The sequence below is a fragment of the Ursus americanus genome, chromosome 23 (genome assembly GCF_024610735.1).
Source record: "Ursus americanus isolate L20-20 chromosome 23, mUrsAme1.1.p, whole genome shotgun sequence".
Lineage (NCBI taxonomy): Eukaryota > Metazoa > Chordata > Mammalia > Carnivora > Ursidae > Ursus > Ursus americanus.
In genome coordinates, this window is record NC_142149.1 from 30,869,192 (window position 1) to 30,980,075 (window position 110,884).

Consider the following 110,884-nt stretch of genomic DNA (forward strand, 5'->3'; position numbering starts at 1 on the left):
GGGGGAGGGTGGGGGATACAGGCATGCCCGTATATTGCTGGCGGGAGTGTAACAGCAGTTTCTATGGAGGGCAACATCAAAATAAAAGACACGCTACTCCAGCAGGACCCCTGTGAGGGATGCACCCACAGCAGCACCGGCCTGTCTGCAGCCCAAGAAAACACGGAGCCACTTCTGTCACTCGGGCACTGATTAAATCACTAGGCATCCACACAAAGGATCTGAGACATAGTAAGCAGAAAAATGAGGTACAGGACAGCAAGCAGTCTCCCCAAGCATATGCCCAAAATATTCCTGGAAAGGAAATAGTGATAGCAGTGGCCTTAGGGGAGAGAAATAGGTGGCTGAAGATAGGTTCGGGAAAGGAGACCAGCCTTTTACCTTTAAATCCTGAACCACGTACCTGTATAGTTTTTTAATTACGCATCAGGCGCACCTCAGAGGTAGTCGGTCATGCATCTGACTCTTGCTTTCGGCTCGGGTTGTGATCTCAGGATCGTGAGGTCAAGCCCCGCGTCTGGCTCCGCGGTTAGCGCAGAGCCTGTTGCAAGTTCGCTCCCCTTTCCCTCTGCCCCTCCTGCTCATGCTCTAAAATAAATCAGTGAGGGGCGCCTGGGTAGTTCAGTCGTTAAGCATCTGCCTTTGGCTCAGGGCGTGATCCCGGCATTCTGGGATCGAGCCCCACATCAGGCTCCTCTGCTGGAAGCCTCCTTCTTCCTCTCCCACTCCCCCTGCTTGTGTTCCCTCTCTCGCTGGATGTCTCTGTCTGTCAAATAAATAAAATCTTTAAAAAATAATAAAATAAAATAAATCAATGAGTCTTTAAAAAAAAAAAAAAGTACGGGCGCCTGGGTGGCTCAGTTGGTTGAGCATCTGCCTTCAGCTCAGGTCATGATCCCGGAGTCCTGGGATCGAGTCCCCCGTTGGGCTCCCTGCTCAGCAGGGAGTCTGCTTCTCCCTCTCCCTCTGCTGCTCCCCATTTGCGCTCTGTGTCAAATTAATAAATAAAATCTTTTAAAAATAAATAAAATAAATTTTTTAAAATGCATCAAACAACTAAAAATGTCTTCATCATTATGGCAAAAAAACTGCCTTTTAAACCCCAGAAACATAAGGTTTAGAAAAGTTAACGTGTATCCCCCCCCCCCAGTTGCTCCTCTGAGAACAGAACCATCTCTTCCACCTGCTTAAGTCCTCCTCCCAAGGCTCGGCACTCACTGGCCATCCGCGGTTGTTGACTGGATGAAATTTACTTTCCCATCTAAAAGTAAAGCATTCCATAAACAAGAGGAATTGCAAAACGGTGACGGGGTGGCAGGGAGATGTGGTGTGGCTGAGAATTACTTTTGCCTCATGTACTATTCACTTTCCATCCACGGAGCACCGTGTGCAAGGCTGAGGCGTGGGCTCTGCCCTTGGTCTACCAGGAGACAGAAGAGGCCGCACGCAAAGAACAACAGGAAAGCGACGTGAGTTTTAATATCAGGAATTTCTGAAGCAGCTTATTACTAGGAGCTGAAAACCTTGGCCTGATCACAAATACAAAGGCTACAAGCTCAGAAGAAGATGTCATGTATTCCAGAGAAGATATGAAAATGAAGAAAGCGGGGCAGCTGGCGAGGTCTCCTGAGCGCACCTCCACACCAGCAGGGCTGGCGGATGCCGGTGCAGAACGGTATCGAAATGAGCTGGCCCTTGCTTGGCAATCCAGTTATCTACAGATGTTCTCTGAATTCAGTCTTCAGCTGGTTATAATCACTTATTCATTCAAATCTTTACTGAGCAGACTAGGTTCGGGCCTGTGCTGTCTCCAGCACTCTCGACCTAATCTATGAGATGAAAGCTATAGTTTTGACCTTTGTCTATCATCAATGATAGGTTCTCACTCTTACCGCAAAGCATAAGTCAGCCTGGCCTCTCAAGTTCAAGATCAATAGCTCTACAGCAAAATGTAAAGATTTTCTGCAGACACAGACAGTTGGCCCAGGGGACACACCATATGCACAAGTAAAAGCCTGACGGAGCCAGAAAAGAGAAAAGATACGCGAGAATCAAATATAGCCAACCCACATGTTAACACAGAAATCCAAGCAGACCTACTCAGCACGGGTCCCATTCAAACCATACTTATAAAGGTTTCTTCATGCTATTTACAATTTTAAAGTAAATTTACTTTACAAGCAGCCAGGGAATTCTTTATTTAATACCGTCCTCACATAAAAGTTCATTCAAACCATGAAACTGAGCTTTATGACAACCTAGAAATAGGAACTAAAAGAAGGCAAACATAATGCCTTAGAGATCGGGAAACATTTACACAGTTCAACTGTTAAAAACAGTTCAACATTCATCTAGTGAATACAGTCTGGCTGTCAGTATACACGGTACACAAGTTCTTCAGGGAGGGGAGAGGTCTCTCGGTGGTTCTTCACATGTCTCCAAACGCCGGTCCTGTGGAACTTCCGGCAGAGGCTGGTTTTCTTCCAATACCGCTTGGGGTTTGACACCCGTGGGTTCAGATTCCCAGGAAACAGGACTACCTTCCTTTTGCTTCAAAGACCAGACATAAATACATCACACAGATGTTGTCATTTTCACTCCACTGACTGGCTGAAGCTCTATGACAAAGCTGCTATCACGGGGTCAAAATGTAACATTAATATCCCAGATCAAATTCTATTATAACAAGCAATACACATGATAAAAATCTCTAGAGAATAATAATTTCAAAAGCCCTAATGACAACTCATTTGCTCCAAGTAGCAGTCACTATCACAAAATTTTAGTGTGTGTACACACTTTTTTTTTTTTCTTTAATTTCAGTATATTTCATCTACCAGTATTTGACCTGGTGTTCAAGGACATAAGCCAAGGGTGGATAAGGAAAACCAAGCCTTCCTTTAACTTCTAACAAACAGACAACTAACCCTAATAACAATTTTAATTACAAAATACTCACAGTCCTTGCTTCTCCTACTCTTCTCAGAATGACACCTGCTGCCAATAAAGCCTTCCCTGTTTCCGCAAATAACTTCTCTTCATCTGTTTCTCCAAGTTTCTGTAGCTCAATGTACTTCTCCACAAACCTGGAATTCCAAGCAGTCGCACCTAAGGTCTGTATATTTAGAGTCATGAAGACATGCTGTTACGCAGAACCAAGCATTCCCTTCACATGTCTTCCTATAGGAATGGCTTTTTCCTCCAGTGGAATTCAACAAAACTCCTCAAACCGACAACTAAATTCCTTAAAAAACAAAAAAACTAACCCAGGACTCGTAAAATAGCTTACTGTTGACAGGTAGACTTGAAGTTTGGATTGAACAGATCAAAAGCTTTCTGACCAGATCCATAGGCTGAATAAAATTTCCTAGAAAATATAAACAACACAATATAAATCTGTTTACAGATCATGGCCAAGAACAGAGTAAAGAAAAACCACTAGGCCAAACATAAGCTACTTTTTTTGTTTTTTTTTAATAAGTAGTGCATGCACATGGGAAACATGCCAAACATTACAAAAAGGTATCCAATGAAAAGTTAACATTCCTGCTCATCTCTGCCCCCAACTCCCCAGTTCCCTCCCAGGAAGCAACACTAACCAGTTTCTTGGGTATCCATTCAAAAATATTCTAACATACAAGTATATATGTATCTATCACTCCTTATCCCCAGCCTCACAGTTTAACTCCAAGGACAGAAAACACTATTGTACATCCTGCGTCTTCTACTTAATAGCTCATAGAGATCATTTCAAGTCAGTGAACCTAGATTGTTTCCAATCCTTTGCTCCTTTAGACAGAGCTGCAACGATTAACTTAATCAGTATTTCTTAGTACACTGTGCAAATGAGTCTGGAATAAATTCATAAAAATCGTATTACTAGCTCAAGGTGTGTGCATTTGTAATATGGCCTTCCAAACTGTCAAATGCTTCCCAAAGTAGCTGTGCCAATTTACGCTCACACCAGTAATGTATGAGAGTGTCTATTTGCCCATACCTGGGCCAAATTCTATTTCCCAACTTTTTGTTGTCAATTTGACAGGTGAAAAATTATAACTTGTTATACTTTTGCCTTTTCTTATGAAGTTGACTAGACATCTTTTCATGTTTAAAAGCAAACTGAGGGGCGCCTGGGTAGCGCAGTCGTTAAAGCGTCTGCCTTCGGCTCAGGGCATGATCCCGGCGTTCCGGGATCGAGTCCCACATCGGGCTCCTCTGCTGGGAGCCTGCTTCTTCCTCTCTCACTCGCCTGCTGTGTTCCCTCTCTATCTGGCTGTCTCTCTGTCACATAAATAAATAAAATCTTTAAAAAAAAAAAAAATAAATAAATAAATAAAAATAAAAGCAAACTGAATTTCCTTTTCTGTGGCCTGTCCATGTTCTTTGCCTTCCATTTGGTAGGTTTTTTCTACTGATTTATAAGTAAACTTTATAGCAGTATAAATAGGAAATTAGCCCTCTATCATACTGGTTGCAAAAATTTTTCCCCCAATATGTTGGCTGACTTTTGATTCTGCTTGTGGTACTTTTTTGGGGGCAGAAAATTTTAATATTTTCCTTTATGGCTTCTGGGTCTCATGTTATACTTAAAAAGGTCTTTATCACTCAGATTATTTTTAAAATTCTCCCATGTTTTCTTCTAGTACTTATATGCTTTCATTTTTTACATTTAGGTTTTCATATGTCTGGAATTCATTTTGTTGCTATAAGTTCTTTAAAATATTAAAAACACTAAAAAGAAGCCAAAAAAAAAAAAAAGGTTAAAACAATTAAATGCAAGGTATTATTATTTTGACATTAACAGTAATAAAAGGGAGCAGTAAAATATTACACATTCTCCAATGACCTATCACCTAGCTCCTGCTATCCACACAGCAGAAGCACAAATGATTTTTTTTTTTTTTTTTTTTTTGGAGAAAGTTAGCACGAGCAGGAGGAGCAGGAGAGAGAGGAGAGAGAATCCCAAGCAGACTCCCCGTGGTAGAGCCTGATGCAGGGTTCAGTCCCAGGACCCTGAGATCATAACCTGAGTCAAAATCTTGACTGATTAAGACACCCAGACGCACCCACAAATGATTTTAATGTATAAATCCCAACCAAGTGCATGCCATGAGCCTACCCAGAAAAGCACTCACAAAGTATTTAATGCCCCCAAAGATCTCGGGTGCTACCCTGAAAATTTCCAAGTAGAGCAAGAATATACTTGTTCTCCTATCTCACAGAGTCTTGGGGCCCGGGGGGGGGGGGATTCCTCAAATCAAAGGGACCTAGACCTCAAATGAGAATATAATGACTTCATAAATTATTTTTTTACATCCGAAAATAGAGAAAAGAGTAAGGGGACAGGGGCACCTGGGTGGCGCAGTCGGCTGAGCATCTAACTCGTGATTTTGGCTCAGTTCACAGCCTCAGGGTTGTAAAATCGAGCCTTGCCTGGGGCTCCATGCTCCCTCTGCCCTCCCCCTGTGCTCTCGTGTGTGCGTGCGTGCTCTTTTTCTCTCACTCAAATTTAAAAAAAAGAAAAAGAAGGAATATGTATTACCCTGAATAAGGTACAACCTCTGATCTTAATATATAAGAAAAAAGAATCATACAAAATTTAAGTACTAAAAACTGACATCAGTATTAGAGGGAAAGAGCTCTGCCACTGAACTCCCGGTGAGCTGACCTCCTTGAGCCTCACAGTCTTCCGGAATAAAATGAAGACAACATACCCATCTTGTAGGGTAGAGTAAGGCCTGAGTTAGGGAATGTTTTTTAAGAGCTCAGCATACTGCTAACAGATGCACAGAAACCGGTAGGTATAATTGCAATTATCAGTCCATTGCTGGGCTCCAGATTCTACTTCCCAGAACTTGTTACTGATTCCCTAAGTTGGTAGATACACAAGACCTTCTCCACAGGGCAAGCCCTGGCTCGACTCCTATTACAGTTTACCAGACTGCTAGGTAAATCTTTTCTTCTGAAGTTTTGCTGCCTCCTGTCCACCATGTGGGCTTTGTACTCACGCTCTAATCCGATCCTCGGGGTACAAGATGTCCTGGATGGCAGCTTTGGCTTTGCCATATCGCAAGCGGGGCCTTCGGAAGACCGGCTCTCTCAGCGGGGGAAAGGCATTATATATGTCAAACCAGAGGGGCTTCTCATTCAACACCCCAGCCCGCATCAGGTCCCGAGTCCTTAAGGAAGGAAAAGTAACGAAGGTCAATCAGTTACAACAGCCTGTCTAAGCCCCTGAATCAGTCTAGTCACGGCCTGGCGCATCAGTGGGATCACGGAGTCCACAAGACAGAACCGGAAGAAGACCAGAGCAGGGGTGTTCCCCACCTACAGTTAACATATTTCCATATTCCAAACCAACCTAACAAAGCTCAGGGGTTAAGTCCTATTTTTTCATGTGCGTCCCACCCCCCTCGCCCCATCCCGGTCGCATCGAAGAAAATACAAAGACGGCCCAGCCGGGCCCATCATCATCTTCCCTCCTTCCTCTTCCTAGAGAACTCCACTCCGGCAGGGGAGAGGAGCAATCCTGAACGGGAAAGATACGTTCAAGGAATGGTGTCGTCAAGCACACCTATTCAGAGACAGGAGAGCACGAAAGGGCCTCACCCGGCTCTGACTCCCGCACTCCGGAGAATGCCTCGCCCTGCTCTGACCCGCCCAGACAGAGCGTGAGCTCTCGAGAGCCCCCATCCGGAGGACGTACCCTCAGCCCACCCCGGCTCCGAGCACGCACCGCGAAAAAACGCTCCCCACAGTCTCCAGCCGGCTCCTCGCCATGGCTAGCGCCTCGGACGCTCACGGCCAGGGGCTACCGGAAGCGGAAGCGCCAGCGGCAGGCGAAATGGGCGTAGGCTGCTGGCCGAGCCAAGGATCGCGGCGCTCTCTGCGCAGCAGCAGCCTGAGAGCCGAGCCAGGCAGAAGCAAAGGATGGGCCGAACTGGCGCGACCCTCGGCCCCCGGCCGGTTCAGACGGGAGCACTCGATAGCCGAACAGAAAGGGAGGGAGCGGGCCAGAGCCGGGCAGAAGCAATAAATGACCGATCTAGAGGAGGGATTCACGCTGGCGCTTGCGTTACCCTTTCTGGCCTTGCGGAGCCAACCCCAGTGAAGAAGGTGGGGCAGCGCGGAGCGAAGATGATGGGGTGGAAGGAGGGAGGCGCAGCCTACGTCCGGGGAGCTATCCAGGCCGGGACACACGTAAAGGCAGAAATGACAGGTCACAGCGGGGCAAGGCCCGGACTGCGCCTTATCTTACTTGGAGCCACAGACCCCGCAGAAGGAAACCGAGGCCGAGGACGGGCAGGCACAAGCCCAAGGTCACACTAGAGCCCGAGCCTCCGTCCTCCGTGCCCTGCGGTGCAGCGCGCCCCGGGAGTCCGTTGGCCCGGGAGCGCCTCCTGCATCCGCTGAACTTGGGATGCTGCCGGCAACTAGTGCTTTCTCCGCGGAGCCGTCGCGGGCTCGCTCGTCCTTGGAGCTGGAAAAGCGAAAGTGAACAGAACAAATTCCGAGACCGAGACTCAAAAATCTGCGGAAAGTAACCTCTCAGAGTGACCTTTTGGTCCAAGAATCATACTTCGGGTAGAGTACCCCAGAGAAATCAAAGCGCAATTTCAGGAGGATATTCGTGCAGGGATCGTCATTGCAGCGTTGCAGTGGGGGAAAAAGTCCAATGGAAAGTGATGGTTCATATAATCCTATGCAATCCTATGCAGCTATTACAATGAACAAGTCTGTCCCTATGTATTTACCTACATGCATGCCCATGACTTCTGGTTAAATGAAAAAGGTAGTTGCAGAGAAACATTTTAGTGGGATCCTAACCTGTTTAAAGAAAAAAGAAAACACCTTTATTTGTGATTGAAGATAGAAACTATGTGGAAGGCACACAAGATTGTAAACATTGGTTATCTCCAGGGAGACTGCAAGAGAAGAGAGAATTTTTTTTTCTTTGTATATCCCTCAGAATTTGACCTGTAAAGAGTTTTTATTCATATTTGAACTTTTTAATCCGATGAAATGTTTTGAATCCCATACACACAAAACAGCTCCTGGGAGCCCTTTACCATCTTTGTCAGCCAGAAAGAGCAGCAAGTCATCCCAGAGCCCTCCCACTCTATGGGAGGCTGGTAAGGAGGCGGGAAGTAATGTTTGAGGAGCAGTTACTGCTTGTGTGTGTTATCTTGGAATCCACACACCTACCCAGAGGGTAGCTATTATTAGCCTTTATTATAGATGAGAAAGTGAGGGGGGGTGAAGTAACTTGTCAGATAAGTGAGTGACAGAGCCAGGCTTCCAGCACGGCCTGGGCCCTTTCCAGAACCCACAACCCACCTTACGGGTGCCTCAAGCTGAAGAGGGCTAGACCTACGGAGGTGGGACAAAGCTGGCCCAGAGCTAGGGGCCAGGTGATTAGAGGAGGCCCAGGGCTAAACTAAGAGGTGGGTTTCACCATTGCCACAGGGCCCTGCGACACAGGGACAAGAGAACACAGTTCTGGCTGCTGGGCCAAGTGTAGAGATTCCAATCTCCCAGGCCTAGGAAGGTCTGGAAGACTCTGCGCTAGGGAGAGCAAACATGCTCCCAGCTAAATATAGTCTTCCCAGCCTCATAACAAGTTTCTAATTCTGTCCAAGTCAGAGCTAGCTGCCAGCCCGACCACAGACACACTTCCCTTCTCCCACTCGGGCCTGCCCCCCCAGGCCACTGCAGTTACCACTGGTGAAGAAGTAAAGGGTTTATTCCACAATCAGGAGAGCCAAGAACCCAAACCCTCAATAGGGGAGGAATTGCAAGGTGGGAATTTGTCCTTTAGATCTTCTTAGGAAAGTTCCTTCCTCTTCTGAGCCTTTTAAGTTTCCCCTCCAGCATCCTATTTAATACCTCTGTGACTGAGACAGGGGAATGCTGGTGGGGAGATAGGAGGACCATGGGGATGTGGCAGCAAGATGAATCAGGAACCTCTGAGCCTGCAGCAGGAAGTGTGCGCCCCAGGGAGCATTCATTCATGAAAGGGAAGAAGCTGTCCGGCAGCTGGGGGCAGGGAACTGGACCTTAGAGGCTTCTGTCTTTTCACCAGGACCTCTCAAGGCTGCAAGGGGCTGACGCACTCATGCCAAGCACTACACCAGGAATCTGGATTGTCTTGTTCAATCGTCCAGCTACCTGATGCCACAGGTAATGTCCTGGCAATCTTACGCAGAAGGAAAGAGAACTTCTAAGCTCTCGAAAAGGCCATATTCCTTCCACTACACTGCTCGACCCCTGGAGATGTGCCCAGTGAATAGTGTCGACTATCTGTGTGACTTGCTGCAAGAGGAAAAGCCTCCATTCGTGTAAAGCCCGAATCATAGCAGCCGGCTCTTAGTGCTTCTGATACGTGACAAGTCTCATGGCAGTCACAGCATCGCTGCTGCTCTTGGGACCTGTAACCCACCGACTGCCACCTGGGACCGCAGCATTCTGGCATTTCATCAATTGCCTTCTTGTTTTATTTTCTTGTTAAATGATCCATTCCTCTTGCAAGCATTTAAGCACTGATCTGACCCTCTGCTGAGTCCTGGAGAAGCTTGACTGTCCAGTGGGGGAGACAGAGAAGCAAATTCGTAATGGATAAGTTATGTGCTGAATAGCGTGTGGATTACAGGATTACGGCTAGGGCAGCCATAACGAAGTAGCACAGACCAGATGGCCTCAACACCGGAAATGTATTTTCTCACAGTTCTGGGGACCGGAAGTCCGAGATCAGCTTGGCAGGGCTGATTGCTCCTGAGGCCTCTCTCCTTGGCCTGCAGGCAGCTACCCTGCGTCCGCACGTGGTCTTCCCTCTGTGTCTGTGTCCTCTTCTTACGACACCGGTCATACTGGATCTGGGCCCAACCTAATGGCCTCATTTTAACTTCAATATCTCTTTAAAGACGATCTCCTAACGCAGTCACATCCTGAGGTACTGGGGGTCGGGGGTTCAACATAGGAATTTTGGAGGGACACTGTCCAGCCCCATAATGTTGATAAGTATTTATGCCGAAGAGCTTCCGTCCGCCCAGCCAGATCCACACCGACTCTGTGCTCTTCTTCACCCTACTCTGTTCCCTAGAATGCTGACTTCTGTGGACCTCACTCCCCAGCCCTGTGCTTCCAGCCAGCGTCCAGTTAGTACCACCAGTGGGAGGCACAGGCAGGGGAATGGAAGGAAGGGAAAGAGTGAAGTCAGTCTTGGCTTATTCGCTTAGCATAAAACACAGTTCCATCTGTGTTGTTGTAAATGGCAAGATTTCATTCTTTTTGATGACTGAGTAATATTCCGTGTACGTGTGTGTGTGTGTGTGTGTGTGTGTGTGTGTGTGTGTGTGTGTTTACACCACATCTTTTTTTTTTTAAGATTTTATTTATTTATTTGAAAGAAAGAGAGAGCACAAGCATGGGGAGGGGCAGAGGGAGAGGGAGAAGCAGACTCCCTGCTGAGAAGGGAGCCCGACACAAGGCTCCATCCCAGGACCCCGAGATCATGACCTGAGCCGAAGGCAGATGCTTAACTGACTGAGCCACGCAAGTGCCCCCCACATCTTCTTTATCTATTCATCAGTCGATGGACATTTGGGTTCTTTCCATAATTTGGCTATTGTCCATAGTGCTGCTAGAAACATGGGCGTGCACGTGCCCTTTTGAATCAGCATGTTTGTATCCTTTGGATAAATAGCCAGTAGTGCAGTTGCTGGGTCGGAGGGTAGCTCTATTTTTAACTTCTTGAGAAGCCTCCATGCTGTTTCCCAGAGTGGCTGCCCCAGCCTGCATTCCCACCGACAGAGCAGGAGGGTTCTCAAAGGGCGGCCTCTTCACACAGAGCTCTCTCCCCCGGTTCAGGTCCCTGTTCCCTCCCTCGCCCCTGCAGGCCTAGATTCAGCAAACTGCGCCCCTCTGTCACTAGCGAAGGCTCTAGGCCATCCTTTGTGGCTTCCCTACACTCTGCCCACATCTTTATGAAGAGTGCCCTTATTTATGTAGTGCCTGGAAGTGTGTCAGACAAAAAGAGAAAAAGCACCCCCACTAGCAGAACGGCCTTGGTAAGTAAAAATCCCAGCACATTGACAAAGTCATTAATACTGCTACTCACCTTTGGCAGAGAGCCAGGGTCAGGGAGAAATTAGCTGCTTGCCTTAAAAAGGGGGGGAAACCATAGTATTGAATAGTATATATTCAATACGAAGTACTGGGACCAGAAGGATAAAAAACAAGGAGGGAAGTGTTCAAGGAGGAGGCAGGAGTGCCATCTCCCTCCGCCAGGCTCTCTCCTGGGCCAGCACGCTCCTCAGAGGCCCACACCTCCCCTTCCTTTCAAGAGTCAGCCAGGAGGGCACTCGAGCCCCCGGCACACACTCTGCCAGACTCTGCACCACCCCCCCAAGCTTCTCCCTCTCAAAAAGTGGTGTTGTGACTCTGTTTACTTGTCTGAGTCTCTGCCTGGCCTCTCTGAGAGCAGGAACTGGGTCTCTTATCTCTACCTCCCCAAACCCAGCTTGCTGCTTGGCCCGGAGCTGACTCTCAGAGTTTGCTAATGAACAACATGGATGAATAAAGCCAAGTTAGGACAAATGAGGACGGAGCCATTCCAGCCCTCCTTCCTGGAGGCCTTCGTCAGATAAACTCTGGGTGTACGCGCAAAAGCTGTGGTTGAACGGAGATAGTCCTTCACCCCACCACGAACCTGGTCATTTCCAGTTCTGGCTATCCTCTGTGCTTCACTGACAGATACGTTTTACAAACCTCTGGGGCCTCAGCTTTGTTATCTGCAAAATGGGCATAATCGCAGCACCCATCATATCACCTTGTTGTGAGGAGTCAATGCCTTCAGAGTATTAAAACCGTGCCTAGGGTATAGGGTCGATAAATAAGAGTGATGATGATAATGTTTTCTGACCATTCCACATTTAAGAGCAATGAATCACGATTTATTAAATCACACGTAACAGTGTGCAAAGCGTGTTCACACGGCTGCACGTCCATTTTTTCAGCAGTCTTGCCCTCAACACGAATCCAGTTCAAGCAGAGGAAAGAGAAGCACTTTATGCCTCTCCCCACTCTGTATCACCGTGGCTCCTTTCACGGCCAAGGGAACAGGAGCCTGCTGGGCCCAAAGCAACCATCTGGCCTTTTATTACTGGAATTAAAGGCTAATCGCAATCACTCTGGAGCTTTTCCAGCTGAGGATGCGACCCTTGAAGGCAGATGTTTCAGGCTGGTGTGGGCCCCTCTTTTCTTGTGGAAGACAGAGCAATTCCATCCTTAATGTGCACCTGAACCTCCCAAGATCTTGGAAAATGCAGATCCTGCCTCGGAAGGTCTGGGGTGAGGACCCAGACTCTGAATTTCGATCTCCCAAGTTGATGGCAGTGCTGCAAATCTGCAGGCAGGCCAGCCGACTAGAACCGACCAGAACTGACTGGCCCACGTCTGCCCAGGACTCTCCCAGCTTCAGCATCGAGACCCTCAGATCTGAGGAACGCTTAGGCGGGGAAAACCAGGACAGTCGTCGGTCCCTGTGTCCACAGCACACTTTGAGTAGCAAGGACGTAGCCAGCTGAGTTTGTGCTGAGCTCTGCAGCCCCTCACTCGGGAGTCCCTGGAATAATCCTCTTGACCTGATAAAGAACTGACTCTTTAATCTCTAGAAATGACAGGGTAGCTGCTGGTTTTGTGGGGCCTAAAGCTTATGTAATCTTAGTGGCTCTTTTAAGGGAAAAAGAAGTACAAAAATATCTTTGTTGTGCAAAATTTGCAAAACGTATCACCATGCAAATAGAGTAAATTCCCTTCTGTCTGTTTGGTCTCTGGCCAAGCAGGTGCTCACTTCCTTCTGAGGGAATGGTGTTGGCCGCTCCCTGGCCAATTCTGAGAGAGACCAGCAGGTGGCAGTAGATTTACACAGCCCTCCTCAACCCCCGCCAGGCCCCCGCCCATCTCCAGAAATTTCTAAATCTTCCTCCAGCTGGCCTAGCCAGCTAATCCAACAAATTAATCTGTGCTGTGATAATGGGCAAAGGAGTTCACGTGCTTCTCTCTAAATAGCATATTTTCCATTTAATGGAAATGCTAAGAGGTTGTTTTTAAAACCAAATAAAGAGCGCTAATAGGTGAGTTCCAGGCACACTGTTGGAATCACACATCACTGTGGAGATGTTTTTAATCAGGGAGACCTCTCTGTGCTCACCAGATTGCATCTATGGAGGGCTTCTAGGAGGTCTTATCACCTGTTCCTCCACCCCAATATATAGCTTAGTGTTTAGGTACCAACTTGGGGGTTCGGCTGCCTGGGTAGTCAGTACTATCACTTACTGAGGGTCATGTTGAGTAAGGACCTTAACATCTCTGTGCCTCAGTTTTCTGATCTGTGAAATGGGAGTGATAATACCGATTTCATACACTAGTTGTGGGGATTAGTTAAAATAATGTATATAAAGCACCCCAGAAACGTTGCATACAGTAAGCACTCAATAAGCAGCTATCATCTTCATCATCCCATGCCTTGCCTGCCTTCTGCCTTCTTCAAACCACATTCTCCGTCTTTCCTCCAACCTCAGCCCCCTACCAGCTGCCTCAAGAGAACAGAGCAGGGTTGAGCCCCCAGCATGGTAATACCCAGGCCAGTTCTGGGCACAGCCTTCTCCAGCCCCATGATCTCTTTGCCCGTTGGGGGTGAGCCCTGGAGACACAAAAGCACACAAAGCGGGAGGGGCACTGGCTGGACCAGGACTCCAGATCGCCCCGCTCAGCACTTCTGCAGGAGGTAAATTTCCAAGCACCACTTCATGGATACCAGGAGCCCACCATCTGCAGGTGAGCCTGGCATGCGAGGGCAGACAGATAAGGGGGTCGTCTGGCCCAGCCTGACTCCCTCGTTGATCCTAGCAGGACGCTGTGCCACATGGAGGGACTCATCATGGAGCCAAGGCTTCATCCACTGCATCCTCACCTTCCTGCTGGATCTGGGAAGCTCTCTCTGCCTTCTCCCCCCATGTCCCCTTGCTGGTTAGTCACCTTCAGTCAGCTACACTAAGAGGCAAAAGGGTGAATGGTTCTCAAACTTTGCTGCATATTAGAACCACCTGAGCTTTTGCAATCCGATTCCCGATGTCCAATCTGAATCCCAAACCAATGAAATCAGAATCTTTTGACAATGAGACCCAAATTTCCGAAATAATTGCAATACGGAGTGCCTGGCTGGGGTGAGTCAGAAGAGCATGCAACTCTTGATCTCGGGATCGGGTTCGAGCCCTGTGTTGGGTGTGGAGATTACTAGATAAGAAAAGAGAAAAGTAATTCCGACGTACAGCAAGTTTGAGAACCAGTGCTCTAGAGTGGTGTTTCTCCAGCCTCAGTGTGCATTCAAGTCACCTGCAGAGTTTATTAAAATGGACAATCTAGTCCAGGAGGTCTAGGGTAGACCCTGAAATTCTGTGTTTCCATCAAGCTCCAGATGATACAAATGTTACATAGCACAGATTTTGAGTAGTAAGGTTGTAGCACTGCGCTTCTCAAACTTGGCATGCGGCAGAATCATCTGGAGGGCTTGTTAAAACATACTCGCAGTTTCAAATTCAGCAGATCTGGAGGAGGGCCCCTGGGGACGCCGGTGCTGTGGACGCAGGAGTCCACCGTGAGCAGCAGGGGTGGAGAGCAGAGAACAGCGCTTTTGCAGTCGGGCAGCCCGGGGCCCTGTTTCTGGCTTCACACCTTGCTAGCTCTGTAATCTTGCCAGTTCCTTAATCTTTCTCAGTTGTCATTTCATCATCCCTAAAGTGGCCATTCTTGGGTAAGATTAATTGAGCTAGTATGAAACACCTACCAGACTTCCCAGCGTGCCGGTCCTCAAACTTGATTGCAAATTTAAATTACCTGAGGAGCGTTAAAATAAATCACTCCATGGTTGTTGATTTAATTGGTTTGGAGTACTGAGCATCAGGATTTTTTTTTTTTTTTTTTTTTTTAAGCACTCAGGTAATTCTGTGCGGCCAGTACTAGGTAGTGGCCTGGCTCTGTGTCTCCCAAACACAAGATCAGCTTGCTGGGCTAAACTCCCGGAGTCTCTGATGCGGTATGTCTGGGCCAGGGCTGAGAATTGACCTTCCTAACAAGCCCCCAGGTGTTGGTACTCTGCTCTGGGGCCTACACACCTATCAGTAACAAATGCATAGGGCCAGGGTGCCCGGCTGGCTCAGTCGGTAGAGCATGTGATTCTGGATCTCTGGGTTGTAAGATCAAGCCCCACGTTGGGTATAGAGTTACTTAAAAATAAAATCTTAAAAAAAAAAAAATGCACGGAGTAGGGTTAGGTTAAAGAAGTAGTTTGGTTTGCCCACCTGCAAACAGTATGTGTGGAGAACATCACCAGCTGCCCCCCTCGGTCTGACTGCTGCTGAGGGAGAACCTCTTTCTAAAAGGAGGGCAGGGGGCGCCTGGGTGGCTCAGTCGTTAAGCGTCTGCCTTAGGCTCAGGGCGTGATCCTGGCGTTCTGGGATCGAGCCCCACATCAGGCTCCTCCGCTGGGAGCCTGCTTCTTCCTCTCCCACTCCCCCTGCTGTGTTCCCTCTCTCGCTGGTTGTGTCTCTCTCTGTCAAATAAATAAATAAAATCTTAAAAAAAAAAAATAAAATAAAATAAAAGGAGGGCAGGAGGGACCCACATTGTTCCTCTGGACACCGTGCTCAACTGTGGCATTGGCGGAAGAACGGTGGCCTTGGCCTGCGTGACTGGGAGCCCAGAAACCAGATGTGTGGGTGGAAGCCACAAGGAAACCTTTGGGCTCAACACAAGGAAGAACTTTTTACCCTTGAGAACTGCCGTCTGGAAAGGGCACTGGCTCTCTTTTGGGGGTGAGTTCCCTGGCATGGGGGGTAGGCCGGCAGAGCTGCGGCCTGGGGGAAAGCTGGAGGGACTTGCAGGGAGGGAAGATCTCTGCCGGCCTTTGAAGTCTGACATTGCACATCCCTGAGGCTTCCCCTCAGCGTTATTCCAGAAGTTTCTGTTTATTTGGGGAAGTGACAGGCTGGAGCTTTCCCGACAGACTGCCTTTCCCTCCTGGTGTTTTCCTTCGCCTGTCAGCTAGCGGTTTACTTTCCCAGGACAAATAGGAGCACGCCTGCGCTTAGCAAAGCCAGCAGGTCGGGGAGGTTGCTGTGCGGGTAGCAGGTGGCACCCAGAGTGCGCTGCGGTGAGGGCTGAGCCCTTGGGGCCTTGCACACGCTACGGGTTAACCAGTTAACGCGGGTGGGGGGATGGCGAGGCAGGTGGCCCTCAGGAGTGACGGGGGCTCTGGGGGCCAAACCCTGCCCAGGGCAAGAAGAGAGAAGAGAAGGGTCCAGCCCACACCGCCGGTCAAATCAGAGCACCAAGAGAACACCAAGTCTTTATTACAGGAATTCCTATGAAACAGCTCCAAGAAAAAAACCCACACATAGGAGAAAAAACAGCTAACAAAGCAACACACACAGACTGGGGTCTGGGGCTGCCCGCCATGCGCCGGGAGAGGTCCGGGCCACAGCCCAGAGGCCTCTCCTCGGCCTCCGGGGCCAGACGGTCTGGAGCTCGGGCTGGCGGCCCGGGGGCTCCTGGGGGGGGGGGGGCGGACACCACGGGCCAGGTCGCAGGGAGCAGCGGGGGGCGGGCGGCCCCGCGCCAGCGCTCCAGGCCCCGCGCGGCCGCCAAACTTGGTCGGGCTCCGCCTCGGCGGCGCGTCCCGACTCCCCAGCCTCCGAGTGGGCCCGCGCCTACGCGGAACGGGGTGCGATCGCGCCCGCCACGCCCTCATTATCTCGGGGTGACGTGCGGCCACCAGGCCCGGCGAAGGCCGGGCTCCCACTCCCCACCTCCCCACCCCGCGCGGTTGGGCTGGCGGGTTCCCCACTGCGGGGGAGGGGACGACCCCTCGTGCCTGCCCAAGCCCCCGGCTCTCCGGAGAGGTCAGCGCGTTCCCGTCTTGGAGGCGGGCCGGAGAGACTGGGCCAGCCGCCCTCCCCCTGGCAGTGGTTGGTGCCGGCTAAGGCTTGTAGAACCGGAGTGTGCTCCTCACATCCTTCGCCCTCTTGCTCTTGGCAAGACGCACCCAGCAAGCCCTTCCGCCCCAGGCGCCCCGCCCGGGCTGGCAGCCTCAAGCCCTTGCTCCGCAGTCCTGCACTTTCTCAAGGGTCACCTCAGAACCTGCTGCTGCCCACCCTTAGTGACAGCAGGACTTCCACTCGGAGCCCCCCACCCCACCCCCGTGAGCCCCCACTGTTGTGTGACTGCAGGGTCCCATCCAGAACTGGCTTTTGTCGTCTGCCACAGTCAAGAATACCCCTGTTGAGCCAGGGTCCTCCAGCTCCAGGGTGGCCACCCTCCCCATCCCTGCTGGGGGCCCGTGCCAACCCCTAACAGAGGCAGCTGGAGGGACCCTGGCAGGGTGGTCAGGAGACAGCTCTCTGCAATGGCCCGTTGCTCCTCAGAGGGGGCCCGAGTGACTGCCCAGCGCTCTCCCACCCAGGGCTCTGTCCAGGGGTTGTAGCAAGGCTCCATGGCCCTGGGGAAAGGCTGAGATGCAGGAAGCCACGGGGATAAAGGGCCCCAGGTGCCCAGAAGGGAGCTGGGGATGGGGATGGGGGTCAGGCAGTGTCTGTGGCCCAGAAGACGAGATGGGGAAAGGAGGGGGCAGGGGCTCACCTTCCAGGGCTTCACCATCCAGTCCTTTTGGGTACTCCGACCTTTGCCTTTCTTCTGGGATTTTTTTAAGAAGGCAACAGGGGATTGGGGTGGGGTGGGGTGGGGGACGGTGGTGGTGGTTCCTGCATTTCCACTCATTGCCCATAGACCGGCCTGGCTACAAAAGGGGCTAGGATTGGCTGCTGCCCCTAGGGCCCCAGGTCCTTCCTCCAGTCACAGCACGAAACTCCAAAGTTCTAAGTCGCATGGAAAGTGGCAGTGACAGTGGCAGTGGCGGGGCCGGACCGTGGCTGAAGAATCACCAGGCCTCAGTCCTCGGCGCCATCTGTCCGGCGGCAGCGGGGCCCTTCAGCTGGGGGCCGGTTTGGCTCTCCAGCCGCCTCCACCAGGTCAGACCATCTCCAGCAAGGAGGAAGCGCCCACATCTGGTAGGGAAAAAGAGCTGAAAGAAGTCTTTTTCAATGGGGCCCAGTGGTCTTGTCAGGGGTCCCTGCAGAGATGGCTTTAGGCAGAAGGTCCCAAAGACAGGAGCCCTCTCCTTCTTCCAGGGACTCTATGACAGCCCTGGAACTCTGCCTGAGGTCATGTCCCGCCCTCTAACTCCAAGCTCCTGGAACAGCAAGAGCACAGCGTCTGGCAGCTAGAGACAGGAGTGGGGGCTGCAATTCCAGGTGGAAGCCAGTGTACAGGAAGGGCTCAGAGGTGGGGAAGTGGCCAGCCCGTTCTAAGATGCAGCAGGAGCCGGCTCCTGTTCACAGGAGCTGCAGAAAATACACTGGGGTCAGAATTTGGTGGGCCCCACACACTAGGCCAAGTTCACAAGCCTTCACTGGAGTGACTGCAGGGTCCCATCCGGAACTGGCTTTTGTTTTCTACCACAGTCAAGAATATCCCTGCCTAGCCAGGGTCCTCCAGCTCCGGGGCGGCCACCCTCCAACAGCAAGGGAGAAAGGGCAGAAGAGCGGTGTCCTGGTGACGGGTGAACAGTCGGGGCAGTGAAGACATGAGCAGCTGTGAGCCCGGCGAGGCAAGTCGGCCAGAGGAGGAGAGGAGAAATGAAATGGGGGAAGTCCAGAGAAGATGCCGTCTGGATTCCAGTGACTTCAGACCCAGGCCTGGACAGACCTGATCATGGGCACAGCTGGGATGCAGAGTGGATGTGAAGCAACTGCTTGGGAGGGAGGGTCTGAGTTAGGGGCCCACTGCACAGAGGTCTTGCTGTTGCTGTGAAAGAGGGTGGCGAACTGCCAGAGAGTGGGAGCGAGAGAGTCAAGGGCAGAGCTGCCGGGAGAGCTGGGACTGAGGGACTGGGAGGAGCACTGGGAGGAGTATGGAGAATAAACGGCAGATAGGAAGAAGGCCCAGGACTCCTGGGCCACAGGAAGAGGGGTGGGCAGGGAGCGGTTTCAAGAAAGACCGTGGGCATGGCATGCAGAAGGGAGCACCAGAGAATGCAGAACGGAAGGACCTGGACCTGGGGTGACCTTCTTGAGTCAATCTGGGGGTGGTGGGAGGGCTGCCAGCCTGCAACGGGTGAAAGAGGATGCCGCTTTTTCGCAAGTTGGGCAATTAAGGAAAATAGTGAAACCTCTTGGTTTTTAAGATGGGGAGGAGGAGATGGAGGGTGTAGACTTGAGAAAGGAGCTGGAAAGGGAAAAGCTGGATGACTTGGGAGAGAAATAATGACGGCAAGGTCCTAATGTGGGGGGAGGCTTCGGGGCAGACACATTTTCCTAGGGGGGAGGTGGAAAGGGGACTGAATGGCAGCAACGGAGTGGGAGTGGGGCACTTCACGCCAGCTCGCTATATTGGGGCATCCCGGGCCAGCGGGAATCGAGGGTGCCCCTCCGCGCCTGAGGATGGCCCGAGCTTACGCATCGTGGGGGATGTGGGAGGCAGTCGGCTAGAAGTGGTGTGAAGGCCCGCCGCCCAGGCTGGTTGACCCACCTCCATGACAACCATCCTGAGGGCAGCAAGCCATTTCTTCATAGTGTGAGACAGGGCCACACCCGCCACACCACCCGCTCCGCTGGGGAAAGCCCTGTAGATGCTGGCCACTGGGACCAGGACGGCGGCTGGGGGAAAGGTGGGCGGGCCACCTCCTGATGGGGAAGGGGGCCGGGACAGGGACCAGGTTCTACTGAGCCCCGGAGGGGATGCGGACATTCCCTGGTTCGCCCTCAGGGATGCACAGGAGAAAAGGAGGAGAAGCAGCCTGAGGGCTCAGGGCTCCAGCCAGCAACAGAGCTGCCTGGAGGGAAACTGTCTCTTCACGTGGTTGCCGCAGATCCTACACCACCCAACCCAAGCAGGCAATGGACAGCTCTGCGTGGGCACGGCTGTGCAGAGGCCACTTCGAGTTTTCCGAAGTTGTCCCCTTACTGTGCCGCTTGTGTCCTGAACTGTCTTTCAAATGGGCTGTCAACTATCAAGGTCAAAGCTGACCTTTTCCCCCTTGTTCCCAAGACCTGGCACAGGCAGGTGTGATTACTTTGCTAAATGAATAACCAAAAAAAAAAGGAAACACAAAAGACTGGTTTCCGTGCAGAAGACCATGTCCCCGCCACAAAGGCAAGGGAAGAAAACCACGATCTGTGCCATCCGCTTGCCTGAGCCCAATGCCTCTGGATCCCTGGGAAGACCCCTGGGGTACGGGGCATGGCAGGCCCAGCCTCGGGCAGTCCCTGAGCAGCTGTGGCCCCAGGCCTTACCTCTTACTGTCCTTCCCTTAGGGCTTCCTCCACCTTGGGCACCTCCTGTCGCCGTCCCTGGAAGTCTTCATCTGAAAAGCAGAGAGAAGTTGCCTCATGCTCCACTGTGCAGGGCCTCATCAGGTGTGTCCCTGGGGCTGGCCGAGAGAGCTGACGCTACGACCTCCGCCCCCTCGCTTGCCTGGGACACGTGCTGATCCTGGGGTGGGGTGGGGTGGGGACGTGCGGGCATGCTGAGAGGCACCAGGGCACAGTGTGGGGTTAGGACGCCTGGCTGCTGGCCTGGCTCCATCACTGAACTCGGCAAGTTCTCTCCTCAGCTTCTTCGTCTGCACAATGGGTGGGGAAGTGGTCCCCTCTATATGGCCTTTAAGATGCTCCTTGCCCTTGTTTCTGGATGTCTCCTGACCACCCAAGGGCCCCTCTGCTCTGAGGCATGAGGACCAGGTTCCACTGTGGGACTGCTGGGTCTAAGGCAGTGTCCTCTGGTCCACATGGCCTTTGGGAGGGACTGCATGAACTCCGAAATGCCTCTGGGCCCAGAGACTGAGACTGGGCAGCACCTGGCCGTCCAGGTGAGGCCCCTCCACGTGGGCAGGCCTGTCCGCCCCTCCCACCCCAGAGAGAGACCCCAGAAACAGCACCTGACACGCGGTGCTCCACGGAGAGATCTAGGTGGGGGTGCGGCTGGGGCCCCCCTTGGGGGTGGAAGGAAGGGAGAGGCAGTATGAGCCAAGTGGGAGGACCCATTTCTTTGGGTCACCTGCCCACCTACCCACGATGTGTCCCCCAGGTTGGGTCTACCCATGAAATACCCAGGCCCTCCTCTTGGAGGGTCACCGGTCACAAGCAGCTAAGAGCTCAAGCTCCCCTGCCCTCCTCGGCTCACCACAAGTGTGGCCCTCCACGTCGTCCAGGAGATTAGCAGTTGACACCGCGGCTCCCAGCCTGCTGGCCGTTCAGGAAAACTGTCTCAGGAATGGGTGGGCACTGCCATCGTCCTCCCCGTTCTACCAGTCCCTGTCCCTGACCCTCTACCACGCACGCCCGGCTCAGGAGGCTTCTACCATACCAGCATTACCCCCAACACTCCCCAGAGCCTTCTTTCATCAGGATCCGGTTGAGCAGCCAGATCCTGACTTTCTCACCCAGCTCTCATTGCTGGGGATGGAGAAGGGAGTTCCTCCCTGTTCCCCTTTGGCTATTCAGCTTCTAATATCCGGGGCCCATGTAACAAGCATGGTGGGAGTTAACAAGCTGGGTTAAAACGTGGAGAACCTTTTTTTTACTCAAGAAACTGAAAAAAAGGAAGGCAGGGCCCAACATGCTTGAAATGGGGAGGCAGCAAGATTTATGGATCAATTCAACTCGAGAAATTAGGGAGAGGTTTGCTGATTTCAGTGGAAGAACCATGTTTTCTCCCATGAGCAGATCAGCCCAGCCAGAAAGTGAAGATGTCGTGGGACAATGCGGGAGCCCACAGAAGGAAGTGGGAGACGCTGGCCTGCTCCCCAGCCCGGTCATGGTGCTCCAGGCTGGGTGGTGGGCTGGCCTCGGGCGCATGGAGGAGGCGAGCGGCCCCAGAGCCGGTCCCAGCCCCAGCCCTGGGGAGGGCGCAGCCTCGAGAGTCCGGCCAGGGGGTCAGCACCCACGGTCCCCCCCTGCGCCAGGCCGGAAAGGATACGACTGGTGCTTGGACAAGTGTTTCCTCTTTGACTTCCTCATCCTGGTCTTCTCGGAGAAGGCCCTGGCCAGCTCGAACAGCTTCCTCCGGGTGGCTGGGGCAGAGAGACCCGTGAGCCGCAGGGCCGGCCCCAGGATGGGGGCAGGGGGCGGGGCTACAGGAAAGCGGTGGGGAGGAGGGAGGAGGGAGGGGGAGGGGGGAGGGGGAGGGGATTGCCCCCCCCCCCCAGCAGGGAGGCTGCCATCCCGGGCCGGCCTGCAGGGGCAGCACAGGCCACCACGGAGAGCGGGGTGGCCAGGCAGGCAGCCCGAGATCCGGGTATTCCTGCCCCAGCGGCGACAGACAGCAGCCCGTCTTGGCTGTCTTTCCCGCCGCCTCCCCCGCCCCCTTCGCCACCTCCAGAGTTGGTTCTGGGATTTCCATGACTAATCCAAGATTTTCCCTGAAATGGAGCCTGGAAGGATGGCAGCCTCATTCACACATGGTTGTGTGGTGGGGAGGGGAGGGGGAAGGGGAGGTGCGTCCTGGCTGGCAGGACTTTGTGGGAAGAGGTCACAAACCCTCGGGCCTCCCCGCTCATCAGGCCTGGCCAAGCCCCCTCAAGCCACAAAGGGCGTGAACTCTAATACTGGGGGGGGGGGGGGGTGCAGCACATTATTAGTTTTCTGTAGACAGCTGGCTCAAGAGGATTTAAAACTTAATTTGTATCCAGACTCAGCTGCAGAGGGAAGTGAGGCAGGAAGGCTGAGGGAGCTGGCCTGCGATTAAAATGTCACTTTGGTTCACCAAGAGTCCAATACGTGTTCAGAACTCCTGCTGGCTCCCTCCCTCCTATGAGGCCACAGGGCTTGTCTTGGAAGAGATGGGGAGGGGGCATAGGCTGGACTCACATTTTCCCATGTGTTTCAACTTGTCCCTGAATAAGGCATCTTCAGACACAGCAGGATTGGCGTCACTGATTCCTGAAAGGGGGAGACACCTCTAAGGGCCGGCTGTAGGGGGAGTGCGGCTGCCCAAGGCCCCCGGCGGGAAGTGGGTCAGGGCTGGCCCCACAGGACACGGGTTCGGCCCAACCCTTCCATTTGAGGAAAGTGGCGAAAGATCAGGCTTCTTCCCTAAAGACACTAGGGATTTGAGGAGTACTTCTTGCTCCACCGGCCTGGCTTCTTTGTGTAAAAAGCGGGACAGTGGTGTGGTCTGCTGGACGCGTGGACGGCCAGCTCACGCGGGCTTCCAACTCTGCTTCTCTGACCAACGCCGCGTTCCGTGAAGTCATGCTGGTAGCTTGGAATCAGTCGTGGTGGGAGTATTTACATCATGGAAGTCACCCGACACTAAGCACTGGGCTTCCCCTGCACCCCGAACTGGCTGGAAAATATTCACCAGCACGTGGCGACCGGCCTGCATGCCGACCCAGCGTGAGGGTTCATACGGGAATGGAAGGGAGGTGCGGGCACAGAGCAGGCCTTTGCCCATGGTGATTCCCTTCTCTTTCCTGCCTGGGTCAGCCCCTCCGTTACTCCCTCCAGGCATGAAGTTTCTCACTCATTAGATGTAGGAATGAGAATAGGGCTAGTTCCAAAGTCAAAACCCAGCTGGCCACCTAGAGTCTCCCCGCTCACTCAGCACCCAGTTACGCCTCTCGCTGCCCTTCTAAAGCCCCTGCTCTCCACCCTGCAGCTCGGGCTAATCCTAAGTCACCTTGCCGGCTAAGTCCCGGGCGAGTCATTACGCTCCATCTCAGCAACCCTGGTGTGATTAGTTCATTCAGGATCAAGGACGAGAGACTGTCGTTAAAACTCCCAGATGCACATCTGCTGGGGCCTAAGCTCTGAGCCTGTTGCTTATGAATCAGTTCCGCGGAATTTTCTCTCGGAGCTGGGCTCAGCCGAGCTCCCCATCCTTCTGCTCCTCCACCCCACTCCACCGTGTGACGGAAGGTCGGCTTCGGGCAAAGGCTGCTGCTGCGGCTGCTTTCTCCGCAGTGGGCAGCCTATGGGTGGATGGAGGCAGCTGCTGCCTAGGGGCCACGAGGCACCCCCAGGGACACATGGGCAGGGTCCAGGTGTCCAGTATGGAACCCAGGCCTTCTGCCCTCTCTGCCCATGTTCCCAGCTCCAGCTCAACACCTGTTCGTGCAGCCCAATCGCCTGCTGTCCACTCCTGGCCCTCCTTCAGTGGGTTAGGGCTCCTGGAGGGGCCTGGCCCTCTATTGAAGCAACTCCTGCCTCCCACCATCTGTACGTGAAGCTCCAAATTCTCTTCCTCCAGCACCCAGGTGGGGCCTGGCCACGGCAGAGAGAGCCTCTGCTAATGAATGAACGAGCCCTGTCCTACCCTTTCCCTCAGCAGGAGCCGCTGCTCTCACCAGTAAGTGTGTCCCCAGCTTTGCTGGTTTGCTCTACCCATCTCTTGGATGCTTCTCCTGCGTTCCCCACAAGACCATAAGCTCCCCCAGGGCAGAGATCAAGCCGTGGAAGTCTCTGAGTCCTTCCTGAGCCACCCCCCCCCATGGCACATTTGCTCAGTGGCATGTCCCCTTCTTGCCCATGCTCCAGGCACTTTCTGACCAGTTCGGCCAGCCTGTTAGCCAATCCCAGCCGGGGCTCCAGGAGCTGCTGGCTTGGCAAGAACCCAGGTCTGCTAAGTGGAGGGGCCACATCGCAGTGAGTGTGGTGGTGGGCCCCATGGTGGGCTCAGAACCCTCCCCTCCAGCCTCTTTCCCCACCCTACCCCCAAACTCCAAATATGCAAAGCGCAACAGGGGTGTGAGCCTCTCTGCCCTCCAGGCCTCTCCCCCAGGAAGGCAAGGTTACCTGGGGCAGGAGTAGGAAAGCCAAAGTCATTTCCCACAGCCACGCTGCTGCTGCTGGATTTGGATTTCTGGGACTCGTATTTCAAACGATCTGGAAAAGGACCACATTCCTGTCAGGACAGTGAGCTCTCTCCCAGTGGCACCCTGGGCTGACATGCAGGAGGCCGTTGGAGGCTGAGCCCCCCGATCTCACACAACACACACAAAATACGTGCACGCTTGTCTACCGGCTCTCCAAGAACCAGCTGTGCCGTAGAAACTACGGCCCTGACAAGCACCTGCAACAGCACAATTAGAGGGACCCTGAGAGATCACACGGTCCAACCCTTCATTGAAAAGGAAAGGCCCTGGGGCGCCTGGGTGGCTCAGTCAGTTCAGCATCTGACTCTTTCTACTCTGGTCATGATCTCGGGGTTGTGGGATCAAGCCCCACGTCCTGGCTCCATGCTTGGTGGGGAGTCTGCTTGGAATTCTCTCTCTCCCTTTGTTCCTCCCCCTGCACTCTCTCTCTCAAATAAATAAATCTTTTTTTTTAAGATTTTATTTATTTATTTGACAGAGAGAGACAGCCAGCAGGAGAGGGAGCACAAGCAGGGGGAGTGGGAGAGGAAGAAGCAGGCTCCCAGCAGAGGAGCCTGATGTGGGGCTCGATCCCAGAACTCCGGGATCACGCCCTGAGACGAAGGCAGACTCTTAACGACTGAGCCACCTAGGCGCCCCATCAAATAAATAAATCTTAAAAAAATAAAATAAAATAAGGGGCACCTGGGTGGCTCAGTTGGTGAAGTGTCTGCCTTCGGTTCCGGTCATGATCTCAGGGTTCTGGGCTAGAGCCCCCTGTCCGGCTCCCTGCTCATCGGGGAGTCTGCTTCTCCTTCTCCCTCTTCCTCTGCCCCTCCCCCCTCTCCCTCTGCCCCTCCCCCCTGCTCCTGCTCAAGCCCCCGCCCCCATCAAATAAATAAATAAAATAAAAGGAAAGGAAAGGAAAGGCCAGGCCAGACCCTGAGACCCCCAGCACCTGCGTTGCGGAGGTGGGGCCAGCCTTCTCCCTACACACCTTATTCTTCCCCAACGACACGCTGTCAGTCACATGCACACATGTACACACTCCCACTGGGACCCTCACAAAACAGGCCTCCCACAGGCCCCTCACTGTATCCCACCCCAAACACACCCCCACCCTGAAGAGGAAAGGCAGCCAGGCTGGGGAGTAAGGTCCCCAGCCAAGGACAACCCAAACTGCCAGAAAACTTGAGTCCCTGCTCTGACAGCCTCTGCTCAGGGGGGCACCCACAGACCCAGCTCCAGACATGTCATGCCAAGGTCAGTGCCTGGCACACAGGAGATGTGCAGGGGCAGGGGCAAAGGAAGGAGGGCCTACGAAGGCCCACGTGTCTTCCTCTGAGTCCCAGGGGAGGGAGAAGAGTTGGCTGGTGACTCGTGTCCCTGTTGGCAGAATTCTGGGATTCCCACAGGATAATTTGGTGGGGGCCGTGTATCAACAGGACTGAGGCCCCCGTGGCCTCTAGCTCAGTGCCTCCTCTGAGCCCCAAGGCTGAAGCCGACTCCGGCTCCTTTCCCCAGCCACAGAGGAGTGGCCACAGCGCCCCCACCCGGGGCACCACCTCTCTCCAGGGCCAGGAGGAAGTCCCGGTTGCGCTGCAGCTCCTTCATGAACTCCTCGTTCTGCAGGAAGAGCGCAATCCTCTCGTCTTCCAGGTACTGCTTCCAGCGGTTCTCCTGGTCCCGGGCCCCGGGCCCAGCCACAGGGGGCAGGCCTCCCTCTCCGCTCCTGGGCTTGGAGCCCCCGGGGTTACCCTGAGGAGGGGAGCAAGCGCGTTGAATGGCTGCTCACCAAGGCACGTACTGCACAGACATCCATGCATATCTGGTGCACACGTGTCCTTTCCCAGGATCCTCCAGCCACGCCCTGGGGCCTGCACCTGCTATCGGGCTCTAGTGGGCAGCCAAATCCAATCAGCGCGCCACAGCCCTCTCTGCTGGCGCAGCAGCAAGGGCTTAAAAACAATGTTTCCTCTCCCTCGGACCACTCCAGCCCTCATCTACAGTCTGCACAGTCCTGAAGAGGGATCTGCAAGCCACTCAATAATTTGGCTAACTCCACATGGCTGCCCAAACTCAAAACTCTCCCTGGCCTAGCTAGCTGTCTCAGGGGGAGACCCCCCTCCTGCAAGGGCCCCTCAGACCATGCCCACATCAGGGGGAGAAGCTGCCCCTGGCCCTATCCCACAGGAGGGCAGAGAGGTGCCCGGACCCTCTGCCATTGGCTGCCCCCCCTGCCCACCTCCCTCCAGCCTGGGATGATCATGGCTGTAGCCACAGACTCCTCAGGGCTGTCACCTTCCCTGGGTGGAACAGGAAACCTCCAGGCCCAGACAGGAAACGAGGCTTTCGACTCAGCATTCTTTCCCTGCAAACCCAGGGCAACAGAAAGAGCTCAGCCCGGGCTTAAACATCGGGAAGTAAAACAGGCTGGCACAAACGGGGGTCAAGCAGAGACGCCGCGCGGGCAGTTGGGGGGCCTCCCCCATTACCTGTATGCTGCCCAGCTGCTGAGGCAGGATGCGGAGAAAGTCCTCGGGGAGGTTGCCCAGCAGGGGTGGGTTCCAGTTCCGATAGCGCCTCTGGCTGGAGGCGGGTCCAGAGCCCAGCACATCGATGCTGGAGAGTGAGAGATGACAACGAAGAGGGAACAGTCAGGCCCAAACACAGGTGTCCTGGCCCATCACACCATGATCCTGCTCCAAATGGCACTTCTGCTCTGAAGCTTCCCATGGCCTCCACAGCCTCCAGGCAAGGGCCCGGTGCTCTATCTCATCTTCCCAATCAGGCCTCTGCTAGCCTCAGTCTCTGGCCCCAGGGCCTGGCTCCTTCTGCTCCACACAGTCACTGCTCTCCAGCTACCCTGTGCCCTCAAGGTCTCTAGGCCTAGGGCCCTCAGTGTTCATGGCACAGCTTCTCGGCAGCCTGGGTGTCATGGGTTTACATGTAGATGCTTAGGAATGTCCTCTAAAGACAGCAGGCATGTCCCTAGTAGCCAGCATAGAGGAACAGGTGTGCTCCCCATGACCAGACCCAGAAGAGGCCAAGCCCAGCCAGCCCGAATGCTGGTTTGCTGGGGTTGGGGGGACAAGGAGATGGTGGGACCCCAACAGAGTAGAGCAGATCCAGGCTCGAGTTCTGGCTTAGTCACAGCCCGCAGGGTGGTCCTGGGCAAGACCCTGCTCCCCTCTGGGACTGAGCTTCCCCAGGGAAAGAGCGTCTCCCTGCCGAGGTGGGCAGGAGCCCCTGGTGAGGCTGTGTCTTGGGCAGAGTTCGGAAGAGGCACATGGAAGGTGGGGGTGGAAAGGCTCCTGTTGCAAGGGGCTCGGGAGCAGCTCTTCCTAGGTAAAGTGCCGGCAGGAGGTCACGTGCCATGGCAGAGGCCATCGGCAAGGGGGGGGGGAGGCGGGGACAGGAAGAGAAGCGGTCCAGAAGAGCCCTCCCTGACCCCCAGGCCCCCCGCCCTGCCATCCGGGGCCTGAGGGCAGCCCGGGGCCAGGCCAGGAGCTCCCTACGGCTCCTCGGCGGCGGCCTGCAGCGTGGCAACCACAGGACACGTGTTCTGCTGAATCAGGGAAATGACACACACAGAAGGCAGCGGGCCGGGGGCGGTGGGCCGGCCGCTCTCGCCTGGCTTTGATTTGTCTCCAGCTCCAGGAATCCCGCCCGCCCCCTCACTGGAGGGGAGCTTTTCCGGGCTGCCGCTGACTGTGGAAATAACTTCCTTTCCTTTTCTATTTTAGGCGGGTGGCCTGGCAGGGCGAGGGGGGGCGGGGGCGGCGGCAGACAGGGATAACAAGCTGCTAAGTGCACGGTGGGAGCCAAGGGAACCCGCCCGCCTCGTCCACCCTCTCGCGGCACAGGTGAGGGAGGGAAGGCTGCGGAAGAGCCTGCATCGCAACCCGGGACTCCGAGTCCAGGCAGATCTCTCTCTGCACCACCGGCCGCCTTCTGTCGCTGTCGGAGGCTTCCTTTCTCCCAAGGGCCTGAGGCAGGGGAGAGGATGCCCCCTCTCTTAGGGACCTGCAGACCACCCGTGCTTGGCCCCAGCACAGAGAATTCCTCTCCAGGGTCTTCCCCTAGGACCCAGGTACCCACTCCAACTCAACCACACCCGGAGCCACCCAGGAAGTGTGGAGGGAGAGCCCCAGTTGCACTGTGACCCCTCTAGCCATTTGTGGCTGAGCCCAAGAGGGGAAGGGGACAAGGAGCAGAAGACCCCTCTTCAGCCCAGTTTCCTGGGCTGCTGGGCCCATGGTCCCAAGGAAGTTCGGGCCCAGCCCCTCCCGGGCCCAGGCCCTGGCAAAGGCAGAGATGAGGTCAGCTGCAGCTGCGAGAGCCAGGGGGGCCCTGAGCGCAGGCGGCCCAGGCAACTCCATTGTGGTCGGAAAGGAATGTCAGAAATGAGCTGAGAGGCAAATAAAAAACTTCCAGGGCTGTAATTTCAACGGGAAAACGGCAGGTGGCCTGTGCGGAGGGGTAGCTCTGGGTCTTAGAGACCTCCTTCATTCCGGAGATGGAGGGAAGGGCAGGCTGGAGGAGGGGAAGGGGAGAGAAGGCTGGGAGGCTCTCCTGGCCCAGAGCCTCTGCCCCAGGACCCCAAAACTAAAACTTCATGCCCCATCAGACCCCCAGTTTTACCCAAGGTACAGGGTACCAGAAGGATTTCAGACACGAATGTTCCAGGCAGGATTTTTGGTAAAGCGTGGACACTGAGGCCCAGAGTCAGGCCCTGTCCAGGGACACACAGATCGTGCAGGCAAAACCTGGGCCCAGGGGTGCTGACTTTCCAGGTGCGCACGACTGGGGTCACCCTGCCTCTCTGTTGCTCAGCAGGGCAAGCTCCCAAACCCTGTCCCATCTGCACTCCCTCAGGTGACTGGAGGTAGCAGAGGGGCCTCCTGCTACCCCTCCTCCACCCCCCCTCCCAGGAGGCAGAGATTCTAAAACATTAACCTGATCCTGTCACTCTCCAGCTTAAGCCTGCTGGCTTCAGGATAAGGCCAAACCTCCTCAGAGGAACCACAAGGCCCCCATGATCAGCTCGCCTCTCCAGCCTCATGGTCATTCCATTTCCTGGAGTTCCCCAAAGCTCCCAGATGGTTCCCCCTCTCCTGCCTCCTGACCTTTGCACATGCTGTTTCCCTTGCCTGGCATGCCCTCCTGTCCCCTGCTTCACCAGGACACAGCATGGACATGAGTTCCTCTAGGCAGACTTTCTTGCCCCCAATTCTAGGCCTCCCCCAGCCTCTGATCTCCGCAGGGGGTCAAGGCAGTGCTATATTCATCTCAGTATCACACACATGGCCCAGCACCTGCGTACTGCAGGAGACTCAATAAATGCTGAAAATGAATGTTCTGGATAGAGAGACTGAATGAGACCCTGGAAATGGCCTGCGAGTGGACCTGGCCTAGCAGGGTCATCCTGGGGCAAAGGGGCACAAGGTTGGAGGCTGGCCCTGCTTCTTCTGAACACTGGCCTCTGAGGGAAGCCTCACCGCTGGTCTCAAGATTCCATGTTTGAGCTCAGAAGCCAGCTGTGCAGCAGGGGTGGGAAGAAGCAGTCAACCACAGGTGACAGGACTGATCCCTGCCTGGGACTATGCTAAGTGCTCCATGCACAGTATCCTCACCACAGTGCTGAGCTGGGGATTAGTATTCGCATTCCACAGGGGAGGGGGAGGGGAGCCAAGCTCAGAGAGGTTAAGTAGCAAGCCAGAGGCCACACAGCCAAAGCACCTAAAGCCAGAAGCCTGGCAGATGAAAGAAGGGGGTAGGAGAGCACTTTCTTTTTTCTCCTGACTCATGTTCTCTGCCCTGTATCCTCCCCAGGCCCAGCGAAGCCTTCGTTTCCAGGTCAGGGCCTGGAAACTCAGGCCTCTTAAGCCTTGATCTAGGGCTGAGCTCACCGTACCCCCAACGGTGGCCTCCATCCCTGAGCTGCACTGTCCCTGTCCTCACAGCAGCTGCACACCCAGCCAGAGGGGAAGAGGGAGGGTGGGGCCTGGGCTCATCCTGGGATTCTGTCTCTTCCGGCCTCAGTTTTCCCTTCTGAAAAATAGGCAGAACCACTTTGCCTAGTAAAAACTGGACGTTTTGCAAAAGCATCTCGGATTATTTAAAAAAATTAATAATAGGGGTGCCTGGGTGTCTCAGTCATTAAATGTCTGCCTTCGGCTCAGGTCATGATCCCAGGGTCCTGGGATAGAGCCCTGCATCGGGCTCCCCGCTCAGCGGGAAGCCTGCTTCTCCCTCTCCCACTCCCCCTGCTTATGTTCCCTCTCTCGCTGTGTCTCTCTCTGTCAAATATAAATAAATAAATAAATAAATAAATAAATAAATAAATAAATAAAATTAATAATAGGTCAAAGGTAAATCACTTAGCCCTGAGCTCCATGACCCACGCCAGGCTGCAAGTCCTGCCAAAACCTCCCCCAGATCAACCCACGCATTCACTCCCTTCCTCCCACCCCACTGGAGCCTCCTGGTACCACCCGCAACAAAGGAAGGACCCCAGCTCTGCTCCTGTCCCCAACACAAAACATTGTTCCCTCTGTCCTGTGACCTTCCAGGCCTCTGTCAGGTCCTGAGTTGTAACTGCAGAGAATTTTCCCATTAGGGAGGCGACAGACACAGCAGTGAAGACATTGGTTTTGGAATCAGAACGGCCTGAGTTCACAGCTCAGCTCTGTGGTCTCGGAAAAGTTATGAAACCTCTCTTAAGCTTAGTTTCCTCGTCTGCGAAATGGGGGCGCTACAGTGCCCTTATAAGTCGTTCGAGGACTAGAACGCATGTCAAGAGCCTCACCGTTCCTGCCCTTGGTAGCCTGTGGCTGCTGTCATTGCCCTACCTGCAGAGCAGGGGTCTCCACTACCACGGCCTGGGGCGCCCAAGATCCCCAGAAGGAACAATCCCCTGGGACTAGTCCCCTCTCCCATCATTTCCCCCCAGCTCCTCAGCCCCCCAGCGCTGAGCCAGTCTAAGGAACGGCAGCTCGAGGACAAAGAGGCACCCCCGCTCCAGCAGTCCCACTACAAGCATGAAGCACAGAAAAACAAGCTCCTCAGAGACCGTGGGACCCAGCCGGCAACCGGATTCCTGTTAAACTTCCAGATTACAGAGCCCCTCACCTGGAAGAAGTCTCCCGGGACCCAGCAGTCCACTCCTCTGCCTCCACTTATCAAACTATCCCAGAAAAAGACTCACTTGCTCCCACTGTCTAAAAATCCGCACCACATCCCTAGACCAGGGATGGCAAATAGATATCCACTCGGCCAATTACTGCTGAGGGTCTGGGAGGTGCTGTGCGGAAGAGGTTCTAAAGCTCTGTCCACCGAGCAGGAAAGAGCCCGGTGGTCAATTAGTAATGTGTGCCATGGGCTCAGTGGGGGAAATATCAGTACACATTCCCTATGTTTGCTTCTCCCACCTGCATGGGTCTCGACTGTGAGAGCCCAGAAGGCAGCGCCAAGCCTTATGTAACTCTGTGCCCCATATCGTGCTCAGCGTCTCACCTAGCCTAGCGTAGGAATTCAGTGAATGTTTGCTCTTGCGATCCTTCCAGTGTGGAAGTTCTCCTTGGTATCTAGCTAAAATGTCTCTTGCTGCAGTAGAAGCCTGTTCTTGGCGGCAATAATGGCCTGAGGGGTCCAGCCAAGTTTCCCAGGGCGTTTGTCCTCAACCCCAGCCCCTGATCCCTTTCCCCACTGCCCTGCGCTCCGAGAGGAGACGGGTTCTCACCGGGGAGGTGGCGTGGGGGGAGCCAGAGGGTAAGGCCTGTCGAACATGTGCATGTGATAGGCTGGCGGGGAGTATACAGGCGGGGGTTCCTCATCAGAGCTGTCAGGCTCCAAAGTCCTTTCCAAGATCTAGATCAGAAACAATAAATTAAAAAAAAGACATATTAACAATCCTCCTCTGAATATAAATACCATTAAACAAAATCCAGGGCGTGCAAGGATGCGTAGTAAGGAACTCTGCGTCGCTGTGGGAGTGTAAAGGGATGTGGCCACCAGTTTGCCAAACCGCTTGGTTTTCTATAAAGCTGAACGCATGGCTGCCTCTGACCCTACAATTCCAACACACTCAATGGGCATGAAAGCACACGTCCCCAGAAGAATGTTCAGAGCAGCATTATCCATCCAAGCAAGGTTTAACAACAGACCAAACAAATCACGGGGCTGCAAGTTGGAGCAGTAGGACCTCTTGGGGGTGCCGCAGGCAGGGAGGGACACCAGGGGGATTCCAGGCTCTGTGGATGTTCCTTAACCCGGGTGCTGGAGCAACTTCATTGAGCCGCACACGTGTGGTTCATGTACTTTTCGGGACATGGGTTCCTTCTGATAAATAACTTCAACATCACTCATACTCTTTCAAAGTACCTCCATGTCAATTATCTCACCTGGACCTCAAACAACTTGGCAAGGTAGGATAAGGATTGTTACTCCCATTTTACTGATAAGGGAAGTGAGGCCCTGGCTAAGTGACATGGCAAAGCCATATGCTCCTTTTAGAACTGAGTCTTCAACTTGGACATGGTCTCCACAGCAAGGATCCATCCCTCAAGCACAACACCCACACGCCTGCTTGGACTCTTCGGGCAGACAGTGGCAAGAGGAGTACTCAGGATGCCTCTCCCTGCTGGACGAGTCTCTTCATCCAGAAGCCAGAGAGAGGGACAGGGAAAAGCCAAGGGCTGGGCAAGGCTCAGAGCTGCTGCTCCGCAGACTGATGGGGATCCTTCCCCAGAGATCCACAGAGGAGTCCCGGGCAGGAGGCAGGAGGCAACCATCAACCAGGAGATCCCAGGGCAGACACCCCCCAGCTGGCCTACACCTTAGCTTCCTGCTCCCTGTCCCCTGCTCCCCACTTCTGTTCGGAAAGACCGAAGAACACAGGAAGGGCTCACAGGCTGTCAGTGGGCCCCAGAGTCCCCAGGCCCTTCCTTTTAACTCACTGCCTGAGTGAGTTTGCAGAAGTCATGCTAAACTGCTTCTGCAAGCCTGGGCGGGGCCGGGCCGCACTGGCACCTGTCCGCCCCGAGCCCACCCCTGCCCGGGCACCCAGGGTCTCGTGGGGACACCCTGGCAGGTGGGCGGGCACACACACAAGTGCGTACATGCTCTCACAGACACTGCCACACTTTGCGCATACGCAGCCAGCCTGACCCAAGGCGGCCTCCCGCCCTGGAATGCACTAACGTTCTCTCCTTTCAGGCGGAAAGTATTTAAACAGATGCTTTTGCAGAAAAAGAAGAATGTAGCTGCTTTGTGGGCCACTGCTCTGCTTAGCCCAAATTTCCACAAGAAGAAAAAAGGGGGGGAGGGAGAGCACGCGCGAGAGAACACTGCAAGCTCCAGTCCAGGTCACTGGGGAAGCTGGGGGGCCTGGCACAGGACAGTGGCTCGGCAGCTACCCAGTGCACCCAGAGAACAGTGTTGTTTCTGCCCCGAGCCTGCTCTCCCTGCCCCTCAGACCCTGCTGCTCTGAGGGACGGGGTTCCGGACTGGGGCCTTGAGGCCAACTTCTGCAGTGGCTGGCTGGCGGGCCCCACTGAGGCTGGCGTGAGGGAGGGAGACGGGGGAGGAGGGGAGAGTGGTTTCCCCGAAGGAAGCTGCCTGGGGTTTCCTAGGCCGCCTCCAGACTCAGGGAGATCAGGCCTCTGGCTGCACCAGGAGGCCCCCTCCCCGCGCAGCAGAGCCGCCCCCCGGGGCTGCAGGAACCAGACGTTCATCAGAGGCTCCTGGAATGAGGAACCGCCAAGGAGGCAGGCAGCGGGCCAGGCACGCTCCAGAAAGGCTGATCCCGAGTCTCCAGGGAGAGTAACCCCAGCCATGCTCCTGGCCTCCCTCGGCCTCTCCCCACAACCCTACCAGCCACAATGAGATGGTTCTTTCTGGCTCTAAAGGTGCTGAAGTTTTCGGCTCTGTGGCCCCTTGGCTTCGCTCAGTGTGGGTGACGGATGCCTGCCAGGTGCTCGGGGGGCTAGGGCCCGGGCCATTGATCTGACAGGAGATATTTTTCTCTGGTAAGGACACCCCTCGGGCCAGCCCACCATCCATCAGCCCCCAGTCAGCACTTAGTGTCAGGCCAGCTGCTACTCATCAATTTTCTGAAGCACTTTCCGCCGGCTCAGGAACCGCCTGCCGATGGGCCAGGCAGAGCTCCGAAGGCGGGGGCTTGGGGAAACAGCCAAGGAGGGGTGCTGAGAAGGGGCTCAATTTGGAAAGCAAGAGTCTTAGAAAAACAGAAGCACGCACAGTGCAGGCCTATCCAGCGGATGGTGAAGACCCGTGCAGATTCCTAGGCCCATGCGCGCCGTGGACAAAGGAGGAAAGATTGTTTCACCCTACCTGCCAGACTGCAGAATCAATGAGACCGCGGAAAGGGTCAGAGTGTGCAGAATACTTTCCTTCGGCTCACACTTAAAGGCTGTATTTGCAAACACACACACACACACACACACACACACACACACACTCACCCCTCCTTTCCACAAAGAGGATCTGGGTTTTCTGAGACTCCTTCCACTGGCTAATTCAGGCAGTTCAAAGGAGTGGTCTCCCAAGGAAGGAGACTAAAGAAACCTGTGCAAAGACAGGAACAACATTTATTCACTCAACGAGCGTTCCTTGGGTGCCTGTTATATGCCAGGATTGTCCTGGGTGCTATAGGTGACGCGGGGATGAGGCAGATGTCATTGCCCACAGAGCTTCTCCTCCACCTGGAGGGAGAAAGCCCGGGGAGCACCAACTCAGGGAAGAAGGGCCAGTGGCCTGGCCCTGCAGGACTCTGGCTGACAGAGAGTCGATGCCTGCAGGGCTGTGTTGACCAGGAATCTGAGGCCATATCTGGGTCTAGGTTTTCTCTGTCAATGAGGGTAATAATAATAATGCCACCTCACGAAGTGTATGAGGACTGTAAGGACAGCCTGTAGGAGGGTGCCTGGCACAGGCTGGGACTCAGTGAAGAGCAGAGTTAAATGCCATCTGCTGGGTCCTTCCGTCTTGCACGGCCACATGCCCCAGATGCCCCTGCAGGCAGTGACCTGGCCGCAGGAAGACCCTGTGTGCCCCATCTGCACCCAGCACGGCAGGCTCTGCAGAGACCGGGGCGGGGGGTGGGGGGGGGCGTCCCACATGTACTGGACTCTCGGGGGGGCTAGGTGGGCCCTGAGGCAGCAGGGTGGTCCTTCTCCCCCGGCGACCTCACTGAGAAAGGAGGGAACTGCTCGGGCACTGCCTGCTGTCGCCTCTATCACACCATGGTCGGAGGAATTTAACTGGTACGTCTGAGGTCACTCCTCTTGGGTGGCTCCCTATGCTCTAAGGATACAGCCCTGCTCTTTCTCCGCGGTCTGGCCTTCTCAAGTTCCCGGTCTCCGCTGGCTCCAGAGGTCCTGCTGCCAGCTCCCGAGTGACTCATGCTCTGTTTCGCCTCTGAGCCTTTGCATGAACCGTTCCCTCCGCAGGCACCCCCTGCCGCTCACTCCCCACTCTCTTTGGGCTTCCGCCTGGCTATCCCTTCCTTTGGGAAGCCACCCCTCCTCTCCTGCTCCTGCTTCTCCCACCATAAGCACTTACCGCTCCCGGCTACCAATGCCCGAGTCTTGTGAGCTCTGTGCCGGCAGAAACTCGGTCTGACTTGGCCAAAGTGGACACCCAGAGGTGCAAAAGGAGGGTTTCTAGGAAAATACAGGCTAGAGGGCCCCATCTGGAATTGGACTTCAGTATGGTGGAGTAGGGCCTGAGTGTCTGCATTTTTAACAAGCTCTTCAATTCTGATGACCCCTGAGCGGGGTCTAGTACGGTGCCTGGCACACTACCGAGTAGGCGTGCCATGTTTGTTGAATGACTGCATGATTTCTGCCCATAAAAGGCCACCGACCGGCTTGGATCCGGCGTTCCTTCGAGAAAGGGGCTACTCGCGAGTTAGAACTCAGGCCGGGCTAACAACCCAAGTCCTCTAAGAGGTTCCAACAGCGTCGGGCCTCCCGGGAATGACCACGGCCGCGCGCCTACCTCCGGGGGGATGCTGTCCTCCGAGTCGGAGCTGTCCTCGTCGATGCTGCCGCCACCGCCGTCCAGGTTCATCTGCAGCAGCTGGTCGATGGTGGCGTCCACGGCGCCGCTGTTGGCCCGCAGCACGCACTCGATGATGTCGTAATCCATGTTGGGGAACATGGTCTTGAAGTCGTCCATGGCCTGGTTGAACTCGAGGCGGCGCACCTGGCGGGCCGGCCGACTGTTGTTGAGCTCCTGCGAGGCGGCCGCGCCCGCCCCGGCCCCGGCCCCGGCCCCCGCCCCGCGCGCCCCCGCCGAGCCGCCCCCGCCGCCGCCGCCGCCGCTGCTGCTCCGGCGGAACAGGCTGGTCATTTTGCCGAGCCGCTGGGGGAAAATGTTTGCGGCCGGCGCCGAGCCCCTGCCCCCGGATCCCTGCGCCGTGGCCGCTCGCTCGGTGGGCTCGGGAGGCTCCCTCCCGCGGCTCCTGCTCCCCTGGGCGGCCAGGCGGGGGCGGGGCGCGCGAGGTCCCCGGGTCGGGAGGCTAGGGCGCAGGGCCACCGGCGGCCCTCGGGAAGCGGCCCTCGCGGGGCGGCGGCATCCGGGCCTGGGCAGCCGGTCATCCACACCCCCGGGGCATCCTGGGGCACACGGTCCCACCTGAAAGAGAGGGAGGCAGAGTCAGAGGTGGGATGCCAGGGGCCTTGGCCTGTCTGCCCCCGCGCATTGGTGCTTTCTCTCCAGCTGCCATAGTCAACAGCCAGGGTTCTGTACTAGCACAGGACTGCTACCTGTTAGCAAGGGCCGACTCTGGGCCGGGCACCAGCCTAAGTGTTCTGGGTGGGCTGACTCCTGACACCACTATGAGGTGGGTGCTAGTATCCCCATTTCGCAGGTAGGAAAACTGAGGCATAGATGCTGAGGAAGTGGAGGAATTAGGATTTGAACCGGGGACTATGGTCACTGGTCTCAACCACTACTACTACTGGCAAGGAGCCCTGAGGACCTGAGGCAGGAGGGGCTCTGTACAGGCGCCATCCTGCCCTCTGGTCTCCAGCCCACTCAGCCTCTGTTTCCCACATCACGGTCCCAACTTGATGATCACAATATCATGGCCTCCAGTTTATGGAGAGTGCTATTAAACCTGCGACTGAAAACTGTCCCGCCCACTTGCAACCAAGCACGTAAATCACTGCCAAGGTCATGTTTTTGTTAGTGCAGTCAACTGAGAGTTGACTATATCTAAAAGCCTCAAATTCTGACTTTCTCATGCTTATCCCAAGATTTACAGTAATTTTGTTAATTGTAGAAAAGTGGCAGCTTTAAGGGAAGAGTCCATCAAAGGATATTTCTTAAGTCTGACAAAAGAGGTGCAAAGCTGTTTTCCCTTTTCTAGGACTTGGGGTCATCATCTTAACAGCGGACATAGAAACATTCGTGGGAGCAAATCAACATGAACCCTAGCTTGCCGTGATCTCAACCGTCAAACAGCTGATGGTGTAAGAAGGACAAGAGCAGAGGAGTGTGGAAGGTGCTGCAGATGGGCTCTCAGGGCCCCCAGGGCAGGAAGATCCAGCGCTATCATGGATGCCCTCTGTCCCTTTCAGTCAGTCCCTGCCCAGGTCCAATGAGACTGCATCTTGTTCCCCAGGGCCACCACGCTGAGATTCTAACCTCTTTCACACCTCTGAGTCCTTAGACGGATGTGGAAATTGTCCAGGGCTCCCGTTCTGGGGCTTGTTGGGTGGGCGTCTGCCTAGTTCCAGAGAGGTGGGTTGTATTGAAGAATGGAAAACTAGGGGCGCCTGGGTGGCTCAGTCGGTTAAGCAAGTGTCTGACTTTGGCTCAGCTCATAATCTCAGGGTCCTGTGAACAAGCCCTGCCAGGCTCTCGGCGGGGAGAAGCAGACTCCTTGCCAAGCTGGTGCATCTCCTCGGCTCGGCAGGGGAGTGCCCCTCCCTGTACGTGTTCTCTCTCTCTCTCTTGCTCAAATAAATAAATAGATAAAATATTAAAAAAGAAAAAAGAATGGAAAACTAGAAGCACTTGGTCCCCAGGCTGCCTCTGGACACTGATGTCACAGAACCACAATCCCTTCCAGCTTCTGGAAGACACCTATTATCACTCTGCTGTATCTACATCTAGATACTTTCTCTAGGCGTCCACTACCGTATGTATGAATTTATTTTCCAGAAATGTGATCAAACCTTAAATTCTATGCAACTTCTTTTTCCACTTAATAATTTTTCGTAGCCATCTTCTCATGTCAGAACATACAGATCTACTTCGCCATTTTTAATGCCTGAGTAGTATTCTATTGACTGGGTGAGGCATGATGTATTACCCAACTTCTTCCAGCCCCTTGTCTTCCCAAATGAGCAACTCACAGCCCAGGGAGGCCAAAGCCATTTTACAAGGAGACACAGAGGGGTGACCGCAAATGGTCAGTCCAAGAACTGTGATGAAAATGAGCACAGGAAGGGAGCCAAGTATGACAAGGCGTCCCACAGCCAGCTCTAGACACCCCAACCCCCATGCCACCTCTCCGCCACCCCTGCTGCATTGGAAGGTCAGAGCATGCTGCTCTGACTCTGCCGGAACTCTACCCTGGAGCCTCCGCCTTTGTCCTGGGCTCTGGAAACCTGCGCTGAGGCCTCTAACTGAGACCTTGGGGGCGCAAGGCCCCAGAAGCCAGTGCCCAGGGCTGCCATCTGCTATGCTGATGTCATCACACCTACGGGTCAGTGCCTTATGTTAACACCCTCTCTGGAGTAAAGCCACCTTCTCACTGGCCTGCAAATCATTTATTAAGGGAGAGAGGGACCGGGCTCTCACTTTGCCGAGGGCAGACCCTTGGAGACAGAAGCCAGGACCCGAGCCACCCCTGGTGGCGGAAGAAGGAAGATGATGGGGTCCACATTTCCCCCATTAGCAGCCCCCTGGCTTGGCCCCTCGGGCTGCGAGTGTCAGGAAGGTCGTCCCCACACGCCTACCGTCTACAGGAAGTGCAGGGGTTCAGAGCCAGGCTGCCGTCCCTGCTCTGCCACTCCCCAGCCATGGCACCTCGGAGGGTCCTCTCCTCTCTGTGCCCAGTGCCCTCACCTATACTTACGGGACTTGGATGGGAACGGAGCAAGATCATCCCCCGTGCAGTGCCTGGAACACGGCGAGCTGCCTGACGGGTGTTGCCACGGCCCCAGAGGGCTGGCGAAGAGCCAGCAGCAGTCGGGACACGGGCCAAGCTCTTCCCCAGCGTGGAGAGGGTGGGCGAGTCCTTCAGGCCTTAGAAGAAGGACTGATTCTCGAAGCCCCAGGGGAGGCTGGCTGGCCAGGGCAGCTGGAGACACCACCGGTCAAGCCACCTCCTCTTCCATTCACCCCAGGTGCGAAGCCTGGAGAAACAGCCTTTCCTGCGTGCGCCACGATGGGGCACGGCTGACGACCCTGGGCCAGCCCCGCAGCCCGCTCCGCACGTCCGACGAAGACGCTACCACCCAGGACTTATCAGAACGGCTCAAAGACACATGGCCAGTGGTGGCAAAACCTACACGTTCCCACCACAGGTGGTCCTGTGGCTGAGAAGGTGACTCAGAAACGCTATGGGAAGTGCGGGGAAACAGGACTGGTTGTTCAGAAATACCATCTCCACAGGACTCTGCAAGAACCACAGACCCAAAAGCCGAGCTGCCCATAATTAGCACCAGGTGGGGGATGCAGGCCCCCCACCCCTACCCCGTGAGGACCATCCCTCGCTAAGCTCAAGGGCAGAGCGTGAGGCCAGGGCCTAGGGGGGCTAGCACGGCTGGGAGCAGGGGGAAGGGCCGTGCTGGGGGTCAGTGTCGTCCTGCCTTGTGCAACCAGCGTGGCTCAAAGGAAAAGCAATTTAAAACACGTGGAAGAATTAAGGCAGAGGCGACCTCGGTGTACGAGCTTGTGCCGGCGCTTTCACGTTTAACCTTTATTGCAACTCCGGAGACCCATTATTATCTCCATCTCATAGCTGCGGAAACCAGCTCAGAGAAGTCACGTAACCTGCACAAAGTCACACAGCCAGTACGTAGACAGGCCAGAACCAGGAACCCACCTCCTAAGAGCCAAAAGTGCCCAGTCAGGCTTGGAGGGCTTGGAGCCAAGGAGCCTCAGAAATGCAGCCACGGGTGGCCCAGGCTCAGAAGACTGACTGGGCATGGCCTGGCTGACATTCCAGCAGAGGAGATGTGACCTAGACAGCACTGGGGGAGGGGTGTCTACTGGCCGGGCCCCAGAGCCGGCTCCGTGACCTTGGGGAAACTGCTCTACCTCTCTGAACCCCAGCTGCCGGGTGCTGGCAGGGCAACAGAGGGAGATAACCCCTGACCCACTTCTGAAAAAGGAAGTTCATGAAACCCGTTGAGCCTGTTAGATGTCTTGGTCTTGGAGGCCAACTCCACAGCTCTCCCAAACTCTGGGCTGTGAGTGACCTGGGGACTGGGAAGCAGAAATCCCACACCTGTCCTCCCCCCGGTCCCAGGGAGCCAGGCCTTCCACTTCCCCGTGAAGGAATCTGGGCCTGGGAGGAGGGGGACAGCAGCTTGCCAATCCTCACTCCAAGGGTGAGGAGACAGCCAAGGCCTGAGTCACTCCTGGCCTGGCCCAGGGAGGTGGGCCAGCTGCCCGAGTGAGTGCTGTTCTCCTGACCTTGCCCAAGGTCAGCCCAGCCAGTCTCCTGCAGGACCAGGAGATGTGAGAGGCCCAGAGCCAGGGTCCTGGGCTCCCACTCTGACGGAGCCCAGTAAGGCTGTGTGACTTGGAGAAACCACTTCACGCCTCCTAGCCTCAGCTTCCTCATTTGTAAGAACAGGTGTAATACCACCTGAAGGGATGTTGTGATGGAACTTACACGGGGGCCTGGAGCTAGTAAGCGCCACGGGACAGGTTGGCGTGGCCTCGGGCACAGGCCTTGGCCCTTGGCTACACTCACAGCCTGAACAATCTTACCCAGTCCCGTGGCTTTAAATACCATCTACATGCTGAATACAGGCTCCCAAATTTCTCTTGCCTTGATGCCTCCTGGGAACACGCCCTTCAACTCTATACTTGCATAGCTGACCTGCCGCCCCCGCTTGGATGTCCAATAGCAGCTCCAACGTAACGGCCCTCGGACTTCGTGGTCCTTCCCCCACCCTGCCCCTCCCATCTTCCTTATCTCTGTGAATGGCAGCTCCACGTGACTCGGGCCCAAAGCTTGGGCGTCTCCTTGAGTGCCCGAATTCTCTTACACCCCACACCCAGTGGCAGCAAATCCCATCTTTCCTGTCTTCAAAACCATCCCAGAACCTGGCCGCAGCTCACCACCTCCCCTGCTACCAGCCCCCCATTGCCCCATTCCTCTGCTCCAACCCCTCCCTCCCCCCCATGGCTCCTCATGTCCTCAGAACACAACCTAGAGCCTTACTTTGGTCTGCCAGGGCCCACACCGTGTGGGGTCCTGCCTGGGCCACCTGCCTTTGCCGTCAAACCTCACTCGGTCCCCTCCCCTCACTCTCTCTGGGCGTCCTGGGTCCTTGCTCACCCACCTGCAAGCCATGCACGCTCCCATCCCGGGGCCCCGATGCTCCCCTGCTCCTTTCCTTCGGGTCCCTACTCAAGCACAGCCTTATCAAGCACCACCTCTATCTGCCCCGTTCCCTCACCGTTTGGCCTGCTTTGTTCTTCTTCTGGAACAGACCACCTGAGAGATCATGTTTCCTTGCCGTTGACCATCTCCGCCACTCGGAGGTAAGCTCCACGAGAGCCAGGCCTGTGCTTTATTCACTGTGCTGGGTACAGTGCCTGCACAGTGCCTGCCGCTGACAACGGTGATTTGTTAGGTGGATAAAGAAGGGAAAGGAAGAGGCAAGAGCGCCATGAAGTATAGGTCATCTTCCCTTCCCTTGCTCCTCTGGCTCATAGCAAGACAGGCAGTAGCAGGACTTCTTAGTTTCCAAAGCCCTTTCTGAACCTCTACGGTCTCATTGAGTCTTCATGAAAAACCTATCATTTCTATAGGGGCATGCATTATTAACCCACTTCACAGATCAAATAACTGAGGCCGAGTCAGTGCCCTGGTTAAGGTCCCAGGAGCTTCCTGCAGCCTGGCCTGAGGGCTTCCTCCCTTACAAGGCACACAAGGCTGACAGCAGGATTGTCCCTTGCCAAGCCAGTGTCAGCTCCAGGGGACAGAAAGTCGAACGCGTCCAAGATCTGACTTAACATTCCACTGTGCCCTGAGAGGACCCAACCCTGAAAGGTAGGGGAGAACAGGAGGCCTCAAGAAGAGATGTGGGGTTAGGAGGCCAGAGGTCCCAATTGCCAGCACTTTGCTTTCCCCCATCCTCTCTCTTCTAGAAGGAGGAGGGACTGCCCGAGGCCAGCTCTGTCTCTGCACACCTCTGGCTTCCTCCTCTGAAAATCCCCAGGGACAAGGGACACACCAGATCTTGTGATCCATCTGTCATTGCTGTGATCCCGCCCTGCAGAGGGGACTCGCTGTCCCTTCTCGCCTCAGATCTGGGCCCAGCCCAGTGGCACCGCCATCCCAGGCCACTAGGTGGTGTCCCAGGGCTCAGCCCCAGCGGCTCCCAGGGAAAGGGCAAACAGAGCAGCTTCTCTCCTAGAACCCAAGAATCTGCCCCACCCCCACCTCGGACTGAAAAAGAGAGGAACCCACCCAGCCCAAGGGTCTCAGGACCCAAGACTGGAAGAGTTTCAAATGAATTTATTCTCCAAGTGGGAAACACAAGGCTCACGCACGCCACCAATTTCTAGCCCCGTGCTTGGCAGACCTCACGAATCCATCCAGGTATTACTATTGTCTCGTGGAGCCCGCACAGCCTTTACCAAGTGAGCACGACTGGCAAGCAAGATGCACGCCGCTTGCCAGCCCTTTCGTTCCCGAACGAGGAGACGAGGCCCCGGCTTACGGTGTCTCATCAGGAATCCGGGCTGCAAAAGCCAGCGGGGCCGGAATGAGGTCATATGACCCCTGGGACGCTTGTGTAACCATGGTTAAGTCCTGGGGAAACCTGAAGTGGGTAACGGCAGCGCTAATGGAGAGACTGCCGGGCGAAGGGCAGCTGCATCCTTGTCCAATTGTCACCTCAGTTGTCATGGGGGCAGGGCTCAGGGAGGCCGGCTGCGCATCTGGGCTGCTGAGCTGGAGAGGCCGCCAAGGGGGGAGAAGGGAAGGTGGGGGCCCAAGACACGGAGAGAGGCTCTCGGGGTCTGCGAGCGGGTGCGGGTGCACGAGCGTGGAAGTGTGTGGATGCGTGTGCGCGCCCTGCTGGGGGGAGGGCGGGGCAGCCCTGACAGAGGCGCCTTGTCCTCCTGCCCCGGCACAGGCTTGTTTTCTTCCCAAGCTATTAATGTCGCTGCAGCTTCAAAAGCCGGGTGACCTTTAAATGCCGAGCCTCCTGCTCCTGCCCAAGGCGTGGAAAAGGCTTAACGGAAAACTCAACCGGCCACAGCTGCTGGGGTGACGGCGACAAAGCCAGCCTCGTTCTGAGGGGACCGGGCTGCGGGCCAGCCACACCTGTGCCCACCTCTGGGGGCACGATGGGCACAGCCCGAGGAGAAAGGAGGCCTGGCTGGACTGAGAGGAACAGGCGGAAGAGGGGAAGACACATTCAGCTCTGCCGTGCCCTGCTGTGTGACCTTGGGTTGCCCACTTACCTCTCTGGGCCACACCCCATCATTTAGTCCCATGTAAGTCTGGGGCCGAACAAAAGTCCCCCTTCCCAGAAAAAAATCTTTTAAAAATCTGTAGAAGAAAAAAAAGGAAAAGAAAGACATTTGCTTTCCTAATTCTTCTCTCTCTTGCCTCAACTTCCATGGCCAGGTGTGTAGCCAAAAGAGCCCTGCGGTAGGGCCTACGGTAAGAGGTTTCAGTGGAAGTTAATAAGGTCCCTCCCCTAGGGAAGGACTGGCCCAGCAGCCTCAGTCCCAAGGACACCGTCCTCGCTCATCTCTGCTCCTGAGGCTCCCGGACAGGGCTTGGCTGCTATAAAAGGCACCATCAAGAAGCCACTTGTGCATTCCAGTTGAAAAGGTCCAAGAGGAAGGTCCTCAAACATGAGTGACGTGCCATTGGTTTGGCTCATCTCGGTAGGATAATGGTAATAGTAGTGATAACCTACTATCTCCTGCTTCTTTCCGAGCCAACCCTATTGCAAGTGCCTTCTGCATGCTAACATTTTCATCCCCTCTTTGCAGCCCTGCAAGGTGCATACTGTCACTACGATTTCGACTTTATGGATAGAAAAACGAAGCACAGAAGAGTCCAGTGACTTGTTCGGGTCACACATTTGAGCACGGGAGGTCGGACTCCAGAATCGACGCTGTAAATCCATTCAGCTCCACCTCCCCTCTGTATTCCTAGAGCTGAGCGCAGAGCCAGGCACGGGGCGAGAACTCAGGTAACCGCGTGTTGAACTGAGTCCTCAGCGGGGCACAGCGGCCCTGGGGGAGGCTGGGGGTGCCTGGGGCCCGTGCTGGGGGAGCAAGGGAAGAGGAAGGAGAAGTTTGCAGGCAGAGCCTCATCCTGGAGGAAGGCCCGTGGCCTTTTCCTTACAGAAACCTTGTCCCCACCCCACCAAGGTTGTTAGTTGCCTGGACGACCAACTGTTTCCCACTTCGACCTGAGCTGCTTAAAAACTATTTCCACAACAATCCCTCTCTCCATCAACAAATTCTAGCAGCTTAGCCAAGACACTCAATCCAGGAGCCTGCGAGGAGATCAAATGTCAGTGGACAGAAGGGGTGCTGGCCACCAATGCCCTACCCAGGGGCCGTGGTCCTGAGGAGCCCCTCTGGGCTGGTGGCAGTGTATGTGTCCCTGGGACCAAGTCAGTGGCCCAAACTCAGAGAAGGGAGTCACTGGCAGCTCAGGTGCAGGCCAGTAAAGCTGGGCTGGCTCCAGGCATGAGCTCATGCTGGCCCGGGTCCAGCTCCTTGGGGAAGAGGGGCCAGCATCCTCCCTGGGCCTCTCCTTCGGGCAGTTGGGCTCCAGGTCCCTCCACAGGCAGGGCCTGCATGGTCTGGAGCTGAGCTCTCAAGTCTGGACAGTCCCAGATGTCTCTGGGCTCCTGGGACGGGTGGTCAGTCAAGGATGCCACACAATTTAGTATCTGAGCATGCCCAGGGAATCCAGGCCGAGGAACCAGGATTCGGGAGGGGTGCTCGGGGTGAGCAGGGCAGGGTCCTAGGAGCAGAAGTCCGACTCCTGCCCCCTTCCCCCCACACTAACCCACACTGTGCACCCACCCACCAATCCATGAATCCCACTTCTATGGAATTCATATAATATGTATCCTGGAATACCATACAAGAGTAAACAGAAACGAGGCGTCTCTCTATGTCTCTCTGCCCTATCGCTAAGGGGAGCAACGCAAGGCAGAACACAGCAAGTACAGTCACAGTCACGGTGCTATAGGACATTATGGTATGTGCGTGTCAGTATGTATGGAGAGGACGTTCATAAGACACTGATCCTATAGGTTTCTGCTGGATGGAATTAGGTCCTAAGAGACAGATCAGGGAAACTTTTCACTGTAAATCTTATATATCTTTTAAATTTTGATTCATGGTCATTCATTAATTTAAAAATAAAATAAGCAAATATCCTATAAAGAATAGCAAAATGACAGCAACGCCAGTGATTTGTTAACCTTTTTGTGTAGGTATATTATCGACAACAGACACGAACCACTTTTTAATAATCATTATAGCAATGTCTATGAGCGCTAACCACGTGCCGTGTACTTTCTAAGCACTCGGCATGCATTATCTCATCCAAGCCTCAAAGTAAAGCAATTATAATACCCATTTCACAGATAAGGAAAATAAGGCCCAGAGAGTTTAAATAACTTACGTGGGGTCACACAGTCAGTGATGGAGCCAAAATTTGAATCCAAACGGTCTGGCCCCAGAGTCCATGCTCTTCTTAATCTCCACCTTATACCGTCTCTCTAATTAAAACAAAACAAAGCAAAAACTGAATGATGGCAGAAAAAAGTCGGAAGAAAAAAGCAAACCACAGAGCCTCCAGGACTTTAGAATTTCTGTAGTCCTCAAGGCTGGGCTCCATCCTTCCTGTCTCTACTAGTCCAGCAGGCCTTCGCCAGTCCTGCCTCAGTGGGAGCGAGGCACCCCTCCTCCCCCAGTGCTCCCTCCTGCTCAGGGGCCCGCCCACCTCCTGGTGGCCTTGCAGGGGAGAATGAAGGGCCGTGGAGGATGCCACAGCTGTTCCAGAGGTCAGACCACAGCTTGGGGGGTCCTCCGGGGCAGGGCAGGGCCGGGTCTAGCCAGGAAGCTCCTTGCGGAGGGGAAACCACATGTTGGTTGTGAACGGTGTGGAGTCTGGGGGAAGAGGCAGCAGAGCACGGAGGTTACAAGGGGAGCTTTAGCTCTGGGCCAACCTCAGCTTACCCTCTGCTCACCACCGCCTGGGTGAGTGGGGCTTCTCTCAGTGAGTGTCCTCATCTGTAGAATGGGATACCTGTTCCTGGGAGGACGGGTGCCCCTCCAGGGGGATTCATGCCACGGGCACCACATAGCCGCTCTCAGCCTGGGGCAGCTGTTAGTAAGGCCCTAAGGCCACACACTTCTCAGGGGCTGAGTCTACAGCCTGGCCCAGGAGTCAGGCCTGGGGTTACGATCTTGAATCCAGCCCCGAAGGGGGACAGTGTGCAGCACAAAGGCCTCCCATCAGGTTGAGGGCCTCAGGTTGGGGGGCTCTGGGGCCCCCTGAGTGGATCAGGGAGCTGGGCCAACAGCCCCATTCCTGGCCATACTCTGCTATGCATGCTTGGGGAGAAGGGACTGGAATATACTGGGGCCTGGGTCGCCCAGGCCTCCCACTCCTCCTGGGGGCCTGCCCTCTTGGGGAGGGGCTCCCTGCCACCACCAGGGGTGAACAAACGCAGGCACGCAGGCTGAGTGGCCTTCTCAGAAGTGCCGGCTCTGGCAGCTGAGGAATGCAGGCCCAGGGCTGGGGAGCAGAGCCTTGGGGAGGGGGTGGTTGGCCCTGAGCTTCAAAAGAACAGGCAGCAGCTGTGGCAGGGAGGGCCTTGGCCCTCCCCCTCTGGCAGCCAAGACACCATCAGAAATTCCACCCCAGCAAAAAGGGCCAGCCCGGAGAGCAGATGGGATTCTTTAGAGCTATTTCCCCCAACTACAGGCTGCCACCCCCTCCTCGCCTTGGCCCCTTCTCAGCGCGTGCAGCAGCAGAGCTCCCCTTCCACAGCCTCGGGCGCCCAGAAACCAGCCGCCAGGCATCCCCTCCCAGCCTGAGGCCCTCCCTTGTCCACGCCGCCTCACCCCACACAGCTCCGTGCCCACCCATGCCCTCTAAAGAGGCCAGATTAGGACGGCAGGAAGAAATCCTGTGTTCTCACTTCCAGATGGTGCTCGTTGCCAAAGGTCACAGAGCTCCCTGGCCTGCGATTTGATCCCAGCTGGGATTTGAACCCAGAGTCCTGGGCCAGTGCTCCCTCTCCGTGTGGTGCACACACTAGCAACTCCAAAGCAGCGCGTGTCCTGAGTGTGCGACACGCACCAGCTCACTCAAACCCACTCGCTCGCAAGGCTGCGGGACACAAACAGCCCTCATCAGGTTCGCCTGAACACTGCCCTCCGCCCCAGGTCCTCAGTCCAGTCCTCTCTTCCCCTAACTCTGAAGCTGTGTTTTTAAAATTATAGCCACACTCTCCTCCACACACACTAACCGCACTACCAGCCCACCACGAGGGCCACTCCCTTCACTAGGCCGATGGCAGGGCCACGGGAGGCCCCCAGCCCTTTCTCTCTTCCCCATCGGTGCCCAGAACGGCTTCTACAGTGTCTGAGCCAGCAAAGGTGAGTTCAGGTTGACCTGACCCGCAGCAACGCTGGCCAGAACCAGAGGCACTGCCTTCCCAGTTGCTCGCAGGATCAGTGCCTGGAACGGAGCGCAGGGAAGGGCCTCGGGCCAGCGGGGCTGCCAGCCCTGGCCTTCAAATCTGATAGTCAGAGGAAGGGGGTGGGAACTCTTGGGGCTCCCATAACCAGCCTTCTTTGCCTCCAGGGGTCTCAGTCTCCACCTCTAGAAAATAGAAACAGCCCCTAATGAGTCTCACCTCTGACATCCACTCACGGAAACCTCCCGGGGATGCAAGGACATGGTGGGGGGGGGGGTGGCTCAGGGCCAGAGAGAGGCACCGCTGCACCAGGGACAAACCATGACGTCTGCAAAAGGAGGTGGCCGTATCCCAGTCCCCCCGGGGCTGGAAGGACTGGTACCCTTTCTTAGCTACAGAACCAGAAGCCCTTTCCACCCCTTTCCTCATATGAGATCCTCAGCAGAAGTCCGTTCTATAAGGACACCAAGCCCCTCGGCCCCTCTCCCCCAGAAGTTACACATAATCAGAGAACCTGCCATTTACCGAGTGCTGGGTCATGCTGCCCGGGCCTGGTGTTGGTTAGTCCTCACGGGCATCTAGCACTGTCCATCCCAGCCTTCTACCAGGACCAGAGCCATTTTACTGAGTCATGTGTGACCTAGAGGTTGTCCGGGGCTGTGCCACATCCAACCCCCGTGGCCTCACATGGCAGAGACCAGCGTGCCTGTCAAGTCTCCCGACACACTAGTTCCTCGCGAGGGTTTTAAAGCCTGGGTTCAGCCCCCATGCTCTCGTCTCCCGAGCTGTTTGCATCTCTGCCTGTTTCCCCTCCTGCTACCGGCCTGCTCTTGGGAAATGTTAATGTGCTTTTCTGTCAGTCTCAGAAGCAAACACTCTGCGTTAAAGCCGCCATCGCAGAGGGTGGTGAGACTTCATCAGACTCCCCTGAGGTGTTTGCTAAAAACACATATTCTCCACCTGCTATTACATCGGAATCTCGGGCGGGGGTGCCCTGGGAATCTGCTTTTTAACAAGCTCTCCAGGTCATCCTGATGCCCAGTAAAGCGTGAGGACCCCGACCGCACGCTGATTCTAGTTTTAGCGCCATCACTAGCCAGCCGGGTGACCTTAGGCAAGTCATTTTACTTTCCGGGCCTCCAGCTTCCCATCTGAAAAATGGGCAAGGAGGACTAAAATGATCTCCAGACCCTCTGTGTCTGCCCTGAGTCCCCAGATGGTTCCCAGGTGTATGAACTGAATTTCAGGGCCTATCCACTGTAGGCACACATTAAAGAGAGTTCCAGTCTGACTGATTTAGGGAGATCTGCAAAAATACCTTTTCTCTGGCTCTGGGCCCCAAACAAATGACTTTTGGATTATCCATGACACTTCCCCTCCCCCGAGCATCTCCTTGCTTCATTCCAGCCTGAGACGACCAGGATTCTATAAACACTGGGTCCGCACACCTGGGCTTAGTCAACAGTCAGCAAACAAAGGCTCTGCCAAATCACCCCACAAGCCCAAACTCGCACCCGCTCCGCCTCTCAACGGGAAGCACCCCGCCTGGGATGTGTGGACCCTGCACACCCTTCATCCCATCACAGAATGGGCATGAAGGGCTGGGTCGGACAGAAGGCATGGCCAAAACAGCCCCAGCCTACAATTGGGTCGCAAGGTTATCCAGACGTAAGGGCTGTGAGGCAACAGCATGGGAAGCTAGACATTCCGAAGTCCCCGGGTTCCTTGCTGATCACCCGGTAACACAGTGTATCTAGCAAGTGCTCAAGCATTGCTTGCTAGTGGTAAACATAGGCTCGATTCGTCCTTCGAGCTCACGTATACTTAACAGTGGAGCTGTGGGGATCCACAGGGTAAAGTCAGATTCCCGCTGCCTTTACAGGTGGTGAAGCTACGTGTGCTCCCGACAGACCAACCACGGGGGAGGACGAGCAGGAAAGGCAAGAATGGAAACCCGGCTTCGACAGTGGGACACAGCCGGGAGTTCCAGCCACGGTCTGCGGATCGTCCTCGTTTACGGATCCCGAAACAGGTCGCTGTCTCGCTCGGAGCACGCCGGCTGGCCCAACTGATGGTGCTCTACGTGTGCACTGCACTTCACAGTTTACAGCGCTGGGGGCGAGCTGTCCACAAGCCCTGTCCATTCAGCCAGGCTCCAGGCTGGGCACGTCGCCTGCGGCAGGGACCCACGCTGGCACTGTGTGAGGCACTGCACCTACACGGAATCCTCGCAACAATCCCACGGGGTAGATGGAGAGACTGAGGCAGGCACAGAGGAATTAACTTGCCTGCGGTCTCACAGCCACGAAGTGGCGAGTTGGGATCCTTCCCCAAAGCCCACACTCCCAACCACTTACCGCACTGGCCCTACACTTATATTGATGGGCCTCTGATCAATGCATGGGCAAAGGGAGAAACTGAGGCTCCAGAAGGGCTGGGCCATGGGGTCAGCCTGGCAATGGACCCCCCCCTCCCAGGTATCAGGGAGCAGGGGCAGAAGCCCTGCATGGAGGCAGCCCCGGAGCAGGGAAGTAGAACAGAAGTGGGCACACCCCAGCTCAGAGCTGAGCCAGTCCCGCCCCAAGCCTCCTCTGCCACATCCCCCCAGGCCCGGAGGGGCCCACGCCAGGCTCCCTCTCCCACCCCCAGCAGGACCTCCCCGTCGGGGTCTGGGCTGTCCTCGACACTCAGCGGCAGGCCCCACAGGAGGAAGTGGCCACACTCGAAAATCATTACCGTGCAGGGCTGAACTTGGGGCTTTTGTTCTTGAGCAAGGACGGTAACATTTCACTTTCAGGAAGGAGCTGGGCGGGTGCGGCTGGCTCAGAATTGCACAACCGAAAACACAGGCTCAGACACACACAGGTCCCACGTGGAAGTCTGCTTAGACAAGCCCCCTGCGGAAAAGGCCTCTCACCCACGGTGGGTCCGCACAGAGGCGGGACACAGGCTGAGCCATCCCCCTGCTTTTCAGATCAGGGCTTTGTGGTCAGTCATCTGGGCAAGCCAGGTAAAGGAAGGAGTAGCAAGGCAGCAGAGGCAGGGTGGGAACTCAGGCTTCCAACCACCCTGGGCAGAGGGCGGTGGGGTGGCAGAGACCCAGGTCCGAGAGAGGGACCACTTGGCCACATCTGGCTGGGAGGGGCAGCCCCAGGGCTGGGAAGACTGCCTACCTGCCCCTCCTCCCATCCCAGAGCTCGGCATCCTTCCTCCAACCACGCAGGTGCCGCGTAGCCCCTGCCGTCCCCCTGATGCAAGGGAAGGACAGCAAACAGCCCTCACAGGCACCCTGGCCCTGTCTAGCACAACTTTGCAGAGCGGCAGCTCTTCCTGAAAGAGTTCCCTCTTGCCCCTCCCCCTTCCCCAGGCGGTGGTGGGAGGGAAGGGAGAAAAGTCAGTCAACAGGGAAAGACCTGTTTTTTAAAAAGTAATACAAGAATAAACCAGGTTTTGAGCAGGCTGTCCCTAGGTCCCCGGGCATGGGCCCCTGCTCCCCTCCCCACCTTGCAGGGGTCAATCAGAGGGTAAGGCTTTCACCTGCTCCCCTCCTGCACCTCATCAGAGCTTCACCTCCAGGCCCTCAAGGAAACGGTAGAAATAGGATCCTTGTCCTTTGTCAATTACAAAGTAAACAGCTCTGGGGGTTTGCCCTCCTTGGGGGGCAGCGGTCCTCTCACACCCTCAGGCAACCCTGAGCTCCCACCCTCCCTGAGCTCCGCGGGGAGGGGGGGCGGTGGCAGCAAGGAGTACAAGAGAATGGGCTAGTTTGGGGCCGGCTGGCAGAGGCAGGCCACCCACCAGGTCCAGCTCACCCCCCTCAAAGCCGCTCTGTTTGTAAAGGGCTTTCGGGGACAGGAAGCAATAAACAGAGTCAAGCGGCCAAGATGCAGGGGCTGATTATGCAGTTTATGGATTTTCCAGGCCGCTTTGTACTCTCCCACCAGCTGCCTGGGGCTCTGCAGAAAAAGGTGCTGGCAAAAGACGGGCTGGTCCTTGGCTTGAAAGGTGGACTTCTGCCAGGCCTAAACTGGGTCTCTCCTAGTGGGTGGGGGGGGGCACTGCATGCCTTGCCAGCCCCACAAGCACCTTCTCGATGCCACACACCACCAGAGCCCCAGCCTCCCCCCCCCTCCAGCCCACTGCTCACCTCTCCATCCTGCTCTAAGTTACTTGACTCCCGGGAATTCCCAGAGGGGAGGGCGTGCCTGGCCAAGGCTGCCTCTTCCCAAAGGTGGGTGGCCCTCCTTCACCAAGCGGCTCAGCTTGGCTTGGCTGTCCTGGGAGTGGAGAGCGAGTTGGGAAAAGCTGAGCCTGGTGAGGAAAGAGGGTTCTGGGCGGCAGGGCCTCCCCATTACCCAGCTCAGCTCCCATTTTCCCCAAACAGGCTGCGGTCCGGTGAGACGGCGGCCCCCCGCGTGCAAGTAGCAGAGGGGTTCGCAAGAGCGACCACGGGGAGCGCCCCCACTCGTCTCTCGGTACCCGCTAACCAATAAGTAACACAAGATACACCCCAAAACGGAAAAGCACGCAGCCGAGACCTTCGGGGGCCAACAGGGAATGACATGAAAAAGCCAAATGAGCGGACCGTGTGCCCACGGCGCTAGTTCTGCAGAAGCGTCTGAGCGCGTCCTCGCGCATCTGCACGCGCGCGCACCAAGCCCCAAGCAGCGGGTATGCTGGAGGTGGGGCTGCAGGAGGGGCTCTGCTTCTGTTTACTTCATCCCGCTCTGCATCCTTTGAAGTTTTTCCACAAACAGGCATTATCTCTGTAGTTTAAAATTAAGAATTGAAAAAAATAATAAGGTGCACTGCCGGTGGGACTGGGCGCGCACAGGGGCGTGGGGCTGGGTGCAGGGAACAGTTTGGTAGTTTCTTACACAGTTAAACACAAAATTACCATATGATCTAGCAATTCCACTCCTAAGGCGTCTACCCCAAAGAACCGAAAGCAGCGACTCGAACAGATATGCTGCGTACACGCCCGTGTTCGTAAGAACATTATTCACCATATCCCAAAGGCAGAAACCACCCAAGTGTCCACCAACAGATGAATGGATAAACAAAAATGTCTTGTACACATAAGGGAAAAGGGGGAGTATTCTTCAGCCATAAAAGGGAACGAAATTCTGACAGATGCGACAACGTGGAGGAACCCTGAAAACACGCTAAAAGCCAGACACAAGAGGACAAAGGCTGTATGATTCCACTTCTGTGAGTTACCTAGAACCGACAAATTCCTAGAGACAGAAACTAGAATAGAGGGTACCACAGGCTGAGGGCATGGGGGAAGGAAGTCATTGTTGGATGAACAGTTTCTGGTTGGGATGATGGATAAGTTCTAGAAATGGATGGTGGTGATGGATAATTACACAATGGTGTGAACAGACTTCATGCCACCGAATTGCCCCCTAAAAATGGTTAAAATGGTAACTTTTGTGTTACGTATATTTTACCACAAGAAAAAGAATGAAAGGGGCACCTGAGTGGCTCAGTCCGTTCAGCGTCCGGCTCTTGATTTCGGTTCAGGGTCGGGAGATCAAGCCCCGCAGCCTGCTCTCGGGTTCCACACTGGGGGTAGAACCTGCAAGGAATTCTCTCTCTCCCTCTGTCCCCAGTCCCAGCTCTTCCTCTCTCTCTCAAAAGAGGAAAAGAAAGAAAAAGAACTGAAGACTTCAGTCAGGCAAGAGGAGGCACCGAGGGGTAGAATCACCAGACTGAAGGGGGCGCTACTCAGGCTCTGCAGATAGAGGGCAACCAGCACACAGGAAATCCTGCCTGCACAGAGGGGCTCTGTCCCCATTGGCATGGAGCGGGCCAGGGGACAATGACACCCCTGTTGATGAGGACTGTTCACATGGCCTGCGGAGTCCCACAGGCCCTGGGGTTGCGGGGAGATGGTAGTGCAGGGGTACTTTCTGGAATGTTTGGAAGAGGTGGGTTATGGCCCACTCGGAAACGGTGAGTGTGCTGAGAAATGAAGCATGCATCTGAGAGCCTGGGCTAGAAAGGGAGCAGGGAGGCGAGCCGGCTTGCAGGTACTGCAGGGAGAGGGGAGGGAAGGACAGAAGGAAACTAGAGACAGAGAGTAAGAAGAGGGTGCTCCGGCAGGCAGCGATGACTCATCCATTTGTCCGGCACACATTACAGGGCGCTCCCAGGCGCTAGACGCTGGGGAAACAGAGGACGGGGCAGGGGGGTAAGAGAACCATCTCCTCTCATGAACACCTAGTGCCCGTCCAGCACCACCACCCCCCCCGCCCATCTTGCTCAAAAGTGTATCCGTATACCAAGCCAAGAAACCCAGAACTGCCCCCAGCCTCCACCTTCTTCCAGAAAGTAAAACTGCTTCTTACTTGAGGCCAAGCTGTTCCACTAGGAGGAAAGATCAAAACCGCCAGTGTGGGCTGTTCACCCCGGTGACCGAGCCTCACTCACAGCAGCGCGCCCGGCCGGAGCTACCAGGCATCGGCTGGGGCCGGATTCTTTCCTCCCCGAGGGGAGAAGCAGGGAGCAGCACGGGCATGCCGGGGCGGGACCCCGGGCTCTGAGCGCTCAGGTGCGGGGCTGCCGGAGGTCTTGCCCCGCTCAGCTCCGACGGTGCAGAGACAGAGAGAAGCCATGCGTGGGGGCGCATTTGAGGTCAGCCGCGGCTCTGCCTCACTCGAGATAAGAATATTTAAACAGTGGACTTTGTTAGAAAAGGACATTGTATCCACGGCCTTCCTGAAATGTGTAATGTGTGTATGTGGACGCAGAGGAAAGAGGGGTGGCAGGCAGTTCTGAAACAACTCGCCTTGGCCACTGTGTCCCTCTCAGAGACCCACTCCTAGAACAGTGCTGTCCAATGAGGAAGCCACTCATCACATGTGCCAATACAAATTTCAACTGTAACTGAAGTGAAATGGAATTTAAAATTCAGTTCCTCGGTCATTACTACCACATTTCAAGTGTTCACTAGCCACCTAGGCTAATGGTAAAATGGACAGGACATATTTTGGAATGTTTCCAACATTGCTGGAAGTTCTATCAGACAGTGCTATTCTAGAATCTAAAGGGGAGCCCCTCCTCCTTGGCAGAATGGAGCCCTGGAGCACTTTGCGACAATTGTCGGTGGGAGACCAAGGACTGTGGGCCATTGATCCCCAGAAGAGGAGCCGTTCCACGTCCTTCCGGGAAGGGTGGGTCAAAGACCCCTTTCTCCCGAGCAGGGGTGAGCACTAGTACCCCTCCTCACTACCAAGATCAGAGCGCTGGCCCGGTTCTATGAAACCTGCCAGTCAAGGCAGGGAGAAGCAGAAGTCCAGCTAGAAACCCAAGTCCCACTTCCAAACCTCACAGAGTCCGAGCCTCGGAAGACCACGTTCAGAAAAAGCCGTCCAATTTGTATGCCCAGAGAAAGGGTATGCTTAGATCACAGGGCTTCTCCACTGTACTCTCTCCTAGGTACGCCCCATGGTGGCCCTGGCACCGCCTCCCTGGGCTTGTCCAGAGCAATGGGAAGGAGTCGGAGCAAAAGAGCTGCTGAGGCAGAGGGGCCATGTGTGGGAGTGGGTGGGGGGGGGTAAGGGCTTATAAAGAAAAAACCAGTATTTCAGGGAAACGTGATGGACCAGGCTAAGGAAGGGGATTCTGAGGAGCGAGCGATGTTGGGTGTTTGGGTCTGTGCCTTTGAACCAACCAGAGAGAGCAAGACTGATCAAGGCACCCCTAGCCCTGCACACGTCACACACGGTGATGTGACATGGCTGACACCCTTGCACTCCTAACCTGACCGATCTCCTTCGGAGCTTCCCCATTTCAAGCAAGGTCCATCCATCACCGTTCTCCCCACAGCACATTTCAGCCTGGCCCTCAAAGTCAACCAAAATGGAACCCATAGATCTGCAGTTGTTGCAGCAAGTGGCAGATCGGGGGCTGGGGACCGGGAGGAGGGTGAGCAGACAACGCACAGAGTGAGAGAACAATGGGGATCAGAGACCCGAGGCAAACCTCTGAGCCTGGGTTCTGCCCCCCACCCTGCTACATGGATCCTTGAGCAAGATCTTCTTTCCCTTGAACATTTTTTTAAAAAATAAAACTGATACGGGCACCTGGGTGGCTCAGTCGGTTAAGCGTCTGCCTCCAGCTCGGGTCATGATCCCAGGTCCCTCAGTCGGTTAAGCGTCTGCCTCCAGCTCGGGTCATGATCCCAGGTCCCAGCCCCGCATTGGGCTCCCTGCTCAGCAGGGAGTCTGCTTCTCCATCTTCCTCCACCCCTCCCCCGGCTTGTGCTCTCGCTCTCAAATAAATAAAGAAATAACTCTTAAAAAAAATAAAAAGAAAACTGCTCTAAACAAATGTAAGCTTAATGAATTATCGTAAGGCAACCCCATGTAAGCATCCACGTCTGGAAAGGAGACATTGCGGCCACTCCACAACCCATCCCTGTGCCACACGCTGACTTCTGTGGTCACTTCCTTGCATTTCTTTACTGTCCAAACATACAACCCTGGACACTGGACTTCAGTCATGCGTGTCGTTTGTCCTTTAAGTCTATCTTAAGCTACAGCTTCCCCCATCATCTCCTTTTTTTTCCTTAGAATTTGTGAGTTGACGCACCCAAGCCGTGTGACTATTGCCTTCTCTACTGCATAAAGGTCATGGACCAAGTTTCCTTTTCTCTTGGGGCCTCACTTACTCCTTCCTTACCAGCACCGCCCTGGCCAACTTACGGGAGCTTCCGTGACAATAAGAAGAGACGGCCTGAAAGCACATCAGGAAATGCTTAAGATATTTTGTCAAGCAAAGAATGCAGGATACCAACGGATACAGCACAGGATGCTTTCAGCCCCACCAAGGAAATGTGCACTAAAAAAGGGCCGGCAGAAAACACGCCATCTATCAATGGTCGTCCTGGATAGTAGAATTCTGCCTCCCTCTCTTTGCTTCTTTCTTACCTTTTTCCATGATCAACATATAACAATGTGACAGGGCACAAGTCATTTTCTTTTTCTTTTTTTTTTTTTTTAAGATTTTATTTATGTATTCGACAGAGAGAGAGACAGCCAGCGAGAGAGAGAACACAAGCAGGGGGAGTGGGAGAGGAAGAAGCAGGCTCATAGCGGAGGAGCCTGATGTGGGGCTCGATCCCGTAACGCCGGGATCACGCCCTGAGCCGAAGGCAGACGCTTAACCGCTGTGCCACCCAGGCGCCCCGCACAAGTCATTTTCAAAACATTTTCAAGAAAAGGGTGCCTGGGATCCAAGGCACCGCCAGGCCTGTCCACTCCCCCATCACAGGACCGCTTGGCTTTTCTTTCTGTTCCCAAGGCCACCCGCAATCCCGCTGAGATCCGCAAACCTCAAGCTCATCCCATGCCTGCTTCTTTGATGCCTCCTGGCCACCCTTCCTGCCCCGTCCTGTCTTCTCTCTGGCCGCCAACAGAAGAACTCATCTAAACTATGCCGGGTCACTTCCTGCCTCCCCGACGCTCCTGTGCTGCTCAGACCCCTTCCTTGTCTGCATTGGCGCTCACCCCGTTCAGCGAGCCTCAGGGTCACCCGCAGTGCTGAACACACACTGCTGGGCTCCAGCCCCAAAGCTCCTGCTCCCTAGGTCTGGGGCCGGGGGTGAGGGGGGTGGGGGAGGCAAGAATGTGTGCGTCTAGCAAGTGCTCCGGTGTTGCTCACGCCACTGGTTCACAGACCATGCTTTAGAACCCTCACCTCGGTCCTCAACAAGCCCTGCCCGGCTTTCAAGAGCTCGTTCAAGCTCCCCTGTGCAGGAGGCAGTCTCTTCCAACAGCCAGGACCGACCTCCCTCTGTCCTTTCAGAGCACGCTCCGCGCTGACCGAGCTCTGGGGGTCTGGCAACGGGGACAGCGCCCTAGGTAAGGGACCTGGCGATGGGCAATGTGGCACGTACCGTTTGCCACCTTCCCTGGCGGCTCCTATGGGCAGAGCCCAGAAGGGCCCTTCCTCGGTGGCCCCGCATTACCCGGGAGGGCTTCTGAATGTCTCAGGGAAACGGAATCTTTTCCTTCACACACAGACTTCTAATTATTCACTCCCGCATTCACTGTCAGTCAAAAAAATACTTAGTGAGCACCTACTGTATGTCCGGGTGCACAAAACGAAAATCTCTTTTCTCCACGGAAACCAAGAATTACAACAGCATTAAGTTACCACAGAAACGTGCAGAAAGGGCTCCTTCCAAAAGCAGCCAAACAGCCCACCCCTGCAGCCCCGGGCACCGCTGCCCGCACACGGCCGTGGCCTGAGGGGCAGGTGCTGGCTCCTGCCAGCGAGCACGGGCAGTTGTGGTCACACCCACGTGTAGCCATGGTGAAGGTTTGGTCGCCAGTTGCAGGCTTCGTTTGTCCTCAGCTAAGCCACCCAGGACCCGGAGACAAGATTTATGGGCAGATATTGTTAGGAGAACAGATGTCCAAGGAAGCAGGCCGAGCAAACGAGAACAACGGTTGTGAGACAGAGAAGCTGAAGGGACTCCATTTTAGAAAGGCCCCATTTACTCACGTTCCATATTTCTTTCTTTTTTTCCTTTTTTTTAAGATTTTAATTATTTATTTGAGAGAAAGAGAGAACACCAGCTGGGGGAGGGGCAGAGAGAGAAAGAGAGAGAAGCAGAACGTCGCTGAGCTCGGAGCCAACGTGGGGCTCGATCCCAGGACCCTGAGATCATGACCTGAGCTGAAATCAAGAGTTGGACGCTTAACTGACTGAGCCATCCGGGTACCCCTCACGCTCTATAGTTCGCCTTGCATCTGGGTAAACCAAAGAAGCTACTTTCCCACTCCAAGGGGGAAGCAAGGAAGTGAATTGTTCTCTGAGTTTCATCCTGGCCCCTAAACACCTGATAACATCTAAGAAGAACCGGGTCCCAAACATGTTCCAGGACATTAGTTTCGAACAAACCTCGGCCCACACTGGCATCGATTCCCCTACCTTCAGTGATTTATGCAAGAACACCTATTGTTCACCTGACGCTCCCTTTCTTTGGACCGTACCCTGGATTCCTGAAGGAACACCCTGGACCCTTCTCCTGTATAAACCCCTAATCCAGCAACAAGGAGACAGTCTCCTCTCCTTTCTTTTTTTTTTTTTTTTTTTAATTTTACTTATTTATTCGACAGAGATAGAGACAGCCAGCGAGAGAGGGAACACAAGCAGGAGGAGTGGGAGAGGAAGAAGCAGGCTCATAGCAGAGGAGCCCGATGTGGGGCTCGATCCCACAACGCCGGGATCACGCCCTGAGCCGAAGGCAGACGCCCAACTGCTGTGCCACCCAGGCGCCCCAAGTCTCCTCTCCTTTCTGAGCTTTTCAGACACCCTGTCTGCTATACTCTATCACTTAACGCTATTCAGTAAAGTCTACTTTCATTTCCTCCTGGCTTGCATTTGATTTCTATCCTGCACAAAGCCAAGGACCCTCTTGGCTGGTCCTGTGGGGCCCCCTCTGGGTCCTTGGACCTGCCTGCCTATGTCAGTTGTGATTATGCAGGCCTGGAACCCACTGGAAGGAGGCAAGAAGATACCACCTCCCGGGGCACCTGAGTGGTTCAGTCATTAAGCATCTGCCTTCAGCTCAGGTCATGATCCCAGGGTCCTGGGATCGAGCCCCAACTTGGGCTCCCCGCTCAGCAGGAAGCCTGCTTCTCCCTCCTCCACTCCCCCTGCTTGTATTCCCTCTCTCACTGTCTCTCTCTGTCAAATAAATAAGTAAATAAACAAAATCCTTAAAAAAAAAAGACACCACCTCCTAATAAAAAGGCAGCAGATGTCTAAAGAGCAGACCCGTGTCCCATTTCGGCGAACATCTAAGGCTCTGGACACTTGGGCCTTCTGCCCCAGCAAGACATTCTGAGCAGGCTGACGACACTGCAGATTCTCCACGGTGGATATCGGCTTCTCCGTGACCTTGGGCAACTTTGATTTCTTCGTGCCCCCATTTCACTATCTAACGATATCTTGTAAAAAGGTAGTAAAGCCCAAAACAAGATGATAGAGGTCCCCATAGGAAGAATAAAGGGAGACATTTAAAAACAAGCAACAGGGGCGCTGGGTGGCTCAGTTGGTTAAGCGGCTGACTTTTTTTTTTTTAAGATTTTATTTATTTGACAGAGAGAGAAAGTATGGGAGAGAGCAAAAGCAGCAGGAGCGGCAGAGGAAGAGGGAGAAGCAGACTCTCCGCTGAGCAGGGTGCCCTATGATCCCAGAAGCCCAGGATTATGACCTGAGCCAAAGGCAGACACTTAACTGACCAAGGTACCCAGGAGCCCCAAGCGTCCCACTCTTGATCAAACACTAAGGTCTTGATCTCAGGGTCCTGAGTTCAGGCCCCTCACTGGGCTCCATGCCCAGCATGGAACCTACCTACTTAGAAACAAAACAAAACAAACAAGCAACAAAAATATCATCTGTAAAAGTGAAAGAAAGAAACCCCAAGGAGACCACGCAGGGAAAATCCTTCAGCGCATCAATGGGGAAACCCTGCGTGCATTCAGGACCCCTAGAGCAGGGATTGTGGGGTGGAGGGGTGCAGCAGGATCTCTGGGGAGCTTCTGAAAGACAAACGTCTAGGGTCCCCTACTGAATTAGAGTCCTCCCCACCAGGAACATGCAATTTCCATTCCCTGCTCCCCGCAGCAAGTCAAAGAGGCTCAGGATATTCTGGGGGCTTCTAGACTTGAGACATCACCCCGGAGGTGAGTAGCAAATTATTATCTAAGAGGGGAAGAGGGAGGGACCGTGGCCACAGGGAAAACATCAAGGAAATCTAGAGAACAGCTGGAGAGGAGAAGGAATGTCAACATTGAGGTGCCCTTTGTTTCTGTCCCTGCCACCCCCGCCCAGAGATCTGATTCTTTTTTTTTTTTTTTTACAATCAAGATGTTGCTTTTATTATGTGGTGACTAATACTGACAATATCCTTTTCTTTTTTTTTTTTTAAATGATTTTTTATTATATTATGTTAGTCACCATACTAGAGATCTGATTCTGGAGAAGGGACACCATCCTCCCAGTTCAGGCCGACCAGTCCTCCACAGACCCGCTGCTTCAGCCAATGCACGTCTGAGTCCGGGGCTGTGCCTTCCTCTGACCACCACCGACCCTGGCACATTTCCCTGTGCTCTCCATGCCTTGGCCCCAACAGCCTCACCCTGACCATCTGCGACTCTTTATTTCAGGAATCAGATCGCGGTCCTCCTCCTCCAAGAAGCCTTCCCAGAGGCACTCTTTGGCGCACCCCCCCACAGCCTTAGCCTGTTAGATTCTTGTCACACCATCAATGTGGCAGCACTAGTCACCTATCACAATGACCAGTGTGTGGATGGTGGCCCCGGCAGACAGTGGATTGTTTTGGTCTCATTCAGTTCTTCAACCCCAACACCCAGATCAGTGCCCAGCAGAAACCGGGTGAGTAATATAGATATTTACGCCAATTAGGAGAAAGGAGGGAAGGAAATTTTACATCAAACAGCTCCACTAGGCAAATTTTTTAAAACTCTAGAGAAATTACAGCCTATATATATATGTGTGTGTGTGTGTGTGTGTGTGTGTGTGTGTGTGTGTTTTCACTTCCTATGTGCCACGGTGAAGCCCAAGACCCAGGGAGGCAGAGATGGACAGAGAAACACCAGGCTTGTCTGGCTCCAGGGTCCTTGCTCTCCACCAGTCGGCTGTGGTCGATATAGCCCATGCAAAGGGGCGAAGATGAACACCTAGAGAAAAACTAGCTCCCTCCGAAGCCCCTGCTCCCTGTGGTTTAGGGGTCCCAGCGGCTCCAAGTGCCACGCTTTGGACAAAGCATGGATCCAGGTTGCTGTCCACAGGAGCAGGAGCCGTCTGTCCCTGCTGATGGCCCCTCGCAGTAAGGTACCAGGGACACTTCTGCAACCATCGGGGAGAGCCCAGGAGTCAGCGGTCCCCACTGGGAGAGGAGGTCCATTGAGAAGCAGTGACAGGAACAGTGCCATCCAGGGCCTTGGCGTGGAAAGGCATTTTTCCCCCATGCCCATGTCTCCCGGCCCGCTGGCTCAGGAACAGCAGAGGGGTGGCCTGCACCTGCCCCACCTGGCCTGTCTGGGCCCGGGGAACAATGAGGAGGATGTTCCATGAGCCCAGGGGCTTTACTGGAGAGACACTGGGAAGAAAAGCAGGAACTCTGAGTGGCGTCATGGTAGGCGGGGAATACAGTGTATTAAGGGCTAACTGGGGTGACTGAAAATGAGCCATATGCCAGGTACGTGGTAAAGTGTATCCCCAGAGTCTTCATTTGATTTTCACACCAACCCAGTGGGATGGCTACCATTCCCCTTGAGTCACCAACAGAAAACTCAGGCATTACTCTGCTAGAAGAAGAGAGCGCAAGAAGACAACCCTCAAAAATGGGGGTGTGTTTGGCCAAGGTCGAGCAGAGACTGAAGGGTCTTTGAGTAAGGCATTAAGGATACTTGCTCTCTGTTCTCCATCTTTCTTAAAGTCAGGACAAAATGAAATGGGATTTAAGTTAGATTCCAGAATAAACTTGTGGACTAAAAGAGGCGTGAGAGGGTTCACTTCCCAGGACAGAAACCCAGAAGCTGCAGCTCCATCATGTCCCCATTCTGCAGACAGGAGCCTGGACAGCTCGACCTTTACCACCACGAGTGTCTCCCGAACACACTCAGAGCTCTCCTCGGGCAATTTCGCTCCAGATCCAGTCTTGACGGAGGCTCTCGGACAATGAAAATCTGAAGTTAAATACATCCTTTGCTACATTTAACAGGCAGATGGGGAGAGGGAGAGAGTTCAGATATTAAAATGAAGACTAGAGTTTGCTGATTTAATCAATGAGGTTAAAGTGACAGCATTAAAGTTAGCACGAGTGCAGTATTGCTAGAAACCTACGGGGTCACCGGTCGGATAACAGAGGTCACCAGAGCCGCGGTGACCGAGGTGACTAGGAAGATCGGCAGGTGGCTGCTTGGCCTCCGGAAGCCCCGTCCTCGCCCCCCCCCCCGCCGCCCACTCCCCAGTGAACTTTCTGGGAGGACTGCAGGCCACGGAGCAGATCTGCTCTGCCCCAGGCTGCTCAGACCAACACTGCTCTGGCCTGGAACAGAAGGCTCCCCCAGCAGACTGTGATCAGCCAGGGACGCAGAACAGCCTGGGCCAGAGGAGGGGGAGCCTGGGGGTGCTGAGTAGGCGCAAGACGCTCAGTGTCAAGAGAGGTTCCTGAATCTGAAGAGTCATCTCAAACCAGGTAACTCACTGGTTGGGATCAAACGCGGGGTGTACTACTCACCGTAGAATAAGCTTGTGACAATAACTCAGCAGAGTTCACCCAAGCGTGGGGTTTCCTTAAGGTCAAAGGAGTCACATTACTCAAGAGGTTTAAAACCTCTCACGCCCTCGGGAGAAACCAGGGCCCAAAAGGGTCAGAATCCTCACCCTCAAGGTCCTGCCAAAGGATCGGCGCCAAGGCCAGCTTTCCCAGCCAGCCTCCCGCCCCAGGTGGCCAGCAGCTGCCTCTGAGAATACAGTGGGTCCAGGAGGGCTGAGTGTCTACGAACCACTGCGTGCTCCATCGGACGGCCTCATGACACACATGTCGCAACCCCGAAGGGGAGGCCAGGCCAAGCACCACGTCTTGGGAGTCCCAGGCTGGAGGACTCACAGTGACTCCCCACCCCACCGCCCCGGGCGCTCCAGGCCACCAAAGGCCTCCTGTCCATCCCCCAGCGGCCCCCACCTCTCTCTTTGATGCCAAATTGGGGAGGGGGGGTAGACAGCAAAGAAAAATCCCCAGTAGGCATCGATTTGCCCAAAGCAAAAGCAACACAAAGGCTGCACCTGTTTCCATGGAGACATGACTGGCGACGCAAAGGAACAAAACAGAGCGAGAAACACAAAGCCGTCACCACCTTCCGGCCGGCGTGATCGATGTTGGCGGCCAGAGCCCTGACAGGAAGACGGCGGAGGATTAAAGGTAATCAGGAGATCTAGAAGCCAGAGCCCGAGCCCTTTCAGTTGGTAGAGCCTCCCCATCCCCCAGGCCTACAAGCTAGCCTGGCCCCACTCCTGAGAAAGCTCCTCAACAAAAAAATCCTGGACAGAAATCCAAAGTGAGCAATTATTCCCTTCACAAAAGGATTCTCTGCTTCACAAAGGGATTCCTTGAAACAGCAAAATCCCATGGTGGATTGGAGCGTCTGTTTTGTTTCATTATTTACTTCTCTGAGGCTGAGGACAAGGGAGTAGCTTCCAGACGAAAGTTTGTAAGAAAAGATGACAACATTCCCAAGGGGAAGGGATGGAGGGGTGGGGACAGGACTCCCTAAAATATCTGCTGGGGAGGGAGGGGCGCCTGGGTGGCTCAGTCGGTGAAGCGTCTGCCTTCAGCTCAGGTCATGATCCCGGGGTCCTGGGATCGAGTCCCACATCGGGCTCCCTGCTCGGTGGGGAGTCTGCTTCTCCCTTTGCCCCTCACCCCCACTCGTTCTCTCTCTCTCTCTCAAATAAATGAATAAAACCTTTAAAAAATAAAATAAAATATCTGCTGGGAGAGGCCCACAGGAAGTTGAGACAGGGCAGCGTTAGAAGAGAAAAGTGAGTTATTTGAGCCCTTCCACCGTGGAAGAGCACAGGGCCGCCAGTGGGAGAGGCTGGCCGACAGCAGGGCTCTGACGGGGCCCAGCGGGGTGGACCCCAAACGCAGGGCACTCTCGAAGCTATTAGCTGAGGGGAGATGTGGGGAGTCTGAGGGGGCAGTCCTCATTCCCCCAGGACAGCAAGAAGGCCAGAGGCTTGCATGCTGCCGGGTGAAGGCCAGGGGAAGATGCCAGCAGTGGGCTCAGCAGGTGACCGGGGCTCAGGGTGGTAGTAAGAGCCTCGGCGCTTGCCCTCGTCATTCATCAGGGGACATGTATTAAGTGCCCCCAGCACAATCCACACACCAGCCCGCCCTGCCCTTGGAGAGTCTCAACCAGGACTTCACTCCACTCAGCTTTTCCCAGACTATCATTCCTCCAGAGAACAGAAAACAAGCCGAACAACAACAATGTTTACTGAGCGTGCTGTGTGGGCCAGACACATGTGGTCATTGTTCGGTTACCCTCTCAACCAGCCCAAGAGGGAGACGCTAGCCTGTCCGCTCTTACCGATGGGGACAGACACGGAGAGGCGAGGAACTGGCCCGGGTCACGCACCTAGTGAACTGGCAAAGCCAGGTCAGCCCCACTTCAGAGCCTGTGAACGCTAGGCGAGGGGCCTGCCGCGTCAGCCCGTTCAACAGACATGCTGAGCACGACAGAGTCCAAGCGACTCGCACTGAGGCAGGGGACAGACTCTGAAGACCAGCTCTTCTGACCCCCCCGCCCAAGGCTTTTTGCCTTGTGATGCCTCCCCAGGTAAGGCCAGCAGCTTTCTTAGGGGGGCACATGCACTCTCCTGTGGCCATGAAGTCACTCTCCTGCTCTGGGCCTCCGTTTACCCGTAACAAGGAGACATCCTGATAGTGTGAGCTCCTGCCCCCTCACTGGGAAAAAACATGGGATATGAGTCCAAGGTGTCGCCGGGGAGCCCACGGGAGGAAGACCCAGTCCCAGCTCCAGCGAAAGATTCCCAAAGGCCCACAAGCTCTGGAATGAGCGAGGTAATGTTCCAGCGGGCGCCTGGTTCCGTGTTCTTCCCACCAGCACACGTGTGGGAAATGTGGGCACTTCTAGGGCCCTGGACCCGGCTGGCTTTCAGGGGATCCATCTCCCACACCTCCACTTCCACGGGGAGTCCTTTGTTACACTGCCAGACTGGCCACCGTCTGGGTCTACCGTTCTTTTTACGCAATGGCCCCTTCTCACCATTTCCCCAAAGAACGGCCCACCCCCAGCCATCCCAAGTGTACCCTGGTGCTCTCCCCTGGGGTGTGAACGCCACCAGACAAAGGGACGACTGGAGAATGCAGCATTCCTGGGGGAGGCCCCAGAAGACGGGCATGGAGAAGGGGGCTGGCCATGGGGGCGTCTGGGTGGCTCAGCCGTTCAAGTCTGCCTTCAGCTCAGGTGTGACCCCAGGGTCCTGGGATCGAACCCAGGTGGGGCTCCCTGCTCAGCGGGGAGTCTGCTTCTCCCTCTCCCTCTGTCACTCCCCCTGCTTGTGCTCTCTCATTCTCTCTCTCGCTAATAAATAAAATCGTAAAAAAGAGAGAGAGAGAGCACCGGGCTGGCTTTATTTCACCGAGGCCTTATCTCTTTTACCTACCCGTCTGTCTGTTTTCGGGTTACAATCAGGAAGCAAGGAAGCTGGCACAGGGACACCTGTTTAACACATTCATTCAAATCGCAAAACAGAGTCTGACTGCTTCTGACACAAAGTATGACTTGGCTGACAGCTCGAACGACGAGGTCCGGCTTTGCCAATTAGGAATTATGACGGACATTTTCCGTAATTGCATGGGCCGAGTTTGCTGGTTTAAGGGCTTTGACAAAAATATATTTGAAGTGAGTATATGACACACATCAGCCTAGAAATACACTCGACTTAAAGTTATGATAAAAGGGTTTTTACTTTTTAAAGATTTATTTATTTGTCCTACAAAGAGAGAGAGAGCACAAGCAGGGGGAGGGGCAACAGACTCCGGGCTGAGCGCAGAGCCCGGCGCGGGCCCCAATCCCACGACCCTGAGATCACCACCCGAGCAGAAACCAAGAGTTGGACAGTCAGCTGACTGCACCACCCAGGCTCCCCAAAGTTGTGATAGAAGTTTTTTTATGTGAATTTTATTTATTTTTTTAAGATTTTATTAGCTTATTTGACAGAGAGAGAGACAGCCAGCGAGAGAGGGAACACAAGCAGGGGGAGTGGGAGAGGAAGAAGCAGGCTCCCATCAGAAGAGCCTGATGTGGGGCTCGATGCCATAAGGCCGGGATCACGCCCTGAGCTGAAGGCAGACAGACGCCTAACGACTGAGCCACCCAGGTGCCCCTTATATGTGAATTTTAAAATGCGTAAGAGGATACAGTTTTTCCAAATTCTTTGGACAGATATGAGACCAAAGAAAGTTTGCCGCCTGTCACTTTTCTTCCCTGGAACCAGGCTCAGACGCTCTAGCGTCCGCGCCACCACCAGAAGTCAGCTGCGGGGGACGCAGCCAGCACCAGACCTGGCACCTGGGTGTCAGCGCGCTTCTGTTACTTCTGCGCTGCGTTTATCTGGTTAAGTCACCCAAACACCCTGAGCCTGTTTCCTCGTAAGTGAATGGAAACAACAGCATATAAAGCATATCAAACATCCCGAGGATGATGGCGCCGAGCGAATAATGGAGAAGTCCATCAGCATACACAGCCCCAAACAGGAGCCTCCCAGCAAGCGTTTCCTGTTCGGCTTAGACAACGTGACGGTATTCATCTCTAGATCATACTAATAACGTATTTATTGAACACTTGCCCATGTACCGGGCTGCACAGGCCCCAGATCATTTTGTTTGCTCAACAATCCTATGGATAAGGTGTCCTTCTTATCCCCGATTTATAAGCACAGAAAGCTTACACACTTGCCCAGCTCCAATTAAAGGCCCAGCAGGCACGTTTGACTGGGGACACGGTGCTCTAAACCCTTCCCCCTCAAAGCGTGGCCTACAGCTGGCAGAATCGGTACCCAACGGGAGCCTTATTAGAAATGCAGGATCCTAGAACCTCCCCCAAACCTACTGAATCAGAATCTGCATTTTAGAAAAATCTATGGGTGATTCATACACACATCCAAGTTGGAGAACCACCGCTCTAAATCACCAGACCGTTTTCCATCCTGATTTACCATCCTGGTTTTATCTTGCTGAAGGTAATATGAGAATGTTTGCTTTCTCGACACACATACGCACAGCTGGCAATTAAAGCAAGCAAGATGGTTAGGGATTATAGTAATCCGTCAGTCACATATGCAAAGTGCATTTTTTTAAAAAGGACTAGGAAAAGTCACAACAAACTGTCCTCAGTGGTCACCTCTGAAGAGTGGGCTGGGGAGAGCATAGTCAAGGGGGGCTTTGTACTTGGTATTATTTGAAATTTTTAATAAAAATAATGTAGTTGCATATTGGTTTAAAAGGACAGCACGTTTTATTTTTATTTATTTTTTTTTAAAGATTTTATTTTTATTTATTTGACAGAGATAGAGACAGCCAGCGAGAGAGGGAACACAAGCAGGGGGAGTGGGAGAGGAAGAAGCAGGCTCCCAGCGGAGGAGCATGATGTAGGGCTCGATCCCATAACGCCGGGATCACGCCCTGAGTCAAAGGCAGACGCTTAACCGCTGTGCCACCCAGGCGCCCCGGAAAGCACGTTTTTTTTTTTGTTTTTTTTTTTAAAGATTTTATTTATTTATTTGACAGAGATAGAGACAGCCAGCGAGAGAGGGAACACAAGCAGGGGGAGTGGGAGAGGAAGACGCAGGCTCATAGCGGAGGAGCCTGACGTGGGACTCGATCCCAGAACGCCGGGATCACGCCCTGAGCCGAAGGCAGACGCTTAACCGCTGTGCCACCCAGGCGCCCCCGGAAAGCACGTTTTAAAACACAAGCACAGGGGGGCGCCTGGGGGGCGCAGTCGGTTAAGGGTCAGACTCTTGGTTTCAGCTCAGGTCGTGATCTCAGGGTCCTGAGATCAGGCCCCACATCGGGCTCTGCTGTCAGCACGCAGTCTCCTGGAGAGTCTCCCTCCCGCTGCCTCTCCCCTCATGCTTGTGCGCACACACACTCTCCCTCTCAAAATAAATAAATAACTCTTGAAATAAATAAAATAAAACCCAAGCACAGGGGCGCCTGGATGGTTCAACTGGTTAAACATCCGACTCTTGATCTTAGCTCAGGTCTCGATCTCACGGTGGTGAGATCAAGCCCCCACGTTGGGTTCCATGCTGGGCATGAAGCCTACTTAAAAAATAAATAAAATAAAATAAAAATAAATAGCACACATGCACAGATGACTGACATTGTATTTTATGAGCTACTTTCTACCCAAGGTTATTGACAGCTTCCAGGCCCGTACTCTGGAAGGCCCAATGGGGGGACACGGGGAGTGCTGTGCTTGGAGTCTGAAGACCTTTGCTGGGGGACCTCAAGGCTCCCACTTAGCATCTGTGGGCCTACGTGTCCTCTGCAATATAATGAGTGCTCCCCCCCCCACACACACACACGCCTCGACCCATAGCGCTGGTGCAGGGCGCAGCAATGCCACGACGTGCCTGCACGCCCCGAGGGCTGCAAGGTGCCAGAGACCGCCAGGGCGTGGAGTTTTCTTGAGAAGAAAGGCAATGAAGAAAAAAAGCTGTGAAACATCCACCCGCACTCGTCCCATCCTGAGTGCAGCCATTCCATGACTTTATAAGGAAGATGCACACAGTAACCTGGATTTAGATTCCGTGGGAGCCTCAGGCTGATTTTCAAATCCTTATTCGAACTTAGAAGTTGGGTTTGGACACGGTTCAAAATACGAAAGAAAGGGCTATTTCTCAATGTCTGGCCCGTTTTCTTTGCACTTCTCGCCTGGTTTCCTCGCAGGCCCGTCAGTCCCGGGGAGGTTCCGCTCCAGGTTGTGTGCTCCCTCTCGCCTCCCCACGGCAACCGGCCCCAGCACCGGGGCCTCCGGCCCACTCCCCAGGCAGACCACTTGGGGTCTGCGGTGGGGCTCGCTGCTGGCCGATGCCTCAGTTTCCCCACTGTTATCTTAGACTGGCAGAACTGGAGAGAGCAGCACGAGTTCTGTCCTCGCTCAGCCTGGGGGGAGTGTGGGGTTTGGGTACAGAGGGATAAAGCGACTTGCTCCAACCCATGGGCGAGCTTCCAACAGACAGAGCCGGGCTGGGGCTCTCCGACCTCGGAAGATTCCTTAAGATTTCTCTAGCATTCGTTCGCAACTTGTCTGTCACTCACCTTGCCCCTCTGTCCCTTCATTCTAGGGGACACAGGAATCTCAGGACCAAAAGCCGCTACGCTTTTCCTCAGACTAACGATCCTGAAACTACATGGTCTGAAAGTGTCCTTGACGCTGAGCCAAAAAAAAAATCCCCTGCCAGATTTTCCACAGAGAACGAGACCCATCTAAACCGTTATGAGCATCAGCTGCGGTGATGGCTAAAGAAACATCTAGGCAGGCGGTTCGAGCCCCCCTGCGTCTGCGGCCCCAGGTGCCTTGCTTCACCTCCGTGAGCCTCAGGTTTTTAAAATACGAGACAATGACAGGGCTACACCTTCAGGTTTAAACGAAGATTCTAGACAAAGGTAAAGACCTCCACACAGAATTCCTGCATGTAGACCTTGAAGCAGAAGAGAAGCTCAGTGGGCAGCAACGGTTACCATCACGATCTTCATCATTCGGGATGTGTATCAAAGACAGGGGTCCAGATTAGTTCTCCACTCCAGCTGCACATTAGAATCCCTGAGAATGTTTTCTTTTTTAATACCAGTGCCCAGATCTTACCTACAGTGATTCTGATGGATGGTCTGGGGTGGGACCTAGGAAAGCAGTACATTTTTTTACAGCTGATTCTAATTGCACCTGGCTGAGAACTGATCTAAGTCGGGGCCTCCCAATGTTTCACATGCACACAGACCTCCCCAGGATCTTGCTAAAACTCAACTCCTGACTCAACACGTTTGATCGGAGGCCTGCGATTCTGCATTTCCAACTAGCTCCCAGGTGATGCCGACCCATGGCCTCCAGAGGAACGGCATCCAGAACTCAAGGTCTTGGGAAGATGGCTGCAAAGTCTGTAAGATTCTTCTCTGGACAGTCTCAAGGGCTAGCTCTGTCTAGCCAGGCTAGAGTTCACTGCTTCCTGGAAGCAGTCAACTCTGTGACCTTAGACGGGGGCACCAGGACCCAGAACCGAAGCCTGTCCCCAGATGACTCTCTCTTTGGTTTCCTGTTGGGTTTTTTTTTTTGGTTCTAACAAGAGCCTGCAGACAACAGTGGCCACAAAGACGTACTTGCAAATTAATCATGACGCCACACCCTGCATCACGTGGAGTTGCCTTCTCCAGACTGGCCGAGGGAGAAGCCGAAAGGAAAGGGCCCTGGTTACTTTCACTTAGATGAGCGAGGAGGAGGAGAACAGGGCCTGCCTTGGCAGGATGTCCCAGCCAGGAGCTGTAAACAATGTCAGCTCTGGTCTGCCATACTTCTCCGATCAGCCAAACAGGAATGCTTCCCGCCTAGAGCTGGCCGGGTAAGCGCACAGTTGAAGACTCCAGGAAAACGTGACCAGGGAGGGGGCTGGGCGGGCAGGTCCCTCCGGCTTTGAGGTCGGTGCCTTCTGTGACCCTGGACGGCATCCACAAAACAACACTGGCTGGGTACCTACCGTGCCACAAGGAATTCTACAGAAACACTCGCATGTGATCCTTGTATCAACTTTGCAAGTCAGACATCGCTGTCTTCATTGGATGCCTGGGCCAGGAAACGGGCTCAGTGGGTCAGCGACAAAGGAACATACAGAAGTCAGAGCCAGGATTGGAAGCTAAGCCTCTTCAACCCTCCCTGCCTCTTTACACTGCTGTTCCAAACTCTCAAATCTCTCAACGCCTCAATTTGCCCCTTCGCTTGGGCAGGAAGAAAGGGAAAAGGGTATAAATCAAGAGAACTAAAAGTGGCTTTGGGTCTCAAGCACAAAGGAGAAAGCATGTTATTGTTATATCTGTTATTAATCATTATCCCCATCAGACGTGTCATTACGAGGCACTGCGAGAAAAGGCTGGTGTCTACCTCACATCTGGAGTGGCTGAACAAGGCACTGGCCCTCCACAGCGTCTAGTAGCCCAGGCCACTGCGGTCCCCAGGCCCTCCGAGGAGCGGGGGCTGGTAAACAGCACCTGATGACTCCAGGGTAAATACCCTGGAGGCTCAGAGGGACGGCTCTGCTCGTGGGGCAGGGCAAGAGTCCAAAACAGCTCAAGGAAGGAGACCAGGTTGGGTCACAGCAGCATGTTCCTGGCACCTGGGCCACCAGGCCAGGCCCAAGGCTGGAAATGAGACTCCACCAATTCCCTGATGGGCTCTGAGAGCCAACCTGAACTTGTGCCCCCTCGCCTTACCCCTGCATAAGCCGCAGAAGCTTCCTGAAGCAGCCAAAGGCCACTTGAACGAGTGCCCCCAGTTTAAGAACTAGGAAGCCGAGCACTGAAGAGGCCGTGCTAGGAACCTCTGTCCCTGCCAGACCTACCCCACAGCCAGGCCCCTCCTCCCAGTGCCTTGGCAAGAAGAGGCCTTGGCACAGGCCCCAGCTCTGGATTAATATTACACCAATACAACCCAAACAAATGGCTCCTGCCTGCACGTTCCATAAAGTTCGGAGGCTTAAAACAAAGATGAGCTGGGGAGGAGGTGGTCAACAACAGGGGAACGTGCAAGTGAGTGGCGCTATGGCCATGTGATGAAATATTGCTCGGCCATTTGAAATACTGTTTTAAAATCATGCCATTTCATTAAAAACCCTCCTTGTGCAGTTACATGAAAAAGCTACACACAAAAGTCGGTAATCGGTAAGTTTACAACGATTTTTTAAAAAAACCTTTGCACGTTAAAAAAAAAAAAGAGCAGAAGGAACTACAACCAAATGTTGTCGGTGGCAATTTTTAAACGGCCAGGATGATCATTCCTGTGTTAGAAACGAAGCATTTTCCGCTTTTTCTTTAGTGAGCACGTAAACTGCGCAGGAGGAAGGGGAACACGTTCTGACCACAGTCCAGGTGTCTGAGAGTCGGGATGAAGCCCTGCGAGCGGTGATGGCTAAACCCCAGGCAGCCCCCAGCAATGAGATGGAACAGGCCCAGCTGCCTCCAGAGGCCCGCGGGTCTGTCGCGGCGACACCTGGACAAGCAAGGCAGTGGGGGACCCTTCCCAAGGGGCTGAAATTCTCCAGGGAACAGAACAAAAAAGCCCATTAGCCCCAAAAGCTCTCTACAGGCTTGTGGTGAGACACAGCCCAGTCAGGTGCTCTGCCCCGGGCAGAGAAGCAGAAGACAGCTGCCACCGCAGGCCTCCCAGGTCCCTCGGAGACCCCCAGCAGACAAGGATTCCTGCCTGTGCTTCTCCCGCCCCAGCGCAAGGATATAAAAGAGACAAGCTTCACCATATGGGGCTCGGGAGCCTCGTGGGAATGTCGGTGGGAGTGAGAATGGCAGGTCCCTAAGCCGTGTGCAAATGTGAAGGAAGGGGGTTTAAAGCGAAAAAAACTGCACCAGCTGTCTCCTAAGGAACACTAATTACAGGGGCTGTGCTGCCTGAAGCAGGCCTGGTTCTGCAAGCAGAGAGCTTCCCGGGGGGCCCCCGCAGTCACCCTGCCGCCCCCTGAGCTTCGCTGCCTGCTGGCTGGCCCCGCGGGGGCAAGGAGGGCTTTGGGCTGGGGCCATGGGCTACTGCGCACTGGGCAGGCCGGCGGGGGCCAAGGGCAGGCTCAGCAGGTCTACTTCCTGGGAAGTTCACATCACAGGGTCAGGAGGCCGGTGCCGAGTGCCAGGGCCGGGTGACACTGGAATGTGGAGAGGGCTCGAGAATTTCCTTCTCTGGAGAGTTGAAAGACCTAAGCATCTGGAACAGTTCAACGCTAAAATGAAAAAAAAAAAAAAAAAAAAGTGACGGCTTCATCTCTGGAAGCTGGGGAAGGGGCAGAGTCAAGTGGAGAGATGAGAAATGCAAGTTCTCAGCGGTCCCTCACTTGCAGCTCATGGGAAAGAGCTCGGGGTCACCCATCACCAACGGTGCCCCTCCTGGCGGTCCTCCCGTGGCCGGCATTTCTGCTGAGACACCGGGGGAGGCCTGAAAAAGGGCCACCCTCGTGAAGCCGAGGAGGCAGGGGTGCCTGGGCAGCAGCCCTGGGTCTCATCCCTGCTCTGGAGCTTCCTAGCCCCTGCATTGCCCTGAACGAGGGGACAGGGGCACCCATCGTGGCCAGCGTACACCGCCGTGCCCAGGTCAATGAGAAATGTATGGGACAGCACTTCCCTTTTTTCTCCTTTTTTTAGAAGATTTTATTTATTTTTGAGGGAGAAAGAGAACGTGAGCAGGGGGGAGGGACAGAGGGAGAGGGACAAGCAGACTCCCCGCTGAGCAGAGAGCACGATGTGACCGGGACTCGATCCCAGGCCCCTGAGATCCTGGCCCGAGCCAAAGGCAGCCGCGCCACCGACTGAGCCACCCACAGCACTTCTAAAAACTATCAACTTCTAAACCAATGCAAGTTGTCATTATGATTAGTGGGGTGTCATTACAAAGTGGGGGCATTTTACTCCCCTGTCACGACAACATGCAAAGCAGCAGCGAACACAGACGAGCACGTTAACGTGTTTTTCCCAGATCCTTCACCCCCACGCTCTAACCCCAGAGCGCACGGGCCGCGTGCGCAGCCTGGGAGGTGGGCCTCCCGGACCGGAGCGGGAAGGAATGGCTCAGTGAGGGCGAGCGGGGAAACAAAACCAAGGAAGCCGGGGAAGAAGGTTAGGACTGAGATTCCACCCTCCTGGGAATTCGCCCGCGTCCCTGGGAAAGAGGCCCAGATGAAAGGAGGCGCAGCTGGGGGAAAACAGGCCGTGAGAACAGAAGGGCAATTGTTCGCGGCCAGGCCAGGGGCTGCAGCCGGCCCGCACTGCCGCTTTGTGCGCTAATGTAATTAAGGGCCCGGTGGGGGCCAATGTTTGGAGTCCTTTAACTCCTCGCCATTCTCACACAACAGCTGAGCCAGAGCAGGGGCGGGGGAGCTGTCGGGAGGAGGGGCAGCGATGGCTTTCAGGGCAGCCCAGCTAAAAGGGGGCGGCGAGGGGTAGGAGGGCCAGGGCAGCAGGAGGCGAAGCCCTCATTCGGGGCCTGAGACGCACTTCCTCCTCCTCAACCCGGTCCCCAGGAGTTCCCAGAAGCCTTGCCACTGCCCTGACCCCAGTTAACACTCCCACTAATTGCTGGGGCTGCAGAGAGCCTGGGGAGCAAAAGAGCCAGAGTTAATTAAGGGGAGAAAAAAAAGTCTGCTGCTCCATTCTTCATGTCAACTCCTCCCCACCCTTCTGGGTTGGGCGTCTCCTTTCAGGGACGCTTCCGAGGCAGCATCTCCACCCCCGGAGCCAGAACCAAGAGCACAGGGCAACACTTGACCAGGGGCAGCTAGGCCTAGCGGGCTTCTAGGAGCCTGGCTCCAAAGCTCGCCAGCCCTTCAAAGTTCCCAGAGGTATGGCAAGGGGTCTGCTCCCCACTCATTCAAAGGAAAGCCTCACGTTCTCAATCCAAATATGGATGGTCTGAAACAGGAGCCTGTGGGTTCTCGCTACCGAGGTGGGACTCCCCCAGAAGGCAATGGGACATTCTGTAGGCTACACGAGAATGTGACGGGAGCATCTGACAAATGTTACCTAGTCTAATTCCACAACTACCCTACTGAGGTAGGTACTATTCTTATCCCCACTTTATAGATGGGAAAACTGAGGCTTGGAGGAGATAAGTAACTCACCCAAGGTCGACAAGCTAGCAAGTAGCAGAAGAAAGATTCAGGCCCGAGAACTCGGACCCCAAAGCCCGTGCATTTATCCCCTTGTCCCATGCTGCAGGTCCCTTAGCTACTCTAGTCCATGAAAACAAGGCTTGTGGGGTTCGCAACCTGGTACGAGAGTCTCAGCCAAGGGTTCTTGAGGGTTTGATGAAGTCCATGGACTACGTCCCCCAACCGCCCCCCCCCCAAATCAAACACAATTTATGGTGTTTACGTGTGCATTCACTTTTCAGGGTGGAAGGGAGCGTCCAAGGTCTCTTTAGATTATTGAAAGGGTCTGGGACTCCAAAAGACATTAAGAACTGTGGGCCAATGAGGTGCGGCCTTGCTAACGTGACTCTAGAACACAGATCTTTTGACTTGAGTCCTCTATTTCACTTCACCTCCTTGCTCTGAAGAAAGAGCCAAGAGGGCAGCCTAAATTTCTCCAGTAAGGGAGGGTGCAGAATCAGGGAACTTGGCACTGAAACTTCCCCCAGCCCGCCTGGGAGAGGGTGTCCGGAGATGCACTGTGCCGGAGGGGAGGGAACGCATTAACAGCAAGGCCCTGCGGGATGACAGGGATTTCCTACAGTGTTTATAACTTCTTTCCATCACTTAAAAACAAGTTCCAACATTGTCCCAATTCTGATTCTGGATTTTGCTTGGACCCACACAGATGCAAATTCACGTTCAGCAGCCCTAAACTATCAGAAATTGGCAGGGGAAAAAAAGTTTCTGTTTGAACAAATTTGCTGGTTTTAAAGACCACTGTCTATCTAAAAACTGAGGGCATGCGTTTACAAGGGCTACTGTCTTCATTGTCAGATGATCCAAGACATGAGACAATGACAGTGGTGCCATTTGTTTAGCCAGTGTCATCAAGTATGCCCTGGGCACTGGGCTCTGTGCTTACCCGTGCTTGTCTCATGGAATCCTCATCCACGAGGGGCGTTATCATCTCTGATTTACAGATGACAAAATTAAGGCTCAGAGAGGCTACACAGCTGCCCAAGAACACACAGCAAATAAGTGACAGAGCCAGGGTTCAAGCCCGGGTCTATCTGACCCTAAACACGGGGCTCTAGACCAGGGCCACTAAAAACATGTTCACAGACCATCCACAAACTGTTATAGGTCCCTGGCAAGATACATCCAGGAAAAGAAAATAAGTAAGGATTTAAAGACATGTCTAGGGGCGCTTGGGTGGCTCAGTCGGTTAAGCATTCGACTCTCGATTTCGGCTCAGGCCATGATCCGAGTTGTAGGATGGAGTCCTGCGGTGTTGGGCTCTGTGCTTAGCAGGGGTCTGCTTGGAATTCTGCCTCCCCACCTCCCTGCCACCGCTAGTGCTCCCTCTCTCTCCAATAAACTAATAAACCTTAAAACAACAAAAAAGGCATTTCCGGCAATTTGACATGGCCCCAGCATCCCTGCGTGTGGCGGTGGGCTTGCCTCTTCCATCAGGGAACGCGTACAGACCAGTTCAGACACCGTCAGACTTGCGCAGGCCGGTCACGCTCCCTGGGACCACGGACCCATCCGCGAAGGAATGAAAAACACAACGCACCCTTCCCCTCGGCGAGCGGAGGGAGCCCTGCTCTAAGGCACTCTGCAAGCACCGGGGCAGAGGTGACGCTCAAACGAGCCTCCAGCCATCCCCTCACCGTCCCCTCAGCTCGCGAAGCCTTCCAGCACAGGGCCTCTCAGCCTTGAACGTGCGCAAAATGCCGACGGACTCAGGCAGTCTGGGGCGGGGGCGAGTCCCCATTTCGACCGCTTGACGTGAGGGCTCCTGGTCTGGAGCGTGGACCTCGAGGAGCAAGGTTCTAACCGCGCAAGCGCACCAGGGCGGATGGGGCTGGCGCTGGAAACTGGGCCCGACAAAGCCGGCCAGAGTCCCGCGAAGGGCCCGGGAAGACGCGCCGCACCCGGGCCTGGCCGTGAGGAAGGCCTTGGTGGGACTGGGCTCGGCTCAGAGGCGCTCTTGCAACACACCTTTTTCCACTGCGGCTTGGGCCTGGGACTTCCAGGGGCCCTTTTCCCCTGCGTCGCAGCCCCAGAAGCCTTTCTGTCCCAAGGGCTTGACTGAAGGCAGAGCAAAGCAGCTCGGAAGCATGTGCAAGCATTCTCCCTCCGAGCATTCCTGAGGAGACGAGGCGTTCCGGGGGAACTGCGCTTACAGCGTGGCTCTGCGCGTGCCAGACGGCCCCAGTGATGTCCAACAGGCGGGCCCAGGCAGAATTACTACACTCACGTGTTCGCACCGCACTTTTCACTTCTTATCAAAGGGTATTCCAGTCTACTGTGAGAGCTAAGAACTCTAATTAAGAGCTGGAAGCCTCAGAGGAAGGAGTGTAATGTGGGTCACCCCAGGAAGGCAAAAATGGCCCCTCAGTGGCCACTCTGGCAGCCAGAAAGGGCCACGAGCAGCTCCCCTCCAAATAGAAGCGGTCTCCACTTCCCTCAGGTAACCCTCAGGTAGCCCTCAGGTTACATGTCCCACTCCTTGGAAATTCTTACAATACAGACCTTCCTCCTTATGACCAATCTCGGTCTCTCCTAACTCAACTTACTGCACAAGGATGGACTATGTGCTTATCAAAGAGGCAATTGACAGAAGGCAGCCCAGATCTTCCATTCATTCAAGGATTTACTCATTTATTCAAAAACATTATGGACCAGGGGCGCCTAGGTGGCTCAGTCCATTAAGCGTCTGACTCTTGGTTTTGGCTCAGGTCAGGATTTCAGGGTCCTGGGATCGAGCCCCATATCAGACTCTGTGCTCAGCAGGGAGTCTACTTGAAGGTTCTCTCTCTCTGCCCTCCCTCCTCAAATAAATACATAAATAAATCTTAAAAAAAAAAACCCAAACATACGGACTAACTGCCACGTGCCAGGACCATCAGGAAGTGGGCATACAGCATGGACTCAGCAGACTAGGGCCTTCCCTTCCCTTCTCTAAGGAGCAGGAATACATGAAAAAAGGGGCCTCATGCATGAAACTGTTAACTAAGGCAAAGAGCACTGCCTGTTCTGGCGCCGGAGGGAAAGCGAGCAGCTTTCCCACATGTATGAGCTTGGGGAAAGCCAGGCCCGCCGTGGGACCGGGCATTTGAAGCCAATGGTACCTGAGAGGGGCACCTTCACTCACACAGAGCGGAGAGGGGCCGGAGGGTCACTGCCACTCACAGCCAGCAGTCAGAAGGGCGTGATGTCCCAGCCAGAAGTCCCTTGGCAAGATGCAAGCCCACCCACCTCCAAGGGCCATCGGGCTGAAAACATCCTCTACATCTTGTGTGACTCTCATGAAACCACAAGGCTCCTTCTCCCTTTGCAAAAACCAAATCACGTTTTCCTGCCTCCAAACCCTGCCATGTGCTATTTGCCTGCACGATGCTCCCACCTGGCTCCTTTCCACCCAAGCACCCGTCCTTCCCTCTCTCAGAATCCTGCTCGACGCAAATCTCCAGACGGTCTGGTGCAGGCCCAGGAGCGAGGTGCCTTAACCTTGGGCACTGCTGACATTTGGAACCAGATCACTCTCCGCTGAGGGGGCCTAGCCTGTATATTGGAAGATGGCCTCTAGCCACAAAGGCCAGGAGCACATCCATTCGCAGTTGTGCCAACAAACATGTCTCTGGACACAACCAGTGTCTCCTGGGGGACAAAATCATCCCCACTTGTGGACACTGCACTGGAGGGATGGCCTGCAACCCTCCTGGTACACGAGGGACACCCGGGGAGCTTCTAAAATTTGCCCATGCCTGAGCCCCACCCTGCCCACACTCTGGTTCTGGTCTCAGATTCCGCAAGGAGACAAGAGTGTCTGTCACTTTACAAGGCCTCAATGTTCTTTTAAGGTGTTGGTTGGTTCATCCATTAGACTGGATCTCTCCAGAAGCATGAGCTGTATCTTCTTTTTTCCTCTCTCCACAAAGCTTCATGAAGGTCCTCCTATTCTATGCTAATCAGAAAAGTCTGGGAAGTTCTTGACCCCCTCTGCTCCAACTTCAGATGAAGAAGCCATTTCAAATAGCACCATCTCCCCCAAATTCAACGGCAGATGACAAGAAGAATTTACAAGCTTTCAAACTTCAAGAGGAAGAGGGGACAGAAGACATGAGGGTCCGTGAGAATCTAGCCACCTGATTTTGCTCCCAGTGTCCAGCCTGTGAATGAGAACCCTTTGTACTCTCCCTTGTGTGTGAGGAAACTCGGCTGAGCGGCCAGGATGCCCGCCTTCCTCACACAACTCTGTGGAGTCCCACCCCTCTCGACCCCTCTCGACCTCTTTCCGTCTACCAGACTGGACGCTGTGGTCCTCAGACAGACAGTGACTTGAAAGTAATGTCAGCAGGCCCTGAGTCAGCTGTTTTCTGAGTCTGAACGACTAGGTCTTTCCTCACACATCCCTCAAGGATCCCCAGGAGGATCAGGAGACCTGACAGACAGAGGGCTGGGCGTCACGAACAGTGAACAGACATAGATTCCTGTCCTCTGCCTCCTCTCCTCCCCACACCTGCAGCTGCCCCTGCTGGCCACCTCTCCAGGCAAGGCCAGAGAGGCACGCCGTGTCAAGGGGAAAGATCTGGTTATAACCCCAACCTTCCCTAAAGGGAAATGTATTCATCACTCACTCATTCGGTCACAAACATACAGAGGATACCTCATAAATGATGGTGAGTGAGCAGCCAAGCACCCTTCCCGGTTTTTACACTTGGGGTAGCTTAAAGACAGAACGATGGGAGGGGGATCCAGGGGCCAGGCTCCCCCCAAGACAGTGAAGGCTATTCAAGCTCCTGAGATCAGCCTTCTCACAAAGAGTCACTGGCTCATACATAAGAATACAAATTGCCAATGAGATTACATTACATTTAATGAATGATTTAATGTTTTCTGGGAGATTATAGTTATTTGATATTCATGGCCAGAAAGGAGGAGCAAGTCTTAAAGATCTGCTTCCTGTGGCCCTGGCTAGCTTGCTGAAATCGGTCTAGGGCCCCGAGGCCTTCCATTCTGAGGTGGCCAGCAGGATAGTGATTTTTTTCCCCCAAGCTTCCTTCCCTCCCCTCAATTACACACAGGCGCTGTTGCCTGGAGACTGAACGCATTCCTGATGCTTACGCTTCTTTTCATTCCCCAGAAGCAGGAGCTCTGGAAACCCGGGCCTCCAGGAAACATGCCTGGGGCGGGGGAGACGGGGGACCCGAGTGACACTTCCTCACTCACAGGCCCGCCCCTCCCCACTGCCCTCCCTTTCCTCCCCAGGACTGAAAAGCCCCAGCGGGCTGGAACTGAAGGGCTCCCGCAGGGAACAAGGCCCCCTTTGAAAGCGCGTGTTTACCGCAGCCCCAGGCAGGGGTTGCCATGGCCACGGTCCACCTTGGCCGGACCCGCAGGCCCAGCGCCGGGACACCCGGCCCGGCCCCCAGCAACCTCTCCTGGGCCCCGCAGCTGCTGGCGGCGCTGATTTTCCGCAAGTCTTCGGCTCCAAACAGAATTCTGAACGAACCTAAAGAGGATTAGGGCTCCCCCCATCCCCCAGCAGCCCAGCGGCCGCCCCCCTCGGAGGCTCCCCGACCCGCCTGCGCTCGGGGCGACACTGCCCGCCGGCCCCGCTAATGGGGTGACTTCTTTGTGTCGCTCACGATCGCCGCGCCCGGGAGCCGAGCGGGACCGGCGAGGCCAGCCCCGAGGCCGCAGCCCGCAGCTTGAGCCCCGGGCCCCCAGGCTGCGGGAGGCCAGTGCGGCGCGGGCCCCCAAGACAAAGGCCCCACATTCCTCCCTCGCCCCTGCCCGGACCTGCCGGAGGGAGCGCAGCGTCTGAGTAATTCAGCCCTCAAACTGCTCTGCGCTCAGAAGGGGTCCTTCATCCCTTGCGTAGCCTCCCGGCTCTGCCGTTTCCCAACGGGAAGCATTTTATCCCTAACCTGGACCTGCTGTGGGACCCAGAGCCTCCCCAGACGCCCCTCAGCCCACCCGGGCCCACGACTGAAGGGAAGGTGCCACCCCGACTTCAACTAATTGCTGACAGCAGATGGGGCGTGGGAGGAGAGGTGGGCGGGCGCGCGCTCCAGGGGCTGGAAGCTTCACCTTGCACCTGGCAGTGCTGGCAGAACTGAATTCATAGAAGGACCTGAGCGTCCGCGGGCTAGACCTGCCTCTGTCAGCAGTCTCCCCACCCTCCCTCCAGCTTCCCAGCTTCTCGGGCTTCCTCCTGAACCGGAGGCGCCACACCCCTACACAGCTCTTGTGTTCTTTCTAATCAAAGGGCCTGGGCACGCAGGATCACCATGCCATAGGTCCCTGTCCCTGCAACTGGCCAGCTCTGGCTTCTATTAATCATACTAGCTGATACTCTATCAAGCACTCATTTCATGTAACCCCCACCATAACCATATGAGGAAAGTACTACAAATATCCCCATTTCACAAGTGAGGAAACCGGGACTCAAGGAGGTGAAGAAATGTCCCCAGGTCATATAGTTAGCAAAGTGAGAACAAGGGTTCACACCCAGGGGTCTTAATTCTAGACTCCACGCGTTACACAGACACATGCATACACTGCACGACAGTCTTCAGAGAACTAAGCCCAGACAGGTGAAGTGACTTGCTCACAGTCACAAAGCCAGCTGGGACAGTGTTGGACAAGGAACGAAGTGCCATAACCTGGGCTAAGATCCTTTCCACATCACTGTCTCAACTACAGAAGCCTCCGTATTTACACAGCTGGGCGCACACTCGGGGGACTCTCTCTTTTACAGTGTTACAGTCTAACGGACTGTAAACCTAGCCTGACCCCGGGCAATGCCCCAAACTAGTCCTGTCCATTTCTTCCAGTCCAGGCTCTGTGTGACCTTCTAACAAACAGCTCCGCCGCCTCTAAGAGAGTTGTTTTTTCATCTTCGTCTTCTTTTCTTCTTCTTCTTCTTTTTTAAAGTAGGCTCCTCCAGGTGCCTGGGTGGCTCACTCAGTTAAGCCTCTACCTTCAGCTCAGGTCATGATCCCAGGGTCTCAGGATCCAGTCCTACACCTGGCTCCCTGCTCTGCAGTGAGTCTGCTTCTCCCTCTGCCCCTCCTCCCACTCGTTCTCTCAATCTCTCTCTCTCTTTCTCAAATAAATAAAATCTTAAAAAACAAGTAAAGTAGGCTCCTCTCTCAACAGCATTACAATCTCTCCCATCCCCCTCAGGGCAGTGCCATCTCCAAGATTCCTAACGCGGAATCGCACACCAGCAGGCCGGCTCCCCTTAACGCAGCACTTTACAGCTCTCAAAGCTTTCTTCCGGATGTTACTACGCCACAGTCCTTGGACCAGGTAAGCCTGGGCCCCTTTCTGAGGACAGTCTCCACTCCCCTCCGCAGAGGAAAGCCCCCAGACCTTGGGGATCCCTTACGGACCACGTGCTTCTGGCTACAGCCGATTGGACCAACCGGAAGCAGCTGACACGGACGGGCCAATCAGATTCATTCACCAGGAATTTGAATCAAGGTTCTGAGCTGCCATTCAGCCTGATGGTTCCTCGACCCAGAGCCCGTCTAGCTGGAGGCTGAGAGGCCACGACATCTGGCACACAGCCACAGAAGCAGTGGCATCCTGCCGTTGTAGGCACTTGGGAGGCCAGCCGTATTTCCTGCCCTCAATTCTTCCATTCTCCTGAGACTTCAAACAGCTCAAGCTGGTTTCTGTTGCTTGCAATCCATGGAGTCTGAACTAAGACATGGGCTGGGTTATTCTCCTTTTACAAATGAGGAAAGAGGCTCACAGACTCACAGAGGTGAAGTGACTCAATGAAAGTCGCATGGCCAACGTGTAATAAAGGAGAGGTTAAGGGGCGCCTGGCTGGCTCAGTCAGTGGAGCATGCGACTCTGGATCTCTGAATTCCAGCCCTGCGATGGGCATAGAGATTACTTAAATAAATAAATCTTAAAAAAAAATAGGTTAAAACCACTGCTGTGAGTCTCCTTCAGTGGCATCTCATGCCTCCTTCTCTCAAAGGATTAACGGGAGTGGCAGCTGTTCCCTTCCTGTCAGTGTAAAAAGAAAACGGTCACTGAGGACGATTAGGCCAGAGGCACTCCAATGGGCTAAAGCCACGGACAACAAATTCAAACTGCTCGCCTTTGAAAGCACGAAGTCAGCCCCTTGCCCCCTATGTTTCCCAGCCTCCCTAGCGGTTAGGTTGAAGCCATGGGACTAGTTCTGGTCAATGAAATGTGAATGGAAGCAAGGTGTGTCAGTTCCTTGCAAGGCAGCTAAAGCCAGGGGCTGCCTCCATCTCTGTCTCCCACTCCTGTGGTGACTCTGAAGGCCCTGTGTTTCAGAGGCGTCGCTACAGATGGGGGAGGACTGCCTAACCGCCTCAGACTTTCCATGAGCACAGACTAAGCCAAGATTGTGTCAGGCCGCTGGGGGGTGAGGGTTCCAGTATTAGTACAGCACAGTCTAGCCTCCCTGACTGAAGCTCACAGGTCACTCCGCCTGGCCCCTCAGCACAGTCCCCTGGTCTGCAGGATGCCGCATCTGTCGGTTTGACACATATCTCCAGAGCGCCAGCGCCAGATGCTGCCATGGGGAGAGCCAAGAGCACCGTCGTAAGAAAGACCCAGTCCGTCCCCTCAAGAAGCTGTTCATCCAGTGCCCACAGGCCCAGCCGGGACTGCAAGGGATAGTTCTACAGCTGTGGAGGCAGGCCCTCCCAGCCAGCCACGGGGGGACCTGAGCGCTGAGGAAAGGTATGTGCCAGGAGGCAAAGGCAGCTTGTCCCAGCGACTCCAGGAGGGTGGCAGCCACGAGCGAGTTCACACCGGGTTTTCACACCCTGCGCGCCCCCAGCTCCCCGCCCGCCAGCCTCGTGGCCACACACAAGTGCTTCCCGTGCCCTGGGCACAGAACACGGCGGAGAAGGCATCAGGAGAGCAGGAGCCGGTAGAAAACAGGAGCAGCAGAAGACACGACTCCTCTGCCCTCACCCTGCTCTGCAGCGGCAGTATCTCCTCTGGGAATCACACACACACACACACACACACACACACACACACACACACACACGGCTGAATTTATTTCAGCCCAAGACATCCCAATCCCTGAGCTTTTCTCCCCTGACCCCGCAGAGCTGAGGACCAATCAGAGACATCCTCACTGTCCGGGACTGGTGGCTGGCTACACAGACTCCCTTCTTCGTGTCAAAAGCTAGATGAGAAGTTCGCTGGCAGGGTCGCCATACACAGTTGTGTGAGCTGTTCACTTCACAAGGTGCCCATCCAAGGGGGCACATGGGGCTGGAATCTAGCCTGTGCTCTGCTTACCAAACTCTGTACCCCAGAGAAAGGGTCCCTTCTTCTAATTCACACAAAGGTATCCTGCTGTATGCTGAAGCCACAGAAAGCCTGAAGCCAGCGGTTCCCCGTAAGTAAAGAAGTGAGACCATGAGCGCATGGGAATGCGCTCTACGGGTCTCTCTACTTTTGTGTATATTTTAAAAATCTCACAATAAAGGTTTAAAACCCAAAACGATCCCACCCAGTAAATGGCTGTTACTTGGACAAGTGACGTTACCCCTTAGTCCTCTGCCTCAGCTCCCACATCTAAAAAGACAATAATCCCTGGTTCATAGGGTTGACGTAGGTACTAAATTGAATTACTTAAAGCGAAATGCTTGACACAGAGAAAGTCCTCTTACAAATGGGCACTATTAACAGTAGCTGCTGCTGATGGCCGGGGCAGGAAGGAAAACGAGGCAGAGAGGCATTGTTGAGAGAAGCCAACACTCTAGGAAATGTGTGCCATGAAGCCAGAGAGAGTCTGAAAGCACAACCACGCTTTTCACATTCCAGGGGGCTGGTGTGAGGAGTTTTCTTGCAAACCCCTCCCAATCCCCCGGCAGCCTTCACATTCCCCTGGGGACCCCAGCCTCAGCTCAGAATCCAAATTAAGGTCCACAGAGAGGTCACAAAGAATGTCTCAGAAAAGGAGATGTTCCCCAGCTTCCAAGCAAACTCAGAGAAGAACAGGGTAACTTGTGGGTGAGGCTGGGCGGGCAGGGAGTGCTCACCCCCCCCCCCCCAAGACTCCTCTCTGGAGTCGCAGAAGAGAACCAGAGATCCCTGGAGGGCGACTAGGATGACCCACAGGAGCACAGGGAGGGCCCCCAGCCACCCACACAGGAGGGGGGGATCGGTGGCCATTCACATCCCTGCAGGTCGAAAGCTATTTTTGAATTGTCTAGTTTTATGTAATGAATTTTTATGTGAATGTCTTCAAAATTTTCACTGCTGTGTGTGAATTTCACCAGTGGTTTGTGATTTAAAAAGGACACTTACACCCCCTATTCATTTCCCCTTAAGGCTTATTCATTCCCCAGAGCCTCACGGGGCTGGGCCGGTGGCCCTGAGGGGAAGCTGAGAGCCTTGGAGGGGCCTCAGCCTTGGCTTGAACCCCCAGGGCCCGTGCCTGGCCCCTGCCCTGGAGACTGCCACAAAAGGCTTCTGGTTTCAGTCAAACGCCATCCCACTCACTTGCTCTCTCCTTTCTTTCTTCTTTTCCAGGATGCTAGCTAAGAGGATGATTCATTCTCTTATTAAGTCAATTCATGAGAAAAAAAAAAGAAGTCACACAAGTTTCCAATCCTTTCTTCACCGAACACGAGCCACTCCGAGGCGCATCCCCATACGCACTCCACAAAAATAAGGTAACAATGAAGGAATTCCGCGAAAAAGCCCATCCTTCACCTTTCCTTTCACGTCGCAAGAATTCACTATCCTGGCAAGTTTTCTAAGTTTCTAAAGCTGTCACAGCTGAGGGCGGAGTTGGGATTTACAGACAGGCTTGCAGATAAAATGTGATAAGGAGAGGACAGAGGCACGTGGCCCTTAAGCCCAGAGACGGTGCACTTCCTCACGGCAGAGAGTAAAAATCCACCCAGAAAATGTCCTTCTCTGTCCCTGCCCGCTCGCCTCAGCTCTGTCCCAAACTTAGAAACAGCTGTTTCCCTATAACTCCAAAAAAAGCTCTCATATGCTCCGTCTCCTCATTCTTTCCAACACCGCGATCTGTACACTTAATCTACCTCCAGGCTCAGCTTATCCGTCCCTCAGCTCCTCAAATAATAAGAGGAGCCGTCAAAGCATAAGAAGCCCAACGCTACCGCGGTACTAAGTCCTCTTGTAAACACCATCTACGACTCAGCAACCTGGCTTTCTGAGTTCGGATCCCAGCTCCTCAACTCGCTATGTGACCTTGGGCAAGTGGACTCAACGGTCTGTGCCTCTATAAAGTGGTGATAACACTCTACCCACGTAGGGCTGAGGAAATAAATCAACGTGTTTAAGAAAGGGCCTGGCATGCAACACACCACGTAATAAATGTCCGCTACTATTACTAGACCATCGCAACGATCCTGCGCGGTAGGGATTATTATTACCAGCTCTGGTTAACAACCAATAGCCATTTGTTGTTATGGATATAATATAATAGCTTAACCTCAAGAAAAGTGCAGATTAAGAAGTCAGGTGATCTGGGGCACCTGGGTGGCTCCGTGGGTCTTGATTTCAGCTCAGGTCTTGATCTCAGGGTTGTGAGTTCAAATCCCACACTGGGCTCCAGGGAGGGGATCTATCGGAATGACGCAGTCCATACGTGGCAGGGATGAGACTGGATCTCTGGTCTTGACTCCAAATCACACCCTCACTAATTTCACACTCTCACACGCTCCCTCCCTCCGGCGTGGAAATTTGAGAAGGGCCATGAATCCGCATCCAAAACGGATTTCAAGTCTGTAACCCCCAGAGAGTGGCGGGATCTCAGGGGAATGTTGCACGATATGCCACATAAAATGAATTTCCGTTTGTTTTCCTACTCTAAGAAAGCATACCAAAGCCGCCTCACAGGAGAAGTTGCCGCCACCCCATCAAAGATGTCAAAAGACCCCCCTCAAGGCGGAGGCTTGTACCAGCCTCAACAACGTTTCAGACTAAAAGGGCTCCCTCGGGAGGCTCCTAGGCTGTCAGCAATTTGCAAAAAGGTCAGTGCAAATCGTTTGGGAGCACATTTATGCAGGCCTGGCCTAAGCCATGTGGACTTCTGCCAAGCCCCTGGTTTTTTAAAACACGCACTGTCTTCACCCTTGATAAATAGCAGCCAGGCTACAGAAACATTTCCATTACACCCAAAAGCCTGCTTGCCACCACAACTCATCGAAATGGATGTTTCCAGTTTGAGAAGGACTCTTCCATAAAAACATCGAAAAACATTCCAACCTTTCCAGCAGAGGTAACCCGTCTGGCATTTAGGGACGCTCTAAGCACCAGTAAACGATATTTATGGAAAGAAATTATTTGGTAAACACACGGTCCTGCCCAAAGTCTAATTATATCTAATAAATGGATTAAGCCCATCTCTTCTAGCTCTGTTGTGAACATTCATTACAAGATTTCTACACACACGCTTCTATAAACGCTCTTCACGTCGTAGATCAAGCCTGATGAGGTCACCTTCTGGCCACGCTGGAGAGCGAGAAGTGAAGAGCACTGTAGCCCTGGCCTGACCACCAACTACCACGTGATTTCACGAAATGATCGTAAAAACAATGACAAACGGCGGCTGCAACTGCAGCGAACATTTACGGAGAACTTACGAATATGCCAAGCACTGCGCTAAGGACTTCATAAGTATTTGATTCTCATTAGCAATCATTAGGGAATATCAATGCTCTCATTGTGCGGGTCAGGAAGCCGAGACTCTGAGAGCCTGAGTAACCCGCCCCAAGAACACTAGAGCGAGGAGAGGCTGCATTCAAACCCATGCGCTTAACCACATACCATAGGGCTTTTCAAGGTGCCTGAATGACCCAGGATTACAAATTCCTCTAGGAGCAGTCTGGGTGATCTTCAAAATCCTTTCTGGCTTTAAAATTCAGTGATTCTCTCTTTTATTTATTTATCTATTTATTTTTAATTTATTTAATTTTATTTCGAGAGAGAGCACTCGAGAGGGGGGCGGGGGGGCAAAGGGGGAGCAGATGGAAAGGGAGAGAGAGAATCCCAAGCAGGCTCCACACCCAGCGTGAAGCCTGACCTGGGGCTCAATCTCACCGCCCCGATATCACACCCCGAGCCAAAAATCAAGTGTCGGTTCTTCAACCGACTAAGCTACCCAGGCGCCCCTTATTTATTTATTTTTTTTAAGATTTTATTTTGTAAAGTAATCTCTAGGAGTGCCTGGGTGGTTCAGTCGCTTAAGCGTCTGCCTTCAGCTCAGGTCATGATCCGAGGGTCCTGGGATCGAGCCCCGCGGCGGGCTCCCTGCTCAGTGGAGAGCCTGCTTGGGCTCTGCCTGCCGCTCCCCTTGCTTGTGCTCTCTCTCTTGCTCACTCTCTCTGTCAAATAAATAAATAAAATCTTAAAAAAAGAAAAAAAAGGTAATCTCTACACCCAACATGGGGCTCGAACTCACAACTCTGAGATCAAGAGTCACATGAGCTGACTGCGCCAGCTGGGTGCCCCAGCGGTTCTCTCTTTTAGAGAGAAAATGAATTTATGACTTGGAGAAATAAAATGCAGTGACGCAGTGGGACTGCTAAGAGGGATGAAACATCTGCGTGCGCCTCCCCCAGATTCAGGCCGGGGAGGAGAACCGCCGGTTTTCTAGGATAATGATGCCCGGGAAACAACCAGACTGGCCCCAGACAGGCTCTGGAAAAATGACAGCTTGAAGTTCTTACAGGATGCCCCAACTTGCAAGGGTCTGCGAGTTCTCAACTGTCAGCTCACAAAACTGCCTTCGACTTCTTCTCCTTCTTTTTTTTTTTTTTAAGGAAAGTCAGTTGCACGGAAATGTGCACAGTGGGGGCTAGTTGGAAGGACACCGGTCCACGGTGTCCGTGGGTCCTGTGGCATACGTATACCTTGCCTTCCTCTCAAGTCTACACCTGCTCATGGAAAACCCATCCTGTGCAGGTAATGTATGTTTTACAGGGCCCCGAAGACCTCTCAGCCCTGGGGCTCAGCAGTCCTGTAACCGTGTGGGCTGGTGTCCTACGCCCGCCCACTGACATCTTCACACACTCCCTCCTTCCTCACCCATCCCAGTCTCCAGGCACACAGACACTCCACGGCTTCCTTGCCCAAGTCCTCTGTTTCATCCTCTTCCCTCCCTGCTCCTCACAGGAGTTCCCTGCCGGGCCACCTTGCCGCTAGCCCCCACGGCCGGATGGGGAGACTCTGGCCCAGTGCGCCCCTCCCCGCGCACGCCCCAGCTCGCTGGCTCGCTCCGCTCCTGGCACAGCCTGAAACCGAAACTAATCTCAGACCTGAGCAAAATGAAATCATTTTCTATGCCTGATCACCCTACATGACCACAGAGAATCTTCTCCCCAGCAGAGCACCAAACCAGAGCTCCATCAGGACCCCCTGGAACCTGGCCCTTCCTTAACAAACAAGGGACGACAGGCTAGAGGAGGAAGTGGAGGGTTTTCTGCCTCTGCTTTGCTTGACTCGAGCCCGAGTCCACTTAGACTGACCCCCGAAAGTAAAGCCCACCACCCGCTATTTTAAACCCACTGTTCAGCATCAGTTCATATCTGGCTCCTTCTTAATCAGGTTCTCGGAGACCAAGCCTTGTTCTCTTCAAAGATCTTTGCAGCCCTCTTGCCGAGGGCAGCTGAGTTCACTGTGTCATGTGCTTTTCTTAAATTTGAAAAATGCAGCCTTTACTTGTGTGCTGGGAACCACAACAACGAACCCAAAACATTATAAATGAACATTATACGTGAGTATAACGTCGGCCCTTGTCGATCTTCCAAAGAATTGTACATTTTGAGGAAGTCCCTAAACCGCGTTGTGTTCGTTCGCCTTGCCCCCCGCACGCTTCCGGACAGCTTTCTCTGTGGCTGGGGGTGTTCGATAAGGACTCTGCTGCCGGCCTCGGCAGAACACACACGTGGAAGGACAAAGACGCCAGCCCAGCAAGCCTATGGTAGAAGACTAATAACTTTTGGATTGTCTGCAATTTACTTCTCATTCAGCGAAGTTTACCGAGGGCCCCAAATGTGCACCCAAAGCCGTTCTAGGGGCCAGGCCAGCAGGGTGACTAAGGTGACCCACTAGCTCCAGCAGGGAACGTCATTCTCAGGGACATCTTCTGAGCCGAGCTGACGCTTTCTCCAGCGCCAACAGCCCAAAGGTCAACCACTTGCGGGCTTCCTGCAGCCTCTTCCAAGGCTTGGCCCCCACCCTGCGGGCCCTCCCGGGGAGCAGCCCCTCTGACTGGGATCAGTGCAGGGCAAGCCCCCAGCTGTTGGGCAGATGTGCTCTGTGTCTCGGCTCCCGGGCTAACGGACGAGCCGCTCCGTTACGGTCATTCGTCAGTCGCCACCACGGTAAAATAAGGCGCTAGGCCAGGTTTGCGCAATCTTCCAGCTCAAAAATTCCAGCTCCTTTTACCCTCCTATCGCTGGGCTGACACAGACCTCTAGGGGCCTCTACTTCATCTTCCTGTCTCCAGATGAAACCTCTTAAACCACCAAGACAAATGAAACTTGTCCCCATTTCTGAAGACCTTCGGGGGAGGCCGCTCCCCTCCACTCCTATGAGTCACTTGTACTCACATCTCACGTCCGATCTGCGAGGAGCGTTTTCCTCATACCTTACTTGAGTCCTTCCTCTGCAGCTTACATTCACTTGCCTCTGGTTCTGCTTCTAAGTTCAGAGAGACGAGAGTGAATCACTGTGCTCTGAGCAGTAACTTAAAAAAAAATTTTTTTTAAGTAATCTCTATACCCAACATGGGGCTCAAACTTACAACCCCAAGATCAAGAGTCACAGGCTCTACACACTGAGCCAGCCAGGCGCTCCTCTGTGCAGTAACTCTAAGGAGATTTTTATTTCTTCTTCAGCAACTTCATTGCAAGCATTTCAGGAGGTGACTCGTAAAACCACAAGACATCGAGGAAGCCAACTGCACTTCCTGGTTCCTGCCTCATCCCGGCCAGCGTGTTGCCAGATCCAGAATATTTGACCTTCGGTTCTAATCAGAGTTCACAGAGTGATGTCCTTCATGGCCAGATCAAAAGCCCCGGAGACAGGAGCCATCTTTACCCTCACTCATCTCCAGTGCCTCCTCTTGCAGGAAGCCTTCCCTGCCCCAGCCCTTCTGGCTGGCAAAGCGTCCCCCCTCAGCGCTTTGTCTCACCACAGTACTTGCCATGGCAACTAGAGTTCTAGGCTAACATACCTGTGTCCCTACTATACCACAGGCATCTTGTGGGCAGGGGCCGTGTCTTCACAACCTCTGTAACTCGGGGTCAGGCCCCAGTAGAGTCTCTGGCCCAAGATGGAGTAGTAGAGTCTCTGGCACGTGCCCAGTGGTTCTCAGCAGACTGAACATTCTAGGAATGTTCCAGTGATGTTTGAGCATTGCCTGGGCAGCCCTTCCAGCACGGCATGAACCCCTCAACCTCCCACCCCCACCCCCACCTCCTCCTCACCTCTCTCCACCCCTAGCCCAGGAGCAGTCCCTCCGAGAATTTCTCTAAGGATGTAAGCTCTGTAGCCAGGCCTCTTGGATTCAAATCCTGGCTCTACCACCTTCTAGCCATGTGATCTTGGGCAAGTTATTTCACCTCTTTACGTCTTTGCTTCTTAACTGAAAAATAGATATAACATCTCATAGAGTCTCGTGAGAATGAAATGAGCTGATCGGTAAGAAGCACTTGAAACAGAGGCTGACCCATCACCAGCACTCAGTGAGTGCTGGATTGACCATTCCCCAAATCTTTTCCTTCCCAGAATCCCCTTCCACCCTGCAGCTTGACTGCATCTTGGGCCCATCCCCATCCCCACTAGACTCCCTTCCTCCAGGCCCTCTTTGCCCTGTTCCTCCAGGACCAATGTTAGCATCCACATAATAACCATGCAACTCTCCTAACATTATGATACTGCCCCTTCTCCGACCCCCACCAGCTTACCGGGCAAAGTCTCCAAAGAGAAGGGAGAAGAGTTGGTGCCACAGCAGGGCTACGGATGCTGAGTCATTCTGCACCCATCTATGCTTCTCCCTCGTCACCCTTGATATTTCAGGCTCCCCGTCTCTCCACCGTGCAGTCCCCTTTGCTCATAATTCAAAAACCTCACCCCACTCCATCCGACCCCTTCTAAAGCCAGCCCCCGCCTCTACAGTCTTTACCAAAGATTTTCCTTAACAATAAGAAGCCTCAGAACATTAGCACCCATGTGCGGAAATAGTAATAATAATCAATAATAGCTTCTCCACTAAAGAAGTACGCTACACTCTTTGTCTGGCATACACATTAGATCTCCTTCCACGCTTTCTAAAGCTGAGAAGCTGAAGCACTTACAAAATCAGAAGGGAAGGTGAAGGCTGGGGCTCTCACTTCAGATCCTACACTCTGAACTACTGAGCTTCGATGGGGAAGGGCACAAAGGGGCCCCGATTACCTCCTGGGGGGGAGGAGGTTAGAGGGAGCTGGAACTTTTTTCTCCCACCAGACATTCCTCAAAGACACTGGGTGTCACCGTAACAGAAATGAAAAGGTCACATTTGACAAGGGAGTTTATGTTTACAGGCACTGTTCTGGCATTTATCATTTATGACCTGTTTTTAAAATAAGAGGAATAGCTGCATGAGTAGGAGTCCCTTACTCTGCTCTGACACATGGGAGGTGCTCCCCGGGAGGCTGAAAGCAGAGCGATCAGAGACGCATGGAGTGAGCCACCACAGCCAGCATCCTGACCGCACCAGCAGGGGCTGCCCAGGGCAGCAGCAGACAAACAGGTCCTGGCCACTGAGGAATGTGAATTTTTAGTTACTGCCACAGGACCCTTACATCTCACCAAGACAATCTCCAAGTCCCAAGCTCGGGGACTTGGACTACCGCACCTCCAAGGCCCTCTATGGCTCTTCCTTCCTGTAGGCATACAAGCCAACAAATGGAGGCGTCTCCTCCTCCAGGCCATCTTGTGTAGTCAGGGGTGATCCCTGTCTGACTCCCAGCTTCCTGCCCCCAAGGCTTTTGCGGCTTATTGCTAGGCTGGGGGAAATCAATCACGGCAGAGTACATGTAGGAAGCTCTCAAGGAGGACACAGGGTGAGCCCTACTCTGTGCCAGTCACTGTGCAGGAGCGTTAAACAAAGCAAACCCCCCATGAGCTACCTCGGTCTGGGGACACTTGGGTCTACGAAGGGCTTCCCAACACCAAAGCAGAGAAGTCAGAGATGGCAGACCCTACGACAGACTCTCCCAGATCCCCAGCAAGGATGGATGCCACAAACACCCGAGCAGCCACACTAGGGAGCTCTGGCTAAGAAAGACAAGGCAGGCCACGCCTCCTGGGGGTGCACCGGGCTTGGTGACAACCATCTCCTCTGGCCCCCGCTTGCCTTTTAAAGCCCAGAGGGATCTAAGGGACCTACAGTACCTAGATCCTGGCCTTGGACAACTCCGCCCCAAAACCCCTCAAGGGAAGGAGTGTGTTCACATTTACACCCCCCATGGCAGTTCTTCTCTCTCCTCACCCCCACTGCCCCAAGAATAATCTGGGGCGCTTAAAACACCCGGCTCCTATACCCAGTAGAAACACCAGAATATCCATCCCATACCCTAACCCTTGTATTTGCCTCTAATTCAACAGCACTGTGGCCCCGGCCCAGGGCCCAGAGCCTTCCCACACAGGCAGCGAAATCAGCCCCTGGAGAAGCCCCCCACCCTATATATCTACCCCCATCCTCTGGCTAACTGTAGGGAGCTGGACTCTGGCCCAGAGTTCCCAGATCTCTAGGGCCACAAGCCCAAAGTTGCATGAGAAGGTCATGAGAAAAGACCTCTTGGGAGGTCTACTCTTCGCACCCTGGGATTATTCACCAACGGGCCACAAAGGAGGGAACTGCTCTGAATGGCCTATGCCAGACCAGACTGTAGATCAGGGTCTTAAAAGGGGTTCTCCAGTTCCAAAGGGTATGGGAACATTCTGAGAGTGAATACAAAACGGGTCCCTGCACACATGCATGCCTGAGGCAGGAAGAGCTGGAGCTTTCACCAGATTCTCGAAGGGGCCCATGACCCCCAGTCTCTGGCCCCAAGGACCCCCTCGTCATATTATCACTCCTAGGCTATCCTAGTTGACCGAGGTCTCTTTTCTGTTTAAGGATGTGCCCAGGCCTGAGGCACAACTCTTGTTCCCTTGTCTCCTGCTCCTTTCAGCTGCAGAAAGGGGACAGGAGTATTTCCAACCCAACCCTCCTGCACTCACCCTTCCTCCTCCTGGTGACCTGAGCCAGGTTTCTCTCTCCGTTCCAGAGATGCCACCCCCCATTCAAAACAGAGGTCCCAATGACAGCCACCCTCAACAAGAGAGGGGGCCCAGTTTCACACTTGATCCCACAGGGGGTAAGAGGACTCGCTCACCCCCTGCAGGCATACATGGGCTACCCCCACCAGGCTGTGAAGATGAGCACGCCTGCCAAAGAAAAGGGATGAGAGGCCCAGAACATCTCCCTGAGTCCTTTCTCCTGGACCGGGTGGCTCAGGATGCTGCAGGATAGCCAACAGGAAGGGTTATGCACCCCCCCAGTGGCACTCCTGTCCGGGGCAGGGTGGGGGGTGAGATAGTCTCCTTGCATCCTGTTCCACCTCTGGGACATCTTATTTCTCAACTCCCAATCACTCCCCTCACCTTCACTCTCACCAAATAAAATAAAATAAAATAAAATAAAATAAAATAAAATAAAATAATGAAATAAATAATAAAGGAAAATCGAAAATCTCCTTCCCCCTAAAACAGATTCCTCTCCGGGAATTTATTTTCAGTATACATTTCCTGCAGCCAAAACTTCTTTTAAGGGGAAAAGAAACGGCCAAGCCAGGGCTTGGGTGTAAGGCAACAATGCAAGGAGAAACTGAAGAGGAAAGAATGAATAAATGCCAACACCAACCCCCCGGAGCTTAGAGCCCGGGGCACACCGAGCCGGAGGGGCGGGGGAGCAGGGGCGGGGACAGCGCATTCTGAACTTTCCCTAGCGAGCCACCGGGAGAGGCAGCTCCCAGGGGACCGGGTGGGACCAGAAAGGGCTGAGCCGACCTGTGACATCGGCGGGACAGGAAACCAGCCTCCCCTCCTCCTAGAAGGAGCTCTGCCCCCGGCAGGCGCCCCCCACCAGCCAGCGCCCCCAGGCCGGGGCAGCGCGGCGAGGGGCGCCCACACAAAAGGGGGAGCGGCCGAGGCGGGGGCTCAGGGCGGCGCCGGCCCGGGGAGGCCTCGCTGCCCTTCCCCGCGCCGCCCGCCGGCCCGCGACCACCCCCGAGCCCCGCGCCCCGCCCCACCCCCCGCCCCGGTGCCCGCCCGGCCCGCGCGCCCACGGCCTGGCCGAGGGAGGGGGCGAGGGCAGGGACCCTGCCGCGTGCGCCCGGGGCGGCGCGGGCTCCGGGGGAGCCGCGGCGGCAGCGCCGGGAATCAAACTCGCGCCCGCCGGGCCCGGCCCTCCCGGCGGCGCCGCGGCGATCGGCGCCCGAGAAGGTGGGGCCGACGGGCCGGGCCGGAGGCTGCTCGCGCGGGGGAGCGAAGGGAGGGTCTTACCGAGCAGCCACCACGCGCGTCCGCTCCCCGCGGGCCGGAGGGGCCGGCGGGCGGGGGAGGGGCCGCGATCCCGCGCCGGCGGCGGTGGCGGCGGTGGCGGTGGCGGTGGCGGGCCCGGCGCGGCGGCGCGGCTGGGGCGCGGGAGGCGGAGAATGCGAGGCGAGGCCAGTTTCCTAGCGGCGGGCGGCGAGAAATGCAGCTGTCCCTGCGCGGCCGCCGGCGGGGCCACAAGTGGGGCCGCGCGGGGAGGAGCGGGGCCGCGGGCGGGGCGCGGGCCGGGCCGCGGCGCCCCCAGACCCGCTCGGAGGCCCGACCCCCTCCGAGAGAGGAGGGGAGCAGGAACCGGGTGGAGGAAGCGGCGCAATCACGGGGCTGGAGGGCGCCGGGGGAAGGTTAGCAAGGTCCCCCCCCCCGTGTCCCCCCACCGCACCAGCCGCCGTGAGTCCCCGCTGGCGGGCCGGAGGGCGTGAGCGAGGAGCCTCGGTCTCCCCCCGCAGAGCCGGTTGCGGGGCGTCCTGCCCCTCCCTCCGTGCTCGGGGACCCGCGCTGGGAAGGCGCACCGGGAGATGGGGCGGGGGGAGGGCGGGGACCCGAGCCCTTGGCTCGGAGGGGAACCTAAGAGCCGGGCTGCCCCGGCGGGTGCGGAGTGTGGACGCACATCTGGACCCTGGACGACTGAGGCGTGGGGGAGGGGCGGCCCCGGGGAGTCAGGGTTCCGGAAAGGAAACCCAATGCTGAGGTCAGAGGACATGGTGAGGAGGGGGTCAGGAGACCGAAACTGTTACCCATCATGTCATCAGATCCCTCCTGCCGTCTCCCCAGCTCCTCCCGGCATCCCTGGTCACTTCAGGGGCTCCAGAGCCCCGATATTTTCCACAGAAGAACTTGTCCAATAAATGGGAAATCAACTTTGTTCTTTTTCCACGTGGTTTGGTTTCAGACTCCGATTTGAGGGTGGGTAGGTCGGGCAGGCGGCGACAGCCCAGCACCCTGCAGTGAAGAGAAGCTACCTAGGAGCTCTGAAGAGGGTACAGTTCCAGCTCTGCCCCCCAGACAGCACGCGGAGGGTCTGTACCCTCCTCTGAGACAAGTCGGCTTTGGAGGCCCACTTCCCTTCTGGGCCCAGACTCCAGGGAATAGCCCCCCGCCTCCTCTTCTTCTCAGGCCTCGAAATCCCCTGACTCTGCGGAGACAGACAGCCTGCTCAGCCACAGAGACGTCTGAGGGTAAAAACCACAAACCAAAGTGCCCCAGTCACCACGGGTTTCCATCATTTGCATGTCAAGAGAAAGTTTCTTTAGCGAGTTGGGAACCTGGGAGGGGGAGAACCCTCAGCACCACACCCTCCTTGGGGAGGTCCCACAGCGGGTCAGCCTGCGGAGCCCAGCTCCAGGACTGGGCTCCCAGAGCCTCTGAGGATCTCCACTCTCCTCCCGCCCCCTCCCCTCATGCGCCTTCACTTGGTGACACGTTGGATTTCAGGGGGGCCCTTGAAACCCCAGGAGGTAGTCCCTAGACCCCAGATTAAAGATCCCTCCTCTAGACGGGCTGACTCCCGGCGCCGGTCCTGAAGCTGTAATGGGGGCTTCAGACTGATCCTCCTTGCCAGTCTTCTAGATCAACTCATCCCAGGTGCTACCTTACTCCAGCCCACAGTGCAGTTCGTGGGCCACTTTTCTGCTGACTTGCAAGATCCTTCTGCAGCTCCTCCCTGTCACCTTGGCATTTCGGAGCCCGGATAACGCACGCGCAAACTTGGAGATACCCCTGTTTGCATTCCCCTCTGAGTGTTCATAAAATCTTTTAATGTACTATTAATAAAGTCATCAGATGAAACCAGTCACTCGGATGGATGCTCTTCCTTGAAGGACACTTCTTGAGCATTGCTAACCTACTCTTCCTTTCAGGGCTGTCTTCCCGGAAGCTTTTCCGCAGTCCCCTCCCCTGCCTCTCACAGCCCCCTGGGTAACCTCCCTCACTCCCACCACTGCTTCTGAGCTATAAGTTCCCTGGGTTCCCAGGCCAGGCCTGCAGATCCCCTGGACACCCCACAGGCAAGGAGGTTGGAATCCAACTCAGAGCCCTGCCCTCCCCTGGCCTGCTCCGCCTCCTCTTGGCAGCTGGAAACCTCAGTCCTCAGGGTCCCCTGCCCTACTTTCTATTGATTATGGAGTCCTGTCCATTCCTCCTCCACCCCCACCCCTACCCCCACCTTATTCCCCCACCTCCTGCCCTGGGTCAGGCCCCTGTTGTCTGTGCTCATCTCAGAGGATGAGATGTCCCTGCACTTTGAAGCCCAAGCCTCCCGCTCCAGGAGACGCCATCAGTTCTTTCTTTCTCCCCCTCTCTCCGTTTCATACCTACAAACCCGAAAGATGCCCTGTTTTTAAGAAGCCCTTAACCCAACCCTGCCCTGCCCTGCCCTGCCCTCAGGCCACACCCTGGTTCTCTCTTGCCCATTCCTCAACAGACTTCCTCCAAAAAGAACGCAGACATACTCAGTCTGCTTCCTCAGTACCCCCGCCCCCATCCTAAAGTCTGGCCTCTTTCCCCAGCATTCTGGGGAGAGCTCTCAGCAGGGGGCACCAGCCAGCCCCCAGTCATTTCCACCACCTCCTCCCTGCCCCCTGGCAGCCCTGCATGCCCTTGAAATAGGCTCTTGGTTTTTCCTACCAGCTCCTTCCTTTCTTCCACTTGGCCTGCTCCAAGAGCTTCTCCGGGGTGCAATCCTCCTCAGTTTCCCTTAAATCCCACAGTTCCCAGAATATTCTCCTGGCGGAGCTGGAGCGGAGCGGGTACCAACCCCTGGCTGCTCCACTTGCCCGCTGCATGCCTTCGGAGCAGCTACTGAACTTTCTCTGTGCCTCCTTTCCTCCCCTGTATTTGAGCTCACAGCAGGGCCTACCTCAAAAGATTGTGGTGAGAATGAAGCCAATCCACACACGTGGAGTGCCCAGAACACCACCTGGCACGTGGAATGTTCCAGAACGGCTAGCGTCGTTACTGATCACGGCATTACCGCATCTGCTGTCAGGCGTCTGTGGCGCCCACCCATTCCGACGGTACCCGCTCCCTCTCCGAGCTCCTGACTGGACTGCGTGGCTGCCACTGGACAGGCCGGCCCAGAGCCATGCCACCTCCAGCATGGCACGCCTAGAACCCATGACCTCCACGTCCTCCTTTGCCAGAATGCTCTGTCCCGAAGAAGGGCACCTTCCATTCATCTGAGCTACCAACTTCACAGGCTGCCTTCCTCCTCTCCCACTTGAAACCAGGGCTTAATTCAGGGTAAATTCAGGGCTTTCTACTTCCTGAATGTCCCTGGAATCGGACCGCCTCTCCATTCCCACCCTTGTCCTGGCCGCCAGAGCTCCTGCCTTTCAACCCATCCTCCCCAGGGCTCGCACTTACCTGCGAAAGCAGCGACTGGTGATGTCTCTGTCTTGTTGAAAAGGTATGGATGACTCCCCAGTGCTTGGAGAATAAAATCTAAACTCCTTCGAGAGGCCCTTCCCGGCCTGCCCTTGACCTATGTTCCACTCCCTCCCCTTTCCGGTCCTCACCCCCCCCCCCCCATGTTAGAACAGTCAAGACCACTTGCTGTTCCCACAGAGCAAATGGGAAGGTGAGGAAAGCTTCTGGCCAAGTCTGTGGCCATATTAAGCACAGATGAATGGGAGCGTATCCGCCATGTCCCGCCTCTGCCGTGAGGCCGAGGCTGCCAGAAAGCAGTGGGGCTAAAGCTCGGAGAGAGCGGGTTCCAGCTGGACCACAGGGAAAACGCGACATTTCCCTTCTGGGACTCCCGCAGCCCCGCACAAATACTGGGACACACTTTGTGGACAAGAACACGTGGCTGTGGCTTTGGAAACAACCAAGTTGTCTCAGCCACCAAGAGACCCTCTCCTTTTAGAATCACCCAGAGCAGCTTCACCAGGCTGGAGGTGGAAAAGAAAGTGGTGTAGACATCCAGAGAATTTGGGTCATCCTATCCTTTCCTCCATCTTCTCGGATCTGACCGAGAAACTCAGAGGACAGTTCTAAACAATGGGTGGTAACACGTGGGAGTTTTGAAAGAACACATGGGTAAAACATGGAAACCGTGGAAACATTTAATACTTAAAACGAGTAAACAACCCCCTCCCCCTCCCGGGACGCTAACTAGCTGGATGCCTGTGGGATGGCCAAACTGACTTCCGTCTGCGAGAAGGACCCCCCGGAACCCCTCACCCCTCTCCCACAGCGCCAGCACCAATGTCATGCCTGTGCACTTTCTGTGAGCCCTCCCACCCTTGCATAGAGAACTGCTCCCTGGGGGTCCCTCTGCCCCTCCTGCCCGCCTCCCTACTTATAGCTGGGGGGGGGGTGTTGGGGTCTTGCCATTGCTCTCCACGGGAGCTCCTGGGAGGCAGGGGGTGTCTTCTGTCTCAGTGACTGCACCTCCCAGTCTGCTGGTCCCCGTGAGCTGAATGCAGATCTTCCTCAGCTGACAGTGGAGTTACACCCTGACAAATGCACCATGAACTGAAATGATCATACGTCAAAAACGCGGTGACTACCGCTAACCGACGGAGCACCACAGCTCAGCAAGGCTGCCTTCGCTAGGCTCCGGACGCTTCCATCCGCCTCCAGCTGGGCGAAGGCAGCTTCCGCAAAGCCCATTTTACAATCAAGTGTTGACTGTCTCATGTAATTTATTGACTGCTGCGCTGAAAGTGAAAACCAGAATGGTGGTGTGGGTCCAGAATGGTGATCGGTACACCGGTTGTGACCCTCCTGATCTGGGGCTGGCCGGAGCTGCGTCCTGCTGCCTGCCATCGCCAGGGAGCGTTGTACCGCATGTCGCTAGCCCGGGGTAAGATCCAAATTCACAGTTCGAATTACAGTTTCTACCGAATGCGTATGGTTTTGCACCATCGTAAAGTCAAAAAACCACAAGCTGGACCATGCAAAGTCAGGGACTGTCTGCAACTATTTGCCGGAGGACAGGCCTCCGACAGGTGGGTGAGGCGCACCCGGCTTGCCAAAACCACCTGTCCGCCCTGCGCGGGTACCCGCTTGAAGGCGCCAGGGGCCGGCCCTCCTGCGCAGCGGCTGCCAGCTGGTCCTCTACAGGCGTGGAACTCAGGCTTACATAAACGGAATTTCAGGTAACCATTAAGATTATTTGTAAAGAATATTTAGTGTCTATAAAAATGTTCAGGACGGTCACCTGTTCAGCTCAGTTGGTTAAGCATCTGACTCTTGATTTCGGCTCAGGTCACGATCTCAAGCTCTGAGACAGAGCCCCGCATTGTCTCTCTCTCCCCCTCTGCCCCTCCCCACCGCGTGCTCTCTCTCTCTCTCTAAAATAAAAAATAAAATCTTTAAAAATGTAATTATTGTTAATATTTTTCTGGACTTCCCAAATTTCCTACAGTGACCGTACTTTCCTTTATAACCCTAGGCACGCACATGCCTACGCTTAGCCTTCAGGACCGCTGTGACGGGAAGGAGGAAAGGCAAACATAAATACCTTTCCTCCATGATCATGTTTAACTGAGGCGACTTCACCCCAGTTCCAGGACCATTTTCGTCCACCTCCGGTGTACCCCTAGTGAGACCCCCGAAAATGAACAGTATATGGCTCCTCCTTACCCCGCAAGTCCAAGGGGAGGGAAGATGTGGAGCCTCCAGCAAGGAATACGAGGCAGAGTGTGACCCCGATGTCACGGAGCGGGCGGCGGGCTCCGGGCTGCACGGGCAGTGGTGCGGGCAGTGGCGCGTTCTCAGGGGGAGAGGGCAGAGGGGCTCCTTTGACGAACTGGCTTCTGAGCCAGGCCTCGGAAACTGAAACGGTTGTAACTGGGGATCAGAGCCCTGCATCTGGGGCCCAGGCTGAGCTTGGGCATGGAGGTGGGAGCGTCGCGGTGGGCTTGGATGTGGGTGAATAGCGCTGCCGCCAGAGTGCCGAGTGATGGGCTGGAGACAGCATGCCGCGTGCGTGCGTGTGCGTGTGCGTGTGTGTGTGTGTGCGCGCGGGGGGGGTGGGGGGAGTAACACAGCAAGATGAGGCTGGAAAGGTGAGCATGGGTGACAGTGAGTGGCGTGGAACACCGAACTAAGAAAACTGCAGGGCAGGCGTTTGCTACAGGCTCAGGCCTGGATTGCCACGGAGAGGTGCCCGGGTCCTGCATCAGGCCAGCTCCTGGAGAAAGCCAGCCTGGAGGTAAGCATTTGGTAGAAATATTTCACAGAGGCTAGAGGTTCAATCCCGGCTTGGAACGGCAGGTTCCTTCTTCCTCCTAAACTCTCCCTAAACCTTCTGGGCACTATGAAGCGCCGAAGCACCTGGACCTTTGAGCCAGTCCGACCAGGGGACAAATAAATCCCTGCTGACCACTGTTTACTAGCGACATGCTTACCCCGAGTCTCAGTTTCCTCACCTCTAAAATGACAAGAAGAATATCACCTTCCTCCTCACTAGATCAAAAATAATAGTAGGATGGGGCGCCGGGCTGGCCCAGGCGGTAGAGCCGGCGACTCTTGATCTCAGGGTTGTGAGTTCGAGCCCCATGTGGGGCATAGAGATTATTTTTTAAAAAATTTAGATGATAATAGTAGATGATATAGTTTTGTGAACACTTACAATGTGTCTGACCCTGTTTTAAGCACTTTTGCACATTTTAGCTCATTTAATCCAGAAAAACAGTAAGAGGCAGGCATTATTTTTCACTTCTAGTTTACAGATGTGGAACTGAGACACAGGAGGGTCAAGAAGCTTTGCCCAAGGTGCAGCCATAAGTGGGAGAACCATGATACAAACCCAGCCGGCGACTCCAGAGTCCATACCCGTCACTACATTCCTGCAGGGACGATGACAAGTATTACAAAGGCAAACACATAATGCTTACTATGTGCCAGTTAATGTTTACATTCTTTTTTTTTTTTAAAGAGTTTATTTATTTATTTGAGAGAGAGACAGAGCACAAGCAGGGGGGAGGGGCAGAGGGACAGGGACAAGCAGGCTCCCAGCTGAGCAAGGGCTCGATCCCAGGACCCTGAGATCATGACCTGAGCCCAACTGACTGAGCCACCCAGGCGCCCCAACATTTACATTCTTTTTTAAAATTCTTTTTATTATTATTATTTTTAAAAAATTCTACTCCCAACGTGGGGCTCAAACTCAGGACTCCGAGATCAAGAGTTGCACGCTCCACTGCCCGAGCCAGCCAGGCGCCCCGACATTCACATTCTTACCTCATTTACTCATCAGCTGTGGTTGACCTGTGGTAGGTACTACCATTAGGCCTCGTTCACAGATGAGGAAACTGAGGCACAGAGAGATTAAGTGACTTGTCCAAGTTTCTTTGCAGAGCTGGGAGAGGGACACAGGTGGCCTGGCTACAGAGTTGTTTCCTCGTCTCTTCAATACATTCGAAGAATGATGCCCGTTTTGCTTCTTGTCATTCTTACAGTTCTGAAGAGGCCTGCCTGAGATCAGTTGAGCGCTAGATGTTTAAATCCAGTTCTTCCCAGCAATAATGATTCGTGGAGGAGCTTGGGGATGCTGCAAGATGAATATTCCTGAGTGGGATTTGGGGAGTGGAACCACAGGTGAAGGAATATCCAGGGAGGGCTCCTTCTTGCTCGGAGGGAAGGGCCCTCAGCCGGCCCCGTCAATGGCCAGGAAAAGAAGGAGAGGAAGCTGACACTACACCATCGGGCCCTGAGCGAGGCTCTGGGCACTGGCGGAAAGGCACAAATGTCTTATTCATTGGCAGGAGAGCTTCCCCGGGGTTGTACCACAGCCGGTTCCAAGGTGGTGGGCAGAGGACCCTGGAGGGCCGAGTGATGTCTTTGAAGGAGATTCTATTTACTGGGTGTCTCTTTAAAAGGGAAAACAGAACCCTCTAGCAGGGCGGAGCCCTTGGGACAAGGGGACCCTGAGCCTATGGCAGGACTAGGGTTCCCAGGGTCCAAACCCTCAGGCCCAGGCCCAGGCCCCATCCTGCTCCCTTTGGGTCAAGGGGTGGTAGAGGCCATCGCTCAACTCAGCTCCGTTCCCTAGTCAGCAAAGTGTCACATGACGGTGGCGGGTCAGAGGAGAGACACAGCCAATATAATCGCACAGAGGGGCACGGCTACCGCTGCAGGGTCGGTTCACTGGAAGGCCGCACTGAGATTTAAAGGAGCAGGAGGACACAGGCATTTCTTTATTGTGGATTTGTGGATTGTTACTTTCCTCCTACGGCTTCTCATTTATTAGCATTTTTTATTTTGATGCTTAGATTGTTCCAGATTTGGCCATTTGCTTGCTCCTATGTTCTTTCAGTATGTTCCCATTTTCTTTGGTACATTCCTATCCCTACCTTCTTGTGCAAAGAGATGTTTCCACCACCATGGTAAACATTGAATCAGAACATCAATGGACACTAAATCTAGGGGGAAATTTTGATGAGGAACAGGATATTTAAAAGGTCTTAAAGTGTTTCCCCACAGACTGCTTATTAGTCGCAAGGGGGAGAAAAGTAATTATACAGTGGAGAAACTGGGCAACACCTTGACTGGGTGATTGAAATTAACATCGTCTATGGGGGACAGAGGGACATCATGCGCCTCCAGATATGATATCCCGAGCGCACATTGCCTCAGCAGTACTCCGGCTGAGAAATGCATTATCTCAATGTAACCAAGGGGGAACATCAGATAAACACAAAATGAGGAACGTTTTATTAAAAAAAAAAAAAAAGGCAAGGGTCTGTAATAATAATAATAATAATAATAATAATAATAATAATAATAACAATAATAATAGAGCCAGTTATGTAAATGTTCCAGATTTAAGGAGTCTAAAGAAACACAACCAATGCGGTGCCTGGGTGGCTCAGTCTGTTAAGCATCTGACTCTTAATCTCAGCTCAGGCCTTGATCTCAGGGTCAAGAGTTCAGGCCCCGCCCTGGGCACAGAGCCTACTTAAAAAATAAAGAAACACCACCATGAAATGCAATACCTGACCCTAGACCAGACCTTGTACTGGGAGAAAATGCTATCAAGGATGGACAAAATTGGAATACGGGTGGTAGATTAAATAAAAGTATTATGTAAATGTAAGTGTATAAAGTTCATTAGAGTCTAAGAGCGTATCTCTAATTTTAGGGACTACAAAATTATTTAGGGATAAGGGCCATAGAGTATGAAACCCTGTAATATTTCAAAAAAGAGAGAGAGCCCACATGTGATTAAGCAAGGCATAAAACGTTAACTATAGGTGAATCTGGATAAATGGTATACAGGTGTGTCTTGTACTCTTTTCATTTTTGCAACCTTTTGTAATTTCGAAATTTTTCCAAAGAAAAAGTTTTTCGAAAACGTTCCAGGCTCACTTTATGTGTTCCGTGCCCAAGCCCTGCAATCAGCTTTTTCTCCAGAGGATCCTAGTGAGCAGGAGTATTTAACCACATTAAAAGAGAGAGAGAGAGAGAGAAAAGCATTCCTAGCATATGGAACAACATGACAGAAGACAATGAAACGTGAACTCTAAGTGTAGGCGGTAGAAAGGGGTGGTTCTAGCAACGGCGAGTCTTCTGAAAAGCTACCCCAGCAAAGGGCATCCCAGGAGGAACCGTGGCCATCCCCCGGGATGCAAAACGCAGTCCTCCCCCCACCTTCCCACAGGCTTCTCCCTATTCGCCGCACCTGTGTGATTTGGGTGCAGGACACGATAACCTGACAGATGAGGCCATCCTTCGGCCAACTCTGCATTGGGGGGCACCTCACGTGTGGAAGCGCAGAACCGCATTTTATCTATTTACATAGAAGTCGTGCAACTACCGAGCGGAGAGAAGAAAGTGAAGCAGCCCTGAAGAAACTTAAGCGGGAGGACTGCTCGGGGGTGAATGAGCATCCTCGCCCGGCCAATCAGAACGCAGGAAGGAGATTTCACCCAATCCCGGCTCGGCAGTGCTCTAGTCGGGGCGGGGCCGACACGCCCCGGGTGGGTGGCTTGCCGCGGCTCCGCCGCAGCCCTGCTGTAACTCCAGTCGGCCCTGCCGGGGCGGGGCGAGGGCGGGGTCGCCGAGGGGAGGTCGGCGAGGTAGATCAGGCTGAACGGTGGCGGGCACTGGTCTGGGCACCCCAGGAGCTTGACTGATGCAGCCCTGGCAAAAGCCACGTTTGCCACGCTCTGTGCGGGGCTCCCCTCTCCGAGCGCGTGAGTTCGGGAGAGCAGGTGAAGCTGACTAGGACTGACTCAGGAGCAAGCAGGGGTGAGAAGGCTGTCAGGCTTCTCTCTCCCGTCCTGCCTGGGTAGGAGGTGGCGCTTCCTTTCCTCTTGGGAAGGTAGGAGGTAAGGCCTGTGCCAGGCTTGCAGCCAGCTTTAAGAAGAACTAACTCTCTGATTGTCAGGATGGCGGGACCGCGGAGAAGAGCGAGCGGTACGGCGTCTTGTCTGGATGTCATGCATGTGCGGGAAGGAGGCGAGATGGAACGACTTCTCTGAAGCAGGACGCACCGTCCCCAGATGGGCACATGTCATGGCAGCTTTTCCAGGTCTCCCAGCCTGGTGGTTCTTCCCTGGGTCTAACCTGCACCCTCTCTGCCACATCTCCCGCCAGACTTCAATTAGATGCTTTTGGGGAGATGGGTCTTCCATCTAACTTTCTCATCCTTAGATGAGGCTCTGGTTACTATGCTGGATGCCAGTCCTCAAAGTCTGCGAGTCTGAAGCGGGGAAACCATGCAGAAAAGCATTCAGCTCCTTTGGAGGTCTTACAGAGAATGTGGTTAGTGCCTCCGGGGGAACTGATGGCGTTGTTACTGAGATAGGAAATAGGAGGCCCAGGTGGAGGTGGGGGCCATTCTTCTTATCATTCTTATTTTATAGCTGAGCAATCGGAGGCCAGAGAGGTTATGCATCTTGCCCAAGATCACACAGCTCTAGTTGGCACAGCCTGGATTTATACCCAGGCTTGTCAGATCGCAACCCTCTGCTCTCCATCGCAACCCTGTATTACAGGGATCTTATGCCAGTTCTTACCTTGCTCGGATCCTCTGGGGGCCTCACTTACCTGTTGCTGCTGTATCTGGCCTTGGCACTTGGTTCTTTGAAGTGTTTCAGGTTTCCCAGACACATGGATTCATCCATACCAGGGAAAGTCAGCAAAACCCCAGGTGCCACGGCCCTACTAATTTGGAACCAGAGATTTAAGGGGTGTGGGACCTACAGTTCAAGTTAGAAACCAGGGGTGCTAGACTACCTCCACTTTATTTGGGCATCTCCCAACTCCTCCTGTTATACTGAGGAGGAATCAGCCAACTGCCTAACGTTACAGGGAGAAGCAACATTTAAATTTGCAGGGTATCTAGGGGTTCACAATGGAGCAAATGTGTTGAAGAGTTGCTTGTTGGGAGAACATTCTTTTTTTTTCTTTTTTAAGATTTTATTTGTTTGAGATGAAGCGAGAGTGAAAAAGAGAGCACGAGTTGGCGGGGGGGTGGGGGGAGGGCAGAGGGAGAGGGAGAAGCAGTTCCAAAGCTGACTAGATCCCAGGACCCTGGACACATGACCTGAGTCAAAGGCAGACGCTTACCGACTGAGCCACCCAGGTGGTTAGTGCCTGGGGAGGACATTCTACGTCTGGAAACAGCATATAGAAAGGCTCTGTCTCCTTTGTCTCTCTGTCCTTCGGAGATGCTTGAAGCCACAGAGCTTCTGGTGTTGACAAAGTGGCAGAACTTCTCTTGTGTTGGACAGGCCACCGTTGAGTCAGGGCCTACTCTCTTGGGATGAAGCTCTGAGATTCCAGGAGAGGGGACCCCCACCTCTTCAGCTGAAAGTGGCTCATGAGTCCCCACCTTGGGGGATTCCATACTAATCACTTGACTCTTGCCTGTTTCTTCATCTACTGATGCTGTCCTTTTTATGGCTAAAGAACACATCTTTTCGGCTCATTGACTGAAGCGGAAATGATCACAGCTGACCGGGACTAGCAGCCTGTCTTGGAGTCCTCGGAGCAATCATGTCCAGCCCAAGGCAGATGAATGGAGAAGGGAGGGGATCAGGTGATGGTTATACCACAGGAAGCACAAGGACATTCTCTCCAAAATCTTTCTCCCCTTCCTGGGCCTCTTCCTAACCTCCACGTCCCCTATTTCCCTCCTCCCACTCTCCCTCTTCCCCATTAAGCAAAGTTGGTGTCTCTCTGGCTCTTTTCCCACCATTAACAAAGCTAGGAATTTCTGGGCTTATGAGCAAGGGCCCTGGGTATCTAGGCTCCTTCAAGTCAGACCTCTCAGTGGATTGAGGTGACTGTGGCTTTGGTGGCCCCCCGATTGCCCCGAAGATCGACAAAGATTTAACTTGCATCCCAGTTCCTGCAGCTGGCTCCTCTCTCCATGAGCAGCCTCTGGAGTTGGTACATCTGCTCCCAGTCTTGGACCTGGGCACTGACTTTCAGACAGAGCTGACGGACCAGTCACTGGGAGGGCATGTCCCTTCCATTGCCCCTTGGTGTCCTTGTCCTCTCCATTTGTCATGCCAAAGGAATAGCTCACTGGCGGAACACAGTGCTGGCCTCAAATGTCCATCTTTAGCCTGGTAGTTCTTGCTCCAGGTTCTTTATAAATGTGTTTAGGAAAAAGTGACATACAGGTGACAGGGCTGATGCAGCCAAATGCAGATGAACCTCACTTGGAGAAAACTCCGTAAGAATAGAAATTTACAAAAACACTCCAGAGAATTCCTCCTGCGTGGCTGGCAGTTACATACTCAGAAAGAATTCATTCCAATAAGAATAGTGATTTTAAATTCTTATTTTATGCACTCTTCCAACAGACATTTAGGGATTGGGAAGGAGATGGGATGTCAATTTAAGATAGTCAAGGATGAAGACAATTTCTGAAATGATGATGCGAGTCTGTGGTGATACAGAATCGGAAGCGTGAAAAGCCCTTCTCTTACCATGACACGGCAGTTTTTGTAAAGTGAAGTATACTTGACCCTCAGGGTCCAGGGCCAAGATCTGGGTCAAGTGCCTGTTTGGGGACAGGAAAAGCGAACTAGCCAGCCCCTGACAGGTTGCCCCAAGGAGATGGCTAGATTACACAAAAATTCACAACAAAGCCTTTGACCGGCTCGCCATTCCCTCCTTGGGAACTAAATGGGTCTGTCTGCCTGAAAGTGGGCAACCAGGAGAAGCTGGTTTTGTCAATGCACAAAGTCAATCAGTATTGAGTCCTGAGCCATCCCACACTGACCTGCCCCCACCCCCATTTTTACAAGACCAGGGGGAGATTATCCAGTAATCTGTTAGGGTCAGACCAGCTGTGGGGGAGGTTTATAGGCTCAAATGGGGACAAATGGCATTCATTCAGGCTATGACTCTTTAAGGAGGAAATGGAAAGAGTGTAGGACTGAGGGCCAGATTTATGAGAGCAGAGAGGGGGAAAGTGATTACATCCCACGAATACACTGGACTTTTCGTCCAGGAAGCCTCGAAGACACTTCAGGGAAAACCTTCACTATTCCCTCTACATCCCAAACCAGGTCTCTTTAGAGAGGACCAAACTGTAGGGCCCCTTGAAAAGAGCAGAGACCTGGACAGCCAGGGCTGTAAAGATTAACTAGCAACCCAGTGAAATAACACTTCCCGTTTCCAGACAAAAGCAACACTAGAAACACTTTTCCTCCAGCTGTTTTCACTGAGTCAATAGAAACTACAGCAATTACCAGAAAAAGTCTGGGAAGCCTCAATTCTATATAAAACAGATGTAGGTATCCAAAACTTTTTCACTAAATGAGGTGTCCGATTCATCTTGATCTGTCACTTGAGTACTCACCATGTTTCTCTTAACAGCCTCCTTGGAGGGAGCGACCCACTGGAATCGCCTTTACAGGCCCCTAGTGCCCAACAGTGCCTGGCACATTGTTGGTACCCGAAGGACATGTGA

General features: G+C 54.3%; 3 protein-coding genes and 1 long non-coding RNA gene across 14 annotated transcripts; 2 read left to right on the plus strand and 2 right to left on the minus strand.

The window, feature by feature from the left end:
• Window positions 1–2,168: 2,168 nt before the first annotated feature.
• On the minus strand, window positions 2,169–6,891 carry MRPS23 (mitochondrial ribosomal protein S23). Of its 2 annotated transcripts, none has more exons than XM_045773498.2 (5): window positions 6,737–6,891; window positions 6,009–6,179; window positions 3,290–3,367; window positions 2,960–3,086; window positions 2,169–2,550 (listed from the first exon to the last, which is right to left on the minus strand). In XM_045773498.2, exons 1-5 carry the CDS (start codon window positions 6,778–6,780, stop codon window positions 2,398–2,400), a joined length of 573 nt encoding a protein of 190 aa, XP_045629454.1. In that variant the 5' UTR covers window positions 6,781–6,891; the 3' UTR covers window positions 2,169–2,397. The 2 variants fall into 2 exon arrangements, with proteins under 2 accessions (XP_045629454.1, XP_087710652.1); XM_087854526.1 differs by having other exon boundaries at window positions 6,707–6,804.
• A 9,483-nt stretch (window positions 6,892–16,374) lies between these two features.
• CUEDC1 (CUE domain containing 1) lies at window positions 16,375–97,101 on the minus strand. 8 transcript variants are annotated; one of them, XM_087854529.1, is made up of 15 exons: window positions 96,955–97,096; window positions 92,850–93,007; window positions 91,971–92,061; window positions 46,854–46,950; window positions 36,989–37,627; window positions 32,709–32,836; window positions 27,460–27,586; window positions 27,210–27,335; window positions 26,530–26,722; window positions 24,906–24,995; window positions 22,980–23,051; window positions 22,090–22,183; window positions 21,295–21,356; window positions 20,406–20,476; window positions 16,375–18,119 (listed from the first exon to the last, which is right to left on the minus strand). In XM_087854529.1, exons 5-14 carry the CDS (start codon window positions 37,340–37,342, stop codon window positions 20,409–20,411), a joined length of 1,314 nt encoding a protein of 437 aa, XP_087710655.1. In that variant the 5' UTR covers window positions 37,343–37,627; window positions 46,854–46,950; window positions 91,971–92,061; window positions 92,850–93,007; window positions 96,955–97,096; the 3' UTR covers window positions 16,375–18,119; window positions 20,406–20,408. The 8 variants fall into 8 exon arrangements, with proteins under 8 accessions (XP_087710655.1, XP_087710654.1, XP_087710657.1 ...); XM_087854528.1 differs by lacking the exon at window positions 92,850–93,007; XM_087854531.1 differs by lacking the exons at window positions 91,971–92,061; window positions 92,850–93,007 and having other exon boundaries at window positions 21,295–21,353; window positions 96,955–97,101.
• On the plus strand, window positions 44,165–53,053 carry LOC123776859 (uncharacterized). Of its 3 annotated transcripts, none has more exons than XR_015721325.1 (4): window positions 44,165–44,689; window positions 44,823–45,099; window positions 45,197–45,399; window positions 50,762–53,053. It is a non-coding gene; the product is annotated as an uncharacterized LOC123776859 (long non-coding RNA). The 3 variants fall into 3 exon arrangements; XR_015721326.1 differs by having other exon boundaries at window positions 44,900–45,099; window positions 50,762–53,052; XR_006775511.2 differs by having other exon boundaries at window positions 44,169–45,099; window positions 50,762–53,050.
• Window positions 81,733–98,794, plus strand: LOC123776953 (uncharacterized). Its single transcript, XM_087854728.1, has 4 exons — window positions 81,733–81,841; window positions 96,366–97,346; window positions 98,119–98,180; window positions 98,564–98,794. Exons 1-3 carry the CDS (start codon window positions 81,733–81,735, stop codon window positions 98,133–98,135), a joined length of 1,107 nt encoding a protein of 368 aa, XP_087710854.1. The 3' UTR covers window positions 98,136–98,180; window positions 98,564–98,794.
• Window positions 98,795–110,884: the final 12,090 nt, after the last annotated feature.

Coding starts and splice junctions, on each gene's coding strand:
- MRPS23 (XM_045773498.2), bottom strand. CDS start 6,780: ATGGCGAGGAGCCGGCTGGAGACTGTGGGGAGCGTTTTTTCGCG. Junction 6,180..6,736: donor GTGGGGAGCGTTTTTTCGCG/GTGCGTGCTCGG, acceptor TCCTTCCTTAAG/GACTCGGGACCTGATGCGGG. Junction 3,087..3,289: donor TTCAAGTCTACCTGTCAACA/GTAAGCTATTTT, acceptor TTGGAATTCCAG/GTTTGTGGAGAAGTACATTG.
- CUEDC1 (XM_087854527.1), bottom strand. CDS start 37,342: ATGACCAGCCTGTTCCGCCGGAGCAGCAGCGGCGGCGGCGGCGGCGGG. Junction 27,587..32,708: donor CCCCCCACGCCACCTCCCCG/GTGAGAACCCGT, acceptor CTCACTCTCCAG/CATCGATGTGCTGGGCTCTG. Junction 20,477..21,294: donor CGTGGAGGGCCACACTTGTG/GTGAGCCGAGGA, acceptor TCTGCTTTTCAG/ATGAAGACTTCCAGGGACGG.
- LOC123776953 (XM_087854728.1), top strand. CDS start 81,733: ATGGCCACGGTCCACCTTGGCCGGACCCGCAGGCCCAGCGCCGGGACA. Junction 81,842..96,365: donor GCTGGCGGCGCTGATTTTCC/GCAAGTCTTCGG, acceptor GCGGGGGAGCAG/GGGCGGGGACAGCGCATTCT.